This window comes from Phocoena phocoena, chromosome 20 (genome assembly GCF_963924675.1).
Source record: "Phocoena phocoena chromosome 20, mPhoPho1.1, whole genome shotgun sequence".
Lineage (NCBI taxonomy): Eukaryota > Metazoa > Chordata > Mammalia > Artiodactyla > Phocoenidae > Phocoena > Phocoena phocoena.
This window is the reverse complement of record NC_089238.1, coordinates 57,928,914-58,072,234: the sequence shown is the minus strand read 5'-3', so window position 1 is coordinate 58,072,234 and position 143,321 is coordinate 57,928,914. Positions and strand designations below refer to the sequence as shown.

Genomic DNA, 143,321 nt, shown 5'->3' with positions numbered 1-143,321 from the left:
CCGTCCACAGCAGGACACGTGCAGAGCCTGCGGGAGAGCCCCTGGGCTCACGGGGCCTTCCCTCCCTCTGACACCTGTCGGTGCTCCCGACAGACAGGGCTTGTAGAGGCTGGGAGACCGCTCCGGTGGCCAAGGACCCACAGGCACCGCTGCGCTCTCGGGCCAGACCGGCTCCGCACTCCCTTGGCCTCGGCTGCCTGAGGAGCCCGGCCTCAGCACAGCCCGTGCCCCGGGCCGGGTCAGAACTCGGGGAGGACAATGGCTGCACCCCGCCGAGGGCTTCCCGGCTGAGCCACCGCTGCACAGACACACCTCACCGCAGCCGCCCTCCACGAGTGGAGCTGGGTGACCCGGGTGGACCCAGACTCGTCCGCACTGAGGAAGGAGGGTGACGAAGACCCCCAGGACCTGTGGCAGCCGGTCCAGCCGTGGGGAGTGGGCCTCCAGAACCCACATCTGGAGCGTGTGGCCCCCAGAACCAGTGGCAGGTTCAAAGCCCCGCTCTGCCGCTCACTGGCTCTGTGACCTGGGGCTAGCTGCTTTACGTCTCTGCACTCCCCTGTCTTCTGTGTCTGGCACACCGGAGGTGTTCAGCAAGTACCTGCTGGCTGGACACTGAGAGTACATGTCGATGGGAACAGCCACAGACGTAACTATACTACACCACCTTCAAAATGCGCCCCCTCCCGGTCCGCGTGACAGCTTGGTAGGTTACCCATTACCGAGGCTCAGAGAGACAGGGCTCCCCTGGGGCTCAGCAGGGTCAAGGCCTTCCCGGGAAAGTCCCGCCTTCCCTGCGGTCTGATCAGCCTGCGTCCCCAGAGCCTCCCCGTGACGCACACGCTGGCTGTCCAGAGGCCTTAGTCACTTCCCCAAGTTAAAAAGACTAAAGGGGCAAAAGAAGAACTCGTGGTGCTTTTTCTTCGATTCTCCCCTTCTTTAAAACGTTCGATTTCTTTCTTTCTTTTTTTCTGGCCACGCTGCATGGCATGCAGGACCTCAGTTCCCTGACCAGGGGTCAAGCTGGTGCCACCTGCAGTGGAAGGGCGGAGTCTTAACCATTGGACAGCCAGGGAAGTCCCTAAAACGTTTAATTTTCAAATAATGATACATTCACAGGAACTTGCGCAGAAAGGTGCAGGAGGTCCCGCGCCCCTTCCCCGTTCCCACCGCCCCCGCGTTAGCAAGCTGCACGGGTGGAAGAGGGCATCACAGCTGCCAAACCAGGAGGTCCGTACAGGCCTCGTGCGTATTCAGATTCTGCCAGCTCTACGGGCACGTGTGTGCGTGTGTGCACGTGTGTGCGTGTGTGTGCGCAGCTCTCTACCCACAGTTTGTTCCTTTTTGTTGCCGACTAGTTTGCCACGGTGTTGAAGGGCGTCACAGTGGTTTCCAGTTTGGGGCTGTGAGAAGCACAGCTGCAGTGACTGTTCCCGTGTGAAGACAGGTCTTCATTTCTCTGGGATAAGTGCCCCCAGAGTGTCATCGCTGGGTGGCTCCTTGAGCTTTAGAAGAAAGCACAAAACTGTTTTTTTCCAAGAGCTGTACCGTGTTGCATGCCCCCAGCAACAGACGAGACCCGGCTTCCCGGCATCCTCCCGGCACTTGGTGTTACCCCTGTCTGGGCTGCAGCCATGCTGGCAGGTGTGTGGCGGTATCTCACTGGGGTTTCAGTTTGCATTTCCCCAATAGCTAATGATGCCGAACACCTTTTCGTGCCCTACGTGCCACCCGTACCTCTCTGTGATGAAGTTTCCGTTCATGTCTTTTGCCCATTCTCTAACTGGGTTGTTTTTCACTGTTGGCTTTTGCGAGTTCTAGACCCAAGTCCTTTGTCAATTCCGTGGTTGGCAACTGTCTTCCCCTAGCCTGGATCTCGTCTCTCCATCTTCTCCACGGAGTCTGTCACTCAGCTGAAGCTCTTCATTTTGATCAAGCCCAGTTCACGGCTGTCAACACATTTCTGACAACCCCTGGAGGGGCTGTGCTTTACATGTCAGTTCTAAGAACTCTCTCCCTGGCCCGGGTCCTGAAGATTTCCTCCTACGTTTCTTTTTTCTAAACTTTTGTCCTTTTCTGTTTTACATTCAAGTCCACGACCCATCTTGCATTTACCTTAGCATGAGGTGCACGGTAGCTGGACGTCCAGCTGCTCCAGCGCCAGTTGGTGAAAAGGCCGTGGTCCCTCTGGGGAGCGGCCTTTGCACTTTTATTGCCGGTCAGCTGGGCACGTCTGAGTGGGTCTGTTTCTGGGCATTCTTTTCTGCCCCATTTTCTGTCCTCTGTCTCTCCACTGACGCCATCCTGTCTTGATGGCTGCAGCTCTGTAGGTAAGTGTTAGCAACAAGTAGAGTGGTTCTTTCCACCTTAAAAATCTAGGTTCTTTGCCTTTCCACATAAATTTTAGAATAAATTTGTCCATATCTCCCAAAATCAATTCTGGGTTTTTATTTTCTCCTTTTTAAAAATAAGCATTTGCAATGATCTACACTCATGGAGGCATGTTTCCAAATCCCTGGCCAACGGTGCCCCAAACGTTTTCCCAAAGTCTCAGTAGATGTGAACACAACGTCCTTGGCCACCAGTGTTTACCACTTAGTAAGTGGCCTCCTGGGTGGCCCTCCTTTGGGCCAGTGTCTCCTGCCCCCTTGAGTTGGCCCCTCCCCCAGCAGATTCACAAAACCAGAAGGAGCCTCTCCCAGCAGCGCAGTTGGTCCTGGGAGGAGCACGTAGCAGGCTGCGAGGAAGCACTCCTTACAAAAGTGGCTGGCCACCTGCGCTGCAGCCGTGTTCAGATGGCTGTGAACAGCCAGCCTCACCCAGGGCTCCTGAGCCAGGAGGGCGGGGCGGGGCCCGAGAATCTGCATTTCCCAGGTGATGCTGCTGCTGGCCTGGGGGCCCCACTTTGAGAATGCCCGCATTACATGATAGACTGCTGTTGCACTTTTTTTTTTTTTTTTTTTGCGGTACGCGGGCCTCTCACTGTTGTGGCCTCTCCCGTTGCGGAGCACAGGCTCCGGACGCGCAGGCTCAGCGGCCACGGCTCACGGGCCCAGCCGCTCCGCGGCATGTGGGATCTTCCCGGACCGGGGCACGAACCCGCGTCCCCTGCATCGGCAGGCGGACTCTCAACCGCTGCGTCACCAGGGAGGCCCTGCTGTTGCACTTTAAAGTAAAGACTGTATCGTTCATATTATTTAAAGGAAGGGTGGAGGAGTGAGGAAAATGCTTTCCTGCAAAGTAAGTCTAATTGTAATCATACGTTGGCAACTCCCAGAATCTTCCCTGAAGGAAAAGTCACACAGTGCAGAACACATAACATGAAGGCAGCTGTCACACGTCACACATGTGGCAGGACTCAAGTCACACGCACAGAGGGCTCTGTGGTACCAGCTCAATTCGTTCTCCTGTTGTCCACTCAGGGCTGGAAGGTTACCTGTTCCCCGAGCTGACCCGGGTCGGAGCCGGGGACAGCCAGGCCCTTCTTACAGCAACAACCACGCACGACCTGTGTGGGATGATAATGCCCCAGAGACGTCAGGTCCTTGTCCCAGCACCTGTGATGTGACCCCACCTGGAGAAGGGGACTCTGGGTGTGAATGAGCTGAGGATCTTGACGTGGGGAGATGACCCTGATTACCCAAGTGGACCCTGAGCGCAGTCACAGGTGTCCTTAGAGATCCGGCACAGAGCCGGGGGAGAGGCCAGGTGACCACTGGGGAAGAGGCTGGAGTGGTGCGACCACAAGCCCAGGATGCCTGAGCCACCGGAAGCTGAAGAGGCCGGAGGGAACCCCCCGCCCGGAGCTGCCAGTGGGAGCGCGGCCCCGCGACACCTCGATTCCAGCCCCGTGAAGGGGATCTGGGGCTTCTGGTCCGAGAGCTGTGAGAGGGCACGCTCGCTGCTGTAACTCCCCAGGTCCGGGGCGATTTGCCACAGGACACTCACACCGCGTGTGGGCACCTGCATGTCTTGTTTAATCCTTACGAGAGGCCGGTGAGGCGGCAGAGACCTCGGTCACCATTTGGCACAGGAGAAAACCTCTTCCTCTAAGCTCAGTCGAGTAACTGGCCCACAAAACCCCAGCCTGCCTCCAGAGCCCCCACGCCCCGCCACCCTCCACTCTCACCCACGTGCCTCCAGAGCCCCCACGCCCCGCCACCCTCCACTCTCACCCACGTGCCCAGGGCCAAATTCCCCTCCCGCACAGCAGAGCTCCCCAGGCTGCTCTTGGGCCACCACTTCTGTGGCCACAAGCCCACGCTAGGACATCCCCACCCAGGAGGGCAGATGCTCTGAACTCAGCCTGTCCTAGAGTTTACCCCCAAGGCCTAGAGCAGCTAGGGACCATGTCTTCAAGGAGAAAGCAAAATGAGAAGATGTCTTTTGGAGACAGCTGTCATGCTCAGGGCATTTTATTATACTGTGGCCACCAGACACTGGACCACAGAATAGACAGGAAGGGGTATCAGTTAGGATGGAGCAGAAATCCAGTGGCAGGACGGGGCCTGATGCCATCAGGGACCCAATTCCTCTCTTTCCACTCCACCATCCTTAGCGTGTGGCTTTTGTCTTCATGACACAAGATGGCTGCTCCACCTCTGAGCATCACATCTGCCTTCCAGACAGGAGGGGGAAGGGTAAACAGTGCTCGCAGGCTGAGTCTGTCCCTTCTAAGCAGGAAACCCATTGCTTCCCTAAAAGCCCTATGAGGAACATTTGGCTATCACCTCCTTGACCTGAGCTGCCACATGACCAGCCCTAACCACAAGGGAGCCCACTGTCACCCCAGACAAGTCGGGGTTAAATCAAGAAGGGAGGAGAGAAGGGATGATGGCGTGTGCCAGAAAGGCCTGACCACACACACGGCTGCACGCGGGGCCGCCAGTGCTTTAGACGCCAGCCTCTCTCAGGAGGTGACCGCTCCACCCGCTGGGACTCACGTGATTAGCACATCACGCCTGTGTTCTTAAAGATCCTTAGAACGTTTTTTATGATCATGAAAATAATATATATTCACTGTAGATACATGAAAAACTACAATAAAAATAATCCAACCCACCAGGAATAAATACCGGGACCGTTTGGGGCTTGCGTACTCCCATTTGCCGCCTTTGCACACTGCTATTTTAAGTGTGGCTTCGGCTGAGTCATGCCTTAAACACAAGAAAAGGCAGTGTGGTCGAAACAAGTTTGGGGTTTCAGGTAAGACAATCCCGTCTTCACCCGGGATCCATCATCTGCTGACCCCGTGACCTTGGACAGCGTTTTGGTTTTTTATCTCTGGTGGCGTCTGTGTCTTCACCGGCAGAACAAGGACCGGGTACGGTGAAAAGTATAAACAGTGCGGGTCGAAGCCCTTGGAACAGGCGTGTGGAGTTGATGGCGGTGCCAGTGCAGGGCTAGGGGGGGCCTACTAATCCTCCAAATGGTAAACTGGGATTTAGCTTTTTTGTTCAGTAGATTTGATTCTTCCAGGTGTACGAGGCTCGTGCAGACAGCTAAGACCCTTATCGAAACCGGTGCACAAATCCCTCCCCCAAAGCAGGAAGGGGTCTCTTCTTGGTTGTACATTTGTGCCCCCAAATCCAGAACCCTGCCACAGCGGACAACCTGAAGCCCAGAGCCCTTTTCCAGCCGTGCCTTCTGTCCACCCTGACTGCCCAGGAGGGGTGCGTCCTGCCCAGCAGCCTCGAGGCCCAGGGTCCCAGGAGCTCAGTCCAAGCTTCACGTTCACCGACCCAGCTGCTCACCACTGTTCTCTCCACTTGAAGGTGGGGGCCAGGCTGGGCCCCGCTGTCAGGAAGGGGCACCTCTTTCGTGTCACCCTGACAATCAGGGACAGTGGGGTCTGCGTCGCAAGGCACAAGTCCGGCACGGAGCCCGCTGTCCGCCCCCCAGCCCTGTGGCCGAGCAGGAACGTCCCACGTTCCTGGAGAGGCCAGAACCTCTGCCCAGGGGACCACGACGGCTGCGCGGAGCAAACGCATCCCTCGTTCATCCTGTCGCGGCCCTCGCCTCGCCTCGCCCTTCACCCAGCAGACAGGGGGGTGGGGGCGGGGGTGGTGCCCACAGGGCTGGCCCTGGACGCGTCCCAAGAGCGGCCCTTTGCTGACCGTTTACAATAGGCCGGAGGCCATGACAGCCCTGCTGTATGGAGAAAACCAAGGGCCCGAGGTCACAGTGCAGCGTCCCGCCAACACGCTGGGCTTCAAACCCAGCTTCCCAGATGCCTGGTCCCCTCTCCTCGCCTAGGGCATCGCCAATCCCGGGGAACCTGGCCACCCCACCACCAGGTGCCACGGGAACCGGCTCTAAGTAAAAAGAACGTCTCTCAAGGTCCCCAAAGGCAGCAGCCCCGCCAGCCCCACTGCAGGAGGTGGTCTGACGTGCAGGCGGCAACAGGAGGTTTGCCTCCCGGTTCACTGCAGCTCCTTGGACCCCAGTGTCTCTCCTGGGGCCCCAGAGAGACCAAGGCAGGCGAGCACGTGAGACACAGCCCTACCTCTCCATCACGGCTGCACCAAGGCTGTTGAGAGGTTGGCACCTGCCCAGTGGGTCCCTCCCAGCTCACCTGGGTCCCTCATGAATAACACGTTCAGGGTGAGCTCGCCAGGAAAGCCCAACCTGCACAGCTACCTATCCTGGTTGAAGGCCTCGGAGGGTCCCCCCCGCTCGAGACCCACCGCTCTGCTTCCCACCTCTGACGGAGCAGCTGTCTCTCCTGGAGAAGGTATTAGCAATGAGAGGCTTTTAAGAGACACACAAGGATTCTTAGCCGACAGCTGCCGCTCACAATAGGAGAACATCTTTTCCACGTTGGCTGGCACGGAGGCAAAGGGACGATGGCCTGAAAAGAGCCCAGGAGGCCGGGCGCCAGGCTGGGTGACCTCGAGCAAGTCGGGTCCTGCAGGTGGAACCGCTCGTTCGTGACACACACCCTGTGAGCAACCTGCATCAGAACCATCTGGGGACACCCAGGGACACTCCCGGAGCGTCCTTCCCAGAACCAGAGGGTGAGGACCCAGGGGCTGGGGGAGCCCCCAGTTCAGCCCAGCCGTGAACCGGAGGGGGCTCTCAGAGTGTGGATCCCGGACCAGCGGCAGCAGTGCCTCCTGGGAGCGTGAGAGATGCAGGTTCCCAGGCCAGCCCAGGCCTGCTGAATCAGACACCCCACGCTGTTTTACCCCCGCCCTCCCCATGGGTTCTGGTAAGCGGCGTCGCACCGGGTCATTCCAGAAGGGGCTGGAGTTGGACGTCCTGTGAAAGCCACTTCCCACCCTAAAACTTTAATGTTCCATGCGGTTTCTTCCTTGGAGGGTCTGCATTTCATAGCTGAGTGGTGAGGACAAAACAGGATTGTAAACAGGAGATCCAGGCCATGTGGTGTGCGCCTCAGGGACACTGTTTTTATAGCAGAGGGTTTTCTCGATTCGCCCCACGTGGGTGGCCACTGCTCGGGACACCTGCTCACATCCACCAGATGTTAGCAGGTAAGACGTGAACTCGCTGATGGAGCCCCCGTCCCGGGGGCTGGAATGGAATGCAACACCCACATGGCCTGACGGGCCCAACGTCAGAGGCTCAGTCCCCAGCCTCGTACGAGGACCCCATGGTTATGCCCGGCCCACCTGGACGATCCACGAAACGCTCCATCTCCAACCCCTCACCCAACCACACCTGCAAAGTCCCTCTGCCGTGTCAGGTCACATATCCATCCGCCCTTCTGGGGATCAGGATGGGGGTGTCTTGGGGGCCACTTTCCAGCTCCTCAGAGTCACCTCATCTCAAAACAGAAAGTCATAACCCGCCCTCAGGGGCCGAAGAGGGCAGAGGCATGCGGGACACGCACCCACCCACCGTGGGCCTGGCGACGTCCACCTGGCAGGGGCGGCACGGACCACGCTGAGGTCACCCTGCCACATGGAGAGCGGCAGCCACCTGGGGTCCCCTCTCCTGGCTGGTAGCGACCCCCTCACCCCAGACTGCACAGGATAAACACCTCCCAGGCACTTAACCGGGACGGGACCAGCCTCAGGCCAGCCTTGCCCACCTGCCTGCACGCCGCAGAGCAGAGGAAACCGTGGGTGAGGAAGAGGTGGGGTGACACCCCAGGACAACCTCGTCAGCCCAGACAGGGACAGACTGACCACACCCTCCCCGCTCTGGTCACATCTGCTATCTGGGTTGCTTTTTAAGGGGAAAAGCCGACCTTTCAAGAGAAACGAATTAGGCAAATAAAGGAGACGCATAATGAAGGGGACACTGAAGGAAAGCGCTGGGACCTGGCGGCGAGCATCCAGACACCCGACCCCCCGAGATGGTACACGGGTTCCTCCTCCGGCCTCATCCGTGGGCATCTGCTGTACCCCCTGTCCCTCCGTCGGAGGAATACTCCTCAGGACCCCCATCTGCCAAGGACTGTCTGTTAATTATGAGCAGGGGAGGCGCCGGGGGCAGGACGGAGCGGGGACGGGCTCGTAGCGCCTCTGCAACGTGCTGACCTCAGAGGTGCGGGGCATGTGATGGGGGCTGGAAGCCGGCCCAGCGCTGGCGCCCATCCACGCCGCTCCCTCCACGGGGACCCACCGGCCAAGAAGGAAACGCGCTGTGCTGGCCCAAACGTTGCCAGATGTGGTGAGGCAAGAGATTCTGGTTATTAAATCCTCAATTACTCAGAGGGGGATGACCTGGAAGATGACTTCCTCATGGACTCCCGAAACCAGCCTGCTGGGCCTGGGCCCAGGCTCCGCCTTCCTGAAACTTGGCCTGGTCTGCGCAGCTGGGCCTGAGGACGTGTCCTTCCGTCCACACACACACGGGCTGGTGTAAACACTTGCCTTCTGAGTGTGCCCGGCCCTGACTTCCAGGATCCAGGCTTCTCCCTTCCAACCAAATCTGCACCAACCAGAAGCCACCACACAGCTCACTGTCACCCCTTCCCCAGCCCATGGCAGACATCATCAATCAATCACCAAAATTCCAAAGCCAGGGCTTTGGAATCCTTTACAGCACAGCGCTTCAGGCAGGTCCTCAATACTCTGTCCACCTGAAATGACACATATTCACTTATCTTGCCTGAGATGGCTGTTTGCTTTCAAATACGCACTTCATACACTATTTTGAAAATGTCCCCCAGGGTCTCCCGGAAATGGCTTTTACACTTGCAACGGTGGAAACTCCTCTTCACGTCCAAGTGGTGAGGGAAGCCAGCAGGGTCCCACGCATTTATGGTGGAAGGTGTCTGGGCTGCTAGCTTAGCAAATCTGGCCACAGGCAGCCAGGGGTCCACAGCCTTCTGTGTTTACTTGTCATGACATAGAGAACAGGGCAGAACATAGGATCTCCACAAGAAACGTGAAGCGGTGCCCTGGATGAAGCCCGAGCCTCCCCCTGAGTCTCTGGATGTCTTCGGAGGCTCTGGCGGGAAAGGCTGGGGTCTCACCTAGAGACTCAGGCTGCCACGTGGATGCACCTTGAAGATGTGATGCTGAGGGAGGAGGCCAGACACAAAGGCCAAATATTATCTGATTCCGTTCAGGGTAAACGTCCAGACCGGCAAATCCACAGACACACTGAGAGGGTTAGGGACTGCCGGGGGCTGAGGAGACGGGGTGGCTGCTGACTGACGGGAACGGGGCTTCTGCTTGGGGCGATGGACACGCTCTGAAACTGTTACGGTGAGCTGAGCGCTGCGCCACTCCACGAACACCCTAGAAACCACGGAACTGTCCTCTTTAAATGAGTGAACTGAACGGTATGCGAGTGACAGCTCAAGAAATCTGCTGCGTTTTCTTTAAGATCACATCTGGGGGGCAGATGACCCCTCTCCGCACAGCCAGGCTGCCGGGAGGCTCAGAGCTTCCGGCCAGGTGGCCTTGGCAAGCGTCTTAACTGCGCTGAGGTCCAGCTTCTGTGACCATAAAATGAGGTTAACATAACTCACCCCGCTCGTCTATGGGGACTCAACGTGAGGATGAAAACCCACGACAGCAACGGCCTGGCGCGCAGGAGACAGGAAAGCCGGTCCCTCGGAAGCAGAGGCCTGATCCCAGAGCCAGAGCTAAGGGGCCGCTCTGACCACTCCTGAGGGTTGTGCCCGGCCCTCGCCCACCCGGGAGGCAGGGCCCACAGCTCCCACGGGCTGAGAGCCGCTCCCTGCAGGACAACGGGAAGCAGACGCCCACACCCATCCATAGGCCCACCTGGCGCGTGTGGAGGGGGTCTGGGGAGGAGGGGCATCGCCCCAAATGCGGGTGCAGGGTGCCCAGCGAGGAGGGTCTCAAGCGGGTCCCTGGGAGGGAGGCGGGGCTGGCTCCGGCTACCTCGGGTAAGGGAGGACTCAGCCGGTTGGGGGAGCAACACAGTGGGGCCTGCACCCATGTGGAGGGGTTACTGCCCCCCCTAACCAGCTAAGGAGCGAGGGGCCTGGCGGAGGGGTCAGAGTCCAGCCAAACCCGCAGCCCTGCTGTCCGCAGGCAGACACGATAGCACCCGAGGCCGGTGCTCGGGGCGGAGGAATCGCAGACTCCGGAGACGGAGCCTCGTGACCTTGCCAGCAGTCCGGGCCCGGGTCTGGGGAGGCGGACGAGGGCCCTTCCTACCTACAGGGACCTCTGCACTCTGGCGACTTGGGACACCGTTGCCAGGAAAATCAGAACCGTGAAGTAAGCACTCACCCTGAAGCCTGGCAGTCTTCCCCCCTTGAAAACTCACGCCATGGGACTCAAAGCCCAGGGGACAGATCCCAGCAGGCAGCGGTGGGGACGAACACACTCGGCTCCCGGGAGCGAACACGCCAGCCGCGAGTGCCCGGGCCTTGGGCTCACCCGCCCAGCATCTCATTTCTGTCTTTTCAGCTTAAACCGAACTCCCGGCCTGGAGGGACCCTCTTCTCGGAGTCCAAGCCGGGAAGACGATGGGGGTGCCTGACAGCTGACACTTCCAAATCTGGAAGCCTGACCACCGCCAGGTTCAAACCCGAGGGGAGCCCAGGGCATCAGAAGGCCCCGAGTTCTGACCCCATCCTCGGCGGGGCAGGAAATCCTGCCCATGTTTTCAACAAGCAGGAAGCCGCCCCCGCCCTGTCTCTGCCACCACTCAGGACGCGGGGAGACTGAGTTGCCACCACATGGCAAGGGCTTCCCGAGATTCTACGTCACGCCAGATTCTTGCACAAAGCAAAGTGACACTTCAGGAGAAGCCACCTCTGAGGCTGGTCTCTGGCCAACCTCATCCACCTCCCTTCCTGTTATGCCACTTGAGCCCCGCCCAGAAATCCCGCGAACAATCCAGGGCCTTCTCCTCTGCGACAGCGTTTAGTGGATACAGGGCCCTACGGAAGCACACGCGGTACGTGGCAGAAGGGCCAAGAAATGCTTCCTAGCGGCTCGCGTTTCCGTCTGTTTCCCCACTAGATCACGTCAGTGCTGAGTTCATATCACCATTCTGGGCTCTCTGAATTACCTACCAGTAGATGGTAGACACAGATCTAACCCCGTTAACTGTTGGATTTTAAACACACACACACCAAGTTTTCACATCGTAAGACGCCTCCAGCTGGGCCTCACCTTCTGCCTAGTGGGGGTTTTCCAGGGTAGCACTCGGGTATCGTGGAGAATAACAAGGGAAGGGGCGAACGACTGCAGCACAAAACATGGGACTTACTATCGGAACCCTGGGATTAAGATTTCTGCCCCTCGGGCTTCCCTGGTGGCACAGTGGTTGAGAGTCCGCCTGCCGATGCAGGGGACACGGGTTCGTGCCCCGGTCCGGGAAGATCCCACATGCCGCGGAGCGGCTGGGCCCGTGAGCCATGGCCGCTGAGCCTGCGCGTCCGGAGCCTGTGCTCCGCAACGGGAGAGGCCACAACAGTGAGAGGCCCGCATACAGCAAAAAAAAATAACAAAATAAATAAAATAAAATAAAAGCACAACGCACAGGACCTTTGGGAAGCTGTGTATTATTATCAGTGTTACTATGTTGTCATTACTGTTACCATCCCAGCTCTGCAGGCAACAGGATTGCCAAGTCTCATCCTTCATGTTTCCCTTACCATTTAAGAGGTGGGCTTTTGTATTTTAATTAAAAACAAACAGATAAAAGAAACCAGAACCCACGGGGGGCTGCCATCCTTCATCGCTATGAAGGCCCGAGAGTGAGGGCGGCGGGTGCACCTGCGTGTGTGGACGACCCCTCCCGGGGTGGTTCAGAAAGTCTACGCACAGAAACTGCGACTGTCACTTTTGCTGGTGGCCTGACCGTATAATGGGAAACAGACACATCAAAGCACCGGGAGGCGACCTGCTTTGAAACTTGCTCAAGTGAAACCGTTATGAAGAGACTGCTGGCCCCGTGTCTGGTAAAATGGCTTGTCACCCATAGTGCAGGCTTGTGACAGGTTATATGCCACCGCGAGCCCCCCATTCCGCCCGTGCTGGGTCGGGGGACCCAGCTCTGTCTCCACACTTGCTCAGAACAGCCTTAATGAGATGCACATTGAGCAGAAAGTGTCGCTAATCGGGACTGTCTGCGGCACATCCGAGCTTGGGTGGTGAGACAGAAGACTGTCACTGGGGACATATCACAGAAAAAAAAAAAAAAAAGAGAATAAACTGGGCAAAGACTAGAAGGCCCGAAGGAAGGAGGGAGACCCTGACTGCGCCCTGAGAGCAGAGACCGCAGACACATCTCTCCACGCCAAACTGATCTGCCTCTGGGCTCGGGCTTTGGGTCCAGCACTTGAATTGTCAACAGGAAAGCAGAACGCTTTGTTTTGCCATAAAGACGTTTCCAAACTGCATTTGTTGCCACGACTTGGTTGTACGCCTGCACGCATTAATAACAAGAAGAAGACACAGAGAGCCCTATCACCAGCACATCCCACCTCCTAATGACAGCACTTCATTTCACACCCCGCTGCTAGCCGGCGGGGACCCAGGGGGCCTGCACTTACCCCGGAGGCGGCCGAGGCACGTCTGCCGCGTGTCCTGCGGGTGGCGTGTGACGAGAAGGCTGTTGACGTGTCCTCCCCTACTCCGCGGGCCCAGGTGTCTGCGGAAACCGCAGGGTGGCTGGCGCTGCCTCTCCCCGGGCTGCTTCGCTCTCAGCTGGGAAGTCTCAAGTTCCGGACGGTCTGGGATTCCCTCTCCCCTCGCACACACTTAACCCTGCTCGTGCCTGCCGAGGCGTGGTTGGAAGAAACCCAGTCTCGTGTGCTCCAGGACGAAGGAGCGGCGCCTGGTCCCCGGCTGGCTTCCCTCCTGCCTCTCCTTCGTAAACTGAACACATGTGCAAGGAGCCGGAAGATGCTTCTCTGCAGAGCGGGCCCGCTTCTTAACTCTCTGGACCGCGTCCCCGGGCAGCGAGGGCGCACCTGCCGGCAGGGATTTCTGGAGACGTCCACCCCGGGGCTACCAGCCCGCAGGTCTCTGGGGGGCTGCCTTTCGCCGGGCTCCTTTGGGGACTTCCCTCAGAGCGTGGAGCGGCTCAGACCCACCCGCAGGCTCGGGAGGCTGGTGGGCGCGGGGGTCGGGGCGGGGGCGGAGAAGCGTGGCCGGGCGGACACCAGCCTCCCCGCTGGTCCCCCTCGGATACTCAGCGGTCACGCTCCTTCCGGGACCGGCGTCCTCGTCCAGCAGCTGTCCACAGCACCCACACGCACACACCAGTGACCCCAGGGTGGGGAGGGGGGCTGTACGTGCCCGGGGGTTGGGGCGAGGGACGCCTTTCCTCCGAGTTGCGCCCCTGAGGTGCCCATTTTGTACTCCCACCGCGGCGCCCTCGACTCTCGTGAGCCCCCAGGGAGACAGAGCCCGAGAGCTTAACACGGCCATTGTTGATGTTGACCCGAAGCGGGTCCTGAAGCCCTACCACCGGCCAGCCTGGGATTCCACTGCCGAGGCAGGAACGGGAGCCGGAAGTGACCCCCTGAGGGCCAGCGGCCGGGGAGGGGCAGAAGTCCCCGCCCCTGAGGGCCCCCAGGCACGCTCACGCACGCATGGCACGCACGCTCACGCACGCCCTCCCCACGTGCCCACGCACACGCTCACGCACGCCCCCCCACGTGCCCACGCACATGCTCACGCACGGCCCCCCACGCGCCCACGCACACGCTCACGCACATCCCCACGGCACGTCCTCACGCACACACAGGCGCTCAGGTCCTCCCTCCCGGTCTGACCACGTGGACCTTGTGAGGCCCTTGTTATTATGCTCCCCGGTCACACGAGGGTCACGTGACCCTCCCAAAGTGTCTCAGGAATCCTCCCTCTTGACTAAGACCCCTTCAGGAAGGACCCTCAGTAGCCATTAGATGGGGAGCCTGAAAAGATGCGTCCCCGATCTTGGTTCCGATTCCTGGTTCCAGAACTCATCTGATGCCCCACGAGCTCCAGTCCACAGGGGGCATCCCTGGGTTCTCCCTCAGTGGCTCCCCCTGAAGTGGCTTCTGCTCCCACGTGGAGGAAAGGGGTGAGACCCCCCTGAGCACCCACACGGTGGAGAGGCAACGGTGTGTAGGGGCCCTGCTGGGCTGCCCCCTGCAGGCCTGCAAGGCCTGTGCTTGCCCAGCCTCAAGACCAAAGAAGGAGCCCGGAGTCGGTGACAGAGACATCAGTGGTTTCATGGGTGGCAGAGCTTACGTGTCTGAAGAAAGGTCCTGGAGCAACACCCCACCGTGTGCAGTGGACAGTGGGCAGGACGATGTGGCAGCCTCCAGCGGGGAAGGGGAGGTTACCAGTTACAGTGGAATTGCCATCAGGTGGGCTCATTAGTTACCAGGGAAACCAGCAGAGGGGCGCGTCCCTCTCCTCCCCTTGATGAGAACAGTCACCAGCTGGCCTGGGGCAAGTATGTAGGAAGGTCAGTCAGGTACGTCGGGTGTAGGTGAAGCAGCCGCTGGACATTCAGGTCCATACAGGTCGGACCCTGACTCTGGAGCCAGCTGCCTGGGTTCAAATCTGATTCCACCAGTTACTGGCTGTGCTGCTTGAGGCAAGTTGCTTAACCTCTCTGAGCTTCAGTGTGCAAATCCGCAAAATTCAGATGATAATAGTACCTCTCTAGTGGGGATGGTGTTCAGGATTAAATGACTTTTAACACATGTAACATTCTCAGAGGTGCTATTACTAGAACTCAAAGGAGAAATTCTACCGTCCCCTGGTCCTGACACAGGGCTCCTGGGAAGCCCTGTAGTTCCAGCACATAAGAGCAGGCCCCAGGCAGTGAATCTGCCGACACGTATCCGCAGCCCTGAAAATGCTGTGAACCTCTAGGGCAGTCACTCCGTGGGCACTCCTCTATGAAAGAATTGCCATGTCCAGGAAACATGTTACAAGGATGCTAACGGGAAACGAAAGGCCCCCAAATAGGGGGCTGGTAAATTAGGAAACATAATGACACAGGTGAGCATGCAGCTCACGGGGTGATGCTTGAGGGGCTGCTACCTTGTGGGCTTTATATCTGAATATATATTTTTACATGCAATTTTAATAGGATTAATAGATATTAATATATATATATTTAGAAGTCTATCTAGAATAGACAAAATGAGATGTCCAGGATGGAGGGCCAATGCATTAAAATAAAATGATTAGAATTTTTAAATCATCTTAACTGATGTCTAAGACATTAAATGCTGAATCGGGGCGGTCGGGGAGGGTGGAGAAAAGAAGAATGAATAAACTGAAATACCCCCAAACCTTAATCTTCGAGTTTTGTACGATGAGCAGGACTGCTTCTGTAATCAGGAAACAGACATTTGCAAAACAAAAAGCCAACCCTGGGGCTTCCCTGGTGGCGCAGTGGTTGCGAGTCCGCCTGCTGATGCGGGGGACGCGGGTTCGTGCCCCGGTCCAGGAAGATCCCACATGCCGCGGAGTGGCTGGGCCCGTGAGCCACGGCCACTGGGCCTGCGCGTCCGGAGCCTGCGCTCCGCGACGGGAGAGGCCCGCGTATCACACACACAAAAAAAGCCAACCCTGACCTCTCCCTCATGTTCAGTCACAGGCTCTTCCTTTGAAATGTCTCTCTTGTTGCTCCCACTTTTCTGTTTCTGCTCTTCTCTGCCTGACCAAGCCACCTCCCTCCTCCTCCACCCGCTGTCCCCTGCCTGGTCTGCGAGCCCGCAGCATCCTGGCCCATTGTCATGCTCACCACCTAGGGTCTGCTGGTGTTCTTGCCCGAGTTACAGATGGGAGCCGAGGCTCCCAAAGGCTAAGTGACCTGCCCACGTCACCAAGCTAACGGGTGGGAGGGCTGGGACTTGAGCCCAGTCCCTTGGCCTGTGAGGTGAGGAACTCCCCCGTGGGGACCAGGGCGAAGGTGCCAAGTCCCACGTGGGGCTTCCCTTTTGGAGCTTGTCTGGGAGTTGCCCTTGGGGGCGGTGGCCTCACGATCCATGTCACAGTCATCCAGGTGTCCCCATCATCACAGGGAACATCTAGGGGCGAGTCTGCACCACCCCGCAGAGGAGCAGAGGGACGCGGGCCCTAAACCAGCAAGGGAACATCACAGGTGTCCAGGAGCGGTGCGTTTGGGCAAAGAATTCCAACACGGTGGCTATTTCAGGGTGAGTATCCAGGGAAGACCCCTCTGAGGAAGGGGCGGGAGGAACCTGGGGTGGAGCCGGCCGAGTGAGGGACCTGGTCAGGGTGGCGAGGCACCTGGCCGGGCTGCTGTCCACCCGTCATTGAATCAAACGCTCATCTGGGGGCTGGGGTGAAGGCACCTGGGGATTGTGTGTAACCTCTGCCACCAGCCGACTTTAGGTGAAGGAGATCCCCCTCCGTGATGTGCAGGGGCCTCGGCCGCTAGGCTGAAAGCCTTTTGGAGAAATTGGAGGTTTCCTCGAGGAAGAAGAAATCCCGCATCTGAGCTGCAGCGTTAGCTCCTGGCTGTTCCCAGGTGCCAGCCCCACAGCCGTCTGCGCCCAGCCCTGTAAGAAATCTTTCTGCATAAAAATGTCCTACGACTTCTGTCCCTGGTAGAACGCTGCCCAGTACAAGACCGAACCGGTCACTGAGTGTCAGCTGTCTGAAGGGACCTCATGAGTTAGTAAAACGTGGGCGTCCCCGTAGTGCCTGCTTCCTAACGAGTTTCGCACAGTCGGGCAGCTGTGCTCCAGGCAGGTAGGGCCTCTGTGGTTGTTTACAGAATCAGCGAACTGCGCTGTCTGTGGCCACTGCTATTTAAAGAGCCCAGCTGGGCATCCTGCCCTCCGCGCAGTGTTTCCTGGGGCACTTTTTCCTGTGGCAAAATGCGATTAAACAAAAATCATCTCAGGTTAGACCACTGTTGTCCAGAAAAACCATTTCCTAAGATGTGGACTGCCTGATGTGTTGGAGTCTCCTTTTTAAACCAAGTGCTTGCTCTATGTTGTAAACAAGGCCTGAAAACACTTTTAAGCATCAACGTGGCTGACGTGAACCAGCGGTTTCGGCCGCGGCTGCATTCAGAACAGCCGGGTAGATCTGAGCTTCCTGGCACCCGATGTGTCCCAGACGCTGAGCCGGTGTCGGGCTGGGGCCGGCACGGGGGGCTTCGAGCTCCCGCCGCTGCTCCCAATGCATGGCCGAGGCTGAGCGCCTCTGGTCTACCCACAAGAACTGATTTAGGCATTTCAGAGGAAGGTTTTTCCTTCGTGGGGCAGACACCCCCTGCTAACAGCTTGCCCAGCTTTGGGGAGGAGCTGAGACCCAAACCTGGCCTCCCAAGTGGTGAAACTGCTAGTCTGGTTGTCACGTGAGGGTGTGCCCCGCTTGTGGCCCTGCGGGTTGGAATGGACCCTCCGAGCAGGTCACTGATGCTGACGGGAGTACAGTTACCCCAGGATGACTAAGAAGGGACCTGGGCAGGAAATTGAGAAGGTTTTGTCTGTCCTGGGTATAGCCCCACGTCTAGGTTCTGTGCATGTCTAGGTGCTTGTTCCAGTCACACCCCCTACTGTGTCATTAGTCACCCCCAAACTCAGTGGCTTCTCTCACACCGTCGGTCGGCCAGGCCTCTGGGGAGGGCTTGGCTGAGCAGCCTTCACTTGGGCTGTGACATGCAGCTGTGGTCCTGTGTCAGCCGGGGCCACGGCATCATCTGAAGGCTGGACTAGGGTGGGAGGGGCACTTCCAAGGTGGCTCCGTCACGCGGCGGGCACGTTGGTGCTCTTAGCCAGAGATCTGTGTTTCTGCAGGTGGCCCTCTCCGTGGGGCTGCCTGAGTGTCACGACACGGCGGCTGCCGCCATCCAAGAGGCCAAGTCAGAAGTCAACCCCATCAGCTCCGCCCTACGCCATTGGCCACCTGGACCAGCCCTGATTTGATGCGGGAAGGTGATGCTGACCAAGAGGCAGGGATCAGTGGGGTCATCGTGGAGGCTGACCACCACAGCGCTGTCTTAAGAGAGAGGGTTCAGAGAAAAGCAATGGGAGGGTCCAGGGAATCAGATTAATCAACCTGAAAATGACCACATCAGATAGGAGGGTGATCAGCATTAAACCGTGGAAGGTGGGCTGATGGTGAGCTTACAGAAGGAGCCAAACTCACCATCTCTGGGCCGAAGTCTTAGACTTCCCACTTCCCGTCCGGGGCTGTGACCATCACGTAGCCCCCTCAGCAGCAAAATGGGGACGGTGGTGGTGGCTGACCCCCTTCTACACCCACCTGTTAGGAGTTCGAAGGAGTAACAGGAAGAATAATGAAGAGTGAGGCTGCTGTCATTAACCGCTTTACTGTGCTATAATTCACATGCTGTACGTTCCACCAATAGGAAGCCCGTGATTCGGTGGTTTGGGTCTGCCGTCACCACGACAGACTCGTGAGGCCTTTTGACACTTGAGAGGGTATTCTCGGGCACTGAAGAGAGATGCCAGTCGACGTGGCTAGTTCAGCAGGGAACTCCTTGCCCCGGAGGTACTAGGAACCATGAAGTCCGGGCTGAAAAGGACCTCGGTGGGAAGACGGGTCTGGACGCGTCAGGGCGGAGCCACCTGTGAGTGGATATCACCAGAGAATCCACTTCGCTCCCGTGATGCTGGCGTGAAGCCTGGCGGCCTGTCCCGAGGGGCCTCAGCACCACAGTCAGAACCTGCTTCCTGAATCCAGCGCCGAGTTCACGGGCCGACATCCCTACCCACGTTCTCTGGCTCTGTGGGGAGAGGGTCCCTGCGGCCGGGGGCATAATTCCGCCCTCCCCTCCTGCAGAGGTTTCCCAGACCCTGCAGCTCACCCTGGGACCCGTCCAGCCCCGCAGGGTGGGGAGCTTGGGGTGTAATGTCGCCCCCCGATCCGACCCTCCTTTCCTTTGTGCTTCTGGCTCCAGCCAGGCCGTCCTGCAGCCAAACCCGCGAGAAGGGGCGGGGGGGGGGCCCTACAGGCCAGAGCACCGGTGGGGGACGGTGGCACAGCCCGGCGGGCCGGCCAGGCACCTGCACAGAGGAAACGGGCACTGGCCGCGTGACTTTCCTACCGATCGACGACATTCGGTGGGAGTCAGGGTGCGGCTCTGGCGGCCCAGGGAAAAGGGACGTGAGCACGGGCTGACGGTACGTGTGGATTCGGACTCACTTCTCCCGGCCCCTTTCCGCGATCCTTGGCAAGGCCAACGAGCAGAAGGCCCCGTGGGCCCCCGAGCCAGGTCACAGGGTGTCCTCCGGAGTGGAGAGTTGGGGGCTCCGTCATGACCCCAGAAAACAGCAAGTCCCAGCCACCCCGGATGCAGGTCACGGGGTTACCGCTCTGACCACTGGCCTGCCCTGGCCTAAGTGCAAGCTGTTTTGCCAAAACACTCCCTCCTCCCCTCCCCAGCTGCAGCCTGGGAATACCCACCTCGCCCTCTGCCCCCTGGCCCTCGGTCCGGAGCCAAGAATTCCGTGACAGACGCCCAAGCCATAGTTCACAGAATCACTCCCCACACTGGACACGGAGGCCTGCTCAACCTTCTGCCAAGGTCAGGAGCTGCTGCAGAAATCTGCTAGGAGGGCCTCGAGGACGGACTCTGTTCTGAGTTCCGCCCGGGTCCAGGCTTCCCGCTGAGCCCAGGCTGCTCCGCCCATCAAATCACAGCCTCGAGGGACAGCTTCCTAAGGCCCACAGAACCCTGCCATGGACCGAGTGAGGAACTCTGTGCGTCAGTAACCTGAACACACGGCCCGCCTGGCAGGGGAAGTGAGCCGGCAATGGGGAAACTGATCATGAGATAAACACGGATATAAATGTGTGAGTGAGTGCATTTGTGCGAGGGTGACTGTGAGTGTGGACCTGCGTCTGTACAAGTCCTAGTTCTGTCCACTGAGAGGGCTGGCAGCTGTGACACCCCAGCAGCAAGGACCCAGGGCACCCCAGCACCCAGATCATGGTTTCTAAACACCAGCTTCCACTGACAGTGGCTGGGACTCCTTGGAGAGATGGCCGACTCCAACCTGGGCAGGAAAACACCAGATGCTCCTGGAACATCTTGAAACACCAGACGGCCAGGAAGCTGTCCAGCGCCCCCGGGGGCCCCCAACGTGCTTGGAGCCAGCTTGACAGGGTGCCCTGACAGTAACAGACTACCGCCTGTTGAAAAAAATTGTAATTCATGCGCTTATACTCAGATGAATAGACAAGTAAGTGGAAGTCTGAGGAAGCATGGGATGTTTGTGTAGTTTTAAAGTGCTTTCCTACAAAATAGTTACTTATAATAAAGAGGGAAGGGGTAACTCTGCAGGGGAGGCTGATGTCGTTTGCACGGCCAGTAAAGGGATGGATCGAACCGCCCTCCTCCGCCTGTGCCTGGAGTGCACCCACCCTCCCCGGGTGTGGGGCTGACCCGTCCACAGGCCCAGCTCTGCTCGTCCCTCCACCGGCCTCTCCTGACCCGAACGGAGCCCTCCCGATGTCCACCTCCTGCTCTGCTGCCCGAGGCCTCACACCAGACGAGGGCCCGGGCTGGAGGGACTGCAGGGCCTCCGGTCCGTGGGGGTGGGGTAGGGGGGTGGTCAGCAAGGAGGGCCCCCGGGACCATGGGTCTGAGCAAGGCCCCAAGGGACAGCCGTGTCCCAGCGCTCAGAGCACCCACAGGGGGCCCCGGGCCTGATCTGTCCACCACCCACTCCTCCACAGACGCTGAGTGCAGGCACCAGGGTGAGAGGGCGTCCCTCCACAGTGCCTCTGCCCTGTTGCCCGTGCTCCACTGTCACCCCGTCGTCCCCACCGAGGAAAGGAAGGGCTGCCCCGTGGTGGGAAGCCAGCTGTGCCCAGAGGGGCTCCCAGCCTTGTGGGGGGGGAAATGGGGGCCTCCAGGGCTTTCTGGTCTCCCACCCCGCCCCCTTTTGCTTACAATAACTCCCGCACCTGACATCACGGGTCCCGCCTCCATCCACTAGATGCCAGTGGCACGCCTGCCCCCAAGCTGCAACCCCGCAGTGTTTTCAGACATTGACCAGCATGTCCTGCGGAGTCAGGATCACCCCGTTGAGAAACTCGGTTTCCTCCTATAACTCACCCTTGTCCCCTCTGTTCGCTGGCAAGGCTCTGGCACCCGTGGCTTGTGGGTAAAACGACTCCACCAGCCCCACGTGAGTCAGGGAGGCCGGGATGGGGGCTCCCGCAGGCACGCAAGCGGTCCGGGTCCGCTGGGGCCTGGTCGCAGCTGGAGAAAGCAGCACGGGAATAAAGCAAACTGTAGTGGGTGCACGAGAGATCCATCTGCAGGGCTCGTGATAAACTCCAGCAAAGACCAGACACAGGCCTGCAGTCAGCTACACCCACGGCACTGAGATCATCCTTGAAAACAGCAAGGCCGGGGGGAGCAGGGCCACGATAAGCCAGGTCCGGGCTCAGGGGTCCTGGAGCTGCCCCAGGCCTCGCGGCCCGGCCGGCACGAGGTCCTCACTAGGCAGGCCGCCCGCGGGTGGGCGGAGAGAGCCTGGGGCTCCAAGGAGCGGCCTTGACCCACACCCACCAGCCTGGCCGGGAGCCAGGGCCCCTGTGTGGTCACACCCAGAGGTCCTCTCAGGGAGCAGGGCCAGCACAGTCCCCCAGGGGACAGTGCACAGGGAATGAGCTGAAGACCAGCCTTGCCGCCCACATCCCAGGCCAGACCCCTCGTCCCTCCCTCTGGGCTCCTCAGCCACCAGCTCCCTCGAATCGGGGAGCTGGTGGCTAGATGGAGAATAAATCCAGGTTTCGTGAGGCCAAGAGCTTACGCAACTTTGTGGAGTCCTTTTCAGGAAAAGCAGTACAAAGTCACGGACACCAGACCGGCACAGTGGTGAACACTTGGTTCCTGCTCTGCCGGTGCCGCAGCGGTGGCGGCATCCCCACGTCACCACTGGGTGCGTCGGGCCCGGGGGCGCTCAGACTCCCCCGGGCGCCGCCCCTATCTACACCCAGGACGGCTAGCGGTGCTCAGTTCTACTAGAAGAGACAGCAAACCCGTCAACACACCCCACTAAACCCAGACGCTCCGTATCCCCGGCCTGCTGCCCCAGAACAGGCCCCAGACGAGCCGGAGCCACCGCAGCGCCCATGCCAGGAGGGGAGGGGTGATGGGGGGTCGCGCCGGTGGTCATAACCAAATGCAGCTACGACGTCCCCGTGCAAACTTTACGGAAGGTCACGGCCATGGGAGTGCATGGCGAGGGCCCCTCCCCGGGCCCCAGGAGGCTGGAACTGGGGTGGGGGTAGGGGGCCCCAGTGGGCACCTCCCAGGGTCAGGCAGGGGCTCAGGTCCGGCCAGGCAGCAGGGGCGGCTGCAGCCAGTCCTCCCGGCTCTGCCCACTTGGGCTTGCAGCCTGGTTCCAGGGTGGCGCAGCAGCCGACTCCTACGGGAACCTCAGGCCGCCCACCATCCCCCCACTCCCGGCTTCCTCTGGGCATCACGGCCCCTCGGCCCCCTGCCCGTCCTCCCGAGAGGGCAGCTGACCTAGAAACACAGCCTGGGCGTATGGGTCCTACGGCCTCATGGAACGAAGCCAGTGGTAAAGCAACACGACCAGGACAGTCACGACCACCGCCTGGCAGCTGTGCCCCCAGCAGTGACCCTCACTCCTGGCATCTGCCGGCAACGCTCGGATCCAGGTTTCTCTGGGCGAATCTCACTCCTTGTAGAGCCAGCCAGGGGCCGCCCGCTCCCCCGGGGCCGCGGCCTGTGGGTTTCCAGGGAGGGAGCAGCGAGGGCAGGTGGACGGCAGGCTCTGTGTGCTCTGGCACCGTCCTAGAAAGCGGGCAGCGTGGGTGAGTGGTCTTTGACGCTGTTGGAAGGGGAACCAGAGCCTGACCCATTTCCACGTTTTCTGGCAGAGAAAATGGACAGAGAAGAGGCACGGCTCGCACAGGCCCTGCTCAGTCTGTTATTCCATCGGACTGGCAGGGCGGCCGCCGACTCCTTCCCGTAAACCAGCTGCTGGCCGCTGCCCCCAACTCCGCTCTGGAGGGTCGCCAGCCTTCTCAAAAGCCCCTGGGCGCCTGGCACGCGTCCCCTACTCTGGGTGTGTGTGTGGGGGGGGTCACCGAGAAACCTCAAGGCTGACCGACCAGCCCTGCGCCCGAGCAGGGGCCGCTGGGGGCTCTGCTCTGACCCCTCCTCCCGGCGCCCACGGTCAAGGACAGGAACAGGCTTCCCGAGTTGGCCACCTCTGGACGCGGCAGGAGGAGCTCCCCCCAGCTCCTGTGTGTGTGGAGCTGGGCCCTTCACTACCCTCCACCTGGCACAGTCCGGAAAGCGGAACCCAGGACAGGGTTACTGCCCGGTGACTTCAAGTGGCTGGGCCGTGTGGGGTGGTGGGGGACAGACCCTTCTGAAAACGAGACTCACTGGGGGGATGAGAGGAGGCCCATCCAGGTGAGTAGGGGTCCGAGCTCTAAGCCCACCCAGGCCAGGCCACAGCGGCAGCCTCCGAACTTCCTGACATGTTCATTTGTGCTGCAACCAGAGGATGTGTGTGGGAGGGAACGGGAGCGGCCGGGGTTGGGTAGGGGGGACACTTTCAAGGAAGGTACGTGCTCCCCGAGCCACGGCCACACCAGAGCACGTGCTGACACCAGACCACGTACAGCCCACCTCAGGAGACCAGGACAGCTGGCCAGAGGACTAACCCTCCGGGAGGCCCTGGGAAAACAGGTTGGGGTATGGGGCGTGGGGAGGGGGGCCAGAATGTGGGGCGGTGAGAGGCGGGGGTCAGGTCAGGGGCCGGGTGCTCTCCGGGCATGCTTCCTCCTCGCCTGGCTGAGATGGGGGGTGATTTTAATGCACAGTCAGGATTCCGTGGGATGCAGCACAGAGAGCGCTCAGCACATCTGAGGCTCTGAGGCTCTGAGGCTGAGTCCCGGTGGCTGACCTGACCCCACGGTCACCTCCAGTTCGGAGCCCCACACAGACACTGAGAGTGTGGGTTTCTAGCTGTGCTCCGACACTTGCTTGGCGGTGACCCCTGTGCTCGCTTCCCTTGATGAAACAGTGAGGCTTTGCCAGCAGTGAGGGCGGGAGGAGCTGGAACAGGCCGGGGAGGGGAGAGTGGGCTCGCCAGGCAGAATCACGCGGCCCCTGGGAAGCGCAGGGTGCTCCCCCGCTGATCTGTGCAGGTAGGCGAACACTGGGATTTTCTGTGTGGGCTTTTGCTAGATGAGTAGGAGTTCAAGCGGGTTGAGGAGGGAAGAGAGGGCGTGAGGGGCGAGGCGGTCAGCGGGTTATGGCTCCCGACTGGGTGAAGGATTCCTGGGCTCAGGAGGCCAGGGGAGGGGGCCAAAGCCCAGGAGACTCCAGGGCCAGGGCAACAGGGCGCCTTGTCACCCACCAATGGGGACAGGTCTCCCTCGGGAGGTTTGTGATTTTCCCCCGTAAACATCGTATGAATCTTTGATTGGATTTATTTCTTGATATTTTACGGCTACTTTAATGAAGTCTTCTTACAGTTTCATTTTCACGTGACTGCTGATGGAATGTAGAAATGCAGGAACACTCTGTACAGGAAGTCCCCTACATAAAGCTTCAAGTTGTGAATTTTCAGAGATGCAAACATGCCCCTGTACGCCAGCTGTTGTACCGTACTACTGTACTTTTCAAGGTACTGTACTGTAAAACTAAAGACCTTTTATTTTTTGTGCTTGTTTTTTATGTATTATTTGTGTGAAGAGTATTAAAAACCTATCACAGTGGAGTACTACGTAGCCGATTGCGTTAGTTGGGCACCTAGGCTAATGTGTTGTACTTATGAACGTGCTCTCAGAAGGGAACTCGTTCGTATGTAGGGACTTGGTTTTGACTCCAAACCTTGCTAAGCTAACAGCTGCGATAACCTGTCTTTGGAAATTGTTTGGAATTTTCTAGAACACAACGGCATCACCTCAAATGATGACGGCTTTGTCTCTCCCTTTCCACTGCTGAAGTCTTGTTTCCTTCTCCCCCACGGCTTGGAAGGCCTTCAGCTCAACGCTGAACCGAGTTCCTGGGGTCAACGGTGAGCCTGCTGCCGGCCGGCCGGGCTTTGTGGAAAGCCTTGAGCAAGGTGAGGAAGTTCCCTCTTATTTCTAGAATGCTGTCTTGGTTTTTTTTGGGTTTTTTTAACATTTTGAATAGAGGCTGAATTTTTTTTAAAGGCTGGCTCTGCTTCTGTGGAGCTAATCGTGTGACTTTCCCCCTTAATCTCTAAATGTGTTGTGTCACAAACCAGGCTGCACTCCTGAGCTAAAAACACGTGGGCACCAAGAAAACCTGAAGGATTTATTGTGTTCACGCTTGTGAATTCACGTATTTCGCTTAGGGAGCTCAGCCCGGTTCCTAGAAATAAAATAAAACCTCAAGCCCGATGTGTTTTTGATTATTCTATGAAAGTCGTACAATGACGCTTTTGTACTTCGAGAAAGTTTTCAGGTCACTGTTTCAATTCTCAGTGCTCCTCTCTCTGAACATCGTAAGCAGACCGTGTGAGAGCCTGGGATAAGTCCGACACCCGTGGTCCGCTGTTTATGTTGGTTCCGTCTGTGCTGCCTTCTCTCTCGTTTGCTTATTCCTGATTGTGTGCTGGGTAGTGAGTGTGCACGACTGCTTGTGGACTGAATTCCATGCTATCTTCCTTTCACAAGGATCGTGTTTGCTTCACCCGGCAGTGGGGACACAGCAGTGCAAGACCTCGGCAGCCCAGCGTCTGTACCCCAAGAGGAGCCCCCGTCCTGTGCCCCCTTCTTTCTTGCCTTCTTTCGGAGCCATTGGGTACTTTTCCTCACAGCAACCTCCCCCCTATTAGTCTAGAAGCTACAGATACTGTTCCTAGTCTTTTAATGGATAAGGAAGGACAACTTAACGGCCTGAAGCCCAAACTACTAGCTCTCTACCATCTTCCCGAATACTCCCTTCATCACACACTACTTCTGTTTCTTTCTTTGTAAGCCCCACAGACATTACTTTCTCCTACGCAGCCGGTTTTCCGGACAACTCACATTCACCACTTTCTCTGTGCTTCCTTCCTCCCCGAGTCTCAGATCCTCCATCTGGCACAACCTGCCTTCCGCCAGAAGCGTAGGTTTTAAGACGTTCTAGTGCGGGCCTACCGGCAGCAAACTCTGGCCCTTTGTGTGTCTTATTTAGAAAGAAGAAGAAGAAAAAAAAAAGCTTTCAGGGTGAAGAGTGACAAGGAAACATACAAATCACGGCACACCTTCGCACAGCGCCAGCGCACCCAGATTAAGACACGCGGAGATGCCAGCCCCCCGGCCGCCCGCCTCACCACTGCCCCTTCCTCCCTGGATGATTCTAACGCCAGGGAGGAAGGAGGCTCGTCCTGCCCCCTCTTGAAATGGGCATAAACGGGGTCACAGTCCTGCTTCTGGCCCCACCCGTCGGTGTGATGGCAGGACTCCATCCACTCCCGCGGCTGTTGGCGTCCCGTGGGAAGGGCAGGCCACGGGAGGCACCCCGTGCTGCTGTGAAGGCTGCTGGACCACCCGCCCCGGGGCGCTCTCCCCAGTAGGGAGTCTGCGTGCTTCCGCCCAGCCCCACCCCCGCCTCGCGGGATGCCCCACCCGCACACCCCTCAAGGTCGCTAGTCTTTCGGATCCTGGTGATTCTGGAGCCTTCTCATGGTGGTTTTGACCTGACCACTGGAGCACTTTCTCAGACGTTCGTTGGCCATCCGGAGGTCCCCTTGCTGTGGTCTGTTCATACGCGCATGTCTTTTGCCTTTCTTCCGGCGAGTAGCATGGGGGCAAAACTCACTAATCATTAATAATTCGGCCGCGATGAATGAATGACCGTTATAAACCCCGCTTCTGCAAAGGATCAGATGGTTTCCCTCCTCCACCCCATCCCTCTTCCCCCGTCTCCCTAGGGGCACCCGCGCTTTGTCCGTTTCAACGTGGACTTGTCTGTCTCTATTCCCTTCCTGGTAATAAGAAAGCTGATTATCTTACAGGTCCAGATTATGTCCCTCATTGGCTAGAAGGGGGGCAAACACCTACCCCACTCGTGGCTGCTGGGGTCAATGCTGCTCACACAAGACGGAACGTGAGCCTCTTTTTTGTTCTGTGCAAGAGTTGATAAAGACTGCTGTTCTTCCGCTAACACTTCCGAGCACTTAACGGTGAAGCCATCTGAGCCTGGATTTTCCTTGTGGCAAGTTTTTAAGTTATAGGTAGGATTTCGTAAGGATAGGCGCTATTAAGAGCGCCATCAGGGGCAGTATAGGAGTTCCCAGGGCTCATCCCCTCCCAGGAATGTCCCTTTGAACAACCATCTACACGTGAAAATGCTTCCCAAGAGCTAAGGACTCCAGGTGAGGGATTACAGCACATGGGTGGAGCAGAGAAATAAGACAAGACACAATGAGGAGGGTAGAAAAGACAGTTTCACATTACCCATCCCCGCCTCCCCTCCCCCAGGCATAGGCTGTCCAGCAGAGAGACACCCTCCCCACTGGGGAGGGCGAGTGACATGAGCGTCCAACTTTACCCCGGACTCTAGCACCCGCAGGTGGCTGCAGGTGTCCGGCTTGCCCCAGGGAACCCAGGCACCAGGCCTGCCCACCGGCTGACCAGGTAGCAGCAGGAAGCTGCCCAAGGACTCCAGCAGCGAGCCCATCTGCGGACACCATCCCATCACCCACCCGGGTTCCTGGATGGGCCGACTGATGAAGGACTTTCCCTGCCAAACCCAGTCTGTATAGTTGGAACAGGTGCCTACTTCTTCTAATGTTCAGACACCAACACAAGGCCACGAGATCACGAATAACCAAGGAAACAAGACACAAAAAAGGGAACTAATACATCCAAAAAAAAAAAATCTTTATAAGAAAGAAAGGGAACTAATGAAACTACAACACCAAAAAATGGAGATCTATGAAATGTCTGACAGAGAATTCAGAAAAATCCTCTTAAAGAAATTTAGTGAGCTACAAGAAAACACAGATAGACAACTAAATGGAATTAGTAAAACAATGCGTGAACAAAATGAGAAGTTCAACAGAGAAACAGAAAACAAACACACACCAGCCCTCCACCCCCAGAAACCCTAAAGTTTAAGAATACAGCGACTGAAACGAAGAATCTGATAGAGCGGTCCAACAGCACAAAGGATCTGTGAACCAGAAGGCAGCCCACTTGAAACCACCCAGCCAGAGGCGCAGAAAGAAAAAAAGAGTGAAGAAAACAGGTGTGAACTATAGGACACGGTTAAAAGAAACAGTGGGTACAATACTGGAACCCCAGAAGGAGAGAAATAATGGCAGAACTTCCCAAAGCTGGAGGGGAGATTCAGACCTCCACATTCCTAAAGCTCAGAGATCGCCCTAAAATTTCAACCCCAAACTATCTTCTCCAGGACACAGTACAATAGAACTGTGTAAAATGAAAGCCAAGGGGAGAGTTTTACAAGCAGCAAGAGAAAAAAGAATTCCTCACATACAAGGGAAGCCCCGTGAGGCTATTAGTGGGTTTCTCGGCAGCAGCTACGCAGGCCAGTGGGATGATATATTAGAAATGCTGGGCTTCCCTGGTGGCACAGTGGTTGAGAGTCCGCCTGCCAATGCAGGGGACACGGGTTCGTGCCCCGGTCTGGGAAGATCCCACATGCCGTGGAGCGGCTGGGCCCGTGAGCCATGGCCGCTGAGCCTGCACGTCCAGAGCCTGTGCTCTGCAACAGGAGAGGCCCGCATACTGCAAAAAAAAAAAAAAAAAAAAAAAAAAAAGAAATGCTGCCAACAAAGAACACCCAGCACAGCCGTCCTTCCGAAATGAAGGGGAGATAAAAGTCTCTTCCGAAGAAATAAAAGCTGAGGGAGCTCCTTACCACCGGACCTGCCTTACAAGAAATGCTGTAAAGAGTTCTTCATGCTGAAATGAAAGGATGCTCATCAGTAGCATAAAAGCACAAGAAAATATAAAACACGCCAGCAAAGGCAAGTATACAGTCAAACTCAGAACACTCTAACACTGCAATGTGGGGGTGTGCTAATCACTGAACTCTAGTATAAAAGTTAAAGGGCCAAAGTATTAAAAATGACCTATAGCTGCAATTAATTTGTCAATGGATACACACAAGGATACACAAGGTAAAAAGGTGTAAATTGTGACTTCAAAAAGATAAAATGGTCACTTCGTTAGAAAGCAGAAACTAACACACCATCGTAAAGCAACTAGACCCCAATAAAGGTATTTTTTAAAAAAAGAAATAAAAGATAAAATGGGAGGGTTAAAAGGTAGAGTTTTTGTATATGGTCAAAGTTGGTGTCAGCTTTAAAAGGACTGTTGTTAAACCTACAGGGGATACACAAAAGATGAAGAAAACGGAATCAAAGCACACAGTACAGAAATCATCAATTCACAAAGGAAGACAGCAAGAAAGGAACAAGGGAACTACAAAACATTAAGAAAACAATAAGATGGCATTAGTAATTCTTCATTTATCAATAATAACTCTAAATGCAAATGGATTCATTCTCCAATCAAAAGTCACGGAGTGGCTGAACAATAAAAAAACAAGCCCCAAATGTGTGTTGTCTAAAAAGAGACTCACTTCAGCTTTGAGGACACACACAGGCTCCAAGTGAAGGGATGGAAACGATATTACACACAAACAGGGAACAAAAGACAGCAGGGGTAACTATACTTACATTTTTAAAAAGTTTTGACTTTGAGTCAAAACTGTAACAAGAGACAAATAAGGTCATTAAATAACGATAAAAGGGTCAATTCATCCATTTATCAAAAGGATGTAACAATTGTAAATGTATACAGTACTCATGGTGCTGATATATATTTTTTAATAAATTTATTTATTTGTTTGTTTGTGGCTGCATTGGGTCTTTGTTGCTGCACACAGGCTTTCTCTAGTTGCAGCGAGCGGGGGCTACTCTTCGTTGGCGGTGCGCGGGCTTCTCATTGCACTGCCTTCTCTCGTTGTGGAGCACGGGCTCTAGGCGTGCAGGCCTCAGTAGTTGTGGCTCGCGGGCTGTAGAGCGCAGGCTCAGTAGTTGTGGCGCACGGGCTTAGCTGCTCCGCGGCATGTGGGACCTTCCGGACCAGGGCTTGAACCCGTGTCCCCTGCATTAGCAGGCGGGTTCTTAACCACTGCACCACCAGGGAAGCCCGGTGCTGATATTTTAAAAAGATAAAATTGACAAACATTTAGCTAGACCAGCTAAGAAAAAAAAAGAAGATTCAAATAAATAAAATCAGAAATATGAGGAGACATCCAACTGACACCACAGAAATACAAGGGATTGTAAAAGACTACTATGAACAATTACACGCCAACAAACTGGATAACCTAGAAGAAATGGATAAATTCCTAGAAACATACAACCTACCAAGGCTGAATCATGAAGAAATAGAAAACCTGAACAGACCAATACAAGTAAAGAGATTGAGTCAGTAATCAAAACTTTCCAACACAGAAAAGCCCAGGACCAGATGGCTTCACTGGTGAATTCTACCAAACCTGCAAAGAAAAATTAATGTCAATCCTTCTCAAACGCTTCCAAAAAACTGAAGAAGGGATATTCCCAAACTCGTTTGCAAGGCCAGCATTACCCTGATACCAAAGCCAAAGATACCACAAGGAGAGAGAACTACAGACCAATATCCCTGATGAATATGGATGCAAAATTCTCAACAAAATTCTAGCAAACCAAATTCACTAGCACATGAAAAGGGCCATACACCATGACAGTGATCCCTGGGATGCAAGGATGGTTCAACATACACAAACCTATAGATGTAATACACCATATTAAGAGAATACAGATAAAAATCATACCATCTCAATAGATGCAGAAAAAGCTTTTGAAAACTAGAATATCCTTTCACAATAAAAACTCTCAACAAATAGTTATAAAAGGAACATACTTCAACATAATAAAAGCCATATATGACAAACCCATAGCTAACATCATACTCAATGGTGTAAAGTTGAAAGCGTTTCCTCTAAGATCAGGAACAGGACAAGACAAGGGTGCCCACTCTCACCATTTCTCCTCGATCTAGTATTGGAGGTTCCAGTCAGAACAATTAGGCTAGGGGGAAAAAAAAAAAAGACATCCAAGTCAGAAAGGAATAAGTTAGTCTCTGCCTGCAGATAATATGATCTTATATATAGAAAATCCTAAAGGCGCCACCAAAAAACTGTTAAAACTAATAAACAAATTCAGTATAGTTACAGGATACAAAATTAACATACAAAAATCAGTTGTTTCTGTTTCTGTACACTAACAATGAACTATATGAAAGAGAAACAAATAAAACAATCTCAATTACAATAGCATCAAAAACAATAACTTATTTAGGAATAAATTTAACTAAGTAAGTGAAAGTTCTGTACATTGAAAAATTATAAGACATTGATGAAGGAAACTCAAGACACAAACAATTGGAAAAAATATCCTGTGTACATGGATTGGAAAAAGTAATATGGTTAAAATGTCTATACTACACAAAGCCATCTACAGATTCAATGCAATCCCTATCAAAATTCCAATAGCATTTTTCACAGAAATAGAAAAAACAATCCTGAAATTCTTATGGAACCACGAAAGACCCGAATAGCCAAAGCATACTTGAGGAAGAAGAACAAAGCTGGAGGTATCATGCTTCCTGATTTCAAACTATATCACAAAGCTATAGTAATCAAAACAGTATGGTACTGCCATAAAAACAGACACAGACCAATGAAAGAAAATCAACATCCCAGAAATCAACCCACACATATACAGTCAACTTGTATTTAACAAGGGAACCAAGAATATTCAATGGGGAAAGAACAGTGTCCTCAATACATGGTGTTGGGAAAACTGGATAATAACATGCAAAAGAACGAAATTGGACCCCTATCTTACACAACTCACAAAAATTAACTCAAAAGGGATTTAACACTTAAATGTGAGACCTGAAACCATAAAACTCGTAAAAGAAAACAGAGAAAAAGCTCCTTGACATTGGTCTTGGCAACAGTTTTTTGGATATGACACCTAAAGCACAAGCAACAAAAGAAAAAATAAACAAGTGAGGCTACATCTAACTAAAACACTTCTGCACAGCAAAAGAAATAATCAACAAAGTAAAAATGCAACCTACAGAAGGGAGAAAATATCTGCAGACCATCCATCTGATAAGGGGCTAATATACAAAATATATAAGGAATTCACGTAACAGCAAAAAAAGAAATAAATCAATTGGAAAATGGGCAAAGGACTGGAATAGATACTTTTCTGAAGAAGACACACATATGGCCAACAGGCACATAAAAAGAGGCTCAACATCGCTAATTATTAGGGAAATGCAGATCAAAACCACAATGAGCTATCCCTTCACACCTATCAGAACAGCTATTATGAAAAAGACAGAAAATAATAAGTGCTGGCAAGGATGTGGAGAAAAGGGAATCTTTGTGCACTGTTGGTGGGAATGTAAATTGGCACAGCCATGATTGGAAACAGTATGGAGGGTCCTCAAAAAAATTAAAAATAGAGCTACCATATGATCCAGCAATTCCACTTCTGGGAATATATCTGAAGGAAATATAAATTTTTCTCTAAGCACACCTTTCGATGTATTCCATGAGTTTTGATATGTTGACCTGTCGTATTTAATTGTCAATTAGAAATACTTTTCCACTCTGATCTCTAATTTGACCTTCTTCCTGGTCTGGTGTGTGGGTGACTTGAATAAAGTTCAAAAGAGCAGGTGGGAAGAACAGAAAGCATGGCCCGTGACCGCCGTATTCCGTGTTGTACACGTCGATTAGGTCAAGTGCACTAATCACGCCGTTTGGACGTCCCACACCTTACCGACTTTTTTTTCTGTGCTGTGTTTCTTTCTTTTTTTTTTTTTTTTTTTTTTTTTTTGTGGTACACGGGCCTCTCACTGTTGTGTCCTCTCCCGTTGCGGAGCACAGGCTCCGGACACGCAGGCTCAGCAGCCATGGCTCACGGGCCCAGCCGCTCTGCGGCATGTGGGATCTTGCCGGACCGGGGCACGAATCCATGTCCCCTGCATCGGCAGGCAGACTCTCAACCACTGTGCCACCAGGGAAGCCCTGTGCTGTGTTTCTTAAACGTCTGTTATAAATATTGACTTTTTTTTTTTTTTTTGGCTGTACGTGGGCCTCTCACTGCTGTGGCCTCTCCCGTGGCAGAGCACAGCCTCCGGACGCGCAGGCTCAGCGGCCATGGCTCACGGGCCCAGCCGCTCCGTGGCATGTGGGATCTTCCCAGACTGGGGCACGAACCTTTGTCCCCTGCGGCAGGCAGTCTCTCAACCACTGCGCCACCAGGGAAGCCCATAAATATTGACTTTGATGCCTTACAATTGTACAGCATCTTGATCCTTTCTCTCCAGGGCAAGGAAAGGGGGCTTTACAACGACTTAGCTCCTTTCCTGCCTGCCCCAACCTTCAGAGCAATGTTTTCCAACATTTTATCGTGAGGCAGTTTACACGGAGTACTAGATACACCTCCTCGTTGTTGTATTTGCTCCCCCGCCCCCCAACCTTCTGCTCTCAGAATCTCCTCCTGGGTCCATATTCCCGCTCTTGAAGAAAATGTCTTACAACTTCCTTTATAGGATGGAATCGTCTGCAGGTGACACCCTCTTTTTTGTTCCTGTTTTTTTAAATGTTGCCCAATTCTTTATTTTTAATAACCTTGAGATATAATTCATATCCCCAAAGCTTCACCCCTTCTAGTGTGACTTCTAGTGGATCTACAGAGTTGGGCCAGCAGCACCACTAATTCCAGAACATCTTCGTCCTCTCCAGAAGAATCCGTATTTGCCGTATCAGTCACTCCCTACCTGCCCTCCCCCAGCCCAGGCCACTGCTCATCTGCTCTGTCTCCACGGATTTGCCCATTCTGGACGTTTCACATAGATACAACCACATAGTATGCGGGCTATTGGGTCTGGCTTCTCTCACTCAGCACGTGTTCAAGGTTCATCCACCTTGAAACCTGTGTCAGTGCCTCCTTCCTTTTACGGCTGACCTACAGGGCTGCTGGGTCGGTGGGCCCCATTTTGTAGGCTGTTCCCAGCCTCCGGCTATCGTGAAAAGCACCGCTATGAACGTTCGAGTGCACATTTACGTGTGGACATACGGTTTCGATTCTCCTGGGCGTACACCTCAGAGCAGAGCTCTGGGCCAGATGCCAACTGTCACCGGCGTTCTTGAACAGCTGTTCTACTAAAGACCCGACTGCGTGCAGAGCGTTTTTCCCATCGCGTCTCTGCTTCTGATGTGCCCTCCCCTCCTGAGGGTGGTCCGTCCTTCCTCTCTGGCTGCTTCTGGGTTATGCTTGTCTTCGACGTTCTGCGTGTGTCCAGGCATGGCCTCCTCTGTATTTCTACGTGAGATCTGTTCCGCCTCCCCAATCCTTTACATGTCATCTTCCTTCTATTCTCTCCTTCTGGGATTCCAGACACACGTTAATTACACCATCAATACGGCATGCTCCTTCAGACACGACTTTCTCTAAAGACCCCCCAGAGCTGGGACTTTCTGGGGCTGGAAGAGGCCACGCCATTCAACAGCGCACCTTACTCGTGGGAGCACCCCAATTCTGAAGGCTCACGCTGCCTCGAGGGACACCGTGCCTGGAGACACTCCATCGTGCAGCCCCCTGCACCCCAGGCTCCGTCACAGGACTGCCGGGACAGCCACGCCCCTTCCTCTGGAAGGGCCCACACAGCTACGTCAGGGCCGCCACAGGCCCAGGGGCCATCTCCTAAGAGGAAACAACGCGACAGCCGCCGTGGTCATAAATCCATTTTATTCCATTAGAAATGCACAATCACAGTGCTGACAGCACCCCCTAGAAAAGTAGGTAAGCAGCGTTCCCATCAAAATCGTTAGTCTTCTTCTGCAAACACCTATTCTCATCACACTGAGCAGGGCACACAGCAAAAGGCTTCTGCTACTCCACTTTTTTTTCAATTTTGTTTTTTGTTATAAACACCATAGCAAATTAAAAAAGCTGTTTGAACAGAGAAAAATATCGTAGTTCTTGATTTCCCGCGTGTACTTAACGCGACCACGCTGTGCTTCCCGCTCCTTCCCCGGACGCGGCGGGGTGATCAAAAGAAACAGGGTCTTCAGGCGGGGGCGGCAGGGGCTACTGTCGTCTTTATTTACCGGGGCGCTCTCCCCGAGGATGAGGCACTCGGATGCACTTGAGCAGAACGTGTGCGGGCCCCCTCCCGTGCGAAGCCGAGGGACGGGTGCGTGTGAACGGTGCGGGTGACCGGAACCAGCGCTGAGCGGTGGCTCTGGCTCGGGCCCTGTCTGGTCGGCGGCCGTCCCCTCACTGGATCTGGATGGCCCCATGCTCCAGCTGCATCTCGGACTGCAGGGTGGGCTGCAGGGCGTCGGCCGCCTGCAAGAGGGGAGAGGGCGCTTTCTATCAAAGGGCCCAGTGTGCGCATCCGGGCCACTCCCTGGTCACGGGCACCAGCGGTTTTCAGGCAGAGTAAACACACACCCGAGCTGGAGGGTGAGGCTGGCGGCCTGAGTGTCGCCCCTGCTCTGGGAGAGGATGCTCCCGGCAGCTGTGACAGATCCAGGGCCACGGTCCGTCTCTGTGGGGCCCTGTCTTGGCCCCTGCTCCCCCCACACCTACCCACCGCCTCCCACATGTGCCCCTCAGCTCCAGCCACCAGCGCTGCGTCCCCATTCCCACTGGCCGTGCACTCCAAGTGATCAGCATATTCACAGTTTTAAGGTAGTTTAAAGGAAAAAAACACCATCTTGGAATAAGTCACTGACCATCCATCTCAGCCACCAAGAATGGGCTCCCAGATGGAGATCACTTGGGGGGGTTTTCAGACTCCCCTAAGCCGCTGGTCAAAGGCAGCACCAGACTCTCAGAGGTGGGCTCCGTGGCTCCGCTGAGGATCTGTAGCTGGAGGGGCCCGGGGGTGGGGTGGGGTGTGGTGGTGCACGGAGGAGGAGGTGGGGAAAGCCACACGGCGGGGGCAGAGTCCTGCGGGGCCAGCGCTCCGCCTACGACTGCAGCTCAAGGGGAAGGCAACACGGCATTTTCGTAGCGGGGGTGGGGTGGTGGGGGCGGTTCCCCACCCATCTGAGGACTCACCACAGGCCTCCTCCGCGCTGTCCCGAGGCCACGAGACGAGCTGGGCTGGGCACTCAGGAGGCCCACACTCTGGTGGGGAGCCCTGCCCTCTCCCCTCATCCTCAAAACGCGGCAGGAGACTGGGGCCCCAGGCAGCAGCGAAGCACAGCACAGCGGAGCGGCGCCAGCACAGACGGGGTGCCCTCTCCCCTGCCCATGGCTGCTCCGGGGAACGGGCCCACCCCTCACACAGCCTCTGGGGCTCGGGGACCTCGGGAGCCAGACCCATCCTTCCCCAAGCACCAGATGAGCAGTATGACCCCGTTCCGAGCAGCAAACTCTGGAAGGAAACCCACAGGAGGGCGGGAGGCCTCCTGCTAATGAAGAGACCATTAGGAGACCCCTCCCTGTGCGTGAGGCGGGCGGGGGCCCAGGGAGGGGCCTGGACCCCAGGGACCGAGCTCTTCTGCGGGGAAGACACCCCAGAAAGTGCACATGTCCCCCTCTGATCTACTGCTCTGTGTGCTACGTGGTCCCACTGGCGGGAAGCCAGGCGCCGGGAGCTCAGTGGACATGGCTCCCCTCGACAGTGACATCTGCACGAAGACCACAGACCTGGCCCAGGAAGACGTGCCACATGACACGCACCCCAGATTCAAGGCACACACTCTGAGTACCCCCGTGCGTGTGAAGCAGCAATGACGTGGCTGTCAGACCCGCCCAGCTCGGACGGAGCCCCAGGGTCCTTCTTTAGGACAGATGTCCCTCGTAAGCTCGTCCACCCCCCCGCTCCAAGTTCTGTGGGCTCTCTGTCGGCCTCATGCCCTCTCGGTCAATCTCCAGAGTGGCACATGCCTCTCTGATCACTGCTGCACAAAAGCACAAGTGTCCAGGCCGTGGCTGCTGCCCACATGGCACAGTGGACAGGTCTGGGGAGAGGAGGGGGCTGCACCTTCTCCAGGACACACGTTCCAGATCTCTGGGCCAGGTGGGGACTTGTTGTGAACCAGGGTTAAGTCCCCACAGGACCGCTGATCACCCAGCCAGCCACCTGGTCACCAGGGCCACCTTGGGCCACCTGCCTGGCCCTGCTGAGCCGTGTTCCTCAGCAACTACCAGTGGGAACAGGACACGACACCTAGGACGGCGACCAGCGGAAGCCAGGAGGGGAGGGGGACTGCGTGGAAACTCAGGGCTTTAATTCTAAGCGTCAAGGCCCACGGCAGGACACGCACAGCTCATCAGTGCTGGGCAGAGGAGGCGGTCCAGGAAGGAGGCAGGGAGGGGCCAACAGGCTGAGGTCACAGCGATGAGAGCGCCCCCGCCCAGAGGCGCTCAGCAGTGAGTCAGAGAGTCAAGCCCACGGCCCGAGGTTTGAGGGCACCCGTGTCACCCTGGCACCAGCAGCCTGAGCTGCTCCAAGGGCACCCTCTCCAGACCGCGTCCTGACAGACCTTGATCACACTGCCCCCAAACAGGCTCAGGCACGAGCACGGGGGCCCAAACCTGGCTCCCCCATACCCAGGGGAGGCCACAATGCTCGCCCAACCAAGCACACCCACTGGGGCCAGAGGTGCGAACGCTTCGAACATCTCGAGCAGCAGCCCCCCTGCCGACCTGACGGCTCAGAAACTGTCCAGATGGAGCCCGAGCGCTGCTTTTCTGGGGCCCCCGGGAGAGCGCAACCGCGAGCAGCATGGGAAGAAGACCGCAGCCCAGCGCAGCAGAGCTCGGCCCACCAGAGGCTGCCACGGGGGAAAAGGGCAGAGGCCACAGGCAAGGGCTGCAAAGGGACTGCCCGTGGCCGGCAGGCGTGCAGACCCTGGGCCGGCCCTGCCCCAGCCCGAGGAACAAGGAGGTCTCAGGTACACTTAATTTGGCCTCTAAATTTATAGGTAAACATTTGCATGAGACAAGAGTTATCTCAAGAAATTGTTTAAGGCTGGTATCTGGGCCAAGAAGTAACCTCTCACCTTTACACTTTCAGGCACTTACAAGACACGGAGTCCCAAGCGAGCGCCTACGTCTACACCATGCACCTCTCATGGATCACTTACCTTCCTCGCGGGAGAAGGCCCAAGTGTGTTCACTACCTGCAGGAGGCCCAGGCCCTGTCCACTTCCCAAAGGGAGGACCCACCTGGGCTGCAGTGGTGTGGTCGGTCACCGGTGCCAGCTGCACGTACTGGACCTGGATGTCGCTGCCCTGGAGCGGCGAGCCGTCCACCCCCGTGGCAGCAGGGTCCGAAGAAGCCACGGCTATCAGCTGGGCCCCCTGCAGCACCTGCAGACACAGAGCAGAACCGCGTCAGCACAGAGAGCGCCGGGGGAGTCTGCCCCGTGCTACCTGGACCGCGGGGCGGGGCACCTGCTGACAAGGGTGCGCCGTGTGGACATGCACGGCAGGACCAGGCTGCTCCACTGCAACTGCAAGTCACCTCCCTCAAACATCCAAGTGCTGGATGCAGAGAGGGGCTTTTAGGCCTTACAGGAAAAAATACCCAAAGAGCGAACTGAACGCAGGGATGTGGCCAAGGGCGAGTCTGAGATGGAACAGGAGCTGAAGCACCTGGAGACCTTCCCAGAGTCACCGCTTTCTCAGGTTCATGGAAAGGAGAGCCTGAGGGCAGCCAGGAGGACAGGCAGATGGCCACAGGGCCTCGACTCTGGGGCAAGCAAGACACATTCACTCCGGGGAGAAGCGGCCCCCAGACAGTGGGCCACTAATCGAGTCTGAGAAACAAGCAGAGATGTGCACGTGAGTCACACGGCCCCAGGCTCCAGAGGGAGTCGAGAAGGGCTGTGTGTGGAGAGGACACAAGCTGGAGGGTGAGGCCCAGGTCCCGGGGGGGTGTTCGAGCAGCCTCCAAGGAGACAGATCACGGATCACGGACCCCCGTCCTGTGCACCATGAACCCACTTGGACTGTGCCTGGAGGGAGGGACAGATGAGGCCCCCATGACAGGCTCTAGGTGACGTCATCACTCACGAGCACCCACACCAGGCCCACCGCGCCCTGCAACAGGCAGGCAGGCGGACTGGTGCCTCGACGCCCCACAGGGAGGATGGCGAGTGGGCGGGGGCCTCCGAGGCTCTGCGTTCACGGGAGTGAGCTGCCATGAGCTGTGGGGCTTTTGCCTTGGGGCTGCACCCCCACCCCCTCAAATTACATGCCCACTGGGCCACCTCCTGGGGGCGCTCATCAGCTGCCCGGGGCGGGGCAGCCGAGGTCGCGCTTCCTGACCAGCCCCCGGCCTCCCACACGGGGTCAGAGCCGAGGGTGCTGAAAACACACTGCAATCTCAAACGCGATTCGAGTTTTTGATGAGCTGAAGTTCTATTTCTCTAATAACGAATCCATCAGTGGAAGAAAGCAGGAAAATTCGATTTTCAGAATAAAAGACAGAAGAAAGTCCTAACTGGTTTTCCTTCTGTGTCTGCGGAAGCCATCTGCAAACACAGTTTCACATCTCGTAGCTGCCGGCTCTGCTGGGCAGAGTGACGGCCCAGAGACGGGTATGTCCCAATCCCGGGTCCCGGGACCTGGGCCGTGTGCCCTGACAACAAGGGCACTTTACAGATGGGGCTGAGCCGGTGATCAAGGTGGGAACGGAGTCCTGAAGCATCTGGTGGCCCCGTGTCACACAGGCGGCTCAGAAAGCAGAGAACCTTCCCACATAACAAAGCGCGGACACCACGCAGATTTGGAAGATGGAGCAGGGGCCACCAGCCAAGGAATGCAGCACCTCTGTCTCCCCGGGATTCTCCAGAGGGAACCAGCCCTGTGACCCCTAAACTTCAGCCAGCAAGGCCCGTGCTGGACTCATGACCTCCAGACTGTGAGAGGACAAACTTGCGCATACTCCACCAGGTGTGGTCACGTGTCCCCGCAGACACAGCCCCACGTAGATGGCCACGCTCATCTCCTTGGCTTCCTCCTTCCAGGCGGGAACCAGCTTCTAGGTCCCCAAAGAGCTGACCTGACAACAATGGCTCTCTGTAAAACACCACTCTGTCCTGTATTAACTGTTTGTACTAATGAGCTCACGAGAGGTTTTAAAAAATTGGAGAAAACCGACATCCCCTCTATTATTCATTTTCTCTTCCCCAGAACTTACCCACCACCAGATCATTCATGGTCAGAAAGACAGGCATGGGCCTGCCCAGTTCTGCAGCTCTGCCACCCGGTCGCCAGGGAGCAGCCACCCCCTGGGCCCCGTGGGGACGAGAAGCCTCGGGCAGCAGCCAGTGTGGCCCCAGCAGGGCAGAGGGCAGCGGAGCTCAGGGGCCACCCACACTCAAAGCCCAGCGCCCCCTCCCCAGGAGGCCAGGAGCGCCTCCGCTGGGGTTCAGTCACCCTCGTGGCTTTTTACGAAAGCACAGCACGTCCCAGGAGGGCCTCCCGCCTACACACTCCCAGCAGGGACAGAAAGTCAAAGGATCCAAGCTGGGAAGCCAGCAGGACCTGAAGACAGGGGGACAGGAAGCTGAGTTTAGTCATTTTCCCAAAAAGAGCAAAAAGTCAAAAGCCCACCCAAATCAGAGCCACGACACCTTTCCTTACTCTGAGCAAACCGAACAGACGGGCCTGTTCCTATTCTCACAAACTACGTGTCAGGACGAGGGCCCCCGGGGGTGACCTCCATGGGGGCGGCTCTGCCAGCCGGGCCGGCAGTCCCCCACCCCCCGGCGCACCCACTCCCCACTGGCCCGCGCCCCAGCCGCCTGCTTGGCCGTCCAGGCTGCTGGACCACCGCCCCCTCTCCACTGCTGATCTCCCCTCCCCTAAGGAAGGGGCCGGCAGCGGGGACCAGGGACTCCCGCGTCCCTGAGGACGGGGCCGGCAGCAGGGACCAGGGACTCCCGCGTCCCCGAGGACGGGGCCGGGAGCGGGGACCAGGGACTCCCGCGTCCCTGAGGAAGGGGCCGGCAGTGGGGACCAGGGCCTCCCGCGCCCCCGGGTCCCTCTGAGCCCTGGCTGCCTCGGCCACTGTGCACCTGTGACTCCAGACTCAGCTCATCCCACGCAACGGGAACAAGGGCTCCACGATGACACGGGTGGGAGGGGTCTCTTCTGTTCACTGCCGGATCCCCATCGTCCAGCAGTGTACCTGACGCTCAGTAACTATTTCTGAACTAAGTGAAGACCATGCCGATGTGGACGAGGAAAGAGAACGAGGAACGGGGGGGAGTGGAGCAGAGCTGGTCCCGAAGCCCCACACTCAGAAGCGTGTCCGCACGCCCTTCGCCCTGGCTCTCTTGTGGTCCACTCTGCCCCGAGCCTGGCAGCTCTGGGGGAACCTAAGAGACTCAAACAAAAAGCTTTCAGAAGAAAACAGGAGGAAGGAGGGGTTAAGTGTTAAGGAGAGACCTTGTCAGCTGGAGGATACAGGCTGGTTACGATGCCTTTCTCGCCAAGAGTGACAGCTCTGGAGCTGTGAGTGGGGAAGAGGCAGGAAGAAACACACAAGCCAGGCTCACTGCCCGCCTGCTCCATCCACCCACCCAGGGCCTAGGGGCCAGACGTAAGGCCAAGCCCCTGGCACCCTGTGAAGAGACGCATGCACATCCCCGAGCCGGGCCCTGGAAAGGCAAGGTCAGGCTAGGGCATCTGGATCTCCAGGCTGGTCCTGCATCAAAGCCGGACACCGAGAACCCAAGGAGCGGGTACGCACACGTGCTCTGCAAACCTCAGAGCACCAACCGAAGGCCGGCACAGCACAGAGGGCTCGGCGCAGTCCTCGCTCATGGTGGGCGTGGCGGGGGTGGTGGTGCGCGGAGCACAGACACATTACACTGTGAGATTACAGCGAGCAGCTGACGGAGGCAGACAGAACGTACGAAACGGACGTTGGCTTTTTCTCTCAGTCTGAATCTAGCCATGTAAACCGTCTCGAGGTAACTAAAAGGCCTCTAATGACCAAATCCCAGCGAGCGGCTGGCCTTCACCAGACACTCCCCAGCACCCGCTGCCCACGCGCGCGGGGCCCCCCACGCTGCTCCCTCAGTTAAGGACCCACTGCGTGCGAGACACTGTGGGCAGGACGCGACCCCAAGGAGCCTACATTCTGGAACGGTCCCCGGGCTGTGAAGGGAAATGACTGCTTCTCAGGAGGAGCAGATGAGAACCGGTTGGCGTCCAGATACGCAGCTGGGGGGACCTGGGCCCAGAAGGCCCGGGGACAGCTAGGGAGAGAGCTGGGGGAGGTGCCACAGAGGAGGGTGTCACTGAGGGCCGAGGCTGGGGGACACAAGCTGTGAGGCTGTAGCCCGTGCTCCCGTCACAACCTCACCCCCGCCTGCAGGTCCTGGACTCGACTACAAATGTTAACTATTGCAACGTCGTCACAGTTCTGTCACTGTCGTACACGGTGAATTTAAAGTCAAATCTAAGACTATCTTTTAATGGAACTTATGAAGTCGTGGAACCTATTTCCGAGTTCGGCCTGCCCTCTGGTTCTGGTGAAGAGCCACCACTCCCTACAAATGCAGGTGTGCCGTGCACTACGAGTGATCACTCCCAGCCTGGGGGTAAATAAAACGCAGGAAAGTACTCTCAACTGGGAGTTCGTTCAAAATGCCGTGGCCTTTCAACGCTTCCACACCGGTTTGGTCTTGATAAGCGACTCAGGAATGAGTTGAACACTTAGCGCTAAGCGGGCATGCGCGTGGACAGAAGGGAAAGACCTCCCGGGCCTTTCGTTATCGCCCCCGCCCTCCAGGCTCTGCCCTCCCCCGCTCCCCCCAGAAAAGTGCGGGGAGGGGGTCTGTTCTTCAGGTGGGGCGGCAAGGACAGCCAAGGGAGACAAGCGTCTCCATGGAAAACGGGCTCCGACTCCAGTGGGCAGGAAGGGGCCCGCTTCTCACGTGGCACTCGAGCAAGGGCGCCGCCAGGCTGGGAGAGGCCGGCGGTGACACGGCCTCCAGGGCTGCTCCACCCACCAAAGCCACCTCGCTCATCCGCGGTTTCAGTTACCCGCCGTCAACCGTGTCCGAAAATAATAAATGGGAAAATCCAGAAATAAACAAGTCCTAAGGTTTGCTCTCGAGCTGTTCTGAGCACTGTGATGAAGTCCCGTCCTGACCTTTGTCCTGCACGTCCCACCCGTTAGCCACTTAGGAGCATCTAGGCTATCGGCTCCACTGTCTGGGGATCACAGGGCTTGTGCTCAGGACACCCTTCTTCTACTCCGCAGTGGCCCCGAAGCACAGCAACAGTGACTCTGGCATCTGGATGTTCTCTCACTGTGCCTCATTTGTAGAAGAAACTTCAGCGCAGACGTGTACGTACAGGAAAACCCTAGTACGGGTCTGGTGTTACCCGTGGTTTCAGGCATCCTCTGGGGGTCCTGGAACACATCCCGCAGACAAGGAGGCACGACTGCGGCGCCTTCCTGCGGCCTTGGGAAGGCACCACCGGAGCCTCGCCTGGCTTCCCTCCACAGTGGCACACGGGCCCCAGGGGCCCCCGCACTTGGGCGGGAGGGTCACACGGGCCCCCGCTGTGGGCCCCTGCACCAGGCACCTGTCCCAAGTGACCGGCGGGTACCCGAATGGGACAAACAGCTTGCTCGGCGAAGCCGTCCTGGACACGGACCCACAGCAAAGCCCTGTTGGGCTTTGGTGGACGGGGACCCCAGCCGCCTCCAACTCCGGCTTAAGAATACGTCTTCTCAAAAGCAGAAGAAGCTTGGATGAGAGAGCGGCCGCGAGAAGGAGTCAGAAGGCCGGCTCTGCAGCCCCCCACCCCGCCCCCCACCACTGCTCAGGGCAGGAGCGACCCCACCACCACCTGGAGCTGGGACGTCACAGTGCAGCCATCAGCACACCCGGCAGGGACAACCCCACCGAGGACAACCCGAAGGGCCTCTCCCGAAGGAGGGGCAGGAGCAGACGCCCTGGAGGCAGGGCGCTTCTCCTGAAGGTAAAAGGAGCGAGAGAAGCCAGGACAAATAAAAAGCGCTCTGCGGGCCCACCACACGGGCACCCTCGGCGGCGGGGCCCCCGTGCGGCTCCTGACGCACACAGTCAGGCTGACCTGGATCTCAGCTGGTGACAAGGACTCCCGCTGCGCAGAGTAGCAGGATCCCTGCGGCACCCGAGGCCGCTGGACACCCGCTGGGGGTCCTCACTCTGGCAGGGGGACGGGGGCGGCCCCAGAACGAGCACAGAGTCAGCCCGCGGCAGAGGTCCTGCCGGACAGTGAGGGCCTGGCTCGCCTGGCTCCCACTTCTCCCGACAACGAGCCGCGGCACCTTCCTGCGTCCTGCTCATTTCTGTTTGCAGCCTTTCCCAGCAGGCGGTGGGGGGCAGAAACATCTAACTGGAAAGCAGCGAGCTCCCAGGACAGTAGCCAGAAGCAGCGCCTCCAGACTTCCAGGGCAGCTGCCCGCGGCTGGACCGGGCGAGGGAGCCGGCGGGGCCGCGCTCCCTCGGAGAGACACGCGTGCACCGACGCGGGTGCAGCTCGCGCCACCTGGCCGGCCTCGGTCACAGGCTTCCCTGGTGTGTCTCTGAAGCAGAGCCCATTATTTTCAGACCAAAGAAAAATGGCACAGTGTCCAAATCTGAAGCCGCCGACTCAGGGAATCCTGGGTCTACAAGCACTGTTTTTCTGGAGTGCACACATCTGGTTTTCCTCTATATTCTGTCAGTTCTGAAATGCTGTTTGATACCCAACTGAGATAATGCAAAACTGGTGCAAAGCCTAAAATAAATGCAAGGAGCCCAAGGACTTTCCAGTAATACTTAGAAACAAAACTCTCAATCCAACCAAGAATACACCCAGACACGCACACACACACACACACACGCACGCTCACACACACAAAACACAAAGCAAAAAACCCTCATGCACTCCCAAGACAGGCACTGAGCACAGCTTAATTAAGTGCGTGGCCAGGAGAAGGGTGAGACCCTCACACCTAAGGCCTCCGGGAGAAGCCACGGTCACTGACCTGTGTCTGCATTTCCGCCTGAACCCAGCTGGTTACGGTAATATTAGCACTCAACCAGTGGACTTTTCCAAACCTGGATGTTAATTCAAAGAGCAGCTTCCCCCATGACAGAAAGATGAGGAGGTGAGAGGAAGATGCCCCAAACCGCCAACCGGCCAGGAGACCCCACGGCACAAAATCTATTTTGTACAATTGTACAGCAAATGTAATCTGCTTCCTTGGATCCCACTTGGAGTTCCTGCCCACGAGGGGCACGGCCAGACACAAGCACAACTGGCAAGGAACCCCAGAACACAACAGAACCAGACCGAACACCGCTCCCTGGGTGTTCCTGGAGCCCTCGGCGCGAGGCCTGGCCTGGAGACTCCTCACAGGCCTCAGGGCTGGAGCCAATGGATGCTATGTTTTAGAAAAGCATGCTACGGCCAGGCCAGCAAGCTGGCGCTTCCAGAGCTGACAGGCCAGCAGTCAGGAGCCAGATTTGCAGCTCGGGGCGGTGGCTCCCGTCAACACAAGCAGCTTCTGCCCTCTGCTCCGTTCCTCCTTCCAGCATCGGGCGTGAGCCTCAATCACACTCCGGAAGAAAGGAAAACAAAGCCTAAAAATGTGATAAAGCAAAAGCGGAAGTCTGGAGACGCGCGTGGTATTCAGCCCATCATTCCAGAGAGGGCGGCGCTCCTGGGAACAGATCTTAACCATGTGTCTAAAGACCTTCCAGTCGAGTGAGGTGGGGGTGACGGGGAGTGGAATAACTCAGCCACAGTCAAATCCAGGGCCTCCACTTGCCCGTGGGCTCCAGGCCTCTGCCTTCTAGAAGGGTCAGGTGGGTGAGGGTGGGTAGGGAGTGGGTAAGACAGCGCTTCAAGAACAAAAAAGGTGTTAATTAGCATGTACGTGACCTGACCTGACCTGTCCCGGGGAAGGAAGAGCTGCCCAGCCATCGGCAAGGAGCTGAAACGCCAAAACACCGACACAGACGCTGCAGCTGCTGTCGCGGCCAGGAAGCAGAGCGCAGGCCGGGGTCGGGCTCCGGCCGGCCTCCCTCCCTGCTCCCCACCCCCCGACTGTGTGCTGGACTCCCACTGTTTCTTTATTTAATTTGGAAAACTCACCCCACAGAACCACAAAAATTATCGGCGTGTTCACTGTGATGGGACGAAAGAAAGAACTTCCAGAAAGAGGTGACGCAATTTTCCTACTGAGTTCCAGTCAGCAGGGAGCATTTACCAAAGGACCCACCATGCAAAAGGCCGCTGGGACCCAATTCCACCCCCGGGGCCATGTCCTCCGCAGGAGCCTGCCCGCCTGAGGCCGCGTCTCAGAACAATCCATGCTGACGTGAGGCACACGAGATTACTGTGTGGTCAAGAAGGTATACAGGGACCAAACAGCCCAAATCCCCGTTCTGCATCCACAGCAGAGCTGCCACAGGTCCAAAATCCTTCCTGGGAACAGACAGGGTGCTCTGGACTGAGTGTCGAAGCCCTGATTCCCTGCATGATGGGGTGCGGGTGTGGAGGTGGGGCCTTCAGGAGGCATTAGGGTTGGACGAGGCCACGAGTGTGAGGCCCCTACAAGAGGTCAGTGCCCTTCTAGGAGGGAGAGAGACACAGGACCCCGCCCACAGGCACACCAAGGAAACCACGTGGGGACATAACAGCAAGAGGGTCCTCGCCAAAACCCAACCGCACGGCACTGTGGTATCGGACTTCTGGCCTCCAGGACTGTGGGGCACACATCTGCCGTTTCTGCCCCGTCCATGGTACCCGATTACAGCCACCCAACCCAGATGGGGGAGACAGGAGACAAACATCCCGGCCCCTCCCTGCACCCTGCAGAGGGGAGCTTGGGGCTACGCTCTGAGGCAGGTGTGCCATCCGCAAACACGCCAGGGCTCACAAAGAGAAGCTCGGTTCGTGTGTGACAAGTGCTTGTCTACACCGCACGCCATGCTCAAGGGCCAGCTGACGGACACCAGGAGTCACAAACGGTACAAACGTTTAACTTCGAGTGTAAAGAATGCCTTCCAACTTCCTCTGAGTGGAAAGACACCTGAAAGCAACCCTCCACGCTCAGCCAATAGGAGCCTGCCTCGGGGGAGGGGTGGGCCCCGAGGGAAGAGCACGCCCACACTTCACTCTACAATGTGTTTAGCCAGGAGCCCGTGCGGGGCTGTGTTGATGACGCTGTCGCGCACGCACTGGAAACGAGACACCACCACGTGTGACCGCTAACGAGAGGGGGCTGGACGCGGGGAATCTCACAAATCACATCCCACAGCTGCGGGCTCCAGCTGCACCCCCGGAGAGGGAGCATCCAGCACTGAGGCTCCTTCCCCCATGCTCCCTCACTGGGTAAACCCATGGAAGCCAGTGGACGAGGGCGCCTGGGGAGGATGGAGCCAGGAGAGCCCAGCTCCCACAAGAGACCGGCCAACAACCAGGGACATGTGTCTGCGCCTGCCCCGCCACACATGGGGGAAAGAGGGCATTGAGGGCTGCCGGCATCAGGGCCAGTGGGTTTGCATGGGAGCAGCAGGACAGGCCGGGGTCCTGGGGCCTCGGCCCAAGAGTTGCAGTGCTGGGCACTGGGCACAGATGGCCTCTTGTTTGTTACCACAAGTGACCAGGGAGGAAGCTGAGACTCAGAGGCTAACTTATGTGCCCAGGACCGCAAGGCAGAAAGAACGCAACCAAACAGAAGAGGCTCTGAGGGCGGCTGTCCCAACTCCCTCCAGGCTGCCCCAGTACAGCACGAGGCCAGGTCCAGTCACGTGGGACGGGAACGCGTCAGAAAGAGTCAAAGAAGGTTACACACAAATCAGACAAGAAGAAAGCTCGAAAGCCTCATCTGACTTTAGAAATCATTTCCCTTTAAAACAGAAGGAAGAGCACACACTCTCAACCTCTCTCCACCGGCCTCTGCGATGAAGAGGCTTTGAGCCCTTCGCTCCATCTCCTTGGCCGACTTGTCTCCTCGCCAGACACCTGCCCTTCTGGCATCATCCACCTGGGGGTATCTATCTTCCGGCTCCAGGGGCTCCGGGGAGCTCAACTCAGGTGCCGGTGGAGCACCGCCCTAAATGGAAGAGAATTCTCTCAAAAAGACCCACCTGGCGGTTACATCACAAAGACCTACTTCCAAGGAGCCCCGCTTTCCCTCCTGTTCGCCGTGCCCGGTTTACCCGAGTGCCCCCCGTCCCCTCAGAGCCTGGTCTAGACGGCTGACGGGCGCGGCCAGGCATGTGGCCTGGGAGGCACCTGTCTCCCCGTCTCCCCCTCCGCACCCGCCCTCGCTAGGTAAAGCATCTGCCGGCAGGCGGGGCGGCTGTCACTGGGCTGCTGGCCCACGCTGCCCCCCTTCTCAAGGGCTCCGCTCTAAAGCTGGATGGCCACATCAATGTGCATCTTTCGCCACAGGAAGGCCACGGTCAGAGTCTGGGCCGACCTTCACCGGTCAGCACGAGGGTCGTGTCTGTAGAGCAAGGGGACAGCGTGGGAACGTTACGTGGGCACGGGGCTGAAAGCAACAGCTCAGCGGGCAGCTCTGAAGCCGGGTATGGGGCCACCCGAGGAGCTGTCTGCTCATTTTACTTTGGCGTCAGCAAGAACCATCGCCTGGATTCTTGAAATCAGTGACTGTGTTTGCCTACACACGAAAATAGTTCTAGATGAGTCTTCTACCCTGAATGCCTGTCATCCGCAGCGTGCCTGTCCGTTCAAGGGTCCTTCAGCCCCTCCCTCCCTCTTCCTCTCTCACACACCTGACAGGGCTGCCAGGTGCTACCTTCTCTCTCCAGTCCAAGCCCAGTGGCACATCACACGGACTGCATTTCATTAGGGGGCCGCAAGTCCTCAGAGAGATGTAAAGAAAGACGGTAGCGGAGTTTGCCAGTACGTCTGCAAATGTTCCCCCTTAGTCGCTGTGTGAGAGGGAACTCAGAATGAGGGGAAGCCGTCCCGATTCCTCGGGACCTCCTTGACCAGAAATCGACCTCTGCTCTGGAGCTGCATGGAGCCCGACCATGAGCGTCCGTGCCGGTTCTGCCTCGGGTGGTGTCAAATTTCTGAACACAACGCCCACGGGGCCCAGGCTGGGGGCCCGTCCGCGTCCTCCAACTCTGCCAGGCATTCCAGGCCCGCCGGAGCAGCGGCCTTGGCCCGCACCCGGGCGCCCTGATCAGACTGGGCCTGTGATTTCTACACGAAAGATTCCTCACGAACACACAATGAAGCCAACGGTCACCCTGAAGCGCACTCTCACGGGGGGAAAAGTGGGACATGACATTGTGCTTGAAAGGTTTGTCTTCTGCAGTAACTCTGCCGAGTGGCTCAAGGGCTCACTCGTGTCCCAGCCCCGTGCGAGCTCTCACGCCGCAGGCCCGTCTGGTGGCCCCGGCCCCCCGGCTCAGCTTCCTGCAACTTCCACCACGTCCTCCTGAGACCTCCAAGCCCTGGAGACCCGTGGTGCCGGGAGAGCCCAGCGCTAACTCCGGCACCCTACCCGCCCAGATCCACTGTCTAAGCTCAGACGCCTCACACGGTACAGCGACTCCCCTCTGGGCTGCAACCACCAGAGTCCACACATGACTCCACCTAGAGCACGCAGAGCGAGCCTCCAGTCTCTACAACATGGACGGCCAGAGCTCCCGGGGCTTGCTCGGGGAAAAGCCGGGGCCTGGGAAGAACAGGAGGGAAACGTCCCCACGGGTACTTTCCATCCCCTATTTCTCTTACCGTAAGGAAGTGAACCATCTGGAAAAATGGCCAGCACTTCACGGGGCAGCCCCATTATAGGGCTGGCCTTCCACCCACCCTCCTCCACAGCTAGAAATCCAGAAAGCAAATTCCTGGTGCAGGAGTGGTAACTCGGTTCCTTCCAACAGACAGCAGCTGCCCTGACGGCGTCTGGAGTACAGTTGCTGGGGTAAAGAATCCTTAGCTGCTCTGCACCCAAACGCCAGGGACACTGGTCCAACACCAGGCATGGGCTCCACTGCCCGCTGCACGCACGCCCCTCACGGAAAACACAGACGGTGACAGAAAAGCTTCAGGAGAGCCCAGAGAAATCACCAAACCCTCCTTATGCAGAAAAAGTTCTACAACTTAGGCCTCACTAAAAAGAAATTTGGAATTAGTCAGAAGTCACAATTTTTCAGCCTACTGAGCTGTAAGGTTTAGGTAAGTAGTGCTCCGGACATTTCCAAGTTATTACTCATGACAAATCATCAGTGAACGTATGCCACATTTTAAAACGGCTTAAAAATAAAAGTGTATCAAAATGCTTTCAACTCACATGCATATCTTACAGTTAACTAATGCTAATTTGAAATAATTACTATTGTATTTATTCACCAACAAGGAATCACTGAGTACTGACAACTGATACTACACTGGGTACTGTGAAGAACAGAAATGAACAAAATTTGGATCTAATAGCATTAAAGCTATTTAACTTAACCTTTTAAACGTATATTTGAAAATGATGAAACTCATCAAAAACGATTCTCGAATTTTAAGGCTTGTCACTCTTCCCTTGCCTGTCTGGAGTCAAAGCCTTTGAGGTGGGGCTTGACCAAAGGGGCTCAGGGCCGTGGGCGATGCGTCCAAACAATCGCAAGGGCCTTTGGGGTTGGCTTGTAAAGCTACTCAGCCTCAACTGACATGAGCCTCCAAAGACATCGTGACTCTAATGACCTACAATACTGGAACCGTACACGTAAGTAACCACATGGTGCAACTTCTTCTAAAAACGTCATTACAATATCCTTCCCAGCCCAAACCTCTGTCAACCTCCTCCGGGCCTTGTCCGACCAGAAACCGTCTTGCTCGTCACAGCTCCAGGGACAAATGACAGGCGTGGATTGCCCCGCCAGCGTCACTAACTGGTCATCCTCAGCCACGCCTAAAACTGCCTTCCCCGCTGCCCACGGGCCCAGGAGGTGGCGAACGGGGAGTCCTGGGAGTCGGGAGCCCCTCCGGCAGCCCCAAGCCTCCGCTGGGGACCAGGATTCCCAAGGAACGGAGTCCCGACGGGGCCAGCTGCCCCGGGCAGGGCGACAGCCTGCAGCGCCACACTCGGCTTCCGCGGCTGGGCAGCAGGAGACGCGCCGTCGTTTCTGTGACTCTTCTAGGGTATTTTTGGGAACCACTCAACACCAAACTCCCTCCACATCTGGCCTTTTCTCATTTAAACGATATTTTCCACCATTTCTGGTAGAGAAGGCTTTTCCATGAGGGGTTAATTCCCTGAGCTACCTAGGTTCTCCAAGATGTGTGTCTGTGTTTTGGAAGGAACATATTTTCTTGAAGGGAACATTTTTATTAGAAGTGAAGTGACAGTGTGAGGGCTTCCCTGGTGTTGCAGTGGTTAAGAATCCACCTGTCAATGCAGGGGACACGGGTTCGAGCCCTCGTCTGGGAAGATCCCACGTGCCGTGGAGCAACTAAGCCCATGCCACAACTACTGAGCCCACATGCCACAACTACCGAAGCCCACGTACTTAGAGCCCGTGCTCCGCAACAAGAGAAGCCACCACAATGAGAAGCCCGTGCACTGCAACGAAGAGTAGCCCCTGCTCGCCGCAACTAGGGAAAGCCCGCACACAGCAACAAAGACCCAATGCAGCCAAAAATAAAAATATAAATAAATATTTTTAAAAAAAGAAGTGAAGTGACAGTGTGTACCATCTGCAAGGCTGAGACTGCTCTCCTGGCGTGGCAGACCACTAAAAGTGGACTAGAGTCCCTGGGAATGGCAGACACTGTTTCACTGCTATAGATTAAGGCACCCTACACACACACCACACACACACACACGCACTCACACACAGCCCTTCTCATCCACCCCAAAAAAGGCCTACACTCCAAAAAAGTCCTACACATAAAATGTTGGATACTTCCCACCTCTTCTAATCTTTTTCCCAGCTGGGTTTATAATGCCTCATTTTATGGAAAAAGTTCCGAGAGCTACTGAAATTTACTTTTAAGCAAAGTATAAGGATGGACACAAATGCCAAAGAACTCGAGAGAGGTTTAAGAGTCTCGAGAACACCAGGGCTATTTAGTTACATACTGGTGAAGTTATCTCACAGATGCAGGAGGAGAGTAACCTGGACACATCACCGTGTTGCCTTTTTAAAACACATGTGACCCATGCATGTGTGTGTTTCTGTGTGTGTGTGTTTCTGTGCGTGCGTGTCTGTGCGGCATATTCATTACTGCAGAGACGGGCTTTGCCAGAACACACACAACTCCCAGGTTTCCAAGTGTCCTGACGTCGTTCAGCCTACAGACAGACACACAACTTTTTTCGTACGCATCTTAGATGACGTTAACCACAACTGTAAAAAAAATAAAAATCTACCAAAATGCGCATCTAGTTGAAACAGTACTAAACCATTTCGTGATTCACAACGTAAGCACCATGACTAAAGCTCCAGTCTTTAAAGATGCCCCATATGGCTGAAAATCTCCCAACTATGGAGAAAAAACTGACCCAGATTCAGATGTCCCAACAGATACGATATTGCCTGGCAATGGAGCTGGGACCAAGTGAGCGTTCACATCTCACTAGATCTGAATCGCCTGGATCCACATGCCCTCTGGAAGCCGCTCTGAATCTTCACAGCTCTGCCCCACACCTGAGTGCCTACCGAATGCACAATGCGACAGGCAAGAAACAGAGCGTGGATCTGCCCCTTACCTTTCTCACACACTCCTAGTTTGTTACCTCCCCCCAGTAAAACTCCTAAGGGCCAGGCGGAGGGAGCTCTATCACTTTAGCCTCCACAGCACGAGGCAGAGAAGACAGATCACAGCTCACAAGCATCGAAACTCGCTTGAAACATCCCTTCATGGTGGAGTAGGGGGAGGTAACGCTGGTGGAGGTAACGCTGGTGGAGGTGACAGTGGCTGTGCAGTCCTGGTGGTGGAGGCGACGACAGCAGTGATGACAGCGGAGGGGGAGGTGTCAGTGGCTGTGCAGTCCTGGTGGTGGCAGTGACAACAGCAGTGATGACTGTGTTCTAGAGATCTGGAGCCAAGGCGGGGGCTTGAGGACTCACATGAGAGTTGGGGGCTGCATCCATCCTGGACTTGACCTCCCTGCACAACCCTGGAAGAGGCACCGGCTACTGTCCCCACGTGTAAAGGAGAATGACATCCCCTAGTTCACATCATCAACAGCAACACAAGGCTGGGGTGTCAGAGGGAGCGTACGTCCAGCTCCAGAAAGGAACACCGGCCCCGTGGGCAGTGGGCTGGCTCCTCCCATGGCTATGGCAGCCGGGGAGGCCGGAGCATGACACTGGAGGTGCAGGGGGCCCCAGCCTCCTCCTCCTGGGTTGTACTCTGACCTTTAGTGACAACTCGGTATTAACTAAAACAAAGGCGCCAGCGCCCTCCCAGGGGCGGGCCTGCCCTCGGGTGCTGATGAGCCCAGGAAACAGAGGCGCCGCAGACACAGTGGCCAGGGGACCTCGCGGTCAGCCAGCAGCAGCCTGTTCGCTCGAGAGCACTGCTTCTTAGTCACACGAATAAATGTTGCGGTCTTTGCTTTGTTTTCTTAAACTCCCCCAAAACCAAGATGAACAGAATGCAAAACTTAGAAATCGTAAAAATCTCAATTCTTTAAATGCAGAAAAGGACATTTTAAGACTGTTCTAACAGTTCAACAAAAATTTAACAATACACAATAATCATAAAAAATGCACCCAACTTTTACCATCAGCCAAGCTGCCCCAACGAAGCACACAGTTAAAAAGTGTCAAGTGCTCGATGCAGATTTTAGGCCACTCGGGTGGGTGGGCTGAGGTCTCGATGCCAGCACTGACAGACTAACTCCCAGCCCACCAGCCTGAGCGGGGAGGCTCATCTCCGGGGCTCGTGGTGCATGATTCACCCAGTAACCGTCTCCATGGAAATCCACCGGGCCTCTCCGGGCACTCAGGCAGGCCCCTGCCTCCCCATGAAGGACACAGGCCCTGCCCTTCAGGAGCTCACGATCAGGCCACGCTGGGCCCAGAATGGATGCCGAGAGATGTCACATCCCTCTTTGCCAGCAACATCCTGTGCATTCAGACCACGGCGTGGACATCCCACACCGCCCTCAGGAGCGTGGTCACCGTGGGGCCTGCACATCTGCACCCCAGCTCTCAAAAGCGGGTGACATCCGCCCCGCGGACCCTGCCACCATGCTGTGAGGCCCTGGGCCACTGGGGGAGCCCTCATGGAGAACCGACGGGCTGGGGGGACAGCCCAGCTCCAGGCCCGGGAGGGATCCCTTGGACAGGGCAGCCCCGAGCCTCCAGACGACCCAGTGACATGACGTGGCAGAACCACCTCCTCCCGCTGGGCCCGGTGAACCCCGAATGGTGAAGGGTAATAATTTTTTTTTTTTTTTTAATTTATTTGTCTTTGGCTGTGTTGGGTCTTCATTGCTGTGCACAGATTTTCTCTAGTTGTGGCGAGCAGGGGCTACTCTTTGTTGCGGTGCGCAGGCTTCTCATTGCGGTGTCTTGTCTTATCGTGGAGCACGGGCTCTAGGCGCACGGGCTTCAGTAGTTGTGGCACGCGGGCTCAGTAGTTGTGGCTCGAGGGCTCTAGAGCGCAGGTTCAGTAGTTGTGGCGCGCGGGATTCAGTACTTGTGGCTCGCAGGCTCTAGAGCGCAGGCTCAGTAGTTGTGGCGCACGGGCTTAGTTGCTCCGTGGCATGTGGGATCTTCCCGGACCAGGGCTCGAACCCGTGTCCGTTGCATTGGCAGGTGGATTCTCAACCACTGCGCCACCAGGGAAGCCCCAAGCATAATAACTGATTGTCTTCTCTGGCCCCAAATTTGGCGGTGGGGGCGGGGGTCGTACAGCAAGGGATGGCTGCAACCAGGTGACGATTAGACCAGCAGCACAGGGACGCGCCCCAGTGCTCACAGTCTCACAATGAAGCTCGTGATTCCCAGCATGCGTTCGTCTACACAGCTGAAGGGTGACTGGCTCGGGACTGGCTCTAACCAGGGCAGATTCAGAGCCAGATGTCTCTGTGCCACAAGGCCAACGCCAACGCGGGTCCCCAGTCCTACGGTCTCACTGCCAGCCGCTGTCCCCTGAGCACGACCGAGCCGAGATGAGGCGCTCACCCCGCTTCCCTTGAACTCACGCACGCTGAGCAGCTCAGAACGCTCAAAGCAGAACAGCCAGGAGATGGAGCAGAGGCAGCGCCTCGTCTGTGTCACTGCATGTGTCCCCTCGGGATCTTCCTGAACTACCCAGATGAACCCAACGCGGGGACCACACTCGTGGACGTGACAGACACGCTCGGCCTCACACCCACTCCCTCCTCAGCAGTGGTGTTCACTTGAGGGGCCAGACGTGAAGCTCTAAGTGAAACAACACACTTTGATGCCTCAGACAACCCGACCCCCAAGAAAACAGTGACCTTTAGAGAAGTGAGAGGGAAAGAATACAGCACACGCACACGTCCCAGGAGACGTGTGGCTGTGACATGAAGCGCCTGTGACCCCACAGAGCCCCACCACGGAGCAGGTCCTGCCCGGACCCACACCCCCCTCCCGCCAGGAGGATGCCCTCCGCTTCCCCACCACCATCTGCCTCCTGGAAGCCAAGGTGACACTGAGAGCATTTCCAGAATAAACGTCCTCTTTCGGCCACTTCTTTCCTCCAGTTCTCAGAGTTCACCTCCCGTTTAACGTCTGTACTTCCAGATTTAGTTCTACAACTGCACTGCCACCTCCTAAACTGAGTAAGATTATTTTGCCTTTCCTCCAACTGATTAGAGAAATCAGAAAGATTATTTTGAGTTGGCTAAATCTTCAACCACATCCAATTCATCAGAACCAAAGCCTGTACCTCTTGCTGTCTAAACTGAATATCCAGATATTCCCTTTAAAGACATGGCCACGTTTTTACCCAAAAGTCACCATGCAAATTCGGAGAGCCCACTGTGTGGGTCGCAGGTGATTTCTGAGAAGCCAGGAGGCGCTGTGGTTCCATGGGAACCAGTCCCCGGTCTGAGAGCATCACCCTCGGCCTTCCCTGCCCTTCCTAAGCGTCAGATCCCTGAGGTCCCAGCACCTGCTGCTACCAGCACCCGGGGACCCCGCTGACTGGGGTCAAATTCAGACGGTTATCGACAGTACACAGTCCTGCGGTGTGAAGAGAAAGCACCCCGAAATTGTCGTGCATTACTGCAAAGTCACCCGGCCCCGGCCGTGAGCAGCTGAAGCAGGACAGAACCCATCGTAGTGCTTTAAGGGCCTGGAAGCGAGCAGAAACCCTCTGTGGACAAGACAGCACCGTGGTGGGGAAAGGTGGGTGTCTGGGAGGCAGGGAGGCCCTGCCACGCGCCTACGCACGTCATCAGATGGGAACGTCCCCTGCACGCGGTGGGGCTGTCCCACACCCCACCCTGCTGCCCCACGCACGGCCAGGAGGAGTCGGGATGGAACCGGGGAGGCCGCCTCTCGAGCCCCGAAGGCAGACTCGCACCCACAGTGCACCTCTGAGCTCTAAGGAGGGCGGACAGACCTGGAGCCAGAGCCGGGTTTACCTGGCCCACCGGTGAGCTGGGACGAGGGAAAGCCGGCCGGGGAGCAGTGGCCCCAGCTCGGGGTGTCCCCTCTCTCCCCCAGAGGGGAACCCCTCCTCCCCTGGAAGAGCTCCTCCGGCAACCACAGGGTGGGGAGAGCAGCTCACCAAGCACCCACTGGGGTCCAAGGCCCAGTGTTTGTTGGCTGGACTCAGAAAGGCCCCACTTTGGAGGCTCAAATTCAAACCTTAACGGTTGAAAGGGGCCCCATGACCCGATTCCCCAGCGACGAGCCCAACTGAAGTGACTGCTCCGTCCACAAGCTCTGGGGCCTGCCTGCCAGCCAACAGCGCAGGAGGCTAACGGCACTGTTCCTGCAGCCAGGCCCCTGCTGCCCACATACTCACGACGGCGGGCAGACGTGTCCGCTCCTTTCAAAGAGCAGCATCTTTTTGCTTGAACACAGACCCTCACTCCCCCCCCAAAACAGCCTGCGTTTCGAGGGGCAGAACATCAGGCCAGCACAGCCCTGGAGGCAACCAGACTCCAGGCATGAAAGGCAAACTGTTGTGTGATTGAAGGCGAGGATTTATGGACAATGCGCGGAAAGGTCTCAGCGGAAGGACAGACGCTGTGCTAAAGGGACACAAGGCACAATTTACTGCTCCCTAAACATGTTTTTAATCACATCATTCTTAATTAATGCACCAAACCAGGTCAAATTCTAACCCTGTACAGTTCATTTAAAATTTTAAAATATCTTGCTAAGGTTAAAAATGTCCACATAACCTCACAAACCTCTCTAACATCTAAAGCGGCAAAGCCAAGAAAGCACGTGTTGCCAGAGTGAACCCGACATGAACCTCGCGTGCGGCCTTGTTGACCGATGGAACCCTCTGGGGACTGTTCTGTCTACACCCGGCCAACTCGACGTCCGGGTCAGGGAGAGGCATCTCAGTACCCGATCATGACTGTCACTCCACTCGACAGGGACTGGGTGAGAAGTGTGACTGGGACATTCTTCCAGTAACCGGAACCCGTGCTCTCAGCCCAACTGGAACTTCACCTCTAACCCCCGTGCTCTCCTCTCCACCGCCCTCATCCCTCCACCCTGGGTTTGAGTGCCTAGCCTCACAGGGCCTACCTGGGGGTTGGGGGGCACCTCAACCCTTAATCTGCTCCAACAGACGCAAGCGGCAGATCGCGGTATGTGAGGCCCAACGTGGGCGGCGGGGCCCACGCTGCAGTGTGGAGAAGGCCGCCCTCCCGCTGGCAGAGGCTGGCTCGACGCCCCTGCGCTGCTCCCCGCTGTAACCGACCCTCCAGGACAGGGCTCCTCTCCCTACACCTTCCCCGAAAGCACAACGGAAAGGCAAGCAAACACAGCTGCCCGGAAGCGACACCCCTCCCCAGGCTGCCGGGTCACCTCGGGCCACCTCATCAGCAGCAGCAGAAAAAAACCAGAGCACAACTCTGGGAAAGCAGAGGTTTTGTTTCAAGGCTCAAGTGACAAAGAGCCCCCAGCTTTCCCGACCTGGAGTAAGAGCCCTGAGAAGGATGCTAAAGAAGAGGTGTAACTAAGGTTAAAACTCAGCGCAGCTCTTAAAATGCCGCAACTCTCTGGCTCTTTGCCAAGGCCGCCATTTTTAGATATTAATACTGCTTTAGGACTTTGATTAGAACCTCGTGAGCATGTTCAAGACGACACTCTCAACGGAGAAAGTCCAACCTGAACATCGCACTCGTCCCAAGGCGCTCCGAGGGCTCAACGGGAAACCCTCGGGGCGTGATGTCCCTTGGTTTCGAGTCCAGCAACGCACACCCCGCGTGACCGCTTGTGGCAGACACGAGGCCCTCGCCGAGGACGTGGGAAGCGCACACAGTGTGCCAGAAGGGATCGTGCACGCGGCTCCGAGAATAGTGTCTATGGTTATCTTGGTAGTGACTGAGCTCCATGTTCATGATCCCTAAGTTACGTTCTATAAAAAAGGAAGGTTGTCCAGACTCTCTTTCATAATTATTCAGGTTATAAACATCTCTTTAACAGAAACTCTTCACGAGGACGTGAAAACGTCAATCCTCGAATTCACCAGCAATGTCACTCCATCTTAGAAAGCAAATCACCCCTAGAACGCCTCAGCCGGGCGCTTCACTCTGTAGACGGTTCATATCAGGTGAGTTCAATGAGGGTTTCAGGGTCTTTTTCTCAGGACCAGAAAAAAAGGCAGTGGTTGGAGTTGGACAGCAATGAACGGGAGCGAAACCTGCCTTATTCTAACAGACAGCTGCTGCACAACAGCCCAGGGCCCCGCCGCCCACACGCCCCAGCCCCGTGTGTCTCCATGTGTCCCCGGGGCCAACGCTCCCGCTCCTGCCACGCTGGGATCCACCGCAGGTGAGCACTTACCTGCCCATCTTGACCCACGTGGTGTATCTGTAGATTGCCCTGCAAAATGGATGAATAAGGGTGTGATCAAAGACAACAGCTTCAAGATGCACGAGACAGAGGCAGGAACATCCCCAGGCCATTCGTGAAAACCAGCAAAACCATTAACATCAATTCCAACATCGGTCCCTTGTAGCCGTAAAAATCCCAAAATATCAATACTTAAGCTGAGTTTACAGGTGCTATTTTTTCTTACAAAAACAAATAAAACAAACCAGTTAAAAAACATTGTAGCCATCCCCCAACCCTGACCCCCAAATGGAAATGTCTTTTTTCTAACTCTTCACTTTGAAACGATCTCAGACTCACAAGAAGAACCAAAAGTAGGACAGAGAGGTCCTGCGGCCCATCACCCAGCTTCCCCTTTGGGACATCTGACACATCATGGAGCATTATGGCAATCAGGAAATCAACGGGAGGTGATGCAATTAACCAGACTACAGGCCTACTGAGATCTCACCAGCTGGAAATTCACTTTCATTTGTTTAAAAAAATAATAGTTGTTTTAAGTCTCGTAGGCGTTGCTAAATGTCTCTTTACAGATATCCTCATTTTGACAAAACAACTACCTAATTTTTAAGTGAACAAAGTAAGGTTTCATTGTGATAAGAAGACTAATTGCATATTGTAACTTATTACAAAGTAACCATTACGCTATCAGCAATTTTTTCTAATTCAGTGCATTCAATTCCTAATGGAAGCAAAAAAAAAAAACCACCGGATTATACAGAGGAGGAATTCAGTGAAGAAAACTAAAAAAAAAAAAAAAAAGGGCAAAACTGATACTAAAAATTGGAATTCAGTAAGTATTCTAATGAATTTTTAGCAGAAACAATATAAAAGCGGATGTACATTGATTTCTCCTTTTCCAACCCTAACCATTTTCCTTCCTTTCAAGGGCCGCCAGCAAGGTAGACGTGCTGGTAGAGGGCCGGCCCTCTGTGGGCGTGGCCTCCCCCTCACCTGTGCCTGGAGAAGGGAAGCTCCCCTGCCCCCAAGGGGGCGCCTGCGCTTAGCTTGCTGCCCACTCCCCCCGCCCAACCCCGCAACATGTTGCTCTGTGTGAGCTCACAGACACCCACCCCCAGCCCGCTGGCCCCGCAGGAGGCAGGCGGAAGCCCACTCCTTACCTGCGGTCAGGCCTCCCGGGACCTGCCCCTCCCACTCCCCAGCCTCTGTGCGCTGCTCCCCTTCACCGCCCCCCCCCGCCCCCGCTAGCCTCCCCACCCCCCGGGCACCGACCTGGCCGTGCGCCCCACCTTCCCATGGACACACCTGTCCCGTCATCTGAGGACTCACAGGGATTTGTCCAGCTCGGAGCCGTCCCCTCAGAACCCGCCCACCTCTTCCCTCTCTGACTGTGAGGCTGGGGGCTGGGACTGAGAGATCGGGGGCACTAACGTCACCCACTTAAGGAAAGCAGCCCGGTGCGGCCGGAACACGAGGAGCCAGCAGGCACCGCTAAACGAGTCCCAGGCTTCCCCGGGACTCTCCTGAGACCAGGGGCCGACAGCCCCTGGCGCCGATGGCTGGAAGCAAGCCCGGCCCTCAGCTCCGCCCACATGGCACACGTTGGGGGGGATATCCAGGGAGAGCACTGCTCCCAGGCGGGGACAAGGTGCAGGAAGCCACGCCCCAATCTGCGGGCTGCAGCCCTGTGCCCCGGGCCTGACCCGCCGACCTCGCCTTTGGAGGGTCAAGCTGACCTTCACACACCAAGCCCCCTGGGCAGGTACGCAAGCCAGGAAGGCCTCCTGCCTCTGTCCTTACCGTGGAGTCACAGTAAAAGGACACCAGTGGGAAGAGGCCGGGATGGCGGGACCGCAGGCGGCTGAGGCCGAGTCAGAAAAAGCTGCGCCGAAGGTTCACAGGACCTTCACGGGCCCTCTCACCAGAGTCCCACCTCCCTCAAGTCCTGCGCTGGCCCCACGTGCCAAGAGGAGCCAAGGACACGTGAGGCCACAGTCTCAGGGGCGGCCCCCTCATGCTGCTCCCACCCCTGGGGCTGCAGAGGGCACTTCAGCCAGGAGCAAAAGCCTCCATATAGCAAGTGTTCACAAAGAAGCCCAGATGGGGCCACGGGGCGGCAAGGGCAGGAAGGTGTGGAGGGCAGGCAGGGCCTCGGGTCTGTGCCCCAGCAAGTGGGAAGGCAGGCGGTCTTTGCTGGACACCTGTGTCACCTGGGGATGCCCAGCTGTCAACCGCAAAGGACAAAGGTCAGAGTGCAGAGGGCCCGTGGGCGCAGAGCGGGCCCTGGGCTGGCAGCCAGACTCACCTCGCTGTCCTGCGTGATCTGCACCTGCTCCCCTTGAGGCACCTGGGCGATGTGGAGGTGGCCCTGTGGGATCCGCAGAAGAGAAGACACCAAGAAGCATCAGAAGAAACAAGAAACGCTCTCCGAAATGTTTGTTCCTGATTCTCCACTCGCAGTTCAAGAAAAGACAGCTAAGGCCTGAGTGGCCAGTATCACACACGCATGGTGTGAGCTTACTAAACACCCTCTTGAAGTTCTACTTTAAGGACATAACACAGAAAACTTTGCAGTAATTCTTAAAGGGGCAATGAGGCCTAGGAAAAATCTGTTAAATCTTTAAATGTATGTTACTAAACAGGCAAATTTAAGAATGTGAAGGACATACAGGAAAAAGGAGAAACCACAATTTTCCAGAGGGACCAGAAACCTCATGGACTTTCAGACAGGGTCCCTAGTGACCTGGGGGTGCTGGAGGCTACACAGCAGCGTGACTAGGAGGGTGGGTGGCAGTTGTACACGTGTCTACACAGAAAACACGTCAGCCAACTCTTTTTAAATCAAAGAAACACATGACTACTTAAACAGCTGAAGTAAACAATAAACGTGGTTCCAAAGTATCAGACTCCAAGTAAAATGCATTTATGTTTGTAGATACAGGCAGACAAATAATTCCTGTAAACCTTAACTTAGCTCAATGAAATGAATATCCATTATCTTATTTAAAATTCTACCTTAATCAAAATGGACCTGAAAATAAACTACTGTTGAATTTTCTATTGCTTTCATTTTACTACATCTATGTAAACCCTCTATCACAGTTATCTCTTCTGGAATTCTTTCAAAGAACTTCCTTGCTAACGAGATTAGAGTAACTGCTTTTGTGACTGTCAGCTAAACAAAGAATCCACTGTTTATAACTGTTCCGTCTCCCTTGGAAGAAGAACTCTTTACAATCCTCCTCGGTGCTCTCGGGAAGCCCTCCCTTTCCAGACAGCGTGCTGAGTGCAGCATCAAACCAAGGCCGCCTGGGTCAGAACCAGGTCTCCAGGAGGCAGTCCTGCAACGAGGCCCACGGCGAGGAGGCTGGGTGCCTAAAGCATCCCCAGGATCCCCTGGAAGTTCCTGCCCCGCTCTCCCACGAAGCGTCGGGAGGAACGTCCACCTGGGCCGGCAGCACACAAGGGCGACTCGTCACACAATCGAAAGAAACTACACAGTGACTAAGGCCACCAGCTCTCTCCGCTGGCCGCAGAACGAAGTTATTCTTCTCCTCTCAGTAAAGGGTGCCCATGCTTCTGAACTGAGAAAATATCTGTGATACATCTTGATGTCTCCCAGGAGGACCGGCAGAAGCGCACAGGCAGGGGAGCCGCGAGGGGCCGGCAGAGAGGTCTACGAGATGTAGGAGGCCTACCTTAACTATTTCTACTTGGACCCCATCCCAGGCTGTCAGCGGGATCCAGAAGTGCAGGGAGAGCTGGTCGCGGCGCCCCTCCCCCCGCTTCCCAGCCGTGCCCTCCCCTTCCACTTGCAAAGGCAAACTGGCGAGAAGTACATACTACTTGGACCTGTCCGTCCTCCCCGATCTGGTGGATCTGGACCTGCTGGGCGTTGGCCAGGGCGTAGTGCAGGGCCTGAGGCGGGGGCTGCTGCAGCTCACTGGCGGGCGGCGGCGTGCTCATCATGGTCTCTGCGGGGAGATGCACACGAGGCTGAGCTGCCATCCTGGGGCTGAGCCCACCTCCGCCTCCCTCTCTCCCCAGCCACACTGCCCACGGAAATGAAGGGAGAGCCTTCGTTCCTGGACTTCCAATGTGCAGTGTCGTGAGCAACAGCTGTTAGACAGCGGGCCCTTCTCACCTGTAGTCAGCGTCTAAAGATCCAGTGACCCACAGACACAGATGGTTCCCACCTACTACGTAAGTGAAGCTCCTCAGATGTAGTGACAAAAACGGAAAACGAAAAACAGGAAAAAAGTGCATACTAAACTCTGTGTTGGACCGGCGCAAGGTAGGGACCATGGATAATTAAAGTAACTTGGGGGAGGGAGGGACTTCCCCAGGGGTGCAGCGGTTAAGAATCCACCTGCCAATGAAGGGGACACGGGTTCGAGCCCTGACCCAGGAAGATCCCACAGGCCGTGGAGCAACTAAGCCCTTGCGCCACAACTACTGAGCCTGTGCTCTAGCGCCCAGGAGCCACAGCTACTGAGCCCATGTGCCACCACTACTGAAGCCCACGTGCCTAGAGCCCGTGTTCCGCAACAAAGAGAAGCCACCGCAATGAGAAGCCCGCGCACCGCAACGAAGAACAGCCCCTGTTCGCCACAACTAGAGAAAGCCTGCGCGCGCAGCAACGAAGACCCAAAGCGGCCAAAAGTAAATAAACAAACAAAAAACTAACTTGGGAGAAAAGTTCCATCCACTCAATTAAAGGAACACTTCCAGTCAAAGTTTACTTTCCATGTTTAACCCAGAATGAGATACGTTTGTTTTCATGTGTTGTGTATTACTTTTAACTGTAATACTATCTCAATCAGAAGAATTTTCTTATACACTTAGAACATTAGGACTCAGGGAAAAAAAAATTTTAAGTTTCAATGTATATACATATTTTTGTTCTAAAGAATGGATTACTCAAAAAGACTTCTAAAGATAAAACCATATTACATTAAAATGAAATTCTGCGAGAAGTGGAATGCTGATATGAATGGAAAGAGGAAAAAGATAACATGTCTGATTCTTGAAGAAAAGAATTTTCCTGCATTTTTTAATAGCTTAATGGTGGGTATCAAATTGACATGGTGTAGATTCCACTGGCTGCCTTTTAAAAAGTTACAGTATAACAGTATTAAGATGTTAATACTTACGAAATTCAAGTTATTGAATTTACCATGTCATCAATAGCTCCCTCTAATTATGCAACATGGAGACTAACTTAAATCTATGTTTTACAATCAATACTGATATCAAAGTGCAGTGCAAAAAACTGCACCTGTTACTTGCTTGTGGTCAAGGATAATCCAAGAGATACGGCAAGTGACCCCAGGCAACGACTCACGCTGAGGGAGGACCACGGCCCCCCAGCAGTGACACGGCAAGGGCAGCCCCTCCAAGGCCTCGCCTCCACTGGCGGCGCTGCCCCATGTCCAGAGAGACACACAGTCAGGAGCTGGTTCTCTGCGACCCTAAGGTTCTGGGCCCTACACGGATGCTCCCCAATGAGAGCTGCGGGGAGAAGCGCTGGGGGCGGAGGTTTAAGCCACCTTAAACTCAAGCACATACGAAAGTTCACATGGTGTGGCCAGACAGCAGGGTGAGATACAAACATTTTAATAAACTGATGTTTTTAAAATCCCTTGAAGACCAGTGATGTTGTGGTCTGTGTTCAAATTGGCAGTACTAGTTCAGCTTTAAATAGACCAGCCTCGGCTCAGAATCTCACTTGTAGCATCTGCCTGCCGATACTTCAAAAGAGAACACGGCAACTCCAGCTGGAATTACTACCAATTCCAAATTAACGGAATCCTGGCTAAATTACATGTTCCTGGATTATGTCTGTCACCAGAATAGCCTTAAGGAGCAGATTCGCTGGGTCCGGCCGCGAGTCCGCAGGAAGGACAAGGACGAAATCCCAGAGGCCCTTTACCCAACCACCCTGTGCTGTATCGAGTTTGGGCCAAGTAGGCAGTACGTTCAAGCAGAAAAAGATCCAGTCAACAGAAAGTTACAGAACAACGTACTTCCAAGAGTTTGGTGAAAGAAGAACGTGGTCCGTGCTCCTCTCAAAACTCCCAGGGCTCCAGCACCCGAGGAGGGGCCGCCCTCTGGCTTCCAGCGGACCGCCCGAGAGCAGTCCAGACCCATCCCAGAGCCCGGAACTCGCCCCCCGTGCTTTCCAGACACACAGCACCTGAGGCAAAGGGGCTGCGATGGTGCCGGCCTCCCTCAAATGCTCCTTAAAAAGGCACACCTTGACCCCCCGCCCCGACGCAGTGCCCCCTGCTGCACAACCCAGGCACAGAGACCCAGGTGGGCGGAGGCAGCAAGGTGCCGGGTGGCATCACGGTGTCCGTCCTCCGAGGCCCATCGGGACGACACAGAGGGCCCCCTGCTCCTGAGAAAGCGCCCGTCACCCTGGCCATGGACGGTGCTGCTGCAGTCAGCAGACCTTCCCAAGCCACCGAGGCCGGCCAGAGTCCATTCCGAGCCACACGTCCTGAGGCTCAGCGCCTGCCCGGCCACGGCACTGAAGAGCCCCTCGTGGTGGCCATTCACCACCCGCAAGAGGCCACGGGACCAACAGCAGCACTGAGAGTTGCCAGACCCACAGCCTGGGGACCCCCCTGGTGGTGCAGTGGTTAAGAATCCACCTGCCAACTAGGCCCGTGCACCACAACTACTGAGCCCGTGCGCCACAACTACTGAAGCCCACGCGCCTAGAGCCCGTGCTCCACACCAAGAGAAGCCACTGCAATGAGAAGCCCGCGCACCGCAACGAAGAGTAGCTCCCGCTCGCCGCAACTAGAGAAAGCCCGCACGCAGCAACGAAGACCCAACGCAGCCAAAAAGAAAAAGAAAAAGAAAACAAAACCCACAGCCTCTTAGGAGGAACCCTGACACGTTTATGGACAGAAAGACAGAGGAACTAAAGACACGCAACTACCATTAAACTGAATTACTGTCATTCAACTGAAAGAAACACTAATAACTGGAAGAAAAACAAAACGACAAGTGAGCGAGGGTAAAGACAAAGCATGACATCACCAGCCTGCGATGGAGATCAACCTCAGGGGCAAAGGCCACCTGAGTCCCCAACCACAAGGTCAGAAGCGGATGCAAGGTGGCCAGCCCAGCAGTCCAAGCACAGCTTCAGGACCCAGCACCCTCCTGCTCCAACATGGGCCGGACAGGCTTGGGGCCTCACGCAGCTGCTGGCTGGCAACGCCGAGCCTCAGACCACCACCCAGAGGCAGGATCTGAACTGAACACAATCCCGAGGGGCCCGCCTGCAAGTCAGCTCGTCACGTGTCCCGGGCACCTCCAGAGGCGGGGACGCGGGCTCCACAGCCCACCTCATCTGATGGGGACAGGCACTGAGCACGGCCGTGCTGACCAGGTGGCCCCGGGGTAAGACGGCAGATCCCCGGCCACAGTGAAACCTGCGTCCCTGGAGCCACAGTCCCCACGCCTACCCTCTTAGGACCACAGAGCCAGTCCGGTTCGGCAAGGAGCCACCCCCAGCGGGGCCCCAACTGCTACCTAAGTTCCCAGGACAGAATCCTGCTGGTGACAGCAAGGCCGGGCTCCTCACCGAGAGACTCTTCAATGCAGGCCCCGCACAGAAGCTCTGCTCAGGGCATGACCTGTCTGGCCCACGAGAGTCGGCTACCCGCAGCTTGCACGATTCACATGGCAAGCTAAGGCCAAGTATCTGATAACCACCAAACCACCGAGGAAAACCGCTTCCTGAGGTCTGGCTCAGCAAGATTCATAACCCTGTAAGGACTCCAGGTGACCTGGTTTGTCACCGCAGCGCTTCCAGAACGAGAGCTCCGCCCACCCTGCCCGCTGCTGCCCCTGAATCCCGGTCCCAACCCCGGTCAGGGCTCAGGTCTGAGAGCCACTGCCCAGGGGCTGTCCGCGGGAGTGAAAAGACCATTTCTGTTACGACGTTTTGAGACATCTTCGGTGACAAGCGATGCTGGTCTCCTTGTCACTCCTGGTGAACTTTCCCAGCTGTCCTTTCAATGCCTGAAAAGAAAGCCTAAGAGCTTCCCGTTCTTGAGGGTGAGTATAACCGAGGCTGCGTCCTCACCATGGCAGTAACGAGCACGACTTAGGCTGCACCCCAGCCTTCGCCTGCAGACGCCACGCAGATGGTGACAATGACAGCGAGCCAGCGACGTGCTGGCCCACCAGGCAGAGGGAGCAGCGCTCAGGGCGGCGTCCGAGGTGGTCCCGGCCCAGCTCCTGCTGCTGCTGGGCCCAGGATGCCCTCCACCTAGACAGCTGCCCTGGGAGCTTCTCGGGGTCCGGCCGAGGCTCCCCGCCTCTCACAAGGCACGTGCAGGCACAGAACCACCGTTCTCACTCTGACCGTCCCCGGGGCCACCTGCCTGGGCCACCCTGCGTCGTACCTGAGGCGCCGTACGAGGACGAGGACGGGGTTCTCCTGGAGAAGCTCTTGACGGCCAGGCTCTGGCCTCGCTGTTTTCGCCGCCAGGCCGTCCGACATTTGGAGTCGATGCTCTGTTTGATTCGATACCAGTCGGATTCCGTGATTCCAAATTTATAGAAGAGGTGGCCTGCAAGAACACACCCGAGGGGAGGCTCTGTGAGGCTCGGGCCTTCCGCGCGGCTGGCGGTCAGGGCGCAGCGCCAACAGGAAGCGTGCCGGGCGAGAGCCGCCTCAGGCCTGCCTGTCATGTGCAATGATCGCTTCTCATTTATTCAGCTTTAACCTGTCTGACGTGACCCACCCCCACCGGATGGAGTCGGGCAACAAGCTGGAGGTGAGGGTTCGCACAAGCGTCCTGGATGCCCCGCGCTCCAACCGTCCACCCTGGTTTCACGCACGGCCTCTAGGGTTCTGAGGCCGAGATGGAATGCCAGCTCGTTCCTCCTTGCTCATGCCTGCCTGGCTGCCTCCTTCCCTCCTCTCAAGTCTGGGCTCCAGCGAGAGCTGAGTAACCCTCCCCTCAACCAGCCCACTTCACCCCAGAGTCCTCCCACCGCCAACCCCGTCCCGGCGCTCTAACACTTTAGAGAACTTGGATACTGATGGCGTTTACACCGCTTCCCCCACAAACACGGGGATCTTTGTTCTCCTCATCCACGCCTGCCAAGAACCCAGAATGTCCAGGCACATGACAGATGCTTACACATTTGTTGCCTAAATGCTGGTTACAACTTTCTTCCACTACTACTTGAGTCTGAGGCCTACGGAACTTCCCTTGCCTCTCTGTCTGCCTCCCTCCATCAGAATGAAACTCCCTAAGGGCGGACATAATCCACTCCCTGGGGCCCCACCGCATGCCCAGCCCGGCCCAGCCGAGTGGGCATCACCTCCACTGGACCGCTGGCCGCAGAGGGCAGAGCAGCCCTCTGGCACCCTCGCTGTCCGGCCCTGCGCCACGGCGAGCTCTCAGTGCGGGATGTGGGCATCTGAGACCACTTAGCAGCAAGGAGGAAACCGGGTGGCAGATGGAGACCCCTCCCTGCCAGCCCGCCCAGCTCTCACTGGACCACTTCACTTCTTCCTTGTGCTGAATCAACAGGGAGTAACGGTCAGGAACACGGGAACCACAAAAAATGCTTTTCAACAGGGTGACCTCCTCTCTAGCTGGTCATGAAGCTTCGCTGATTAACGGGAAAATAAATGCATGAAATTCAAAAATTTAATAATAAAAAGATTCAGCTCGGGGCTTCCCTGGTGGCACAGTGGTTGAGAGTCTGCCTGCCGATGCAGGGGACGCGGGTTCGTGCCCCGGTCCGCGAAGATCCCACATGCCGCGGAGCGGCTGGGCCCGTGAGCCATGACCGCTGAGCCTGCGCGTCCGGAGCCTGTGCTCCGCAACGGGAGAGGCCACAGCAGTGAGAGGCCCACGTACCGCAAAAAAAAAAAAAAAAAAAAAAAAAAAAAAAGATTCAGCTGGAAAACTTGCTGTCTTGGCTACTAAGAGCACCCAGTTTGGAGCGCTGCTGAGAGCTCCTTTGATGCCCAATCCGTAAACTCTGCTCTGTGGAGAGCACAGACCATCGGAATAATCAAAACAAAGGAAGCCTTTGTTTTCTTAACTAGTGTATTAAGTTTCTTTTGTCTTGGAAAGACACTTAAGTTTTTTGTGAACATAGCCTAAGGCGTTTTTGACTCCAAACAGAAAGACAACTAAAATGTCTGTCACCTTGATAAAAAGAAATTGGGATAAGGAGGGGCAGGGTTTACAGGATCAGAGAAGATCAACTGCAAGGTAGCCTCAGCCCCACTTTGTCCTCCTGCAGAAAAGGAAGCACATAAAGGAGGTGGCACCTCTTTGCTGGTTTTCAGGTCATCTCTAAACTAACTGGAGTCATCGCAATATTTACTGAGACGGCTCCATGCCGGGTACGGCTCTAGATACAGGGTGGGGCTCACAAAGTTCCGGCCAGTTACCCACATGAGTGACAAGAGAACCCGACTACCAACTGTAGTTACCACAGAACTCAAATACTGACTGAGCCCAACTATGAGAACAAGAACCGTATAGTCACAAGGGGACCCGACCACTAACTACAGCTCTCCAGTCACAGGAGGAGCCAACTACCCACTACAGCTACAGAGGAGCCCGAATACAGGCGAAGAAGTGGCGACCACACGCGTCCAACCACCTCATTAGGTACCTGCTCCGATACAGAAGGACACCCTGCAGGCCACCCTCAGATCCCCTCGTGCCTTCCCACGCAAGGAAAACACCTTCCGAATGCCTCTAGGGATTAATGAGATCATGCAAAATTCCAAAGCTTGTGAGTAATGGAAGAGAATATATACAACACACACGTGGGCACATAAGCATAAGAAATGAGCGAAAACATTAATACTTAAATTCAACTTTGTAAAAACCAACCTGCCAGTGCAAAACCTGGCTTACGTCCTTCGAAGAAAAAACGTACATTCGTAGAATTGTGCATTAGCCATTTTCAAATTCTTCTAAGACGTCTTATTACATAGTTCCTTCCAACAGTGACTTAAGACTCCAGCTTGACGGCAAATGCCCCCGGGAAGGCTGCCAGGAAACACTAAGGAAGGAGCCAGCAGCACCGATGCCTCCCCCACCGAGCCGTGCCGCAGGAGGGCACAGGGGGCTCGGCTCCGCCCCCAGAGCCTCATGGGTGGGCTTCCTCTGACTTTGCTGAAAGCGTTCTTCAACTTTTCTGCCTGCCCTGAGCAACCTCAGCTGAGTGAAAGGAGGAGGAACCTCTTACAATGAGTGATAAAAAGATTACTTTGAATTAACTGGTATTTCACACTTGTTGAAGCATTTTATCTCAAGTCATTTGATGCTCCTAAGAAAACCTCATGAAATAAGAACGTCAATCTCCTCACTTCAGCTCCAAACCGAGTTATCAGTGAGGAGTGAGAACCAGCCTTAAAATTCGGGCCTCCGGCGCCCACCCAAGTGGAGAAGAAACGGCCACAGAAAGCCCAGCAGCGCCTCCCTCTGCCCAGACAGCAGCGGGCGCCCGTCCGCAGACGAGCCACATAGCCCCCCAGCAGCCCGGGGAGACTAATGCGCTGCTCCCAAGTGCTGCCCGGGCGCCCCCCGAAGATCTGAGCGGGTTCCCATCCCTGCTGACCACCTCCCCCTTTCCAGGACGCCCATCGCTGACACTGGTGGTTCCCGGCTCTCATGTGAGCCCCACGAGGGGCTGAGATGCACCGCAGGAAGGACAGACAAGAAAAAAGGCGCGGGGCTTGGAATCCTGTGTACTCAGGGAGGGGTGTGGGGTGGCGTGGGGCTTATCGGTCACAATGGAATGAAAACCAGGGCACTGCTAACATAGCCTCGAGTTCCAGGGAGAGGGAAGCAGAAACCTGAGTGCTGGCAACTGACTTCTTCACGTGACGGTCTCAGCTCCCGTGTGGGCACCGCGGAGTCCAGCGTCCAGGCCACAGAGCCAGGCTGGCCCCCTCTCCCCATACACGGGAGCCGCAGGCGCTGGGCACAGCACCATGAGCGAAGCCGCTCCTCGGTGATGAGGAGAGCCCGGTGGCCGCAGTCGGCAGCTCCAAGGTTGCTGTGAGCCAGGGCGCCCACTCGTGTCCGTTCTCACAGGCTCCGTCCCGCCACCAGCCCACATGAACCACGACTTCCTCCCAGCTCCCAGAGACACATGCTGGGCCCAGAGGAGCCTGATCGCCAAGGTTCCAAAGAACCCAGGCCCTGCGTACTGTGCCGAAGTGTCCCCCAAAATTCATGTCCGTTCCAGGACCTGGGAACGTGACCTCCCTTGGACACAGGGTCTCTGCAGACGTGACTAATTAACAGCAGATGCAGTCGCGCTGGGGTACAGCGCGCTCTAAGTGCAGGACGACTGCTGCCCTCAGGAGAGGAGACACAGACACACACACAGGAGCAGATGGCCGCGTGACGATGGACACGGAGACTGGAGTTACGCTGCTACAGCCCACGAAGGCCACAAGCTGTGGGCCTCTGCCAGTGGCAACACAGACTCACCCGTAGCCCTGTGAGGCAGCGCGGCCCTGCCGGCGCCACGGTCTCAGCCCCGTGGCCCCAGACCCGGACAGGGCACCGTGTTGTCGGCGGAGCTCGGTACGGCAGCCCCGGGCAGCCCGCCGCACGCTAGCGAAGCCCCGGCAGCAACACCATCTCTGCCCCGGGGGGACTGACCCGACGACAGTCCTCCGTGGCCATGTGACTCCTCCGTCTGTGCCCAAGCTGCTGGGGGGCTCGTGGGATCTCACCACGTCGGCGCCCCCCTCACAGACGTCTTCAAGGACCTGTCGACACTGGGGAGCGCATCCACCTCATCTCTGTTCTCATCAGATCAGCCAGGCGTGTCCCGCAGCCTAAGCAGACGCCTATGTGACCCACCAGTAAAAACCCTAAGAACTAAGGCTATAACATTCTCAATTCGAGGGGGAAAAAGGCAACTGCTACATTCTTAGGTCACATGCCTCATGAAAGCATGGCCAATTTTTTTTCAGTTACAATAATGACCTACTTTTGCACAGAGCACACGAACTACACGGCTGGTTATCCAAATTTCTGGGAGGCCTGTCAACCCTTGGGAACCCTGAAGAAGGTGGCATCCCGCACGACTTTGCTCTCCCTCAGTAACCTCGTTCCCTCTCTAGAAGAAGTGCCTATGTGTTTCCAAATGCTGATTTTTTTCCCTTAAAAAAGAAAGGGAGGAAAATACTTCTGCCACTCAGAAAAGAAAAATGTAAGTCCAGTCTTGTCCACAGCGAGGTGGGTGTGGCTGGCGGTGGCAAATGTATTCTCTGGGTCAGGAATTCCTCTATTTTAAGGACACCCACAGGCTTCCCCTGCCTGAAAAAGAAACTGTAGGGACTTCCCTGGTGGTCCAGTGGTTAAGACTCTGCGCTTGCAATGCAGAAGGCACGGGTTCGATCACTGGCTGGGGACCTAAGATCCCACACGCTGCACGGCGAGACCAAACCATTAGAAAAAAGAAAGAAAAAACTGTAAGCTAAATGTAGAGGGCAATTTGGGCTGCTTCCACACAGCAGCTGTCCGCACGGCTCCCCGCCAGCCCCCAGACACCCCCCACCCTTCTCCAAGGCACAGGAGCCTCCGCGAGGACGCAGGCAGGCCGGCCTCACACAGAAACACCCTCCGCCCACCGCGGGCTCCACTGTACGCACGACCGCCCCGCCTGTAACTCAGAAGCTCGGGGAGTAAACCTACCACCCGCTGCCAGAGAACCGGTGACCCCTGCAGCACGCAGCAGCCATGGTGGCCCCCAGGTGACCCTCAGTCCAAGCCTTACATTCCGGCTCACGTTTCCAGAACCCCTGGCACCAGCCGGCGCGCTGTGAGGGTCCCGGCTGGCACCGTGCTCTAGGGCGGGGGCGCTGCCTGCCATGAAAGCAACATTCTTTTGGAACACGGTCACGCCGATCCGTCCGCATTGTGAGAGCGGCTGCTTTCACAGCCAGGTAGGCACGACCCAGGCCTCACAAAGCCTAGAACACGGACGGCAAAGCCCTTACGCACCTGTCAGTTGGCCTGGGCTCTGCCCACCGGGCCCGGCTTTCCTCCCCGCCGAGGGCTGACCTCAGCGCGTCCCACGGGTGGGTTCTCAGGAGCCACCCCACGTGATTCCCAGGCTCCGAGACACACACGGGGACTCGGAATGGCCGGGGCCATGAGCTGGGGACCAGGAGGACGAGCCCCCTGGGGTGAGGCAGGGACTGGACGCCCAGCTGAGTACCTGTCGGGAAACCCCGCAGCCAGGCCACACCCCAACTTCCACCAAGGTCAGCATGCAGACACAGGAAAGACAACTCCGCCTGTGCATGAAGGCTCCCGGAGAGCTCCTCTCCCTGCTTCTCACCGTCCCCACCCAAAGGCCCGGGGATCGCCGTCAGAGCTCTGTGTGAGCAACGAGGTCCCCCGGGCAGGATGGCACCCCTCCTCTATTGTGAGATAGTGAACTCTGGGTAATTGGTTTTCCATTCCGTTTCGCTAACTTAGACTCTCCAGCACCAGGTTTTTCAGACGTGACCACCTAACCCTTCTGCTGGAAGCCTACGTGCTTCTTGTGTGTCTTTATCGTAAGCCGTGTCGAACACCTTCTGGGTCAGGCGGGCTCTCGGGTGAAACCAGGCCAGCGGGTGCTGACGAGCAGGAAGCGGGCACACCGCACCCCTTCCAGATGTCACCCGGACGATGCCGTCACGACAGACTCCAGCCTGCGCCACCCTCACAGCCACGCGGGGGATCCAGATCAGCATGAGGAGGTCCCCAGCCCCCACCAGCGACGGCAGCCCAGAACCCCAGCCCTCTAGGACAGGGACGAGGCGGGTGGCATGCCCGCCCCTGGGCAGCCCGGGACAGGCCGCTGTCGGCGGAGGGTAGGGAAGGCTCGGCTCTACCCCTCCTCCCTCCTCGAGGGCGGCCCCAGGTCAGGGGAGGCCAGGGTCGGAAAGGCCCCCACTCCGCCGTCTTTGCCACGGGCCCGGCCCTGGGCAGCCCTTCCTAAAGGAAACGTTCAATCCGCAAAGTCCTCTCTTGGCCCCGTGCCCAGGTCTGACCCCGAGCCCCCTCCCCCCCGACAGCACGGTCCCACCCTCAGCGGAGCCCTCCCGCAGCCGGCACGGGGTGGCGGCAGACACTCACAGCGGATGCCGTAGATGGTGAGGGGGTCGAGCTGCTTCTTGCCGTGCTTGCCCTGGCCCGAGAGGTTGGAGACGGCCTGCACCTCGCGGTGGAAGAGGTAGTCCAGCAGCGTGAGCGCCATCTTCTCGGCCGTGCGGCAGTTGGTGCTGATGTGCAGCATGTCGGAGGGGATGATGGCACAGCGCACCCGCATCTCGGGGTTGTTCTCGTCCCCCAGCCACGTGCCATTGGGGTAGTCCTCTGCGAGAGAGAGGGGTCTCAGTGAGCTCCAGCCACTGCCCCCGCTCTGTCTACCTCCAGCGAGGCAGCCCGGGCCGTTCCCAGGACAGGCAGGGGGCCCACAGAGAGGAACAGGGCAGCTGGCGCTCCTCCCGCCCAGGAGGAGAGGCGGGAGACCCCTGTCTGCGAGTGCACCGGCACCCCGCCAGCTCCGTCTGGGATGAGGGACGATTTGGGAGGCACACGGCGGGCACTGGGCCTCCCGGCTACACCCTGACCAAGGGGGCCAGCGCCCCCCACCCAGCCTCCCTCTCTGTCACAGCCTCCCAGGATTTGCAGGATTGACCACGTGTGTGAAAGGGCTTGACGGTTGTCAAACAAACATCAACTTTAAAAAGCCTTATCCTTTGGCAAAAGGAAACTCCACTTATGATCACAAATCAAGAGAACTCTTGACTCTGCTTGGACACCTGGTCGCTTTCCAAACGCTCCCTTCTGATCCTAACGTGGAGGCAAGTTAAGGTGTGAGAGGCGGCCCCTGAAAGCACCAGCGCTGGGCGGCGATAAGGGGAGAGTTAGAGCCTCTAAGAGGGACGCAGCTTCCTGCCGAGGCCGGCGGGCCTTTAAGCCGTGTCCCAGCCAACAGGGTCATCACTGTTTCAAGATTTCTCACGTGATTTGTTTTGAAATGTCCTGATATTTACATTCTGGCCTCTACGCGCAAAGAAGGCCCCACAAGGGCAGCCAGCCCCGCCTGGCTTTGCCGCAGGCCTGGAACAGAGCACGAGGCCCAGAGGCCAGCCGGTCTGTGACTCGCACCCCCTGCCCTGCCACGCCACAGGCAGCCGCTCCCGGCCGGGCTCCTGAATCACAGGACATCCTCCGACACCAGGCGAGGCTCTGCAACCCCGTCAGGACGACCACGTCACCGATGGGCCGGGGCGGCCGCTGGAAGGGCCAGAGAGGCTGAACTCCTGACTTCAGCTAAGGACAGAGAACAAATCACAGATCTGATTTTTGGAACTCGGAATAAGAGATAAGTCAGAAGAATCATTTCTCAGGAACACGGATGGTTTAGAAGTGAAGAGGTAGAGCTATGAGCACAGGCTCAGATACGTGCAGTTTTCTCGCCAGCAGCCACCTGTTACGTTCACCTGCCTACAGGAAAGCTAGTGGACACGCGATCTAAACGTGGATGGAAAGCGACTTTTAGAGGCGCTGTCTCTCAGTCATCCCTGGAATGCCAAGAAGGCTCCAACTCCTGGAGAGTTGATTAGTTTACCTACAGACACTGGGCAATTCTATGCCTGGCACTGGGTCTAGTGCTCAGGATCTAAACCCTCAGCGAATGTCGAATCACAGGCTTGATTACACCAGACAGAGTGGAAGGACCACCCTCCCTCCACCTGCGGCCATCAAGCCACAAAGCAAATAGAGGGAGGGACAGGGAGGGGGTGGGAGGGGAGGGGCAGGCCGCTGCAGGAGGGGCGCCGCGTTGGACACAAGGACAGTGGGCTGCGGGCTCCACCCCACCGCCACGGGGCCACAGAGCCTTGCGCTTTTCTCAGAAACAAGTATCATGAATTCTACAAGGCCGGCTCCCACGTTTAGATAATATCTTTAAAGCAAAGTAAACGCTGGGCAGGAGCTCAGCATCATTTTCCAAACCGCGAGTCAACGTCTCATCAAAGTGACGCTGAGCGTGCGCGGAGGTGGCGGGATGGCCGTTCCGTCCAAGAGAGAGGCCGGCTCGGCTTCTCCACCACTGACTCCGACTGAGAGCCGGCTTCCCCGGGAGCTGCCCGCACACGCGCCCCCTCCTCGGCTCCCCAGCCCCGGAAGCATCCTCTTCGCCAGAGCCCTCGCACATGCAACATGACAGAACCAGAGGCTGTGGGGCTGGGGGTTGGGGGTCAGGGACAGAGTCCTGCCAGCCCCCAGCAAGGGGGCCTCGGCTCTCCGGCCGGGGCAAGGAGCGCCCCACCTGTCCAAGCCCCAGACCTGGCCCTACCGCTCCAACAGCGATGCACCAGAGCAAGGGCCACCTTCCTTGCAGACGCCACCCCGGACAGCCTCAGCCTCCCAGCTCCAGCGACAACCGAGAAAGGCGGGGCCGCGCCACGCCATCCCACGCACACAGCGGGGTCACACGTGGGTAAAGGCAGACACTGTCAAACTGATCCAGGAGAAAGGAACGAAAAAGCGACCTCATCTATTAAACTTAATTCTTAGGAAGGCAAAACACCAAGTTAAACGAATGAGAACGCTCACAAAGGAAAGCCAAGCCTCCTGTTTACGTAAAGAATGATCACCCTCAGACAGATCCGAAACTCCCCAGTCTTCACGGACGATCTCTGCGAGCTGTGCTGCCGAGGAGAACATGAAAGGGCCGGACGGGCTCAGGGAGGAAGCAGCCGGCTGGCCACCGTGAGCGGGAGGGCGCGCGTGGCCACTGAACGGGCTCTGCGGGCCCGCGAGGGCCGTTTCCTCGCCCAGCTCCCTGCTGACACGTGGCCACGGATGAACGCCCAGCCCCAGAGCTGGCAGACGGGCCTCCAGGAGTATTACCAGGACATTCTGGAGGAGGAAACATGGCATTTTAAATTCCTACAGAAGTTATTATCTCAGGGAATATTGCTCCCCCCAAAAAATAAATTAGTCTAAAAATTAACTATTTTCCCTCCCTAGCACTCCAGAAAATAATGGCTTAAACATCTCTGGTAACAACATAGGGAATTGTCCAGAAAGTTTCTTTCAAACACCTCAAAATTTTGCAAGGCATTTTATAACCTGTCTACAACCTAACTTCCTTAATGCTGTGAGTCTCAGGTGTGTGGTCATCTGACCAGCAAGAAGGCCGAGCTAGGCGGACAAGAAACACAGCCTGCAGCAACTCTGACCAACACAGCCATCGCTGTGGGAACAGAGGACCCCTCCGGGGGCAGGGAGGACCAGGGCTGCACGGTCACTGCCGAGGCACTCCGGGGAGACGGCAGCGCCTCCGCGTTCCCTGGCCCAGACGCTAGGGCGCACAGTCCTCACCCAGGTGCGCGGACCACACCTGCTGACTCCGCCCCAAGTCACCTCTGACCCGACCCGACAGCCCGAGCCCAGCCTGGGCCCAGCTTTCCACCAGTGACGATGAATCACGTCTTTGAAATGTAAAACAAGACAGAGCACCAGCCCACATAAATATCTGAGAAATTTGCCTTTTGACAATTCAGAAAGGATATATTTATTTTACTAAAATAGCTTGGTTCAGTTTTGGCATCTGAAACAATAGATTCTAATGGCTTTATTTAAAAACTACTAGTTGGGTTATAAGAAAAATAAACTTGCTTTCTATTCCAATCACTTAAATCTTTAATTAAATTAACTGACATTTCTAAAAACGCTATTCAAAGAAAAACCTTCAGCAGTAGCTTCAACTTTCTTACCAAACAGTTCAGAATACAAATACTTCTTGTGAGGGAGGGTCTATTTTAGTTCTAGGAAAATGAAACGAACAGGAGAAAGCCCCAAGACGAAAAGGATGGCCACAGTCTCAGGGTCGCCAACTTGACAGAGAGATAAAGCAGCTACCTGTGTCATGCCTCCCCTGCTCCCCACCCGCTGACACGCATGCATACATACATGTGTATATACAGAATACACACGTGCATACAGGCACGCACACACACGCACAGGCACACGTCCCGAGGTAGTTGATACACACACCAGCACGTCCACTGACACCAGGGAGCCTTGGTTCCGAGCCAGTCGGCTGGGCCCGGGCCTAGGCGTGGGAGCTAATCGCGTGGGGCAAAGACAGGACAGTATCTACTCCACGCCTCCTACGTGCCAGGACTTCACATGCCTTACTGCAACTCAGGGACTCTGAGAAAACGCGACACAAGGCGTCACCACTCCTCCAAAGCAAAGGGCAAACTGCGAGTCCTCCGACAGCAGCCTGCATGCCCTGCACACACGTCACGCAGGCTGGGAGGTCACCGGCACTCCAAATGCCACCCCGGAACCGAGCCCAGCCCAGCGCCCGGGCTCTCCAAAGACGCCGGTGTTCTCTCTCCAAAGACACCGGTGTTCCGTCCAGGGGGCCCCAGAAGCCTCTAAGTCCTGTGCGGGCAGCTGTGATGGAGGGAAGGGCCCCCAGGATGGGCCACTCGGACACTTGCTGCCTGGGCTCCCAGACGCCCCGGGCACCGGTCCCCCTCAGCAATCACTCACAACAGGCTTGGTCTCTGCAGCCACGAGAGGGGACCACCAGGGAGGCGTTTCAGTCTCCACCCAAGGGATGGTGACGACGCAGGCTCTGAGGTGAACGGGGTGTCCACACACGGCCCAGGGGGTCACGTGAGGTCAGGTCCTCGAGGCCGACTCCAGCACCTCTGGGCCAGCCTCAGAGGACACCTTGTGCCCACGAGCAGGGATCAGGCTGTGTTCTCCATTGGGCTTTTATAAAGGCTGCCCAAGCTGGTTACGAATTTCTCTACATGTGAGGTGCGGGCTGGCGGTGGGGGGGACCAAGTGGCCCTGGGAAGGGGCTCAAGGAGGCTTTCCAGAACAGGCCCTGTGGGCCGCCTCTCAGCATGGATCACACTCTGTCCTCAGAAGCTGTCGCCTGTTTCTGAGCCCTTCTGAATTAAGGTGTTTACACCCTGACTGTGAGCCTCATTCAAGGGTGACACCTGCAGTGAATCGGTAACACTCCAACCAACCACAGAACCTGACAGCTTGCCTTCCTGGCTTTAGACACAGTAAACTATGTGCCTGTAGCCCAAGCACCTCTGCTTCTTTGGGACTGACGTGACATCTTTAAGCTATGGACAGATCGACAATTTGGGGTTTTTAAACTGGGAATTCGAAAGCGTTAGGTTACATACAGGATAATGCTGTAGGGAAAGGGAAAAGACGAACGTTTCTGGCACTGCAGCCAATTCCATCCCCCGAGGCTGGGCCTATCCCACAGAACCACGTGGCCACACCTCGACGGAGCCCAGCCTCTTCCGGGGAATCCCGCCCGCTGAGCACAGTCGTCATGAGCTCAACTGTGACAACAGCGAGTGTCCAAGGACACTTGGCAGAAAGAGCGGGAGCGCTGGGCAGAGACGGGGTGTCCCTATGCTGGGTCCCACATGCCGACCCGAGACTCGGCGAGGGATGCTGTGATGCCACCCTCCGGCCACTCTTCTCTGATCTCGGATCAGTGACCATTCACTACGTGGTCCTGCACAAAGACCCACTGACGTTGTTACACTAATCCTCTTTCTTAATCCTGCTCTTGTCAGCAGCCTACTTATGACGGCTGCTAAAATGTGTTTTAATGTTACCAAATACACAAAGAATTTATGCAGGGACTTCCCTGGCGGTCCAGTCGTTAAGACTTTGCCTTCCAATGCAGGGGGTGCAGGTACGATCTCCAGTCGGGGAGCTAAGATCCCACATGCCTCGCGGCCAAAACACCAAAACATAAAACAAAACCAATATTGTTAACAAATTCAATAAAGACTTTAAAAATGGTCCACATCAAAACAAATCTTTAAAATAAAAAAGAATTTGTGTTAAGAAAAGTTCATATAAAATAAATTATGTGAACAAATTCTCAAGAAATGTTTCTGGCTAAATTTCCTCCTTAGCACACGTACAGCTGCAGTTTCGTGAACACAGCAATTTGTACTGATCTTGTTTCGTAGCCCACAGCCCAGCAACACCCCGGAGAAGGTGCTCCGGGGTCCCCGTGCTGTACCTGACAACCCTGCTGAATCACCTGCTCCTCCCAGACTTCATCTCCCTGCCCTGCCCCCACCCCAGCACAGATATGTGAGTGTCTCTATCTATTTATACTCACAGATACGTGAGTATAGATCATTTCACTGACTCGGGGCTTTGCAACATATACAAGGCTGATTTCTGACAACAATTCAATTATAACAGAAGTACTTCCCTATTAAAGGCAAGTACCAAACGTTTTACATGCAGGATTAGTCAAGTTCTGTAAGAATTATCAAATGCATAAACGGCAGGAATTAAACTCTTTATTAAGAATCTAACTAAATCCCTTCATTAATGCACAGATCCCACTTTTGGTCCATTTTGGCTAATCTGTTTCTCTGACTCAGTTCACCAGCTTAATCTTTGAACGATGAACCCCACCCACTTTCAGTACTTCCCAAAGATCGGGGTAAACGAAGGCCTTGTGCCGGGGAAGAGAAGGGCGAGAGCTAAGAGCTAGCCAGCGGCTCACGGCTCCCCACCGTCAGCGTTTCTCTGATCCAAACGGAGCTGGTGCCGTGACAGCCAGAACCGCCGACTAACGCACGGGTAAATCCCCTGGCACCGCTCCAGTATAATAAAGATCTGCTAGGGGACGGCATGCCAATTCGTGCAGACGATGCGGAATTCTTAAGAAATAGCCATTCTGAAACTCTGTGGTTCTCTGCAATCAGGCACAGAAATACTTTTATAAGAAGAGAAGAATGTCTGTCTATGTGCAGCCCTGGGCTCTTATCAGGAAGGAAGATGACTCCACCTAAGGCCGAGCCTCCAGCCCTTCAGCGCCTACACCTTATCCCCATCTCTCTGATAGGAAGTAGCTGACTGGACGCTCCCTAGTCGAGCAGGCTATTCTGGTCCCGGGAGGACGTGGGAGGGAAGCAGCGAATCCGACTCTCAGTGCATCATAAATGTCACAGGGTGTTGGCCACATGACGCCACCACGGGCCCGTGCGAGATGTTCACAGATTAGCTCTTTTGCCCACATTTACGTGCACACACCGGCGGTCTCTGTTCCATCTTCCCAAACCCCGTGCCAACCGAGGTGGCTCAACCTGACATTCTCAGAACGTAGAACTGCGGGGGGGTGGCGGGGGGGACACCCTCCCGAGGACAGTGGCAGCAAGCTTGCACTCAGACACACAGAAAACCTGTACTTTTTTCCCTACAGATTTTAATACTAATAAGCTCAAATTCGGATCCCTTTTTGTAAGCTCACATTAGAGTCAGTCTGCGGTCCCCCCTGAAATATATTTCACATTAATCAGATCACATTAGGGCATACAAACTTAAATGATGACATTTTTGGTTTTTATGATAACCCCAGACTCCCCCCAAATTATCCAATGTCATGTTTCAGAGCTGAGGCCGTTTAAACCAAACAAGTTAGGCCTGAAGTCCACAGTTAGACCTACAGGAGTATTTACCCAAAATCCACATGGAAAAAGAATAAGAACAATTAGCTTTCTCTGCAATTGTTACAGATGTAATTTTCAGTCGATATCCACTAAGATGAGATCAGGAGCAACCCTCTTTTCCTCAAGTCTAATGAGTAGAGAGACTAGCTGCCCTGACCCAGCAATTCCACTCCCAGGTATCAGCCCAAGAGAAATGAAAACACGCACAGAAACCTACACACAAACGTTCAGAGCAGCACCGTTCGTGACAGTCAGAAAGTGGGAACAACGCCAGCGTCCATCGGTGGGTGACGGCCCCCGTCACCCGGCCATAAAGAGGAATGAAGGACTGCTGCATGTACAACAGGAGGGCACCACGTGATTCCACTCGTATGAAACATCCACAACAGGCAACCCCACAGACAGGAAGCAGATCAGAGGTGGCAGGGCTGGAGGCTGGAGCACGGGGGTACTGCTGTGGGGTCTCTTTGGGGTGGTAAAAATACCCTGCAGTTAGATAGGGGTGATGTGCACGCTCTACCGGCACGTCTGCTTTAAAATGGTCAGTTTCATGGAATGGAAATTAGACCTCAATTTTTTTTCTAAGTTGCCCAGTTTGCTTTTTCTCTGTTCCCTGCTCTGCCACCTCAACCCTAGCGACTTATGTTAGAGGTGAATGACGTTTTAAGGAAAACATTTTCAATGCTTCAGATGTGGTAACAAGTCTAACAGGAAAATCTTTGTAGAAAAATCTATTCTGTGCTCTTAGGAAAAATCAACCACTCAGACGGAGAAGCAGAAACATCTCACCAGCCCTTCCTAGTTAACAAATGATATGCTTGAGGACTCGGTGACACGATGCTACATCTGCCCAGTTCCCTCCTCTCTCTCCGCACTATTTTGGGAAACATCGGCTCAGCCCTCAAGAGAAGGACAAAGCTGCCAGGTGGCAGGAACCCTCTGGAGGGCCTGCCAGGCCGCCACCCGGACCCAGAGCCAGGTGAGAGTGGACCCCAGACCCAGCAGGAGAGAGGATGCTCCCCCTATATCACAGTGGGCAGGGGCAGCGTGGACTCAACCTGGACGTATGGCCCCTCTGAGTCTGCGTGAGGCCCTCATCAGAGACACAGGACAGAGCTGTGGTCAGACAAGTGAGCCGACCGATAGCTCTCGAGTTACAGCTCTCCATCATCGGAAAGCCTCCAGAGCTAGATTCAATAAGCAAACCTGACTGAAAACGATTATGTGACCCTGCATCAACGTGGAGAGATTTCTACTACGCAATGGGGAAAAGCGAGTTACAAAATCGTAACTCTAGCGTGTATGTTAACGTAGAAAAAGCCCAGAAGGTTTCTAGAGATCTCTGGATGAGGAATGTCTCCGGTTATTTGTCCTTTCTTTGTCATTTTCATATCTTATCATCTTTCAAAAACAATAAACATATATTACTTTTCTAAAAAGCAGGGGAAAAAATTACAGCTGACACCGGAACAACGTGAGGGGTTTCGACCCTCCATGTGGTCAGGGATCCACACATAACTGCTAGTGGGCCCCCCGTGAACGCAGTGCCCCCATATTCACGGCTCCCCGTGTGCAGACCGTACAACGCTGTAACATCTACTACTGAACAGTCCACGTGTCATGGACCCGCGCAGTTTCAGCCCAAGCTGTTCAAGAGCCGCGGCACACCCATTACCGTCCACGCGGAGGAGAGGAGCAGCTTCGAGGACGCACCTTCCGAGTTCAGGGTGATGAGGGTGACGTTGTTGCCGATGTTCTGACTTCCTGACTGTCCACAGTTGGAAACGGAGTCGCTTGCCTCGGACCCGCTCTCCCCGTCCTCATTGTGGCTGTCCTCCTGACCTGGCACCTTCACCACGATGGTGTTCTGCCGACGCCCGGGCACCGCGCTGCGCGGGAAACAGAGACACCAGCAGTGTGGTGAGAGCAGCACAGCAACACGCAGAGATGGTTCTGTACCCCGACGTTCTCCCCTTCACGTCTCAGAGAAGCTACCTCTGCACACGCACTGGGCCACCAGCCTTCCCTCAGCTCTTTCTACTCAGATTAATAGCAGGAGACAGCCTGTGGCTCCAAGAAACTGTATGAAACTTGAAACGTTTAAAAAAATGTTTACACCGCAAAAGAAGTGAAATCACAACTCGCTGTGACTCAAGGCCTAGAACGCTCCCTTCTGATCATGGAGGTGACGTCAAACGCTGACGTTTGAATCAGGGTGAGATTGAGGCCGTGTCAAAGGAAAGGCTGAGTGAGAGAAAGTATGTCTGCAGACCCAGACTGACTGCACCGATCCACTCCGTCCCGAGAGATGTCCTAGAAATGACCCGGCCTGTGAAGACGCAGCTCTCACTCCCAACTAGCCCACTGACAGAAACCGCTCGAGTGGGCTAAAAAAGCCAGTCGAGGATCTCCTGGGGGGCATCCTTAGCACCACAAGGGACCCCGATACAGCGCAGTAAGGCACGGCCAGGAAACCAGAACACCAGCCAGCTCCGAAACGGGCTCCATTACCTGGAGGCACGCTACTGCCTTCTGAATGACCTTTCCGACCGCCTTCGAGATGCTGCCGCGCACGGAGAAGGGGAAGCAGCGCGAGGTCCCTGCTTGCCGAGGCAAACCCCGGAGGGCTCCATCCCGGGGGCTGGACCTCGCTAAACGCTCCGGACCTGGCCACGACTCCGCCCTCGCGGGCACGAGGCACACGGACCCTCTGCTGCTCTGCCGGCCCACGGCCTCGGCCCGGAGCGTCCGCACCCACCTCCCGCGGCCGGGCTGCTTGGGGTCTGGGGCCCTGCGGACCTGGGCTACAGCCAGGTAGAAGCGGGACCGGCCGCAGGAGTGCCTGCGAGACTCGCCGGGAAGCAGCGCGGTGGGGCCGACGCCAGCGGGGCGCCAGCACACGAGGGGCGATGGTGCCCTCCACGCACTCCCGCCTCTGACCCAGGGTACAGCCAAAGCGTCTCCAAAGAAAAAGGGGTGGAAAAGGCACCACCTCGAAACGCCTCCGCCACTTCACCAACCAGAGGGGACGTCGCCGACCCGACATGCTCGGACAGACAGACAGGTGGGAGTGAGGTGAGAGGGCGGGATCTGCGCATCGTGGTGGGCACACAGGGTACCTCCCGCAGGCACGCGCGGCGGCGGACACAGGCCGGGCCGTCCTCCCCAGACCCTGGCCGCGGACAACCCCGGGCCCAACGACACGGGCGCCCCAGGACGCCGCCCTGTCCCCGGGGCCCCAGCGGTGGCGGTGAGAGGTGGGGTGTCGTGCTACTGACTTGCTAATGATATTTTCCAGGGGATCCGGTGCCCTGCCGCTCAGGGGGTCTTCCATCTTGGCTACAACGGCGTTCTGCCGATCACTGTTGAGAATTACTGTAGTCTGGGGGACGACGCTAGGGAACAAAAGAATCACAGAGAAAAGAAGACCTTAACACGACAGCGTTCATTGTCAGAGCACAGAGTCATCAAAAGTCAGCGCCCACGCCCCGAGCTCCAGAGGGGAGGCCCCGGCAGGGCTGCGCTACGTGCACGAGTGACACCGGGCAAAGTGCGAGCCGGGGCTGGGCTTCTTCATGGAGAGTCTAGCTCTGCTCCTTGTTGGCACTGTCGGGAGAGTCAGGTTACAAATATTTACATGTTTACGGAGAAGAGACAGAGGTGTCACAGCTGTCACTGCGCAGGAAGGTTTCTGAAGGAGCAGGTCTGCATGGAAAACAGCTTGAGACTTACTCACTGCATCCGAGCGAATTCCCATCTGCAATCTAGGCTTTCGTGACCACTGTGCTTATCAGTTCCATCCCAGGATGTGAGTGTCATGCACAGAAAGGGGCGAACACCCGCGGAGGGGCTGCGGGGGAACCGCCGGGCACTGACCTCTGGGTTCTGCTGGACCAGTGCAGGAACCACAGCCAAGGGTCCGGGGACTTTGCTTCGAAGGAAACGATGCTACAAAAGAATTGTGCCCCGCCGGGGGCTCTTTCCGGAGGGAGACATGTGTTTATTTATTTTTTTATTTTTTGAGACACGTGTTTAAACACGCGGGAGCCAGTGGCTCATCTCTAAGCACAGTCGTCAAGATTTTTTGCTCATGAACCTTCCAGCCCTCAGCACTTCCCGCCGTGCTTTGTGCAGAAAGAACAGGTACTCGAGATGTACAGCAGTGTTACCTGAGAGCAATGTCATGCCTGGATCTCTCTCTCCAAACTCCAAGTCGGGGAAACCCTGCTTTTACAGGAGGAAAGCCCATGAACCCAAAGGCACCCATGAGAAGCCGGCCCCTGTCCCAGCCACACCCTGTTAAATGTCCCCAAAAGCAGAGGCACAAATGGCACCGTGTCACGCGGAAGTGAACGGCAGGACCACAGGGTATTTTCCTAAAAAAGAAGCAGCATCGCCTGCATTTCACTCAAAGGCATCAGCATTTTCTCAGCCGTGCTACTTAATCATCAGTGACCCCTGAAATAACCCACCAAATCCTGACCACCTACCCACAGCTCAGGCACCACCAGCGGCCAGGTGGCCTCTGACTTGGTACCGAGGTCACACACAGGGTACCCACACGAAGGTGTTCCCTCTCACCCCGATAGGACATCACGATGGACATGAGCACATTCAAGGTCTGAGATGTCTGCCGGAAATAAACAGGTTACAATGGATTCACGCCAACGACCGGCAGAGTCGTTAGACTAAACACACCTCTGTTTCCTAAAGGACCTTAAGACCAAGGAAATGCTGGTCTGAGACACCCAGCTTCAAGCTGGAGCACAGGGAGCCCCGGGGCACCCGACCGTCGGGGGCCCCTCGGTGTGCAGATCCCGCAGGGCCTCAATTCCCAGATGCCCTCCTTCCAGAACGTTCTATGCCCTAAAGATGATGCCCCAGGAGAGCACCTCTGGCCAATGTGGTTGTTCCCTTTCACAAAGCCTCCCCGCAATCACATTCAGGCACCCCGTCCATCCAGACGTAAGACAGCAGGCGCTCTGCGGGGGTCACTCCTTACCACTCGCCTCTGACAAAGCGCACGGAGGACCTACTTAGGGTTTCAGCTCACAGATAATCAAAGTAATCTGTGATGACAGACCACTAAGCTTGCTGGCACACACCTGCAAGAAATGAGGACCTCCTTCATCTTCCACAGATTTATTTATGTAAACAAAGCTTCTCAGAACTTCAAACGATAAAAACTGAAAACAGAAATGGAACCAACGTTGAACCCTGCGTCATTTTAAGTGATAGATTACTCATAACCCTCCAGAGATTCAGGAATTAACTAACACTAAAGCCCCATGCATCGCAAGGGTAAATTCACAACACCGCATTGTTAAGAGTTAACTATAAACTGGTAATAATTTACCCTGTTTTGTTCAACTGTGTGCTAAGAGCTGTAACGAGACCTCAATCCAGAAGAGCTTTTTTCTTAACCCTCCAGGCCTCCCGGTTACAGGAAATACATTTTTCAGCTTCAATTTCCATCCGTATTTCTGTCGCACAGGAGTGCACCAGCCTGGATGACAGGATAAAATCTTGTGAAGGAAATGAAGTGGGAAAGAAAGTTCAAAAAGCAAAAGGGACGATGTAAAAGTTGACGGTCCAAAGCTTATTCATCAGGGGACTTGTTTTTAATGGATGATGGTATTTAGATTATAACAGAAACATTTAAGTGAGCAATGAATCTGTTTTTAAATACCAATATTAATATTCCAGAAAATACACCTTTCCACTAACGCAATTACGTCAACCTCAAGTTCTACAACTTAATATTTTGTTTTTCAAAAATTATGGAACATCCACATCACATTAAGACAGCAGGGCTTCCCTGGTGGCACAGTGGTTGAGAGTCCACCTGCCGATGCAGGGGACACGGCTTCGTGTCCTGGTCCGGGAAGATCCCACATGCCGCGGAGCGGCTGGGCCCGTGAGCCATGGCCACTGAGCCTGCGCGTCCGGAGCCTATGCTCCGCAAAGGGAGAGGCCACGACAGTGAGAGGTTCGCGTACCGCAAAAAAAAAAAAAAGAAGAAGAAGACAGCAGTAGTTATCCTGAGGGTCCGTACGGGGCAACTGTCACAGCACGTCAGTGTCCTGCCAAGGCCGAATCACAGCCCCAGGTACCCAGTCAGACACGATTCTGGGTGCTGCTGGGAAGGGGCTTTGCAGATGTGATAGAAAGGCCCAGGTGGTTGATGTTAAATTACTCGAGAGACAGATCACCCTGGGTGGGCCTGGCCTGATCGGGTAAGAGCTTTAAAAGGCAGTTTAAGGGCTTCCCTGGCGGTCCAGTGGTTAGGACTCTGCGCTTCCACTGCAGGGGGTACAGGATCGACCCCGGTTGGGGAACTAAGATCTCACATGCTGCGTGACATGGACAAACTAAATAAATAAATTAAATATTTAAAAAAATAATAATAAAAGGTTGCATGACATGGACAAACTAAATAAATAAATTAAATATTTAAAAAGATAATAATAAAAGGCAGTTTAGGCTGTCCCCGATCTTGGAGACTCCAAACAGCTCCTGCCCACGGGGTGCCACCTGGTGACGATGCCCCCTGCCTGTCCACCTGCCACACAGACTGTGCGCGTGCTTGGCTGCCTCCACAGCCGTGTGAGCCAATTCCGAGTGGGAAGCCCCTTAGAGTGGGTGCTGGCTGTCCCCACACACACCCCTCCCACTGCTTCTGCTTCTCTGGGAATCCTGTGTAAGCGGCAGCGTGACACCGAGGGCAGGAAAGCGACACTGGGACCCTGCTGGCACCATCCCCGGGCCTTGTTCAGATCGCACCAGTCTCCACGTGCACCTGTCAGTGCTGCCTCCCAGACACGCCCACCCTCCCTCCCCGGCGCACCCGCTAACCTGCTCCCCGTCTACCGCTTGGACGCTCAGAGGATGTCACAGAGGTGGGAGCACGGGGCGTGTGACCTCTGAGACGCCTCTGCTGACGCCTGGGAGTCGGCCAGGCCCAAGCATGTGCCTAGGGGCACACCCGCGTGTTTAACCTTTCACCCAGACAGGGGCCTTCGGGGTGTCTGCAGGTTTGGTTATTACAAACAAAGCGGCCATGGCCATTCATGTGGAGGTTCTGTGTGAACATGAGTTTCCATTTCTCTGGGATAAGTGCCCAAGAACGTGCTTGCCGGGCCACACGGTGAGGACATTTTAACGGCGAGAAATGCTTCCGATCTGTTTCCAGAGCCGCTGCCCCGTCTTACACGCCTACCAGCAGCGGCGCGAGGCCCGGGGTCTCCGCGTCCCGCCGGCATCTGGAGGGCCCCTGCTGTGTCCAGCTGTCTCCTGTCCTCGTCTCCCTGCTGGCTAGCGCCGCTGAGCTCCTTTTCACGCGCTTACTCGCCAGCCGCCTCTCCTCTCCGGTAAAAGAGCTGTTTCTGCTTTCTGCCGACTTTCCCATTGGATTGTTTGACTTTCCACTGTTGAGTTTTGAGAGGTCTTTATTCTAGACATTCCACTAGTCCTTTATCAGATATGTGGTTTGCAAACAGTTTCTCCTGGTCGGTGGCTTCTTTTCAGCTCCTAACAGGTCTTTCAGGGAGCGTAAATTTTTAATCTCGATTGAGTCCACTTTCTCTTTTATTTTTCATGTATAAGGCTTTTGGTGTGACGTCTCAGAAGCCGCTGCCTAGCCCCAGGTCCCAAAGGTTTTCTCCTGTGTTTTCATCCCAAAGTTTTACAGTCTTACATTTTATGTTGCAATCTGTGATCCATTTGAAATCAATTGCTGTTCAAGGTGTGAGGTTTCCACCGAGGTTCATTTCTTTCATTTTGCCTGTGGAAACTACTCCCGCACCATTTGTTCAAAAAGCTGTCCTTCCTCCATCAAACTGCTTTTGCACCTTTGTCAAAATCTAGCCGGCATATTTGTGTGGGTCTATTTCTGGGCTCTCTATTCAGTTCCACTGATCACTTTATCTATTCCTCGGTCATTCCGGTTTTTAAAACTTCATGTGCTCAGTTCATTCTTTCACAGTCTTAAACCATTATCTATACCTGTACTTAGAACTGTATGTCAGTTTTCAAAGTTCCTGTTGAATAAAAACTTAACCAAAAGGGAAAAGGGAAAGGCCTAGACCCACAGACCATCCTGATTGCTTTAATTCTAAGATGAGGCTAACGTGCAAGCTGAACATTCATGCCTAATTCTGAGATTACGCTACTTACACACAAGCTGAATACTCTGGCCTAAGGACATCAGCATTCAGAAGTAAAGCGCGCCCTACAGCTTGTGACCTGTGACCACGTGCCGAGGGCTGCCCGCCCTGGCGGACAGTGACTGTGAGCGCAGGGCCCCCACCACCTCCGTGGGGCAGTCACGCGGGGGCCGCCCCCCTCAGGCAGGACTGCCCCAGGGCCCCGCGTGAAACAAAGCCTCAAACCTGGAGCGGGCACTGCGGTACCTTCCCCGCACAGATAGCCAGCAGCCCGTCCAAGATCACATAGCTACTCAGTGGCAATGGCAGGTTTGAGCCCAAAGTCCTCAAGCGGCAGAGCCAATGTCCTTTACCAAAGTCACTGAAGCCGGACCTGCACCCCACGACTCCCTGGGCATCAGAATCTCCTGGGGAAGCGGGGGCCCGCCCTGGAGAGCCTGGACTTCTCTTTTTTTAACAATTCCCCCAGGTGATTCTGATGGGTGCCCCGGTTTAAAACAACACCAAGCACAAAATCCCCGCCCACTGCTCCCAGTAGCACCAGCTTCCCCCAGAGCCCGCCCGGTCCAGCCACTGTGCATGTGACCTTCCGTCTGCTTTGTTCAGCGATGCATCCCGGCTGCCTAGATGAACGCCCAGGACACCGGCAAGCCTGTGTGTTCAAGGAGCAGCCTCAGATCTGAGGGGCAACCTCGGGCTCACTCGGCTGGTCCACACTGTGAAAAAAAAGAACAGAGCAGGCGTCCATAGACGCGAGGCCCAGAGCACAGCCCAGGATGCCGTCTACACTCAGGGCAACCTGCGTCCTGAGGGCTGACTGGGTGCGCCCAGCAGGCACGAGGCTGGCTGACGTCGTCGGACACTCGGTGAATGACGAGTGCTAGTGATTTCTCAACCTCCCGGGGATCACGGAGCACTAAGCACTCACATGCGTCATCCCCTCACAGCAACCCTCGCTCACGATTTTTACCCTCCTTTTACTGATGAAGAAACTGATGCTTAGAAAGGGTAGAATCTGCCCAAGGTCTCATCACGTTCAGGTGACGGAGCCTGGATTCAAAGCCAAGAATCTCCCATGCCCTTTGCCACTTGTTGGTGAACAGCAGGAATAATCCTATTGCAGCTACTGCTACCACTTACCCTTCCAGTGCTGGGGATTTTAATGGTTTTATTTTGATGGATTTAAAACCAAATATCTTCAGCTTTCAGAGCTGTCCTGCGAAACATTTCCAAGTTCTCTTACAAAGCGGCCTTCAACCACCCCTGAGTTTCAGAAAACTGCTTGGTGAGCAGGTCAGAACGCCCTGTGCCGCTGTCCCAAAGAACCGACTCCTCTGCCCCTTGCTCATCAGTCCCACCATGTGACCACGGTTTGAATGGACACCGAGGCTGCCATCAGTGAACAAGCGGCCACGGACGTGGCTCAGGGCAGGCGGGGCAGGTTGGGCATGGGGTTAAACCCCACCAGCACTCCTTAGGCTCCCTGGAGGAACGGGGTCCCTCGGGAAAAATCAGGTCTGTCCAAGCAGCACAGTCACCCCTTATTTCCAGTTTCCAAAGAGCAAAGAGAACGTCCACAAGCTCTGACTGTGAGTTCTCTGAGCAAAAGCTCATCCGGGAGAGGAGACCAGCCGCCACCCGCAGCAACGCGCTGTGGACACCAGACGCTCTAGGGCTGGGGCCGGGCTGGCGCGTCCCGAGCGTCCACAAGTGGGCGTCCACACAGGTTGGGGGCACTGCCGTCTTAGGAGAAACTTCTAACCTTCCCAAGACAAGCCTAGACGACTTAAAATGCCCAAAGGCGAGGCTGCGCGGCAAGGGGGCCGAGCCACGGTGCCTGCACCAACTCCCAGCCGGCAAAGCCAGCCTCCAGTGTGACCTGCGACCGCAACGGCGCACAGCAGCGCGGTTCACACAGAGCTGCTGCCTGCAGCCTGTGGTGAAAGGGACGTTCGCGCACTGAGGTGTGGGCGCCACCCTGGCTCACACCTGAGTCAGCTTGACTTTGCGGCCTAGCGGACACTCACTGTACATCTGCTTTAACCGTTGAAGAAAAGGCCACAGTGATCAGAAGCAGAGAGTGTCCACACGAAAATCACATGAAATGCCTCCCTCCCCGGGAGGCCAGGGCTGCTCCTCCTGCCGCGATAAGCCTCCCTTCCCAGGAGCCAAGGCCACGCCGACTCTGTGCGTGCTTGTCTGTCCCGTGGGAACCCTGAAGGAGTGTGTGTGTCCCTGACCCGTCTGATGTTCCCTGTTCTGACGAGATACAAAACTGTGCTGAAAACCCTGCTTCCTGGAGCAGTCTTCTGTGCTATAGTCTTTAGTTTCACTCACGTAAAACTCTTCTCCGTCCATATTATAGATTGTTTATTGATTATTTTCGTCAACACGTGAGTGACGCAGTCAAGTTGGGCATGATTTCTGCTCACACAATGATGCCCAATTTTGTTTTCTGTGGTTGGGGAGGAGTTCCAGCCGAATATTAAAAAGTGTGTGGGGCTTCCCTGGTGGCGCAGTGGTTAAGAATCCGCCTGCCAATGCAGGGGACATGGGTTCGAGCCCTGGTCCGGGAAGATCCCACATGCCGCGGAGCAACTAAGCCCACGTGCCACAACTACTGAAGCCTGCACGCCACTACTACAGAGCCCACGCACCCGAACTACTGAGTCTGCGAGCCACAACTACTGAGCCCACGTGCCACAACTACTGAAGCCCGCACACCTAGAGCCCGTGTTCCGCAATGAGAGAAGCCACCGCAATGAGAAGCCTGCACACCGCAATTAAGAGGAGACCCCGCTCGCCGCAACCAGAGAAAGGCCATGTGCATAGCAGCGAAGACCCAATGCAGCCAAAAATAAATAAATAAAATAAATCTTAAACAATAAATTAACACAAAAATAAGAATAAAAAGTGTGTGGAAAAGTATTTGCCTCCCTCTCTCCTACCATTGAGCCTCACTACAGTATATCTGCTGACACCGAGCCTTCTGCAATTCAAAACTGTCACTCATCCAGCTCAGTTTGGGAAATGTGTATAATATTAACTTTCTGAGTTTTGTGTAACCCTCTACTGACAGAAGCGAGCTCACAAGAATCTCGAGTAATCCTCTTTTCTGCTTATGAGAATATGCCAACAGGAGGGTAAGGCACATAACCTTGGCTTTCCAGTTATAGTTCTGCCTCACATACAAGGACCGGGGTCCTAATAAAATACGAAATTGTGTCCCACGTATTGTACTTACAAAAAGAAAACTGTTTACTTTTTTTTACCAGGGTCCTAGAGTTTCAGTAAGAGCAAAATAAGAGGGGTCGGGGGGACACTCCTCAGTTAAACAATAAAACCAGATGCCCCGAGGTCCTCACACCTGAGAGGCAGGTAGGCTGGGGTCCACCATGATCCCCCTGCACCTGTTCTGGGAGATGCCGCACAGCCAGGCTCCATTTCCAGGTGCCTTCCACGCAAAGGTAGCCCTGGGACAAGTGCTCACGCATCCCAGAGGCCTTAGGGAGTAGGATGGAGGGCATGGGATCTCAGGTCCCTGCGGGGAGAGCAGTGGGGGGACCAGACATGCCACTTGGCACCAAGAACATAAGCAGAAGGCACAAGTCTCAGGGTTCCTGGGCTGTGGCAGTTCACGTAAACCAGCCAACAGCCAAGCATCTAAACAGTCGCTGACATGTGTCTTAAAGGGTTTATTTCTCTAGCTTGCAGGTTAAAGATGAAAAGGTCATAAAAACCAGGATCCACAAAAATACTCTCAGGGATAAGAATAAATTAGCACTGAAACTTTGTCTCCAATATCAAAGGGGATGAGCAAAATACAGTGTAAAACCAACTCCCCCGAAATAACCAACTGCACCAGAGAAATGGGGTAACCTGCTGCCACGGACGTCAACCCCCAGCTGCCTGGAGCCAACAGGACCCAGAAGGCGTGGGATCCACCCCGCCCCCACCCCACAGTAGCCACAGCGCCCAGGACAGGACGCTGCAAGCGCAAAGTCACAGCCCCGAGGCAGCAGAAGAGCTGTGCGTCCCTTCTTCTTCCCGAGGAGCTGCAGAGACGCCTGCTCACAGAAAGGCAGGCCTGGGAGTGGGGGACACCCCGGGCAGCCAGACCCTGGCACCCACAGCTCCGTCCCCAACGTAAGGAGAGAGGACGCCTCTAGGACTAGGCAAGGGACGTCTTGCACAGCCCGGAAGGAAGCGGTCAAACCAAACAAAAGACCCACAAGCGGGAGGTGGGCGTCAAAGGTCACCAGAGCCACCTATGAGCACTCCCGACGGCCAAAGCTGGGACAGTGTGAGGCCAGTGCCTAAAGGGGCAGACGCTCCCTGGGATGTAGCGCGGGACTTCTGCTCCCTGAGCGGGGCTGGCGCAGGGGCCGGGGAGGACAGCGCCTGCGCAGAGGTCAGGCCTGACGCCACTCAGCCCCGTGACCCGCCTCCACGCCACACAGACAGGCCACGCCGTGCTGCACCCCAGCGGAGGCGGTGGGAGGCCTTCACCTCTGTGACCGTCCTCCCCAAGCCACCAGGGGCACCCCACGAGACACCTGACCAGCACCCCCAAAAGCCATGCAGACAAGGGGCTGAGTAAGTGCCACAGGCCGGGAGCCTGAGGAGACTCAGTAACTGAATGTCACGCGGACCTACAGTGAAGAGAGAATATTATACAAATAAACTCCAGAGTTTCAACAAACAGGAAACCTCCTGAGGGACACAAATCAAACAACACCGCCTCGAGAAGTTCCACGTTTATTAAAGTTCTGCATTTATTAAGGAGATGGAATTCATAATTAAAACCTAGGCCAGATGTCTTCACTGGCAAACTCTACCAGATAGTTAAGGAAGAAATGAAACTAATCCTATAGAAACACTTTCAGAAAACAGACGATGGGGCTTCCCTGATGGCACAGTGGTTAAGAATCCGCCTCCAATGCAGGGGACACAGGTTCGAGCCCTGGTCCTGGAAGATCCCACATGCCTCAGAGCAACTAAGCCTGTGTGCCACAACTACTGAGCCTGCGCTCTAGAGCCTGTGAGCCACAACTACTGAGCCCACGTACCACAACTACCGAAGCCCGCGCGCCTAGAGCCCGTGCTCCGCCACAAGAGAAGCCACCGCAGTGAGAAGCCCGTGCACCACAATGAAGAGGAGCCCCCGCTCGCCGCAACTAGAGAAAGCCCGCGCGCAGCAACAAAGACCCAACGCAACCAAAAATAAATAAATTCATTCATTCATTCATTCATTACTTCTTTTAAAAAAACGGACAATGAGCTCACCTTCCGTGGCGAGCATTATCCTGATAACAAAACAGATAAAGACACGTCAAGAAAGAAAACTACAGACTATTACAATCCACGAACAGAGATGCAAAAATCCATAACCAGATATTAGCCACCACTCCAAACACATAAAAAGGGTACTACCCTACGATCAAGTCAGGCTTATTACGACAGAAATGCAAGGCTGCTTTAGGATCCAAAATCAATCGGTATAATTCACCATAGCAACAGAATCAAGGAGGAAAACCAAATGTCATCTCAAGTAGGTACATAAAAAGCATGTAAACATTCAACGCCTGCTCAGGACAAAAACTCTCACAAAATAAGGAATCTAAGGGAAATTCTTCAGCCGGATAAAGAGCCGCTATGAAAAATGTGCACAGCTAGCATCACACTTAATGGTGGCACGCTGGACGCTTTCACTCCAAGACCAGAAACAAGGTAAAAATATTTTTTAAAAAGTATACACTGAAATGGAGATCCTGGCCAGTGCAGCAAACTAAGAAAAGGTACAGAACTTTGATAGGAAGTAAAACTTTTTTAAAACCCTACTGAGAAGCTACTGAAACAAGTGGATTTCGAAATAATTCTGGATAAAGGTCAGCGGAGAAAAGTCTACTGTATTTCTATATACTGCCAATGAACACGCAGAAGGTAAAACTTAAAACACAATAGCATGTATCAGAGCATCTAAAAGTATGAAGTACTTAGAGATAAATTTAACAAATGCATGTAAGAGCTTTACAATGAAAACTATACGACACTGCTGAGAGGGATTAAAGATCTGCGAATACGGAGAGGTGTACCTTGTGCGTGGACCAGAAGACTCAATGGTGTTAGGATGGCAGTTCTCTCCAAATTGTCTTCAGATTCAACACAACCCCAGTCATGAGGCATGAGCTATCCTAAAACTAGAGAAGTACTCCAAACCATGAGAATGTGCATGGCCTATTAAAACTTCTGACTATATCTGCTTTGGTTATTAGACTGTATCTCTAATCTGTAGTCATGAGGTTAACAATCCCCTAAATTGTACGTATGTAAACTGTATGTTTTCTTTGATCGGTAGCCCTGACACGTACAGGGTATCAGGATTAGGCCACCAGAAGTGTGCAGCCGTGAAAGGTAACCCACACCAGTCAGGAAAAGAAGTCATACGTACACAAAATTAAATGGAAATCGCAAAATGCAAAATTCGATAAGGAAAGGATGAAACAAATCCCTCACGGCTAAAACCAAACCATTTCTTCACAATTCAAACAACCCTATCTTGTCACAGTCCAAAGCCTATGAAATGCTGTACTTTCTTTCGACCTTAAACTCTGAACGATATGACTACCCGGAGACGCTGGGGCTGCACTGCCAGAACCGAGACGCCCAGGAGGAGGCCCCTCTCTACCCAGGAGCCATGAGGGCTCAAAAAACCAGAACAGCCTTTCCATAAACATCCATCGACGTTTTTATTTTTTTAAAAAGACCCTCTGGGAAATAAAACAAAGAATCAGCAATCAGCGTATTAGAGGGAATTTAAATAATTTAAATAACTTTTTGATCAAATAGTTCAGTTCTCTGTGGGTGAATAACCAGCTTAGAGGAAAAGAAAGAAGAAAACTTTCCCCTTACACGTAAACTTTCATCTTACATGACACATCTCTCTGAAAGAAAAACTTTAAAAGAAATCACTTTTTTTTTTGTTTCAGTTTTGAGTATTAAAAGAAGACTCTCGAGACTTCCCTGGTGGTCCAGTGGGTAAGACCCCACGCTCCCAATGCAGGGGGCCCGGGTTCGATGCCTGGTCGGGGAACTAGATCCCACATGCATGTCACAACTAAGAGTCCGCATGCCGCAACTAAGAATCCACATGCCGCAACGAAGAAGCCCGCATGCCACAACTAAGAAGCCCACAGGCTGCAACTAAGAGTCCTCGTGCCGCAACTAAAAGATCCCACATGCCTCAACGAAGACCCGTGTGCTGCAACTAAGACCCGGCGCAGCTGAAATAAATAAATAAATATTAAGGGGGGAAGAAGCCTCTGATTCATTACAATTGTTTTAAAATTGTAGGAACACACTAAAGCTTTAAAAGAAATGTTTAAACTTTTAAAGCTAAAAATCTGTTATATGTCAATAATATCTCAATAAATAAACCATTTGTACATTAAAAAATAAAGAAAAGAGGGACTTCCCTGGTGGTGCAGTGGTTAAGAATCTGCCTTCCAATGTAGGGGACATGAGTTCGATCCCTGGTTGGGGAACTAAGATCCCACATACTGCAGGGCAACTACTGAGCCGGCATGCTCTAGAGCCCATGCGCCACAACTAGAGAGCCCATGCACCACAACTACTGAGCCCACGCGCTCTGGAGCCCATGTGCCAAAACTAGAGAGACGCCCGCAGGCCACAATGCAGAGCCCGCACGCCACAACTAAGACCAGAAAAATAAATATTTATATATACGTGTTTATATATATATATATATATATATATATATACGTATATATAAAACAAAAAAAAGAATAAAAATCAATTGTTTTAAAAGAAACACAAGCATTTCTCCAGCTAATCAGTATGTTCAGTTCATGAAAACAAACAAACCTGAACCAGCTGGCTTGGAGTCACTCTCAGTAAGTCTGGCTCCACAGGACCCCGCTGGGCAGCAGGGACAGGTCCCTGGGTTCCCACACTGCACATGGGCACTCGCACTGGCCTCCCAGAGGGCATCTACCAGGACAGCAACCCAGGTGGGCCTGCACCCCAGGCTCAGCTCGGTCCTACCTACTGCCCGTCCTTCAAGCGGCTGTGCCTGGCCTCAAAGCTCAGAAAATGGGGTTTTACATTAATCCATATAAACGTCCCCATCCACACACTTGATCCCATCACACCACACAATTCAATGGAGGCCGCTCCTGAAATGCTCACGGGGGCACGTAAAGGGTGAGCTGCCACGTACTGAGTTGTGCAGCTTGTCACAGAAAGCTTCGGCGCCCGCCCCTTCCAACGCCAGCGCGACACAGCTTTAGGGTTGAAACCTCACATGGCTACACCTAGGTTCACAATGAGGCAAAATCCCAATTTATGGCTCACTCGCAAGGAGGAAAAAAAGCAGTCACCGAAAAGAAGTCAAGTCCATTTTTCCTTTTCCCAAGTAGAACGCCATTGCTGAATGAAACCCCATCCAAGTAAACTTACAAACATGTTTATCACAATGATTAAGCTTTAGCATCAAAGAAAAAGGTTTTCTCTCTTTCCTTCTCTTCCTTTTTCCTGAATTTACTTAAAGGATCTCATTCAGACGTAGAATCTGAAAAATCTGGATCCAAAACGCCAAATAGGGTTGGCAGCAGTCCACTGCCTTCTGTGCTCTGGGAATTCAAGAGAATAAATAAATAATTCTCAGAGCTGAGAGCAAAGTCTAGTCCAGGCCAGTTTTAATTAGAAATAACCCACAGGCGAGTGGATTTCGGTGCATCCCACAGCTGCTGGGCTGCTCTGGGCCAGGTGCGGCCTCTCCGAGTGGAGAGGCCAGTGACGCTGCAGTGGACAACTCCTCACCCACCATCCAGAGGCCTCGTCACAGCCGACAAGCCCCTCAGGGTCGTCCTCGTTTGTCCTGTGAGATGACAGACTTCCCAACAACACTCACAGCCAGTGCCAAGTGGCCTAAGGAATCTTAAGTTATTTTTTAAAGCACGTGATCCGGATATAAAGTAATCTGCGATTTATATGCTTCTAACTGTTATTTTAAGTATCTGAGGTACAAAGTACTTGTAGAAGTACTTTATTACTCGGAATGTTAACCAATTTCTCATTGTTTTCTGGAGACTTCCTTTTCTGTGTTCTACTACCCACACTTAAGATACACATTTCTCATTTACTTATGTGCTTATAAATTAGTCATTTTCTAACTTAAATATACACTTTTTTCATTGATATACTAGGGTTGAATTCTTGAGCTTTACTTCTCCCCAAATTTTCTTGTTAACAGCTTTCAATGACTGGCAGTTTTTATTTCTCATTTTTAGAACGTTCACGGAGGGAAATGCCAGACTTAGTATCTTCTTTGAAAATCATTCATAAACAACCTACTCTAAACTATATCGAAGAAAACAAAGGAGTGACCTTTCCTTCTATTAATCTAACATTAACTTGTGTAAGTAATGGTTTTATTAACGATAGTAATAAATCTGCTGCCAACATACAATCAGTGTATTCTATAATGGGTTGATTTTATGTCACAACACGATCCTTTAAAACCAGAAAAGCTAACTGAGTTGGATTAACTAGATTATACACCTGAGTCTGTATTAGAAAACTTTACTCTGATTTCGCCACTTGTCAATGCACACGGAGGTCTCTCCACGATGACAGCTTCTCCCCAGCGGAGGGAAGCGCTCTGGGGTCCCTGAACAGGAGAGTCGCTAACACGCCCCACGAGCCCCGCCGTCACCGGAATGCTGGAGAGAGAAGGGGCCTCCCTGCAGTCTGGAAGCGCCTTCCCCCAAGCAGCCATCAGTGCCATCCTCAGACGGGACGTGGCCCACGAGTCAGGCCGCGCTCAGCAGCAGGCCGGGCATGGCCATGGCGGGTCCATCACTGGCCTGCAGGAGAGGACAGGGCTGGTGGTCCCTGCAGACCTGCCCTTCTCCCCCATCCTCCTTCTGAAGACGGGCAGACTGGAAACAGCACAACTCTGTGGCTCAGCCCGGTCACCCCATGGTGTCAAACGAGGACAACCTGCCCGCCGAGGCCCGTCCTCCCCGCTGGACCTGACACCCAGGGAAGCCCCAAACGAGCGGCCTCGGGGTCCAAGCACAGCTGCAGCGCCACCTGCAGCCCCGAGGACTCGTCCTCGTCCGCCCGACCTCATGGAACGGCCACAAACCACCGACGGTGCAGTATGAGCGGCACATCCCTGGGTCCTGAAGACGACCTCTTCCCGACACAGGTGACAAAGGGACACGCCACCAGGAGAGCCATCCTTACTCAGGGAAGGAAGCCTGTCTCTCTCTCGCCTCATCTCTTAGAGCAACAGTCCTCGAGGGCGGGGCCCGGGGGCGCACTTGGTTATACCTGAGACCCCACGGGCTTGGCGGGCAGAGCCAAGGAGGCTGCCAGCCTTCAGGGCATGAGACAGCCTTCCCGACAGAAACCTTTCCCACACAGATCCCACAGGTCCCATTCGTGGGCGTGAACAACATGCTTCTAACTCTGAGCCCAGAATCTTACTCCATTCTACACTCACACACAAAGTATTTTTGGATCGTTTCAACGTAAGGCGAATTTTCCCGGAATTTCACTATTGTTTGAGTCTAGAAAAAACTACACTTTGCTTTATGTGAAACTTCATCAAGAACTGCTCATTTTGAAATATTCCACCACCAACTGGTATCTGAGTCCAGGGTGACAGCCCTCCCGGCTGCCAGCTCTGACATGGGAGGTTTGGTCCTATTCACTAACTCCTTATGTAGTTCCCCCAGCCTTTTCCTTATCAAAATATATGTTATTTTATTATACATGACCATCCTTTTATTTCTCCTTACATTATAATTAAGACATTACATTAGTTTTTAAATTATATTTTCTAAACATTGCATTTTAAGATATGAGGGCATTACAAAAAAATTATTCTTTAAAAAAGGCACTGGCTGGGACTTCCCTGGTGGCACAGTGGTTAATACTCTGCACTCCCATCGCAGGGGGCCCAGGTTCGATCCCTGGTCAGGGAACTAGATCCCACATGCATGCCACAACTAAGAGTTTGCATGCCACAACTAAGGAGCCCACCTGCTGCAACTAAGATCCAGTACAACCAAATAAATAAATAAATAAGTAAATGGACAACCAGCTTCTTTAAAAAAAAAAAAAAAAAAAAGGGTACTGGTCCTGGTAGGTCTGAGCCTCACTGCCTGCAGAGAGGACACGCTCCACAAATGTTCCCTGGGAGAAAAGATACGGCTGACCCATCAGGACAAGGTATAAACACAGGGTGAATCACCACGGACCAACAGGCCTTCCCTTTGGGGACAGAGACCCCTGGGGTCCCCCACCCCAGCTGGAGAGCAGCTTTCGGGGCCACGCAGGGTCTCCAACACCCCAGGACACTTCTGAGAGTTAAAGGAGGCCCACACTGCAGGCGTCATCCACGGCTGTCCCAGGCAGACCAGGACAGGCAGCCACCTTGACACGAGGCACATACTTGAGCACCCTCCTCAATCCCACGTGCCCCAGGGCACACGCGGGCGGACCTGCAGACGGGGCATCAGCCTGGCCGTGGCTCCCCCTCCTCTGAGCCCCACCGCCCTCCTCCGTAGACACACGGAAGAGAGGCAGCAGTTGGCCCAGAGAGCCACGACAAGACCCTCGGTAAAAGCCCCGAGCTCTCGCCAAGCGCAAAGACAGGTGTTGCCATCGTCACAGTGAGACTTCCTTGTAGCCCGCCGTGGGCAAGGATAAAAAACACCAGTGGAGGGCTTCCCTGGTGGCGCAGTGGTTGAGAGTCCGCCTGCCAATGCAGGGGACACGGGTTTGTGCCCCGGTCCGCGAAGATCCCACATGCCGCGGAGCGGCTGGGCCCGTGAGCCATGGCCGCTGAGCCTGTGCGTCCGGAACCCGTGCTCCGCAACGGGAGAGACCACAACAGTGAGAGGCCCGCGTACCGCAAAAAAAAAAAAAAAAAAAAAAAAAAAAAAAAAAACACCAGTGGAACTGATGGAAGGAGCCGCCCACGACCTGAGCTTCCGCTCATCTCAGCAGAGCCCCTGACGGTGCCCCGAACCAAGGACAGGCAAACAGGTCAGAGACAGAGACACCCTTCCCATCGGCCCACACTCTCCAGAAGCTCTGATTCAAACGGCACCTGAACTACTACATGTCACTACAGTTAGGCTCTAGATAGAAAAACAAAATACAGGCACAATAAAAACTATAGACAGAATGGAAAGTTTGATATACTCAAATGAAATGTATAAAAAGCTACCTATGGGGCTTCCCTTGTGGCGCAGTGGTTGAGAGTCCGTCTGCCGATGCAGGGGACACGCATTCGTGCCCCGGTCCGGGAAGATCCCACATGCCGCGGAGCGGCTGGGCCCGTGAGCCGTGGCCGCTGAGCCTGCGCGTCCGGAGCCTGTGCTCCGCAACGGGAGAGGCCACGACAGTCAGAGGCCGGCGTACCGCAAAAAAAACAAAAAACAAAAAAAACAAGCTACCTATGAAGAAAAAATTCTCTCAAGACTAGCCAGATGGAACAGAAAAAAAAGAGAAGAAACGAACGTACAGCTTCAAAGCTCCAGTGGGCCAATTCCAAAGGAGAGATGCACCAGCCTGGCTTATGTCAAAAAGAAACTGTGAGGACGACCCCAGTCGCCCCGCAGAGGCCCCGTGTTTCTTTCCAGTCTGACTAGGATCCCGCCCTGAAAGCACCAAGGGGCATGGGCCCGGGGAGGAGGTCCTTACCATCGCACTTTGTTGCAGGTCTGGGTGGCGCCGAGAGGAGAGCCCGCCACCATGGGCACCTGGATGGGGCTGTGCTGCTTGTTGGTAACCAGATCCAGTTTCTCTTCCAGTGATTTACATGTGGCCTCCAGAGCCTGCAGCTTGGCTTCAATGCTATCCAATCGCAAGCAGATTGTCTGGTTAATGGAATACAGGAATGACTGCAAGTGAAAAAAAGGAAAGCTTCAGGAAGGACATCCTGAACTCCAAGGAGATGATTCCAAGGAACATCAAACAGCTATTTCCCAGACTCAGCTGTATCTATTCCCACAGAACAATCCCCGCACTTCGGCTCTTTAGTTATAAGCCAGAAGCATTTCACCAAACAAGCTCGACCTTGTGCACTCACAATGTGACTACTTAATCGGGCTTGCTCTTCTCTGTGTAGTCGCGATTCTTAGTTACACTTAAGCCCGTATAACACGAGATGTTTAAGTGGACGCTACAACGCAAGTTTCTATTAATCAGTAAACTTACACATAAAACTGGTCAGATTCTACAATGAAAACAGATGACATCCAACATCAAAACGGCCCGGAAACCCGTCTGCTCGTGTTACACTCCCCCGAGCCCCACCCCCAAGGTGAAATGTGGCAATGACTCTCCCGCGCGTGGGAGCAGCACGCCTGCCACCTAGTGGCCACAGAAAGAGCAGCCTCGCCTTCCACTGCTGCCACCCAAGTCCCGCCGACCGCAGGGACGTGTGTGGCTCCAAAGGCAAGGAACGGCTCAGACAAACACCGGACAGGAAGCCCGCCCCCTCCCACGGCGGCTGCTCCAGCCCTGAGTCGGCAGGGGCACAGAGGGAAGCAGGCTGCTGCCCCCGCTGGCCTCACCAGCTGATACTGGGAAACGGGCGTCAGCCCAGAGCAAGCCCCTGGAGCATCCAACCGCCCAGCTCAGCAGTGAGGGGGGCAGGGGGGGCAGCAGCTGAAATAGTGAAGAGTTCGTATTTTACCTTGTCTCTCTCCTTTTCTGCCCTTGACTTCAAAGGGAAAAATGCCCAGAGTGCCAGTCACATCAGCAGGAAGGGGACAGACTGCGGAGAGCAGACGGGCACGGGGGCCATTCGGAGCAGACCGGGACCCCAGCGCACGGCGGCACGGAGGCCGGCCCCTCTGCCCACTGGCCGCGGCTGACCCACTCCGGCGGCCGCTCCCCTTCCTCATGGGAGGTGACCCCACAGCTGAGCCACGTGGCCCATCACACCGTGCGGCTGGAGTCAAGGCCCAGGAGGCGAGGAAAATGGATACTCTTATTCAGTGCTTTGAACAGACTGAGCTGATCTTCTGAGGAAATTAAACACATCTGTCTAACTGCCCGGTCTGAACAGCAGCAAGGGCAGCAGTGTGGTAAATAAAACCCACACACTGTCCCAACAACCTGCTGTGTCTCAAGCAATCACCCCCCTGACAAGTCCCATCGCGGGAGAGCTAACACATACGGGAGAGGACTAAATCCCACACCCTCCGCTGACTCCCCCACAGGAGGACGGGCCGTGGAGGCACGGCAGACCGTGCCAGGGTCATGTGCAGACGCAGCGTGGGCGGCCCATCCCGAGAGTGACATCGAGGCAGCGCCCGAGGCCCACCCTGACCTAAGACGTCGTGACAACCACTAGCCGCTGGCTGAAGTCTTGAGATAAAATCACTGATGACCCCACTATTTTTTATAATTTGAAGACATCAACCATGCGGCTCCCAAATTCCCTAAACACAGTGAAACCTCGTCGTCTTAATTCTGAATTAGAAGTGATTCTGCCCGGAGTTTGGACAGACATCACCGTTAATACACTAGTAACACAACTTCACAAACCAATAAAACAAAGGAAGGCAGAGAACAGTACTTTTAAATAAGTCTTCTATATACAAGGGATATTAACCAAAAATCATCCAAATCTATTCCTTTTAAAGAGCTCTGAGCAACCTAAGTGTCCATCCACAGAAGAATGGATAAAGAAGATGTGGCACGTATATACAATGGAATACTACTCAGCCATAAAAGGAAACCAAATTGAGTTATCTGTAGTGAGGTGGATGGACCTAGAGTCTGTCCCACAGAGTGAAGTCAGTCAGAAAGAGAAAGACAAATACCGTATGCTAACACATATATATGGAATCTAAAAAAAAAAAGGTTCTGATGAACCTAGGGGCAGGACAGGAATAAAGACACAGACATAGAGAATGGACTTGAGGACACAGGGAGGGGGAAGCTGGGGCAAAGTCCGGGAGTGGCATGGACATATATACACCACCGAATGTAAAATGGATAGCTAGTGGGAAGCAGCCACATAGCACAGGGAGATCAGTTCAGTGCTTTGTGACCACCTAGAGGGGTGGGATAGGGAGGGTGGGAGGGAGACACAAGAGGGAGGAGATATGGGGATATATGTATCCATATAGCTGATTCACTCTGTTGTACAACAGAAACTAACACAGCATTGTGAAGCAATTATACTCCAATAAAGATATATTTAAAAATTAAATTAAAGTAACCAATTTAAAGTGAAAAAAATAAAATAAACAGCTCTGGCAATCTGGTGAGCACACTTTTCCTAGCACACGGGTGCCAGGTTCAAGCCGGGGCCCGAGGCCCTGCTCGCCGACCAGGGGACGGGGCTGAGGCGGGGGCGCTTTCACTGCACCTCATCCACATCTGACTGCTGTGCTGTTTACCACACACGCCTCTTTTGTGATAAAATTATAACTGCATTTTATTTTAAGACATAATGTGGGGTTACTGAAGCAGCAGCCCTCTATCCATTAGTAGGAAATAGAAATTTAACTGAATGTGTCTTTAAACCACGCCACGTATCTTTAAGCTCACGCTGCTTCTCCTTGTTAAAAAGATGAGCCAGATGTTTCTAAACACAGCCCTATAGAAGCAGAGGGTATAGGAGAAGTCGCTTTGGTTCTCTGCACTGCTGTCCTAACTTCTCACAGGTGCTGGTGTTTATCTCTGTGGCTCTGCAAACTGCAGACCAAACAAGCAAACCCAAGAACCAGCCATCACCCACGACTGACTCTGTGGTTTCCCAGACCCCATCCAGCAAACTTTAAAATTTAGGTGACTTAAACGATAGGCACAAAAGTGCTTCATCACTAGTAGAAAATATTCGCCACAGGAATTGTGCACTTTCCCTCCGTGCACGCTAGGTCCACGGGTCTACGGAGGAAGAGGCCTCATGTGGCAGCGATCCCAATTAAACCATGTGATTCTTCAAGGGAAAACGTCATGCCTTTATGCATTCGTGGGGGGTTGAACAGTGACTCCCAGAAATGATACGTCTACATCATCACCCCCAGAACCTACAAATGTGGCCTTTCTTGGAAACAGTATCTTTCCAAATGTAATCAAATTAAGATGAGGTCATCCTAGGTTAGGGTGGCCCTAAATCCAATGAGACTGCCCTTATAAGAGACAGAAAAGGAGAGACACAGACAGGGAGGAGAGGCCACGTGAAGACGGAGGCAGATACTAGAGGGAAGCGGCCACGAGGCAAGGGACGCCTGGGGCTCCCAGGAGCTGAAAGAGGCAAGAGGGACCCTCCCCCAGAGCCTCTGCAGGGAACTCAGCCCTGGTGACAAAGTGATTTCAAACTTCTGGCCTCCGGGACTGTGAGAGAGTAAATTTCTATTGTTTTAAGTGCTCCCCGCTCCGCCCCGCACTGTGATAATTCGTTACGGCAGCCCCACATAAGATACAAACAAAAACATACATTCATATTTTTACCTTTATAGAAGGATCCTGGCAATTGATCTCTAGTCGCTGACGTTTCAAAGCTGGTTCATCTTCGTCTGTCACTACATGATTCTCCAGTACAACTGAAAATTAAAGGCAGAGACAAAAAAACTTTAATTCAAAAGGTTTTACAGAGCTGTTTAATATTAAGACAGGAAACAGTTCTGACACCTTAAAAGTGTAGAGGTGTCACCTTGAGGTGACATGAGAAATGGCACAACCGGCTTCACATTTTACTTTTTACAGATGTAACTTAAAATTCTCAGTCAGGCAGAAAACAGGATCTCTCCCTAATCTCAAGAAAAACTGAGATACCGGATACATTTTCTCGCTAATGCGCCACTGAGTTGACCCCAACACCAAGACTGCAGGCTTCTCACTCAATGCTCTATCCGGCTACCCTTTTCTGATAGAATCCAATCGCTAATAATGATTTCTTCCCGACTTTAAAATAAAGTCTTGTCAGCCGGCCACCTCATTCCAAAATCAAAGCCACTCTCTGAATATTACAGTTTCTGAGGTGCTAATCATCAAACTTGTCTCAAACGTAACACGCTAAGTTACAGGGAAAGCTGTTCCCCCGGCCAGTGTGGCTGAAATCAAGGCCTCCCACCAGCACCTTCCAAGGGGTCTTCAGGGCTTCTCCACGGATGAGCAACTCGGCCCAAGTTCAAGGCCGGCACCACATGGTCCCAAGCCCGGTGCCTTTACACCTGTACGTGCCAGGTGATTTGTCGCAAAACTCTAAAATGTAAAGATGCTGAACAGACCTGCGACTCTAACGTGAACCTTTCAGGGGTCCCAGGCGAGACCAGTAAGCTGGTTTCCAGAGCTAAGTTGTCACCCAAAGCTCTACCTCACAGAAACCAGCCACGGGCCAACGATGCCAGAAGCACCCTGCTAACCAGAGGGCCCGGCATAGTACACTGTGTCTCCACACCTCCAACACCTCCATAAAATGTGTGGGAATGAACTGTCATTAAGGTAAAAAAGGAAAAATCCGTGGCTACAAGTGCAAAACACAGGTTCTCAGAACCTTCATCAAAGCCTACCTACTCCCACTGGACGTTGGTAATTAAGAAAGGACTGGGAGGACGGGGAGACTCCGGCAACCGCTAGTCTGATCCTTTTAACTTGCTGAAATCCAGTCCAGAGAGGTTAAGCGACTTGACCAGGGTCACACAGCTGGCTTCCTGTAACTACAGGAAGAAGACTCCAAGCCCTTGGCAGAGCGAAGCACCTCAGGCTGTAAGCAAAGGGCAGCAGAGTAGATGAGGGAGAGGAGACACAGCCCGTGGCGGGGACAGGGGCACACACCTGGGTTCCGGCGCTCACTTTCTACGGGCCGCGGGGCTGCTATTTACTTTCTTCTTGGTCCTTTTTTACTTTGTTTTTTACCATTCTGCGTGCATTACTTTTAAAATTAGACAAAAGAACTCAGTGTTCATTTTAAAGCCATCACGATCACCTGCAATGACAGGCCCGATGAAATTTACAATCGTATGTGTGTGCAGATGGGCAAAGAGACTGCAGCCATGTGGTGAGTGCGTGCAAAGGCACAAGAACCTAAGCATTTTGATTTTAAATGGAAATCAGAAAAAAACGGAAGGACATACATGCCAACAAGTTAAAAGCAGTTCTATCACTAGGATTCTTCTACTTGCTTGACTATACGTTTAAGTTTTACAAAGTTCACATTTTAGAAATGAGGAAAAAAATCATCTCAATCTTAAACCCACTCAGGACAATCGTGGGGGAGGCGGCACAGTGCTTGCCGGCGTTGGGGGAGCCCTCTGGGGCCAGAGATGGCAGGCCTCCTGTCTACGGAGGCCTCAGGAAGCCCTGCACACAGTAGGTGTTCACTACACAGCCACAGCTCTACTTCCCAGTTAGTTAAGGAAGCCACGTGGAACAACACCAGGACCCGAAGTGACTTCTCTAACCCTTCCTTGGACTGTAATCTACAGAGAGAGAAATGGCGAAGTAAACTGTCAGAACGCTGATAGTTCTAAAAACGCTTAACATTTATATAACTGGAACGTTTTTCTTTCACAGCATTGCAGTGTGAGTGTTTTCTAAAGAGACGGTCATCCACCCACCAAAATATGAACAGCTGTTTTTAAAACTGTGATGTACAGTGACAGCGCTGCGTTTTTTCTAGGTCACTGGTTTCTGAGGTGTGGCGCTAAATGAGGTCAAGGCGTCACATTCTCGCTCTAAACAAACGGGGTCACTTTCACAGAGAAAACGGGGGTTAAACAGCTACATTCAGACACCCTGACTTGGCTCAAGGATCTGGCAGGTCTTGATCTTGCCAGTTACCAGGTGACAGTGCCTCTCATAAACAACTCAGAGGCAAAATGACAAAAACTGACTAAAGAATAGCGTTCGTGAAAGGGTGCCCCAATCTCTTTGTGACTGCTTGTTCAATCCCCAGATCACGTGCTACCCACCCTTCCATACATAACTCATTTCCCAGCGAAGCTTTTTCAACTAACAGAGCAAAGAGATCACACAAGATAGACATCGTCATACTTTCTTATGAGATTTCTGAAAATTCTCTTTTCTGTGGGGAAAAAAGTTAGCATTTCAACTCTACTATTCCAGAAGGAATAAGCAGACAACCAAGACGCTATGTGATTTAACTGTGTGTGCTTGTCATTTCAAACTTAACAGAAATATAAAACTTGACGAAAAAAAAAAAAGGAGGACCCTTACTAAGAAATCCTTTTATAAAATAAAGTGCTAACAAAGTATTTCACAGGTGAAGTCATTCAAGATGAAGTTCTTGAAATTTAGAGTTTCCCTTATAACGTGTCTAATATCTAGTTAAGGTTCCAAAGTAGATGGGTGCCTTTAACATGACTAAGGAAAATTACCAGCCCTGGCAAAAGGGCAGGAAAGTCACCTCACAGAATAATCGGATAAAGTGTGTCTTTACCAAAACGCTGAACATACACAGCAGTTCAGCTTCTGGGAACTCACCCTACGAAAGTATTTGCGGCAATACGCAGCGAGGACCTTTGTAGCAGGGTGTACTTAAAAGAAAAACAGTGTTAACGATGTCAACGGCGTCCCCAGGGAAGAGGTGGATGAAGGAGGGAGCAGCGTGCATGGAACACCTCGCAGGTGTCCACGTGCAGGGCAGACTGTCCACAGCAGGGGAAGAGGCCCAGATGTGACCACAGGGGGCCTTAAAGGGGAGTCAGGGGAGCTGGGGGCAGGGCAGGAAGAGGGGCCGAGGCTGGACAGCCACGTGTGGTGCAGAGGTGGGCCGAGGAGAGGCGGAGGGACCACCAGGATGGGCATGGGGCTGACAGAGCTCACACACTCTGGTCCGGGTTTTTCATACAGGGCACGCACCGCTTTTTCTCTTGCTTTACTGAAGGGAGAGGAAACTTATGGAAGCGCTTTGGGGCTTTTACAGACTCGGGGGAGCGCCGGCTCCCTACTTCCCGCGCTCTGTACCTGGGTGGTCGGGACTCAGCTCCTCCACGGCAATCTGCACCACATCCGCCAGGTCCTGTTCTGACATCATCCAGGACGAGAGGAGAGTGGCCGGTCAATGGGCAGGAACCAGACTCACGAGGCACGGGGTTTCTGTCACCTAGAAACAAAAGCCAGGATAGCGGAGAGGGAGATGAAGGAGCCCGACCTTGAAACGCTGGAAACTGCTAGCCACGTTCTGTATCCAAGAGGACACCAGAAGCCTGTGGGTTTTTAAAATATAGGGTTCTTCTTGCCCCAAACCACCAAAAGGTTAGTGTCCTTTGAGAACTGAGAAATGGCCCCCGAACATTTCTCGCTGCCTCTGTCCTTCAGCACCAGACTAGTCCCCACCTCGCCAGTCCATTCCCACACCGCCTCCTAAGTCACCTTCCTAAGACAGCTAGAACGCATCACCCCAAGCCAGACGTCCCTGGGTCCCCTTCTTGCCCACGGAACACGTCCTGTCCCTCGCCTGCCCCTGCCGGCTCTCAGATCCACTAGACACACCACACCCCGGAGAGCACTGAAAACATACCTCCCGAATTTTACCCAAACGGACCCTTCCGCCAAGGCTGTCCCCTCGCCCCATTTCCACTCCTCGCGGCGCCCTCCCCTCAGGCAGGCAGAGAGCGGCAGCTCCTGGGAGGACTGAGCCCAGCACCGGCCCCCTGCCCCAGCCCGGGGCCTGTCCACCACCACCCTGCCGCCGCCGAGATGGCACCACATCTGCAACGCAGTGCGTTCCTTTCTTCCTGATCCTCAAACACTCCAATTAGGCCTAGACACACCTTCTCCAAGACAGAAATGAGGCCACGTCACTCCAAATACGACCCATCAACACAGCGGTCTAAATGCAGTACTTGCAAACAGGGTGCCTGGAGATCAGGAATCAATGCCACCATAATACTTTTATCATTCTACACTTTATATTTTAATTACCTATAAACAAGTATTTATGAAAGAAGTAATCTATCTTCCCCAACTGGACTGCATGTTCCCTGAGGGCGGACAGTGGGCACCCAACTCTACAGCACAGCGCCTGCCCCGCACGTGCCCACCCCCACCATGCCCACGCAGGGCAGCTGAATTAAGAGTTTCAGACCACCTAGCCTCAATCAGGAGTCTACTGACAGCTCCTTTAAATGGCTAAGTTCCAAAGGCATAAAATTAAATTCGCAGGTTCCACACATGTTCGTAAATCCTATAAAGCCAGATTTAAATTCTACAGCTTAAACGGTAGCAGCGCCAGGATTTCTTAGGGACAGCCATTTGCAGAAGGAGCCAAGCTCCTGCCTTAAATTTCCCTTCACAAAACGAACACAACACCTTCACGTAGGTGCAATCCATCAAATGGCCGAGGTGTGTTACCGCCAGTTAGACACCTCACGCGAGCCTGAGGAAAGCACGAAAGCACCAAACGTCCCTTCCAGAGCAGACGCCGATGACAAACAACTGGGGCGGGGACCGCAGAGGCACTGCCGGTGAGCCCTTCAGAAGTCCAGCTGGGGAGGGGTGGCAGTGACAGAGATTTTTAATCTCTCAAATGAGGACAGCGAACCCAGGTCAGGGTCTGTAACAAGCTGAGAGATCGGGTGTTTCCTGAAGAGCCCCAAAGCATGAGCGAGTGGGCAAACCACTGACAGCACGAGGTCCTCAAGGGTGCAGCAAGGAGGAAGCAGGGGTCAGCGAGAAGGAAAAATCGGGTCTGCTTGGGAACAGTGGCTGAACCCAGGAGGTGAGCACCACTGGGGGCAGACAAACGCCCAGCATTCTGGGCCACGGACGCTCAAAGACTACTCATCCAAAGCTCCCTCCTGCGCTAAATACACTGGAAAGAAATGACTAGAATAGAATACGAAGCATACAGGACAGGGAGAGTGAGAGTCTAATTACGGGGGGGAGAGGAAAACAGCAAGGAGAGCGCAAGAAAACAGCTACCACATTTTTTACAACTTTCTGAAAACAACAGAAAATAGAGCTCTAGGACACGGAAATTAGAAAAACTATTCTAAATCTAGCCTTCCTTCCATATATCCAGGAAAATCAATTCCACAGAAAATTAACAAAAGAAAATATTGAGGTCAAATCTCATGCCAAGGTGATATATTTTAAAAGTGGATAGGAGTAAAGTAGCATCACTACGGACAGTTAAAGCATGCTAGAAAGACATGTCCCTAAGAGATGAAAACTCTATCTTAATATTTCAAAACAAACTAATATTCATGAAGGAAATTATATAAGGTATCACTAACCATAAACCAGCATTAGAAAAACTCAGAAATGAGGGGGGAAACTCAGAAAAGATTAGAAATAAAAGGAAAATAATTTTGGAAATGAAGGCTAAACTAGAAGGAATCCAAGAGCAAGTAAATACAATAAACTACACCGTAAGAAAAACAAAATGGGGGCTTCCCTGGTGGCACAGTGGTTAAGAATCCGCCTGCCAATTCAGAGGATGCAGGTTCGAGCTCTGGTCCCGGAAGACCCCACATGCCGCGGAGCAACTAAGCCCACGCACCACAACTACTGAGCCTGCGCTCTGGAGCCCGCAAGCCACAACTACTGAGCCTGCAAGCCACAACTACTGAAGTCCGCGTGCCTAGAGCCCGTGCTCCGCAACAAGAGAAGCCACTGCAATGAGAAGCCTGCGCACCGCAACGAAGAGCAGCCCCTGCTCGCCGCAACTAGAGAAAGGCCGCATGCAGCAATGAAGACCCAATGCAGCCAAAAATAAATAGAATAAAATAAATAAACTTATTTAAAAAAAAGAAATGAGGGCTTCCCTGGTGGTGCAGTGGTTGAGAGTCTGCCTGCCAATGCAAGGGACACGGGTTCAAGCCCTGGTCTGGGAAGATCCCACGTGTCACGGAGCAGCTGGGCCCGTGAGCCACAAATACTGAGCTCTGCGCGTCTGGAGCCTGTGCTCTGCAGCAAGAGAGGCCACGACAGTGAGAGGCCCGCGCACCGTGATGAAGAGTGGCCCCCGCTTGCCACAACTAGAGAAAGCCCTCGCACAGAAACGAAGACCCAACACAGCCAAAAATAAATAAATGAATAAATAAATTTATAAAAAAAAAAAAAAAAAAGAAATGAAAGAAAAAGATTGAAGAAAAAGTAGCTGACAAGCAAAGAGGATGCAACATACGTTTAATGGGGGACTCTACAAAGAAAACCAAAGGAAAGCGATGAAATGGAATACTACAAGCAAATCCAAAAAACCTCTTCAGAAATGAGGAGAAAACATTTGAAACTACTTATGAAAAAGACACACCATAAACCTGGGGCAGGGCAGGCAGAACAACCAATACCAAGACACATTCTAGTAAAACTATTTAAAGAAAAAAAGAAAAGTTATTTTAGACATCTAGACAAAAATACTGGACACCTTAAAATAGTGGGGGGCAGGGCAGGTTATCCAACTACAGCAGAAGAAGGGAGACTCACACACACAAGACACTAGAGGAAAGTAACGGGAGCCTTTACACCCAAAGTGAGCTTCAGGTACACAGGCAGCAACTTATGCCAACATACAGCACTCAGAGAACAGCACTCCCAGAAACCCTTCCTGAAGAAACTGCTGGAAAACAAGATTCAGAAAACCAAGGTCACTTGGAGAGACAACATATGAACTGGTCAGTGGTGAGCAGTCTACGTTTACATGGAGAACCGAGACTAAAGGAGAAAGCAGTCTGCAACGGCTCTATGCTCCAACAACGGAGATACAATTTACCTGCTTAGAAATGGGGAGAAAAATTGGGAGAATACACACAAAACAAATTTTAACAATTTTAACAATCACACTGAGTGGTGGCGTTGGAATTCCCTCCGAGAATTTTCCATGCGCAAATGAGGATCTACAGGATATTCCAATTCCGTCACTCCCGATGTCCTGACAAGCAGATCCAGAGGTCGGGCAGAAGAGGTCTCGGGGCTGCGGATTTGACTCCGGGCATGTATTGGAATTGGACATATGAACTCAGGTGTGTGTGCAGAATCCAGGAGCTGAATCCAGTAGCAGCGTGTCTCCCTACAGCCTACACTGTGAAATACCGCCTCTCACCAAGAGATGAGGGCTTCCTGGAGAAATGGCTAATTCCACATCTGAGGCAAGGAATATGCAAGATAACATCTTGTCATCCCAGATGTAGGGAAGCGATCAAAGACGTCAGGGCTGTACCAAAAGGACTCAGAAACCAACTCAAAGATGCTCCTCCTGGCAAAAGGTGGGAAAAAAATGACCCTCAACAAGGATAACCACGTCCATGGGCTGAAAGAGAAATATTTTTACATTCATTAAACGGGGGGGCGGGGGGGCGTCCAAAAGGCCCCTATAAATTAAAGGAGACTTCAATGACAACAACAAACGGGCAAAACTATGATTTTCTCTATTTGTATTATATTTAATAAAAAGGTTTTTCTTAAGGCAAAATTCAAACAAAGTGGAAAACACTTGTTACACATGCACCAAAGAGCTAATTTCCTTCTTTCACAGCAACAGAAAAAAGACCAATAAAGCTAATCAAAAGGAGGATAAGAATGAGAGTAAATTCACAGGGAAAAAAGTCGCAAAGCTTTTCAACACGAGAAGACACGACCTCTCAATGCAAATTTCAACCAGCCGCTCAGTGTGACAGGCGTGCTAGAGGCCTGTCAGGACGTGGGCGCTCTCGTGCACGTCTGATGGGAGCTTAGCTCTGAAGACCAATAGGCAACAGGCATCAAAGTGCTGCTGCCCGGCCTGACCTTCCCACCAAGGAATCCTCCCAGCACAGAGAGTCACACGTTTGTGCAAATATCTACCCACCGGAGAAACAAAACAACCAAGGCATTGCTTTTAGCAGCAAAAGAATGGATGATGCAACCTGAATGCTGTTTTAAAAAAACAAGTCTGGCACAGCTGAACAATGAGAGACTAGGCAACAGTCTAGAACAGGGGTCCCCAACCCCCGGGCCATGGACTGATACCAGTCTGTGGCCTGTCAGGAACCGGGCCGCACAGCAGGAAGTAAGTGGCGGGCGAGCGAGTGAAGCTTCACCTGCCGCTCCCCATGGCTCCCCATCACGCACATGACCGCCTGAGCCATTCCCCCCACCATCTGTGCAAAAATTTGTCTTCCATGAAACCGGTCCCTGGTGCCGAAAAGGTTGGGGACTGCTGGTCTAGAAGGACCAGTCAGAGCTCTCTAAGGAACAACTCCCGAGATGCAGTATTACATGAACAAAAATGGGGCAGAATGTGTACAACGCACTTTAAAAAAAAAAAAAATGCTAGACACGCACACACTATCCCTGGGGCACAAAGATGAAAGGAAATTGTATTTGCCTTTTTTTTATCATGTACATTTATCAGCTTTTCAAAAGTAAAAATACTTTTTAAAAATGGTCAGACCACTAAATATTGAGGCGTCCACCGTGAGGAAATCCTCACCTCCGACCTCCCTCATATGCAGTACGACTCTCAGCCCTGGCACCCGTTCAGCCTCACCCGCAGCCCCAGGACTCAGAGGCAGGCAGGACCTGCCGGGGTTATTCTAAACCTGGGTCCTCTGAAGGTGACCTCTGAGCAGGTTAACTGTGGTTGGTACAAAGACCAAAGCCACTAGGGCCATAACTCGGTCTTTTTTCCAAACTAAGAACCAAAGCAAGGACTATTAAAGGGGTACAGTGGACTCCTTCATGAAGGCAGTGGCCCTCAGTTAGATAATACCACCCTACCCACCTTTGAATTGATGGATTTAAAACGTTTTAGGTCACACACTGCTTTCAGGATCTACTTTTTAAAAACTGACAGATCCTTTTCCAGGAAAAAAGCACAGACGCAGTCCTGCCAAGTTTCAGAGCCTCAGAATTACCAGAGACTGCTGGCTGCCTACCCCAGTACCTGCTCTCCCTGGTGCTCAGTGTTACAAGAATCCGAATTCACAGGGCACGGGGCCACCAGAGAGCACAGCCGCTGCTGCAGCACACCGTGGCCACGTGACGCACTCTGGCCAATGGGGTGTGAGCGCAGACGCGGTGCGGGGCAGCTCCTGGACCTTTCCTCCTTCTTGCCCTCCTGCTGCTGGCCTCCTGGACTGCCTGCCTCGGACTTCCTTTATAGCAAAGGAAAATCACCAACCACCTGCTCTAAAAACAACACATTCTGGAACCCGCTGCATGCAGCCAGGCTTAACCTCCGTGACTCACCCTGAAGTCCATTCATGGTGGCCCTGGGGCCACACGTCCCAGGTGAAATACCTGTCTCTCACAAATGGCTGGTGGAAAGTTCTCAGGTGCCCAACTCAAGCTTTTCCTGATTTCTAGAAGCTCCGTGTGTGACTTAAGAAAATACTCCGAGCTCACCATAAAATCCTGAATCCTACCCTCTTCCAAATGAGGACACCACACAATTACCCAAGCTGTTTACTCAAAATGACTCTACTGCCAGGATAAAGAGTCATTTAAAATTCTGCTAACAGTGAACGTACGAACAGAAAAAATTAGGGCAACAGGCCCAAGAAAACTAGAACAGAACGATGCATGTGGATGCCAGTTTGGCAACTGAAACTTGCCATTTCTCAGAAATCCTGGAGACAGTCCAGTCTTAATATCGTAAAGGAGCTGGACTGCGATTACTGTTCAATAATGTATCTAAACAGCAACGACTACAAGCCTGTGAAGAGAGCATCTTCCAGGGTGCCAGCGGAAAAAGAGCCCACCGACCCAAATCAACCACCCAAGTGCTCAGCCGCAGGGAACTAGGAAAGTAAATGACGTGAGACACCGCAGTCATTCATGTGAATGGCAAGGTCTCTAGAACACAATACTAACAGAAGGGAGTATAAGAGGACAATTGCACGTGTCCGTGTGTAGTCACGTGTGCGGGTATGCAAACGCACACGAGATGCTCTGGAGTGATGCACACTGAGCCCAGGTGGCACAGGAGGGAAAAGGTACGGAGAAAACAGCCTGACCTTCATCCTTTACCCTTCTGGACTGCTGAGCTTTGTTTTGTTTTTTTGGCTGCCTTGGGTCTTCGTTGCTGCGTGCAGGCTTCCTCTAGTTGCGGCGAGCAGGGCTACTCTTCATTGGGGTGTGTGGGCTTCTCACTGCAATGACTTCTCTTGTTGCGGCGCACAGGCTCTAGGCGCACGGGCTTCGGTAGTTGTGGTTCGCGGGCTCTGGAGCGCAGGCTCAGTAGTCGTGGCGCACGGGCTTAGTTGCCCCGCGGCATGTGGGATCTTCCCGGACCAGGGCTTGAACCCGTGTCCCCTGCGTTGGCAGGTGGGTTCTTAACCACTGCGCCACCAGGGAAGCCCCTGGACTGTTGAACTTTCTATAAGTACATGTTATTTATTGTGCTCATTATTACTGTTTTTCTAAAACAGAGCAGTAAGTACACAGATGAGGCCAAGCACATCAAATCTGGATAAAAATTAGGGAGCCTTCTTCAATCCTGCCTTAAATCCACCTCCCAGCCTACAGCATGTGAGCACCCACAGCCATGACCACTCGCACAGGTGCCGTGACGTCATGGGTGGAAGCGGGGGCACGCCTAGCTCACCGTGGAGGGGCCTCGGGAGTAGGCCATGCCAGGCTGACCTCCCTTTACAGATGCCAAATACACGGGCTGAAGACAGTCCTCGGAGGTGCAGGAGCGGCCCCGATGAGTACAAGGGACAGAAGACCCTGAAGACAAGTCTCGGAGAGCAATCGCGCAGGAGACAGTGGGAACCGCCAGCACCCAGGCCCAGCAGCATCCCCGTCCCATCAGATGGGGATGGGACGGTGCCCCAGCCGCCGCCCCGCCTCTGGCACCAGCTTCACGTCCACCTGAGCAGCAAGGCCGAGTCCACACACCATAAAGACCAGCAGGAAGCGGCCCAGTGGTGCCCAGTTAAAAAGCTCAACTTCCAGAAACAGGGCACCTCCAAGAAAATAAAGATCATTCCATTCAATCAGATCCATGTGGATATAGATGGAGTAATAAAATTAATGAAAAGCCAGTAAGAAGTAAGCAAAGAAATCAACTTTTCTTAAACTGAGACATGGGAACAAGACTCCGCTTACTGATTTTCCCCAAGTCAGTGTGGCGTGGCAGGGGGATACTCAAGGGACAAATAGGGAAGAAAGAGAAAACATGACCATAAATGAGCAGCCAGGTACTAGATCATCGGAAAGCACTGATTCTTAAGAAAATCCAGGCCACACTGTTTCTTCTTCAAAACAGCCCCCCTAAAAATGTTTAAGTTTGAAATTAGGAGGTCAAACTAGCCTCAGATGGCAGGTCCTTCCCCTCTGAAGTTAACATGCTTGATTAGACAGGCCACTTCTATTCACCTTTTCCAAAATATATAAACCTCCTCAAATACAAACCACCAACGCAGGAAACGGAACTGGCCGGATTTAAATTGACCCCACAGCACCACTGTCCTACTTCAAGACACACTGGCCTCAGGACCCCCTTCCCCATCTGAAAGTTAGTGAGCTTGTACTCGTGGACATGTGTCTATCAATATCACCATCTCTGATATTAGAACAGAAAATGTGTGAATACTTTATTCATTTAAAAATTACAAAAATCCATACATTACATATTAACATACAAAACTTTTTTTTTTTTACCAAAAATAACTACTAGAGGGGCTTCCCTGGTGGCACAGTGGTTAAGAATCTGCCTGCCAGTGGAGGGGACACAGGTTCGATCCCTGGCCCGGGAAGATCCCACGTGCCGTGGAGTAACTAAGCCCATGCACCACAACTACTGAACCTGCGCTCTAGAGCCCGTGAGCCACAACTACTGAAGCCCGCGCACCTATAGCCCACAAGCCACAACTATGGAGCCTCTGCTCTACAGCCCGCTAGCCACAGCTACTGAACCCACGTGCCGCAACTACTAAAGCCCGTGCCACGTGCTCCACAACCAGAGAAGCCACGACAATGAGAAGCCCGCACACTGCAAGGAAGAGTAGCCCCAGCTCGCTACGAGAGAAAGCCCGCCTGCAGCAACGAAGACCCAACACAGCCAAAAATAAAAACAAATTAGTTAATTATTTTTTTAAAAATAACTACTAGAGTTTCCAAAACAACAGCAGTAAAATCTCAGCAAGAAGAGACGTGGTTTTGCATTTTGACAAATCTCCTTAATGTCAGACTTACTGGAAAACAACTGGGTTCTCATATCTATTACTGCATGAAAAAGAGGGCAGTGCGTCTGAACAGCCCGTTCAAGATAACTGCGGATATTCCTCTGTAATACAACACCAAACCTCAACAAGGGCTTTCTTTCTCCCCAAACGTGAGCTGCAATGTGGAATCTAAAACTGTACTGCTGAACTTTTTGTTACTTTATCACTTTAAAATCTGTCTTTAAATGGACATTTACCCGGGTCTGATTTGGTCATTTGGAAAAATACTGGTTCAGTGAGTTATGCAGACCTTCCGAATGTTGTTACTTACAGATTATCTGAAGCAACACATTCCTTAACATCAACACTGATCTCATCAAAAAAGTCCCGGGGACTTCCCCGGCAGTACAGTAGTTAAGACTCAGCGCTTCCACTGCGGGGGCACGGGCTCGACCCGCACTCAGGGAACTAGGATCCCGCATGCCGTGCGGCACAGCCAAAAAAGTAAATTAATTAATTAATTTTAAAAAAAGAAAAAAGAGGGGCTTCCCTGGTGGCGCAGTGGTTGGGGGTCCGCCTGCCGACGCGGGGGACACGGGTGCCCAGGAGTGGCTGGGCCCATGGTCCGGAGCCTGTGCTCCGCAACGGAAGAGGCCACAACAGTGAGAGGCCTGCGTACCGCAAAAAAAAAAAAGAAAGAAAGAAAGAAAAAGAAAAGAAAAGTCTTAACGTATTAGGAAGCTGCCAGGTTCACAGTGGCAGATACAAGCTTTCTGAAATTCCAATCCTACTTGGAAGTACAAATTTTACCACTGGCAATAGTGTTAGCTGCTTTCCTTGCAGTGACAGGCTAACTCTGTCCGTTTAGTAAGAAATACTGGTAACGTGTCAATTATTCCGTTATGGTGGTCCATGAAAAAAAGCGGCCAGTTCAGCTAGCAACCCAGGTAACTGCAGAAAGGCCCATCTTCCAGGCAACCTCCCAACTCCAAAACGCATAAGTGCTTTCCACGCACTTCCTGTTTCGTTACACAGAGTATGAAAAAGGGGCGCTCAGGGCTGAGATTTAACAAAATGCATGATTTTTACTGCTGCATCAAGGACCTTCTTAGATGAGAATGGCTTTTCTGAATTGCATGGCAGTAAGGAATCCAGCGACAATGGTAGCTCGGGGACTCGGTCCAAATGTTAACAGGCAAAAAGAGGCAAATGACCTCTTGACAGTCATGAAAACTATTTTTTTTTTTGCCGTATGCGGGCCTCTCACTGTTGTGGCCTCTCCCGTTGCGGACGCGCAGGCTCCGGACGCGCAGGTTCAGCGGCCATGGTTCACGGGCCCAGCCGCTCCGCGGCATGTGGGATCTTCCCGGACCGGGGCACGAACCCGCGTCCCCTGCATCAGCAGGCGGACTCACAAACACTGTGCCACCAGGGAAGCCCATGAAAACTATTTTGACCTCAAATACCCACTGGGAATGCCTCAAGGACATCCCTGGGGTCTGTGGACCACAATGACAACCACTGCCTTCAGGAATTATATCTCTAGAAAGCAAGCATAAGAACCACACACACATTAAAGTGCATTTCAGATAATGTCTGCTATAGAATGGAAACCATGAAAGCAATTAAAAGCAACTTTTACTTGATTTACCAACTGCCAATGATAAACGCAAATACGACGCAGAGGCCTGCATATACCTCGCAATGAAAGTCTCCGTTCCTACGTAGATACGCCCGTATTTTAATTCCTCTCTGGTAGCTCCTAAATTATTTTTCTGATAACATAAAATACTAAATCTGCCAAAGATGCAGGACTATAATAATGTACAGGGACCGTAGGCTTAAACACCTTAACCTTATTTCTTAGTTCCGTGACAAGCCTTAATGAGTGTCTATGGACTACGTATACAATTAATATCAATGATCTTATTGCATTTATCCATACATTCTTCAAAAAACAACCCCCAGGCTCTGTGCTAGACACACGCTGAAGGGAGCAGAGCTAGCCCTGCCCACAAGACACTAAGGCAGTAAGTCGGAGCAGTGACACTGGGGGTATCCTGGGGATCGACTGCCCGCCAGGGCTGACGGCGGACACCGGTGGGGGGGCTGCAGCAGCTACCCGGCCGGGAGGACCGGGGCACGCTGCCCAGAACCGGCGGAGAGCTGAGCAATCGAAGGACGAACGAAGGGGTCAGAGATGCCGGTCTACTGGCCAGACTCTTGAAAAGTCCACGGCATGAAACAAACTGGCAGAGGCTGCGGAGACCTGCCAGTGTAGGTAGGTCCAGGGGCGGGACAGGGAGAGGCAGCCACAAAGAATCTCAGGGGAAACCTGAGTATGGACCGTATCTTCAGTGACTCGGAATCACTGTTCCTGTTTGTAGGTGCAGTTATGTAAAACAATGTCCTTGCTCCCAGGACACGAGTGCTCAAGCACTGAGGGGTGAAATGAGGTGACCTCTGCAACTTACTATCAAACGCAGGAAAAAAAAAAACAACGCAACGTGCCAGAACGTCGCCCCGTCGTGCACCTAGATGCAGGGTGTACACCTGTGTGTCCACCGGGCCCCTCTAGGAAGTGCCCCCTAGATTCCAGCGAGGAGACAGCCAGGATCACGGATTCAGTCAACAAGCTCAGGTGAGCTCGGAGAGCCAGCGCCCTGGAGGCGGACACCGTCCCGGCCACGGCCATGTACGACGTAATGGTGGAAAAACAGCCTGTACCACCTCTGCTACGTACCTGCAAATCTCAGGTGACTGCAAAATAACTGTTCTAGAAAAAACAAAAATCATAAAACCCTCCAATCCACTCTGCCGCCCGCCAGCTGCCATCACGTCCCTCCAGAGCCAAACTCCTATAGCACATTCTGGAACTCTCGCCCACGCCCGTCCGCAAACACGATCCCTTCCCACACCCTTCAGGCCCCCAAACAAAACACTGGTTTCCAAACTCACCGTCGGACTGGACAAGAGCCCTGTGAACGACTCCCACCGGCCTCCCCGCTCAGCACTTCTCCTCGCTCAGAGCACCCTGGGGTCCTCCTCCTCCCCGGGGTTCACCCCTGGCCCCACCTACGCTGGGCCCTCCAGCGGCACCAGGTCTGAGCCTCACGCCGTGGCACCCGGAGCCCCTTCCGGGAACCAGAGCCCAGAAGCACGTGTCCTGGGGGCACACGGCAGGCCCTTACAGGGAGTGACACCCATGCCCCCAAATCTCCACTGCCGCCCGGACCCCTCACCAGTGATTTCCCTGGTCCAGTATGTCAAGCCACACTATGGCCATTTGACAATAAAATCCGCTCCCGCACTTCCAAAGCTGAACTCTGCCCCCATCCCTACTCTTTCCCAAGAGCACCGCTCAAGGAGATCCCACCAAGCCCCCCAGAAAGAACCCTGCAACTCCTCTTTTAACTCTCTCTGCTGTCACCTCCAGTATCCGACCATCACCAGGCCCGGGGGCCCTGCCCACCTGCTCCTTCCCACCCAACTCCTCTCCCACTACACCTGCGCCGCTGGGCTCCGCTTCCTTGAACCCGTGAACCGGCTTCCCCGTCCCTGCCTCTGGTCCCTGGCGATTAGGTGTCATCTCTCTGTAACCCACCCTAAGGTGGAATCCACGGATCTGTCCCTTCATCCCTCCCAAAGCCACACACGGTGAGGCGGGAAGCCAATCCCCTCCCATCCAACCTGCAGATGAGTTCCAGGCTCATCCCTCCCAAAGGGCTGTCGTCACAGCGCCCGGCTTGGCATCACATCTAAACTCTACCTGCATTTCAGGCCTCTCCCAATCCGGCTCCTGCCTACCTAGATATGACCTCATTTTATTCACTCACTCACTAGACCAAGGGTTGGCCCCGTGGACCAATTCCAACCCTCCACCTGTACAGCCCATGAACCAAATCAAAAGAAGAACAGTATGTCCTGACATGAAATTACATTAAACTCAAGCATCAGTGTTCACAAATAAAGTTTTATTGGAACACAGCCGCAACCAGCCGTCTGCACACTGGCTGGGGCTGCTCGGGGGCTGTCACAGCTTGTCCAGTGACTGACAGCCTCACTCTAATGTAAAAACCTCCGCTCTGCGCGCTGGATCATCACGTCACAAACGCCCTGCTGGGCACGTGGGAGCGACCCGTAAATCCTGGGCAAGTGAATAAAGAAACGACCTTGAGGTTCACGTGCTCCGTAAGCACAGATCTTACTGAACTTGTCACTGGCCTGGCAGCTCCTTCAATCCTTCAGCTACAGGGACAGAAGAGATCTTGGTTGTAATCATCTTCCCGTTAAAAAAATGAAAAGGTAAAACATGAAACATTTGGAGACTACAGGCAACGCTCTCTCCTACACTTCACTTCACTTGTTGCTGTGTTTTTTACAGTTAACGTGGGAAACATTCAGAGACGTGAGGACAAATTAGATGACAGGTCAATTTTTTTACCTCTACAGAAGAAAGTTATGTTGCAAAGAGCCACAACACATCACGCTGAATTCAGGGTGAAATTTAAAATTTTTAAAGTCATTTTCCCACTTACATGTGCCCAAATAAGAAATATTGGCCCTAAAATTATAAGAATTCAAACTCAACATTGCAAACTGTCTAAAAGCATCTGATAGAATTTAAAATTGTCAATAAAATATCACTGAATAACAAATAATCTGCCAAACTTACAACACTATATAGCAACAGAATCTACCACAATTTACTTTCTGAGAAGTGCAGGAGAACAGTCACCTCCCTGGAGAGAACAAGAGGCTGTCTTAAGCCTGATGACTGTCAAGGGCGGCTGCTGGGCCAGCTGTGTGGAGTTCACACTGGAGGATTCCTCACAGTAGAAACACACATTTATCAAGGGTCCTTGCGTTTCTAACAAGTGTATACTTTACAACCATACCCAAGCTTTTAACTAGCAAGTTGTACTATTTAAATCACCTCTAAGCTCCTGTCCAGTTCTCAAATTCTAAGATTCTGTGACGTAAGTTTATCACAGACAAAACTCTGACTACATGCAAATTTCTATCAATTAAATCTGCCCCATATAAACTGGTAACCATAAAAAGATACAGGGCCTGCTGGGTGAAGCTGATGATAATAATCATCATTATTATAGGAGCTACCATTCAATGGATCCTAAACACATCTTTGCATTATTTCACTGAGTCTTCACAACCTTGGATGTAGGTACATCCCCGTTTTACAGAGATAGGCCCATCGCCTCACCATAAATATTTATTAAGGCAACATGAGACCGGAGAGCAGGTGGGGTGGCGGTAGGGGTAGGCATGGGGGGCAGGGCCCGGTCACTCGGTAACACACTTTGCATCGGGCTAACTAACCCCACTGTCATCCATCACCACATGTTCCCTTTGCCTCCCCTGAGAGCAGGGCTGTGCATCCACCCATCCTTCAGCTCCCTCCAGAAACTGAAATCAGTTCATCACTCATCTGCCCTTCCTGTTTATTCCCACGAACTGCAAGGCTTGGAGAGGAGGGTGGTCAGCCGTCCAGGGTAAGGATGCCAGTGTCCTAATCATTTTCCACCTCGAAATTTCACAGAAACCAAATAATACTAACAACCATGTGGCAAGATGTTAAGGAAAGCTGTAATCCTAGCCAGGAACATAAAAAAAGACGAACACCCAGCTTGAGCAGTCATTAAAACAAGTAACGAGGACAGGTGACAGATGCAGGGACCACGGCAGAGGTTTCTGACACACAACTGACATCAGGCAAACACAGCCCCTCAGAGGCAGGGCCCATAACCAAGGAGAACGAAGTAATCTGATCCACAGCAGAAAATGGACAAAAGTGTAAGGAGCCCGCCAAGGACGAGTCGCAGATGCTGGCTGACCCCCGCACGGCGCTGGCATGGCTCGGTCGTGGCAGACACAGCCCACGCCACTGTCACCTCGGGGGCCAAGGAGCCAAGTTCACAGTCTCCATTTTACTCAAGATCATAATTCTCAATGTGTAATTAAAGCTTAGTCATGGGGACTTCCCTGGTGGTGCAGTGGTTAAGAAACCGCCTGCCAATGCAGGGGACACGGGTTCAAGCCCTGGTCCGGGAAGATCCCACATGCCGTGGAGCAACTAAGCACGTGCACCACAACTACTGAGCCTGCGCTCCAGAGCCCACAAGCCACAACTACTGAGCCTGCGTGCCACAACTACTGAAGCCCGCGCTCCTAGAGCCCATGCTCTGCAACAAGAGAAGCCACCGCAGTGAGAAGCCCACGCCCCGCAACGAAGAGTAGCCCCCGCTCACCACAACTAGAGAACGCCGGCGCACAGCAACGAAGACCCAACGCAGCCAAAAATAAAGAAATTAATTAATTTTAAAAAAACAAAACAACTTAGTCATGGAAAACAACTTCCTATAGAAACTGCACTTAGAACCCAAAAATTACTGGGCCTGATCTAAGACTGATGAAAAGTTCATGCCATTAAAATGTCCATGTAAAGCATGTATTTACAAAGATACTTTAACCTTTTCAAAGCCACATGCGTAGTCAAATGCCTTAATCAGGCCAGAATGCCTCCCTCTTACTGCTCCAGAACCCCAGGAAGCTGGTCTGAAACGTGACGAGGACTCTGAACTTCAGGCTGCAAATGGGCAAGGAGGTCCAAGTACCAAGAACGCCGTGTGCCAAGGGTCTCACACGTGCTGAGACGTGCGCCCCACACCACCGCGGGAGGGAAGCCGTGCGTGGCTGCCCTGCACGCAGAGCAGACACTGCCAAGTCTGCCCCAAAGCCAAGCAGCCACAACACTGCTTTGAGCTGTACAGGTCCACCGACAGGCAGATGTGTTTCAACAGCAGACATTTCGGTACTGCACAAGCCGCAGCTGGTTGAACCGAAGATGCAGAGCCATGGATTCGGAGGGCTGACTACAAGTTCTATTCAGATCTGCCACTACGTGCAGGGTTGCTGCCCCTACCCCCCACACTGTTTAAGGGTCAACTGTACTTTTGTAAATAGATGGGTCCAGCACTGAACAGCAGAAGCCCTTAGAAAATAACCCTTCCCCAGCCCAACAGGACTACGTAGACTGCAGAGTGACCTTCAAGAACTTTTATAAACTTAGCAAATGACACCACGTAAGGTCATACTCATTTCTCATCCACAGCTCTAGCACATCATAATCCCACCGCATCCACACGTGCGACCAATGATCTGGGCAGACTTTAAAAACAGCCCGGCATTCTGCCTCTTACCTCTACTGTCAGTCTTTCCCATCCCTCTCCCAAACAGAATAGCAGAAGGAAATGATTATGCAAAGTGCTTGCTGTCAACAATAAATACGCAGACTTTTGATGTCACTGAACTTGTAATTTGTAAGGAGTATGGTGCCAATTTATGATAATGTCGGTAAGGGCAAATGTTCTTAGGGAAAAATACATCCAAAGTTAATAAAGGAGTCCTTTTTTCTTTTGCTAAAAATGGACGTTATTGGGATAATTAATAAAATCTGAACTAGATCTGATGCTTAGATAACACAGCTGCATCAATGATAGATTCCTAATTTTGAAAATTGTACTGTGGTTATATAAGAGAAGGTCCTTGTTAATAGGAAACAGCCATTTAAGTGTTTAAGGTTAAAGGGACTTCATAGTTTAAACTGTTCAGGAAAAAAATAGAAAAATATACACACACACAAACACAGAGAGCTGCAGAGAAGAGAAAGGATAAAGCAAATATAAAATATTAGCATCTGAGACTCTAGGACAAGCCTACGCCATAATTCTTTGTACTATTCTTGCAACTTCGAAGCCTGAAAAAAACCCAAATCCAATTCCTATGAAGAGATGCGGAGGCTATTCTTCCAAAGAACGGCAGTGAGGACGGACAGACGCGTTCTCATCTGGAGGTGCTTCGCTGACGCCGATTATACTTCGCGCAGATTTCCCCAAAATACACCCTGCTGACGACCCCAGGCTCCCTGAGTCAGCAGAGGGGCGCAGCCGCTGGCGGTGGAGCGGCCTGCGGGAAAGGGGCCCAGCGGGGGCGCCTCACCACCGGCTCACTCTCGCCCAATTCCCCTGCTTGACTTCTTTCCCCAGCTTGCATGAGCACTTGCAGCCTCGAGCCACACACTACGGTCGGAGGGGCAGGTCCAGCCAGCGGTAGGTTTTGGAGATAAGTTTTATTGGAAAACAGCCACGTCTATTCCGGCCTCTCCAAGGGCAGAGTCGAGCGGTTGGGACAGACCCCCAAAGCCAAAAATGTCTACTCATATGGCCTTTGACACAAAGTTTGTTCACTTCTGCCCTGCAGCCGAGCGTTTAACCACATCAGTGGCATCTCCAGACTCTAGAAACTGCCTGGAGACTGAGACAGGGGAAAAAGAGACAGGAAATTTTGTTGAAGAGCAGCGATGGTGGCCTCCTGAGAGGCGCTCCAGGATGGGCTGGCTCTGCCGGCTCCACCTCCTGTTGGCCAGAAAGAGCGATTTCTGCTTCAGATCATAGTGGATCCACGGAAATCCCAAAGAGGCAAAGCAGGCTTCCTGAGCTCTTGAATGATCCCTGGAGAACTCGGGAAGCAATTTGAATTGAGTGTTTTTTTGTTTGTTTTGGCTGTGTTGGGTCTTCGTTGCTGCGCGCGGGCTTTCTCTAGTTGCGGAGAGCGGGGGCTACTCTTCGTTGTGGTGCGCGGGCTTCTCATTGCAGTGGCTTCTCTTGTCGTGGAGCACAGGCTCTAGGTGCGTGGGCTTCAGTAGTTGAGGCACGCAGGCTCAGTAGTTGTGGTGCACGGGCTTAGTTGCTCCACGGCATGTGGGATCCTCCCAGACCAGGGCTCGAACCCGTGTCCCCTGCACTGGCAGGCAGATTCTGACCAGGGAAGCCCTGAGTGTTTTATTAACAGCTACGCACAGAGGGAACCCCAGGCAGTACACGTTTGCTTTCATCTTACTGCACCCCTTCAGCTTTCTTTCTCCCAACACAGTAGGACTGCATTTTATACGAACCTGAATTATGCAAATTTAAGTTATACAGCTGTAAAATAATCTAATAAATATTAAACCGTCGCTTCACAAAAAACGTGAAATTAGTTGAATCCTGCAAATCTGAAAAATCCACAAAATGTTGCAGTCAAAGCCAGTTGACTGCAAACTATGTTTGCCCACTGACAGCTGCAGCAATTCTTCACTGGTAAAAAGGATGCCCGGCATTGTCAGATTCAGTCAAAATCATGGGTGGAGTGAATGACTTGGCATCACCAGGGAAGCTCCCAGCATAAAAGGCAGCTTAACGCCACACTCTGCTCCTGACACGCACCCCTGGCTCCAGCCCACCAGTTCACAGGACAGGTCCCGTCCTGCCATCCACCTGCCAGCGCAAGTGCAGGGCCACTCTTGGTGGTGACAGCTGGAACCGCAGCCTGAGTCATCCCCCCCGACCCAGGAAGATCCAGGTGCCCGGGGGCTGTCACCACACTCAAGGGACACAGTTCACACCTACAAGGAAATGCCAGCAGCACACGCACCGAGTTTTCACTGCCAGCTTTATCCAAACCCATTGCTACTTCAGAAAGGTTTAACTTTGCTTCAAGTCATTTGATGACTTTCCACCTTGAAGAAAAAGGAAAAATCACTAGAGACCAGAAGCAGCATTCTTTGCAGCACAGAACGTAAATCTTTATTACAAAAGGTTTGTCAGTACAGGGCTCTGCCCAAAGCCGCCCAGCGCAGTGCCGGCTTCCTGACACCACTCCGCCCGCCCCATCCCTACCTGGGCCCTTCCTGCCAACTCACTTTCTCCTTCAGAGCATTACCTGCACTCATTTACTCTAGATGCTAACACAGAAGGACTCAGGGCAAGGAAAGGGTAGTCGGCTTCCACAGACCCTCCATCCCACCTATCTACCTTTTCAGTGATGTAATAAAACCTATTCTCATCTCTTCACCTTCTCTGGCCTTTTCTGGTGGATTTTATTCTTCCATCACTTATGCATTGTCAGCAATCCGACCCTATGGGTCACCAGTCATCACCACCACCATCCCCCCTCCCCAGCACAAGGGTCCTTATAAAGACAAAGCAAACCTTACTGTCCACCCCACCACAGAGGCAGATGATCCAAAACATTTAATCAAATCAGACAGTTCTTGGCTATGGGTAGATGTGAAAGATGCAGAGAATTTAATGCAAAATAGGAATCAATTCCACGTGACTTCCACAATGCTTCGGGTGTACTCTCAGCTAGTGGCTTAGGAAGTTAAGGTTTCCATCGTGTTTTCATTCAAGAATACCCACAGGTTTCAAGCAATGGCAGGCTCTGGGCGGTCATCCCAAGCTCAGCTTCCTCTTAGACTTCGTCTGCAGCATTATGATGAGGGCGTGCACTGGGGGGGTGACAGGCGTCAAGCGCGATCCCCCTGCTCCCTGCCCTCTAGAACTGAAGAGGGCCCCCTCTCTTCCCAGGAGGCAGGCCGGGCACAGCCCCGGAGAGTGGACAGACAGAGTCAAAGGCAAGACAGATGGCATAAAATGAGATCATTAGCTAAAGCTCTCGCTTTTAACTGGTTTCACAACCTACACAAAAGTGAGAAACCTAAGCGTTAAGTAGTTTTAAAACTACTCCGAAAGGGAGGGATGATGCTAGGATTCTACTCTTCTGTGGACTTAAATGAGGTCCAGGTACTATCCTGGAACAAAACAAGTGTAACTTTTTAAGAGCAAATTTCCACCATGTGATGCCGCCCCCCAACCCCCCCAGCGGCTCTCAAATTTGCCAAAAATAAACATTTCAGAATGGTTCAGGGCAATTCCAGTGAACAATTCATTATGCAATTGTTTTTATGACCATCACATATGTGCAGTCAGAGAACACAGTAACGACCTTTATTTCCCTCTCCTAAAGGGAGAACTTTTTACAGCTTTTTCTAAGACATTCTCGTTGAGAACTTTAATACGTATTTTCCCCCGGAAGTCTTTTCTTCAAAATGAGAAAATGCTTGTTTTTTCCAGATTTAAATAGCTAAAGTGGTAAAGTTACATGGACATTTTAAAGTCAGTGTGGCACTGTCATGTAATATGTATACTTAACTATACAGCTAAAGTTTTCAGAATTTATAGCGTAGATGAAGGTCATAAGGAAAAACTAAGGCTAGTAAGCTGTAAGTGGTGTTACCCATAAGCCATTTAGGCAAACTCCCCTAGACCCTGTGCCAGGGACACCCATTTACCAATCCACCAAACAAGGCCTGTGGTTCTTTATCTCTTTTCTCCTTGACAACCATCTAACACAGGAAGTACTTCTTCAGCAAGGTGCATGTGCTACACCTGGAAGTCCTTTAAAGTGCAAATTCTGAATCTTTCCCTATCTTTCAACACCTGGGGTACTTCTGAGGCCCACTAGTCAAGATTTTGGCACATGTGCCTCAACCTGGGTTTTGTCATGGTTAGACTCTGGGTATGCATTTCTGTCTCAGTGCATATCAAGAAACATGATATCATTATGTCTTATTACTGGTGATGCTGAGATGCTATCTGCCAGGTTTTTCCACTGTGAAGTTACTATTTTTCCCTTGTAATTTATAAACATCTTGGGAGAGATACTTTGGGGCTGTGTAAATATTACAGATTGGAAGAGACTTAAGGAGACGTGACAACTAAATGCAGAGAGGGATCCTGGATTAGCTCCTGAAAAAGAAAAAAGACGTTAGTGGAAAACTGATGAAGTTCAGCAAAGTCTGCAGTTCAATTAACAGTACTGTGACGATGTTAATTTTCTGATTTTTATAAGAATATTTGATAATCTAAGATGTCAGCATTAAAGGAAGTGGGTGATGGGCATAGGGAAGCTCTCTAAACTATTTTTGCTATTTTTCTGTAAGTCTAAAGTTCCTTCAAAAGGAAAAGTTTACTGGGACCTCCCTGGTGGCGCAGTGGTTACGAATCCACCTGCCAATGCAGGGGACACAGGTTCGATCCCTGGTCCGGGAAAATCCCACATGCCACGGAGCAACTAAGCCCATGTGCCACAACTACTGAGCCCACGCGCCACAACTACTGAGCCTGCGCACCACAACTACTGAAGCCCGTGCGCCTAGAGCCCGTGATCTGCCACAAGAGAAGCCACCACAATAAGAAGCCCGCGCGCTGCAACGAAGACCCAACGCAGCCAAAAATAAACAAATAAAAAAAATTTTTTAAAAGGAAAAGTTTACAAAGCTCCAGATTCTGATTCCGTATGTTGGACAGGGCCTGAGAGTCTGCTTTTCTCTCAAAAGCCCAGTGATGGTTATGCTGTGGTCCTTGCTGTGGACCACTCCACTAGCAAGGCCCTGGAAAACACAGCTGATGTATTTCACTGCTCACAACTTTCAGAGGACAATCAAGTAAATGCACCAAGGTTACACTTAGAGCACTGGAGTCACTGCTTACCTAGAGGCAATCCTTAAACTCCGGCCCAGTGACACAGAGAGGAGCTCACTGCAGAGTCTAAAATCACAACCTTTGCTCTAACGCTGTCTGTGCTTGGCCTTCCCCAGACGAGCCTGGCGCCCTGCAAGGCTGCGGAGCCAGAACGGCCGGCAGGAACGCACACCACCCGCCCACAACCGCAACGCAGCGGCGGCCATGGGGACCGTGATCTGGCCACCCATCCCACAGCTGGTGGGCAACCATCACCAAGGCCACCGTGGGGCAGGAGAGCAGAGCAATGAGAACAGACTCTGGACTACCTACTCACAGAAAGCGACTGGCCCCACAGGTGAGCTCTGCTCATCCCATTAAAATGACTTTTAACATCGTATAATAAACCCACAAGAAAGAATGTAAGACAACAGGCAAGAGATTTTGCAAATTTCTGGCGACCAAGAGGATTTAATGGGGGGAAAAGGAAATAGCAATCTGCAGCACACAGGAGTGGATACAACCGAAGGACGGCTCTAAGCCTGTGGAAGGCGAGGACCCCATACCCAGGATCCTCGGTCGAGGGCGAGGGCTGTGGCTGCCCACATAAGTCAGATCCCTATACAGAAGAGCTGCACTACGGCCCTCCCTACACCAAATGGAGCAGCCCCAAATCAAAGGGGTCTTCCTTACGCTGAAAGGCCCATAGAACATCTGTCTTCTGGCATTTGAGGTCCCAGCACAATAAAAAGTTCCCAAACACCTGAAGGGAAACCTGCACATTTTCAAAGTCAGCCCCACAGGGGACTTCCCTGGCGTTCCAGTGGTTAGGACCCCACGCTTTTACTACAGTGGGCCCGGGGTTCAGTCCCTGGTCGGGGAACTAAGATCCCTCAGGCCGCGCAAATGCGGCCAAAAAAAAAAAAAAAATTCAGCCCCACAGACTCAGATTTCTCTGCCTCCTTCCTCCTGCCTTAGACAACAATAATTACCAATATTTGAAGAGTACTTGCCACACAAAGTAAGAAGCCAATCTTTTTAAAAAGAAGAAAACAGCAAGTGACACTAGAGGAAACAAGAGAACTGAACAAATCCTTAATAGTATATCCTCAAAGCCAAGGACATAACGCATTCACCAGACGATACGTTATTACGAAAAAAGAACAAGTCGGTCCTCAGAAATTAAAACTCTGTAGAAATAAAAAAAATTTAAATAGGACTGGAAGATAAATGGAAGCCCTATCCCAGAAACAAGAATAAAACGACACAGGAAGAGGATAAAGACGGGACATTCAGAGAGTTAATCCAAGATGTCCATCATCAAACTAACAGGAACTCCTAAAAAACAGAAGAGTAAAAGCAGACCAGGCGAAATTCTCAAATGATACAAGAGAATTTCCAATTCCAGAGCTGAAGGACACGTCCCCAAAGTCAAAGAGCATTCATGGTGGGACTCGACATTTTCGGGGCACTCTAGAAACGGCTGAACACCAAAGAGGATCCTCACGAGTCACCCAAAAGGAATAAGGCTCCTCGGCAGGAAGATTTCATTGAAATAAAGAAGGCCAAGATTAAAACGTGAGACCTGAACAAACGCAGATGTATGGTAAAAGAAAACACCAGGATGATACCTGGGCCGGTCTAAAGAGTAATCAGTCCACACTAGAAAAAGGACAGAGGGCTGGGGAAGGGGAAGGTTGGAGAGATCCAACACCATCCTTGAGAATTTAAAACGAGGTAAAGAATCAATGGGAACAGAAAGTGCAAAGAAAAAGAAAGGCCATCACAAACAATAGGAAAAAAAGCAAAGGCTGTAGAGAAGGGAAACGTTATTAGCTGGCTGTGAAGCTATATGCGCCCGACAGGGACAGAAGAGGCGAGATAAGACACGAAAAGCTAACTCATCCTGTCGTAACAGCAAGGCAAGAATGCATAAAACCAATACAATGCCAGCTTATTATTGAGAGCTACGGAGAACTTCCTCGGGAAACAACAAAAAGATATCAAAGAATTTGAGGAGTGGAACTGAGAAGTGGGGCAGGGGGCTTTGCTTCTCATGTTAAGTCTTCCACTGACATTTCATTGGGTACGATTCTTTATTAAGATATCAAGTATGTGTGGAGCTTTTTAAGAACAGGGACTTGAGACAGACCGCGTTCAAACCTGGCTGTGTGTCCCGGACAAGTCCCTTACCCTCCGTGAGCCTCAGTCACCTCCCCGTCCACCCGACTGGACCGCTGTGCCGAGAAACGCTGCAAACGCTCGGCAGGCCCGGCCGCAGCGCAGGACCCGCACATGACAGCCGTTGGCTACAAATTAACGCCAGTGGTGACAGAATCCCACGTCCCAAGAACACACGCTTATTTTAATTGCCAGACAAAGGAGAACTGGAGCTGAATCCACGGAGTTAACGTTACAGGCGGTTCAGGCGTTCCGAGCACCGACTAGCGGTCCCCACGGACGTCCCCCTCACTCGGGCCCGCCCCGGGTGAACCTGCCGCCTCCCGCACTTCCGCTCCGCAGCCGCGGTCCCCGCGCCCGCAGCCTCCGGCTTCCCGGGGCCTCTCGGAGGGGCTGCACCGCAGCAGCAGCGCGACCCCGCCCCGCCCGCCCCGCGGCCGGACGCCGCTCGTGAGGGGCAGGTCCCGGAGGAGAGGCCCGCGCCGGCGGGGGCGGCGGGGCGGGGGGAGGGGCGGCCGGAGCCGGGCGCTGAGGTGCGGCGGACCGGCGGCTGACAGGGCTGACGCGGGGGCGCGCAGGGCGGCGGGCCGTTGGGGCCGGTCCCCGCGTCGGGGGGGCGGGGGCGGCGGCGCGGGCGCGGCGGCCGGAGGAGGGCGCAGGGAGGAGGGAGGAGGGGAGATCTCGCTCTCGCTCTCGTTCTCGCCCCGCGGGAAGGGGGAGGCGGAGACGCGACCGGCTGCGGGAGCTGCAATTACCGTGTGGGCTGCGGAATTCTCGTGGTGTTTGTCGAGGAGATGCGATAATGGCGTCCGTCCTCGCGAGAGAAGCCGCCGCTCTGCGCAGGCGCTGCGAGTCCCTCCCCGCGGCCCTCTGCCTTGCACCGTCTGCGCAGGCTCCCTGGGCGGGCGCGCCGGCCGGGGGGCGGGGCGCAGGGGAGGGGCCTGCCGCTCGGGGCCTCTCGCGCGCCCTTCGCTGGCGCTGGTGACCGCCGGGCATGCGCACGCGTCGTGCTCCCGGGCCACAGTTTAGGCCCCTAGGCTTCTTTCTTCCCCGTCGCGCGCTCGGGCTCCTCGCTAGCCCCTGAGAAGTCGCATCGCTGGACCGTTGGAGGAATTTGCATTTTCTTTGAGGCCTGATGAATAGGAATTAGCTCCCCGACGACTACATATCCCGGAGGGCCCTGCGCGAGCTTCGAGCAGTGCATTCTGGGACTCGTGGTTCCTGCGTCTGCGCCAAGCCTGCCGGTACTTGTGGTCCCTCCGCCCTCCGCTCGCCCGACTGCGCCCGCGCATGGAATGGTGGGACTTGTAGTTCACATGCCGCGGTCGGCTGCTCCCGGCGAGGCTCTAGCTACTGCTCTGGCCGTGTTCCCCCGTGTAACAGCAGGTGTTCAGGGGTCCCTAGGGCCGTCACAGGCTCGAGGGCACACTCCTGGAAAAATATATATTAATTACACGTGATGTATATTTTATATGTAATTGATGTTAGTTATGTATCGTGTATAATATAGGGACTGTTATACATGAAAAACATAGTATGAATTTGGCTGTATTTATAGAGCATAAAAGTGCGTTTGTGGGTACTCGTAGGAAAAAAATTCCCAAACTATAGGCAGTTCCCAGAAATGTTATTCCTGCTTACTGGTATTGCTGGGATTACCACTGCTTTTTCATTTTTCTTCTTTACACTCGCCTCTGTTTTCTGAGTTGTTTACAACGAGATAAAATTCCTTGGATCCTCCAAACACGAAACGGTGGAGCTATTTTCATTCGGAAAGAAAAACGCTGTACCGTTAGTTTCCTGCCCACTTCTCTTTCGCCAATAATAAAACCGTACTCAGGGCAGTAACCAGCTGTGCGGCCTTGGGCAACCTTGTTGCGTTAGGGGCTCTTCAAGAAATAGCCCTCAGAGGTCTCCTGAGACTGGTCACTGGATTCCTCTGCAGGAAAAGTGCCCTAAAGAAATTCCAAAGAACCACAGAAGGTCAGCGCTTGGAAGATCCTGATAATGGAATGAGATCTGTCCTGTTCAGAGGAGAGGAACAGTCCAGAGAGATTGGAAGCCTTGTTCAGCAAGGTTACATAGCTGGAAAGAGATGAAAGCGGGGTCTGGAAGCCAAAGCACCTGGGTCTGGAGTCCAGAGTCCGTTTGCAGTGGGAAAAGGGTTTCTGAAGCCAACCGCAAAAGTCCCGGGAGAGCCGTGCTTTCTGTCCCCACTTCTGTCTCAATTACAACCAGTCTGAACACATAACTCTAAAATTCTTGACAAGGATTCATGAATGTCTGACGAGAAAGCAGATGAACGTAGGGTGATGTTTTTCACGCTATTTCAGAACATCACCAAGTCCTCATCTACAGCTCCCTTCCAGGCATGGGTTTGCCTGCTCCTTCCTTTCCAGGCCACTGCTAAGTCATCGGACGTCATTTTTAAGCTGATCAAAATGACAATTGTGCTTAGGCTGGAGTGCTTGACTTTTCCTTTCTGTTTTTGGTGTTTCACGTTTATTTACTTTTCACTTTGCTGCCCAGGAAGCTCGAATAGACGAAGGTGTGCAGTACTGACAGCTGATTAACCATGGTTTAAAAGAAATTAAATAGCTAGAAATTAGCAAAGACAACTGCCTACCAATGAAAGTTGACTTCCCTACCACAGGGGACTCTTCTCCTTGCCATCAATCCTTACAAGAATCCAATCCAGGGGATTACCTGGTGGTCCAGTGGTTAGGACTCCACACTTTCACTGCTGAGGGCCAGCGTTCAATCCCTGGTTGGGAAGCTAAGATCCCACGAGCCACACAGCACAGCCAAAAATATATATATATATAAAGAATCCAATCCAAGTTCCTGGAGTTAACTAGGCTGAAGTCTCATCACTGGGGGCTTTATGGAAAGACAGGGAGGTGTACCCTGGCCTGGATGGCACCAGACATGGGGGACCACGTGGATGTGCGTGTACCAGGCGTTTGCAAAGATCTCAAAGGCCCCTTCTTCAAACCGTGCAGGGCCCACTTCAGGCACACCCTGGAATCCTTAGAGGGCCCTGTTCCTGAAGATGCACCCAGCATGGAGAAGAGTGAGTTATTTGTGAAGCCCTCAGTTGCCCAGGAAAAGCCTAGAAAACAGTATAACTCCATAGAGCAGGGCTGTGAGAGCAGGCCTGACGTGGGCTTGGAGTCCAGACTCCCTGTGGCAAGTTGGCTGTCTCCTCTGGGAACTGGCGTTTCAGACTCAGAGCTCGTGAGGCTATTGGGAGGATTCGATGGAGCAGAGTTTGTAAAGGATTTAGCGGAGGGTCTAACTCAGGAAATGATCATATTACCGTGTGTTGAATTACCTTGCCTTGGCCAGGCACATCTTATAATCCCTTTTCATTGTGAAGAACATGAATTTCAGAGAGGTTAAGCAACGCGCCCAGGGTCACACAGCCATGGCAGTGCTAGAGCTTTGAGGAGGAAGGTCGTGAGCTATGGCGGGAAAGGTACTTAGCATGTGGGATATGCGGGTCCTTTTTGGCCAGGGGACAAGTTTTGTTTCCATCCTAAAATAACGGGAAGCCTTTACAAGGTGTGGGGCAAGGGTGGATATGATGAGATTTGCATTTTCAAAACTCACTCTGGCGGGAGTGTTGGAAAATGAGTTGGGGTGGAGAGGAGGGGTCCTGAGTGGACTTGGGGAGAGCGGTTGAGGCTGTGGTGGGGGTTCAGGCAAGAGACGGCAGAGGCCTGAACCAGGGTGGTCACAGTGGAGACGGAGAGGCGGGGAGACCGAATCAGGAGATTCCGAGGGGTGACGTCAACGGGACAGGAGCACGAATCCGATCCTGGGGCAGGGGTGAGGGAGGGGGGCCTCTGGATACCTCCTGGGCCTGCAGATGTGCGACTGGGTGGACGGATATGCTATTCCCTGAGCCTGCACTGAACAGTGCCTCTTTGTGCCCCATCCACCCAGGGGACCTCTCGTGTAGTTCCTCCCCCATCCCAGACACCTGGAAGAGACCTGGTTTGGGGGTGAACCGGAGTCCTGGGGACAGAGCTCAGAGGATGATTCAGGGGGAGTGGGAGAGAGCAGCAGCCAGCACCCCCTGCAGCCCCACCGCTGCTGGCGGGGATTCCACCCAGGCCAGGACAGACCACTGCCACACGTTCTGGGCCGTTGAGAAATGTAAGGAAGTGCCATCAGCAAAAATCCCCTTAATGTAGAATTAACCATTAACCATTTTAAGGTGCACGATTCAGTGGCACCAGGTGCACTCACGATGTTGTGCAACCAACACTACCTTGTTCCCGAACCTTTTCATCACCCTTTACCCGTCATGCCCCTTCCTTCCTCCCCCCTCCCCCCAGCTCCTGGCAACTGTCTGTCTGCATATATGCCTGTTCTGGACATTTCGTATCAATGGCATCACACGATATGTGGCCTTTTGTGACTGGCTTCCTCCCCGTAGCGTGGTGTTTTCAAGGTTTATCCATGTTGTAGTGTGTGTCAGCATTTTGCTCCTTTTTTTTTTTTTTTTAGTAAATTTTATTTTTTAGAGAAGTTTTCAGTTCACAGCAAAATTGAGCAAAAAAGTATAGATTTCCCACATACCCTGTGGCACCTCTCCAACTTACCCCGCATCAACATCACCTCTCGACCCAGAGTGGTGCATGTGTTACAATCGATGACCCTGCACTGACACGCCACCATCACCCCGGTCCAAAGTCTACATTAGGACTCACTCTTGGTGTTGAACGTTCTATGGGTTTGGACAAATGACGTGTATCCACCTTTATAGTCTCCTGCAGAGTAGTTTCACTGCCCTGTAAATCCTGCGCTCCACCTGTCCACCCCTCCCTCCCCCCAACCCCTGGCCACCACTGATCTTTTCACTGTCTCCATAGTTTACCTTTTCTAGAATGTCACAGACTTGGAATCATGCAGGCTGTAGCCTTTTCAGATTGGCTTCTGTCACTTAGTCGTATGCATTTAAGATTCCTCCGTGTCTTTTCATGGCTCAACGGATCATTTCTTTTAAACACTGAACAATATTCCACTGCCTGGATGTTTCACAGGTTATTCATCCCTTCACCTACTGAAGGACATCTTGGTTGCTTCCAAGTTTCAGCAGTTACGAATAAAGCTGCTGTAAACATCCATGTGCAGGTTTGTATGTGGACATCAGTTTTCAGCCCCTTTGAGTAAACACCAAGGGGCCCGATTGCTAGCTCATATGATAAGAGGATGGTTTGTTTTGTGAGAAACTGCCCACCATCTCCCAGAGCGGCTGCTCCACTGCGTTCTGACCGGCGATGAATGAGGGTTCCTGTTCCTCACGCCCTCGCCAGCGTTTGGTGTTGTACGTTTCTGGATTTGCGCCATTCTAATAGGTGTGTAGTGGCATCTCGTTGTTGTCTCATCGTTCCCTGATGACATAGGACGTGGAGCATCTCCGCAGATGCTTGTTTGCCATCTGTCTGTCTTCTTTGGTGAGGGTTCGGTCTGTTCAGGTCTTTGGCCCATTTTTTAATCATGTTGTTTGTTTTCTTAGTGTTGAGTTTAAGGGTTCTTTGTATATTTTGGATAACAGTTCTTGATCCGGTGCATCTTTTGCAAATAGTTTCTCCTTCCGTGACTTGTCTTCTCCTTTTCTCGGCAGTGTATTTCACAGAGTAAAAGTTTTAAATTTTATTGAAGTCTAGTTTATCAGTTATTTCTTTCATGGATCATGTCTTTGATGTTGTATCTAAAAAGTCATTGGCAAGCCAAAGGTCATCTAGGTTTTCTCCTGTGTTGTCTTCTAGGAATTTTACAGTTTTGAATTTGCATTTAGGTCTGTGGTCCATTTTGAGTTAATTTTTATGACAGGTATAAGGTCTGTGTCTAGACTGACTTTTTTTGCATGTAGACCTCCAGTTGTTCCATCACCATTTGAGCACTGCCTCTGCCACTTCCTAGCAAGGGGACTTAGTCATGTCACTGCTCTCAGCTTTGGTTACGTCGTCTGTAAGATGGAAACTAAGGTAGGACCCTTTGGAATACAGAAAAAAAAATTAAATGAACTTAATAAAAGGAACTTACTGATTCACATAAGTGAAAAGTTGGGAAGTGGACTTCAGGGTATAGGAACAGGAATTGTTTGGCTGAAGCAATGTCATTTTCTCTGCATGTGTCTGTCTCTGTCTCTTTCTGTCTCTGTCTCTCCCTCCCCACCCTTCCCATCTCTGGGCTCAATTTTCTCTCCATTCTTGGGCAGGATCTCAAAAAGTGTTCCCAGCAACTGCAAACAGTGCCTATGTGAGCAGTTTCATAATCCCCAGGGAGAGTCAGGGCTTCTCTCCCCATAATCTCAGCAGTTCCCAGGGCTAACACTGACTGGCCAGTTCAGGTTCCCTGTGAACCACTTTCCCTCCAATTGGCCAAGCCTCAGGTAGATGGTGGGGTGGGGTGGGGGCTGCCGGCTGGTTGGGGAGAGGGAATATCCCAGGGAAAACCCTGGTGCTGTTACCAAAGGAGAGGGACCAGGCGTGGGGCAGACATCACAGCATTTGCCCCAACACAGGTCTCCCTGGGCTCTTGTGAGACCCGGAGGAGTAGCCGAGCGTGAGCTGTGACGTTGACACCAGCATCTGTCTAGCGGAGTGGAGGCTCTTTTCTCCCAGCAGCTGTTGAGTCACACTTTCCGGGAGAAGAGGCTGAGTGCGTCTCAAGGGAGGAGGAAGCGATTCCCTTAGGCTCCCAGGCAGCCCTGATTCATTGCTTTTCATTTGTCCCAGGACGCAGTGCAGTGAAGCCAGGCAGGTGATGACCGGGGCAGCGCTGCTAGTTTGACGTCCATGTAAAGACAAAATTTCAGCTACAAAGCATCCCCTCAGGCTCTTCAGATCGGGAATCAGCAGATCTATAAAATCAATGAAAGTGTCTGCCGAAAATCATGGTATAAAAAATCCAGTGGAGAAGCCAAAGAAATTACTGTGAATAACACATGTAGAAACTTCCGTGCGTTTTCAAGATTTTTGCCCAATGTGAGTTTCTCTTTCTTTCTTTCTTTCTTTTTAACTAGAATATAATTTTTTTATGAATAGCGTAGGTAACTTTTGGGATCTTAAAGTACTTTGGAGAGCATTTGGTTGCATTTAGGAGTGAATTTGAATTTCTATCATATAAGAATAAAGCACTGGCAGTTCCCGGGTGGTCCAGTTAAGACTCCGTACTCCCACTATAGGGGGCGCGGGTTCCATCGATCCCTGGTCGGGGGGCTAAGATCCCACATGCTGTGTGGTGCAGCCAAAAAGAAAATAGAAAGCAAAAAAAGAAGAAGAAAGCATTATTTGAAAAGAGTAATGCCAAGAAATTTGAAGGGTCTTATAGAAAGGGGGGCTCCAAACTTTTTTGATCACACACTCATTTCAGCACAAAGATTTTGAGTCTGCCCCTCCGATGCATGTGTATTTATGTATGAATTAGATCCGTGTATCAGATACTAATGTACTGTGTACTCTATGAAACATATGAAAAATAGGAATTATAAAAGGTGAGAGAGGAAATAAAAATAGAAATTCCAGTCTTTTCCTCCTGCCCTTTGACGGATGTGATCGGGGAGGCCTAGCAAGTCCAAAATCTGATGGAGTGGGTCAGCGAGCTGGAAACCCAGGAGAGTGGTTCGGGGCCCAAAGGCAGAATGCCTGCTTTTCCAGGGGGAATCAGTCTTTGTTCTGTTAAAGCTTTCAACGGATTGGACGAGGACCACCCATTACGGCAGGTATTCTACTTTACTCAAAGTCCACTGATTTCCATGTTAATCACACCCAAAATAACCCACCTATCCTGAAACATCCAGAATAACATTTGACCCAGTATCTGGGCACCACGGCTCAGCCAAGTTGACACAAAATTCACCATCACAAATCCACACGAGGAACTTGCAATCCCCGAAGGGAATTAATGGCAGGTCATGTGAAGCTCACTAATTACTGCGTGTTTTATGGGCAAAAGGAGATAGTCAAAAATGAGAAGATGTTGAGTTGAATAAAATGAGGCTCTTTGCTCACAGTATAAGGTGAGTGGGTGAGAGCAGGACCCAGCACAATCTCCTGGGCGAGCAGCATCGCATGGATTGGCAGCGTCAGTGCCTTTCTCCTTTGACCCACAGACATCAGACCTAGGAATTCCATTCAGAGATGTTCAGTGCAGTGTTATTTATAAGACAATAAAAAGTCCATCTGTAGGGAGAGTGATTTGATAAATTATGGTATATCTTGTTGTGGCCTCTCCCGTTGCGGAGCACAGGCTCCGGACGCGCAGGCTCAGCGGCCATGGCTCACGGGCCCAGCCGCTCCGCGGCCTGTGGGATCCTCCCAGATCGGGGCACGAACCTGTGTCCCCTGCATCAGCAGGCGGACCCCCAACCACTGCGCCACCAGGGAAGCCCTTATATGTTTTTTTAATGGCAGAGTTCAGCTCCTACTGTAACAGCAATTGAATTGATGTCTGAGCCAGCCATGAGGATGTCTGGGACGAGCTGGGTTGGCGGTACTTTGTGAGTGAAGAAGGGCCCTGCCATGTGGCTGCAGGGAGCAGGGAGACCCCAGACCCACAGAGACAGCCAGTGAGGTGGTCTCCCTAAAGTAGGGAAGCTGAAGGCAGCAGGGCAGCCCGCCCACAGTGCTGAGGACACGCCCCTAAGAGCCAAGGGGGTCCTCGGTGTGTCAGCTGATAGACTTGTGATGCCAGGACCTGCTCTTTCAGGGCTCAGCCAGCGCCTGCAACTTGGCGCTCGGCAGCAGGTAATGGAAATGGTACCATCTAAACACTTTCTTTGCATCAGTTCATTACAACTGATAATGAACACGACAACATAACAGAGTACGTGCTAGTATTTCCCCACTTTACAGATGAGGAAACCGAGGCAAAAGTCAATGAGTGAAAGAAATAAAGAATGAATGAATGAATGAAGCCACCCAAGGGCTGGTACATTTCTAAAATGACTCCATGGGAAGAAAAGCGTATACATTCCAGAGTTGGTTTTTTTTGTTTTTGTTTTTGTTTTGCGGTAGGCGGGCCTCTCACTGTTGTGGCCTCTCCCGTTGTGGAGCACAGGCTGCAGACGTGCAGGCTCACAGCCATGGCTCACGGGCCCAGCCGCTCCACGGCATGTAGGATCTTCCTGAACCGGGGCAAGAACCCGTGTCCCCTGCATCAGCAGGCGGACTCTCAACCACTGCGCCACCAGGGAAGCCCCACAGTTGGTTTTTGTGGCTTGCAACCCAGGCAATCAAACTCACAGGCCCGTCAGAGAACTGGATGGAAGCTGCAGACTAAACTGTGCATCCCATCAGCGGGATCCTCGGGCCCTCGTGAGCCCACAAGTAGACTCAGTATTCAGGACCCCTGTCCTGTGGGGTTTCCAGATCTAAGAATCCAGGATTCCAGGATCAATTATGCTATCCCTACCCCCTTGATGCTTATACTTTCAACCTCCCCGCCCCCAAATTTACACACCTTTCCATCCGAACACTGATGTCTCCGTTTCCCA

General features: G+C 53.5%; 1 protein-coding gene across 5 annotated transcripts; it reads right to left on the bottom strand.

Annotated features, from left to right (window-relative positions):
* Nucleotides 1-35,201: 35,201 nt before the first annotated feature.
* On the bottom strand, nt 35,202-110,279 carry BANP (BTG3 associated nuclear protein). Of its 5 annotated transcripts, none has more exons than XM_065898244.1 (12): nt 110,140-110,279; nt 106,663-106,754; nt 102,892-103,091; nt 85,264-85,380; nt 83,699-83,874; nt 74,580-74,819; nt 67,854-68,021; nt 63,274-63,404; nt 61,736-61,798; nt 59,422-59,460; nt 38,657-38,800; nt 35,202-35,821 (listed from the first exon to the last, which is right to left on the bottom strand). In XM_065898244.1, exons 1-12 carry the CDS (start codon nt 110,207-110,209, stop codon nt 35,750-35,752), a joined length of 1,512 nt encoding a protein of 503 aa, XP_065754316.1. In that variant the 5' UTR covers nt 110,210-110,279; the 3' UTR covers nt 35,202-35,749. The 5 variants fall into 5 exon arrangements, with proteins under 5 accessions (XP_065754316.1, XP_065754319.1, XP_065754315.1 ...); XM_065898247.1 differs by having other exon boundaries at nt 35,750-35,821; nt 102,892-103,067; nt 110,140-110,231; XM_065898243.1 differs by having other exon boundaries at nt 35,750-35,821; nt 61,736-61,808; nt 63,275-63,404; nt 110,140-110,209.
* Nucleotides 110,280-143,321: the final 33,042 nt, after the last annotated feature.

Bases quoted from the DNA above. Each gene is read 5' to 3' on its own strand.
- BANP (XM_065898243.1), bottom strand. From the start codon at position 110,209: ATGATGTCAGAACAGGACCTGGCGGATGTGGTGCAGATTGCCGTGGAG. The intron at 59,461-61,735 runs GTGAGTCTGGCT...TCCATTTTGCAG, and splicing joins AGATCACGCAGGACAGCGAG to GGCAATCTACAGATACACCA. The intron at 38,801-59,421 runs GTAAGTGCTCAC...CTGTGTCTGCAG, and splicing joins ACGTGGGTCAAGATGGGCAG to GTGCTGCAGGGGGCCCAGCT.